At 52.8% G+C, this 142,848-nt stretch overlaps 1 protein-coding gene across 1 annotated transcript; it reads left to right on the top strand.

Annotated features, from left to right (window-relative positions):
- The first annotated feature begins 14,305 nt into the window (after nucleotides 1-14,305).
- Nucleotides 14,306-113,582, top strand: TMEM178B (transmembrane protein 178B). Its single transcript, XM_075557407.1, has 3 exons — nucleotides 14,306-14,687; nucleotides 108,531-108,669; nucleotides 113,459-113,582. Exons 1-3 carry the CDS (start codon nucleotides 14,306-14,308, stop codon nucleotides 113,580-113,582), a joined length of 645 nt encoding a protein of 214 aa, XP_075413522.1.
- The last annotated feature ends 29,266 nt before the right edge of the window (nucleotides 113,583-142,848 follow it).

Below are 142,848 nucleotides of genomic sequence, written 5' to 3' on the forward strand. Positions count from 1 at the left end.
AAAGCTTATTATCTTCAGTACCAATTGCAATTCAACGTAAAGAAAATAAAATCTTTACCTCTGGACCAATAAACAACAACATGGTAAATGAAGTAATGATTAAAGTTGTCAAGGAATTCGTTTTGCTTGGATCCACAATCAATGCGCATGGAAGCAGCAGTTAGGAAATTAAGCCATGGATCCCACTGGGCAAATCTGCTAGACAAGATCTCTCTAAAATGCCGAAGAGTAAGCATGTCACTTTAAGGACTCACCTGCGCTTGCGCCCAGCCATGGCTTCTTCAATTACCTCTCATGCGTGCATACTGTACAGGGAGTGAGGGAGACGGGAGGAGAACTGGTGCATTTGAACGCTGGTGCTGACAAAGAATAGTGAAAGTGTCTCCAACTGCGGGGAGAACAGACACATCTGTCTTGGAAGAAGTGCAGCCAGAATGCTCCTTAGAAGTAAGGGTGGCAAGACTTCGTCTCCTGTCCTTTGGACATGTTATCAGGAGGGAGAAGTCACTGAAAAAGGGACATTGTCAAGTAGAGGGCCAGTGAAAAGGGGACCCCCTCAAGCTGGACCCAGGGGCTGCAGCACAGCCATCATGAGCCATCATGAGGATGGTGCTGGACTTGGGGATGCTCGGTCCCAGCCTTCACAGGGTTGCTAACAGTGACATCAAAAGAAGTCGAGCACATCTTGATGATCACAACAAATCACTGATTTCTCTGAAACAAAGTCAAGGAAGACTTAATGAGATAGATGTGTGATAATTTAGAGTTATAAATGCTTTCATTTTTACTCATCAGTCCATCATTGACTTTTTAGCAGAACATCCAGGTGTAGACGCTAAGAAATACCTCTTGTAAATCCTTGAATTTTATGATATGTGGATTCTATGTCAAGGAAACTGAAAAAAATAGCAAACACTTCTTTGGTATTTTGATGACTCTGATGCTTAAAAATATTAAAATCTTACACTTAGGTATAAGAGTTGTGGTACTTGGCCTAGTGTTGAGCTGCTAACCACAAAAATTGTGGTAAACACATCTGTGTGAGGACACATTTGCTCTTTCCAGTCTTTACCTGCACAATTCAGCATCATCAATTACCTCCAACTTGTTGAATTTGACACATGCTTAGCATTTTAAAAAAGAAATCATTTTATTGGAGGCTATTACAGCTCTTATAACAATCCATATATCATTGTGTCAAGTGCATTTGCACGATGTTGCTCTCATCATTTTCAAAACATTTTCTTTCTATTTGAGCTCTTGGTATCAAGTCCTCCCCCCCACCCACTGCCCCCGCTCCCACCCTTGGGAATCCTTGATAAATTATAAATTATTATTATTTTCATATCTTACACCGTCCGCTGTTTCCCTTCACCCATGTTTCTGTGTTTGTCTCCCTGGGACTGGTGGTTATATGTTGATCATTGCAATAGATTCCCCCTTTCTCCCTTTTTCCTCCCACCTTCCCCCTACCCTCATGGGATTGCTACTCCCATTCTTGTTCCTTAGGGTTTATCTGTCCTGGATACTGTGTGTCAGGAGCTCTCATCTATTCCACTGTACATGCTCCGGTCTAGCCAGATTTATAAGGTAGAACTTGGGTCATGCTAGGGGGTGGAGGGGGGTTGGGGAAGGAAAGAAGCATTAAAGAACCAGAGGAATGTGTGTTTCATTGGCTATACTGCACCCTGGCTGCTTCGTCCCTTCCTTGTGACCCTTCTGTGAGGGGATATCCAATTGTGTACAGATGGGCTTTGGGTCTCCACTCTGACCTCTCTCATTCACATCGAAATGGTTGTTTGTTTTGGGTCTTCTGATACCTGATCCCATGGACACCTCGCGATCCCACGGGTTGGTGTGCTTCATCCATGTGGACTTTGTTGCTTCTCAGCTAGATGGTCACTTGTCTAACTTCAAGGCTTTAAGATCCCAGATGCTATATCTTACAATAGCCAGGCACCATCAGCTTTACTCACCACATTTGCTTATGCGCCCATTTTGTCTTCCGCGATCGTGTCGAGAAGGTGAGCATCACAGGACGCCAGCTCATTAGAACAAAAGGCCAATGTCCGTCTGCTATCTTGAAACTTAACATTATTAATATATGCACACAGACCTATATCCCTATCATTATATATTCATATATTTACATATACACATGCCCATATTTATACCTATATTAATGTCTTTTGCCTCCTAGTTCTTTCCTCTATTTCTTTTTTACTTCCCTCCTGTCCCACTATCATGTTCGTCCTTCATTTGGCTCTCAGTAATTCCTCTTGTGTACTCAGCATTTTTGTCACTCATGGTGCTTGCTAAGATAAGAGGGAACATGCTTTTATTTCCAAATTGGTCATTTTGACTTACAACTTAAACAGGCAGCAAGGGTGTTTTCATTTTCTTTTGCCCCCGCCCCCCGATGCTGGGAGTATGGCGGCCTCCAACCCCAGGCAGGTGATAGCGCGTCCCCATTCCTATCTGTTGTCTTCTTGCTTCTTCCATCACTCCTCTGTTTAGCCCAAAGGGACAGGTACACCTACGAATCTGTTCTCTTGTGTTCCTGGCTGGTTTATTTGACGTGTCAACGTGGCTGGCTCTGGTCAAACCCTAGTCTAGATGCTGCTGGGAAGGTGTTTTTTGCCTAATGTGATGACCAGTCTCCATCAATGGACTCGAGGTAAAGGTTGTTCTCAATAATGGGGGTAGGTCTTATCCAATCCATTGAAGACATTAAGGGAAAAAAATCAAGTTTCTTGAGGGAGAAGGATCCTGCCTCAAGGAGACAGCATGGAAACCCTGCCATGATGTCCAGCTAGTGCCCCAAAATCTCGTGAGACAATTCCTTAGAAAAAACAAAACGATACCAAAGCCTACATCCAAGGAGCTTGGGAGAAGTGATGAAATGCTTAGTCGTGGTTTGAACCCTCCAGCCACTCTGTGGGAGAATCATGTGGCTGTCTGCTTCTGGGACGGACTTTGGAGGTTTGTCTAGTTCAGTTTCAGACCACCAGACAAAAGCAAGTTTCCAAGTTTTTGGTTTTCAAAGGCCAATCAGAGCTCCGCTCACACTACAAGGCGTGTGCCCAATCTCTTCCTCTATTGATGAAAACTGGGCAATAACTGACGGGACCTGGAGAGGAATAGTTGCCTTTGGATTGGGGTGCTTGCAAAGCCTACTGAGTGTACTGGGCACCGCCGGAAGAGAGAACAGATCTGTCTTGGAAGAAGTAGAGCCTTAGATGCAAGGATGGCGGGCGAGGCTCCTCACCTACTTTGAATATGTTATCAGGAGAGAGCAGGCCCCGGAAAAGGGCATCATGCTTGCTCAGTATGGTGGTTTCCAAGACTGTACAATTTTACTGGAGCAGAAAGCCTCAGGATACCTGGTAGAACACAAGGTCATTGAAAAAGACCCTTAAGAAGATGGATGGGCACAATGGCTGCAGCCATGGGCTCACCACAGCAACCGCTGAGAGGATGGGCAGGTCTGAGCAGCATTTCCTTCCGTTGTATGGGGTGGTGGTGTCGCTGTACGTCGGAGCCCACTGCACAGCATCTACCACAACAACAGCACGATGAGGAAGTTAGAAGTGTCATGAGAAAGGCCCCAGTGGGAGACAGAGACAGGAAGTTGGGAAAATGTTGCCTATCGATTGGCTTGAGCTAGGGTTGTCACATGTCTTAAGTTGTAAAAATGAGGTCAGAGCTGTCAGAACCCCAATAAAATGATTGAAAAAAACTGAGGTCAGTCTGGACACTCTGTGGGGCCAGTCTACACTGTCCTAGAGGATTGCTATGAGTTAGACTGGGTAGACTGGACTTGACAGTCCAGTTGTTTCAAATACCTCTAGATCCCTGGTGGTATAGTTGTTACGCATTGGGCTGTTAGCCCCATCAGCAGTTCAAAACCACCAGCCAGCTCCTTGGGAGAAACACAAGGTTCTCTACTCCTCTAAACAGTTCCAGTCTTGGAAACCCACAGGGGGCAGTTCTACCCTGCCCTACAGGGTCGCTGTGAGTCAGCATCGACTCGATGGTGGTGAGTTTTGAGTTGACCTCTCTGTGAAATCAAAATCAGTGTATTTGAATTTGTTGCTGGCAAAGAGTATCAAAAGCATCATGGACTAACAAATGAACAATGAAATTGGTCTTGAACAAATGAACAATGAAATCGGTACAGCGAGAATGCTCCTTAGAAGCAAGGGTGGCGAGATGCTGTCTCATGGACTTTGGACATATCAGGACAGACCAGTCCCTGGAGAGGGACATCATGCTTGGTAGAGGGTCAGTGGAAAAGAGGAAGGCCCTCGACAAGATGGATTGTCACCATGGCGACAACTGTGGGCTCAAGCACAACAATGATGAGGGTGACCCAGGGCTGGGCGGTGTTTCCTTCGCTTGTGCACAGGGTCCTGTTGAGCTGGAACCAGATTGTTGGCATTCAACTCCCCCCTAGCCCCGCCCGCCCCCATCTGTATCTATTGACATCTTTCCCGGGTGTTCCCCTGGAAGCCCTGATACCATCCTCGTCTCTTTTACTTTGACATGACAGAAAGTTTGCTACAGGATATTCTTCTGCTGTTGTGCAGGTGTTTCTACAGGCTTTTGCCATTATTGTTACTTGTCATTGATGACTCTGCTGGGTCATGAGAAACCCATCTTCTTCATTTAACATGGAGAGCATCATTCCTTAGGCCTGGCTGAGGCCTGATGTTAGCACTCCTATACATGTGGTTTGGACCAACAGGTAAAAAGAAAACAAACCAGTAGTTTACCTACCTTTCAACTTTATATTTCCCCAGATGACTAGCAAGGTTAAGGGTTTCCCCCCCCCCCCCCGCCCTCTTCCCAATGTGAACTTTCTATTCGCATCTCTTCTTCTTCAATTCATCTTTTTTTATATACCCTGGGCCTATTTATCTGTTGTGCTAATTATTTTCCTGTATGAGTCTGAAAGTTTTCTCTATGCCCCTGATGATCCCATCCATTGAAAACCATTTCTAGGAGGGCGAGCTCTGAAACATCAAGACTCTTTGCTGGCTGCAATTGCCTGTCTTTTCAGCGTCTAGTGAAGCGATCAAATGATATTTATTTGACCTATTGATGGAGGCACCTGTAATTGTAAGACATTTAGAAAGCAGAGCTGTTAAATATTTTATGAGCAAGAGGAATGATGCCAAGATGGGCGTTTCTCAAGGAGGCCCCCAGAACACAGAGAAGGTGTGTCTAAGAGGGTGTGGGGGTGAGCTTCAGAAATGGGCTTCAGTCTTGCCTGGACCTTGTCCAGGGGTAGGTGGTGGTGGTAAAGGATTGGTACTCCGGAGGAGAGAAAGAGCTACCACGGAATTCAGAGCAAAGGCTCCCAGGGGGATTTCAGAAGATGCATATGGCAGCGTGGTGGAGGGCTAGCAGGCGTTTCTCAGTTTGTTAGGCCTCACTGGCTTGCCTGTTGCAATGATGCCGGAAGCTATTCCATCTGTTTTTTTTCCTTTCAATTTTAGAAGCATAACTTAATGTAATATGTATGCATAGTGTATGAGGGGGCTTAAAAAGGTTTGTGGAAAAATCCCATTCTCTCTCTCTCTCTCTCTCTCTCTCTCTCTCTCTCTCCCTTTCCAGTTACACAGCTTCTACATGTATAATTCAGTGCCATTGATTATACTCTTCATATTGTAGAACTGCTATTGATATCCTTTTCCAAAATTTCCACCACCATTAACATGAACTCAATACCCCCTAAGCAACAACTCTTTCTCCTTCACCCATTGTGGTAGTTACATCATCTGGTGTCAACTTGCGATGTGGTGGAGACTGGCCTGTCAATCAGATCACAGCTTGATGACCTCATTTGGAGGCACCAAGGAGATAAATAGCTCAGTGGAGGCCAGACACAGACAGAATCTCTACTTGGTCTCCCTGTAAGACATTCCTGTTGACAAGCCACAAGGAGGCACATCAATGGACCCAGAGCCCTGGGGCTGGAGGAGCCACGTGGAGACCCACACCAGCGCTGAGATCCTTCCACTGCCACTGGATCCACAAGACTTTCCACTCATGGTCTGTGATCTTCCCGCATTCAGCATTATTGCATGACTACGTGAGTCTAAAGAGGAATATGGACTAGTATTGGACATATGGGCTAATATCGGGCTTATGGACTTGGTCTGTACTGGGTTGGGATGTTTTCTCAGTATTCAATTGCTCTTGTATAGAAAACTGTTTCTTATATCCATCTAAGTGTCTATGAATTTGTTTCTCCAGTCAACCCAGGCTAACACACCCATGGTAACCATTGGTCAAGTTTGGTTTATTCTTTTCCTTTTTAATAGTTTTCTTGATATAGGACTCATGTCATACATTTCCATGGTTAAATCACATTTGAAAAGGGTTGTATATACATCACCCGACACTTATTTTCCAACTACAAATGTGGTCAGCTGTGGCGGAGCTTCCAGACTTAGATGAGCTAGGAAGAAAGGCTGAGTGGCGCCGAAGGTCAGCCGGTGACAGCCTGATGGATCACCGCAGACACAGTGCTGGCAGATAAATTCAAAGATACCACCCATCTTGAAGAGGGATCCGGTCCAAGCAATGTTTCATTTTGCTATCCCAGTGGTTCTCAACCCTCCTAATGCCGAGACCCTTTAATACAGTTCCTTATGTTGTGGTGACCCCAACCATAAAATTATTTTCATTGCTACATCGTAGCTGTAATTTTGCTACTGCTATGAATCATCATGTAAATATCTGATATGCAGGATGTATTAGGCGACCCCCTGTGAAAGGGTCGTTCGATCCCCAAAGGGGTCGCAACCCAGAGGTTGAGAACTGCTGTGCTATTCAGAAAGTTGCCATGGGTCAGAGCAGACAGGAGTTAACAGCCCTGGCAGTGATGGAGAAAGAGGAACAGAAAAAGAAGGGGCGGAGTTAGATGCTCCAGGTGGACAGAGGCGGAAGCCTGCTCTTGCTGTCAGGACCCAGAGAAGAAGAAAAGGAGGAATGGAGGCGAGGCTGAGGGGGGCACCTCTCTGAGGAGCATTGATTTAGAAAGAAAGTGCTCTGAGGGAGTCGTGGGCTCTAGAGCGTTCGTTGGGCGGCTACCCATGAGGTGGGCAGTCGGAGGGCACCAGCCCGTGTGAAGGAGAAAGAGGAAACCCTCTGCTCCCGTGTAAGAGTTTCAGCCCCGGTCCTAGAGGGCTCTAGTCTGCCCTGCAGGGTTGCAGTGAGTTTGGGCCTCAGCACTTCATATTCTACCCATGCAAGCCAACATGCATCTGTTTGACTCGAGGGGCTGTGAAGGAAAGATTCATGTCCAAAGTGACTTTGGGGTTGCAAATAATGCCCAACTAATCAAGTGAAACATTCATGATGGCAACCCGACAAGACCGTTGGGACTTCTCTGGGCAGATGGTATGATAATGGACAGGCAGGTGGTGGGCCAGGAGAAAGCCCATCCCAAACCCACTGCCATCGAGTCAATCCCACTTGTAGTGATTCTGAGACCGTAGACCGTTAGAAGTCACAGATGGCCTCCTCTTCTTCCCAAGGAGCAGCTGGTGGGTTTGGAACTGCTGACCCTTCAGTTACTAGCCCAACACCTAACCCACAATGCCAGCAGGGCTCCTTAAGTAGAAAGCACCACCTCTCCTTTGCTTCCAGTCGATAGTTGTCAAGGAGTGATTCCCAGACTGGGGGTGTGGTGTGGGGCCAAACAGTGTGGTCATCATGAGTGATTGAAGACAGCTCTCCATGGGAGAAGACAAGGCAAGAAAACCCCGTGGAGACACTGTTCCAGGGAGCAGAGAGAATCACCAGGGGCACCCGAGCCGTGTGTCAACTGCAAGACCTCACACCTTCAAAGTTGCTAAACCAAGGGAAGGAGGGAGCAGATGCAACTCCAGACTTCCAAAAGGCGGAGTCCATGTTTGTAGACCAGTCATGTCAGTACCACCTGGGGGCAAGGTGCCAGGACAGCATTCACATGAGATGGTTCATGGATCCTGAAGAAGTGGACACAACAGAGGTCATGGAAAAGCATGACAAAAGGACCAGATTGTCCACTTGATCTCCCATTTGACCCATTTTAAAGCTGTTCCAATGGAAAAAAAAAGGCTTATGAACTTGATCTGGAGATCTGAAGGGGAAATACTCGTGGATTAGGCCTCTGGTGAATCCCCTCTGACCATGGACCAGGGATGAGAGTACCCTTTCTAGCATGCAGATGGCTAGAATGCAGAATGCCCTGGGAAGTGGATTGTTGCAGATGAAGCCAGGTTAAAATTGAACACCCTATCACTTGATCTCCCTTATGATCTATTTCAATTTGTTCTAGTTTTTAATATTTTGTGATTTATTTTAGTTTATTAATATTTTTATGGGGGGGCTCTTACAAATTTTATAACAATGTGTTAGTCTGGGTGCTTTAGAGAAACAAATCCACAGAAACTCATGTATAAGAGAGAGTTTTATATAAAGGTTAAGTGTGCATCAAGAAAACATTCCAACTCAGTGATGCCCAAGCCCACAAGTCCAACATTAACCCATTAACCCATATGTCCAACACAAATCCACAAAGTCCTCCTCCATCTCACAAAACAGAAACAATGATGCTGACTGCAGGAGGAAAGCCGAGTTAGTGAATGTGTAAACATTTCTGCGCTGGCAGGGGTCTCCACACGGGTGCTCCGGCACCCAGGGCTGCATCAGGGTAGGTCCATGTGGCTTCTCCTCAGGGATTGCTTGCAGTAAGTGAGCCTTGCCAGCTAAACAGGGAACTGGCTAAGGCAACCTGGTCCGACCATCAGAAAGCAAGAGACCTGAGAACTTGAAAGGCGAGGCTCACCGAACCATTTATCCCTTCGCCCTTCAATTAACCCCACATGCGTTTATTGGCCAGGTTGGCACAATAAACTAACTAACTCAATCTACCCCTTGCCAACTTGGCACCTGTACATAATTCCTTAGCTTCACAATTGCAATTAAGTAACACCTACACCTTAATCCTGTGAATATGTTCCTCCACCTATGAATGTTTGTAAGCTCTCTACGTCATGCCTTTATCCACCCCCCCCAAGTTTGGGTATCCAATTTATATACTGCCCACTTACATCAACCCCAGCTCTTTGAAAAGACAATTATATTTTTCAACATGAAGAGTCTTGATTCCAGTTGGAACCTTGTTAAGTCTGCATCCATAAGCGAAGTCAAATCTGGACAGGCCATCCATAAAGTCAGTAACAATATGCACCAGTTCACAGGCTTAAAAATCTCCATCTGGTTGGGTTATGGTCAACTAAATGTGGGCTGACTCACTCAGCCTCCTCAGGGTGCCCATTAGTCGCCTTGCCTGTAGACCATGGGCTCTCACCAATACTCAACAAGCCTCGCCCCCTAGTGCTAGGTCATGAACCTTAAACCAGTCAACCTGCTCTCAACAATCCACCATTCAATTGTGTTAAGCACATTTGTACATATGTTGCATTCAGCATTTCCAAAATATTTTCTTTCTACTTGAGCCCTTGGTATCAGCTCCTCTTTTCCCCCCTCCCTCCCCCACCCTAATGAATCCTTGATCAAGTATATATTATTATTGTTATTTCATGTATTACACTGTCCACTGTCTCCCTTCACCCACTTTTCTCTTGTTTGTTCCCCTGGGGGGGCTTTATATCCAACTTTGTGATGGGTTCCCCCTTTCTCCCCCCCACTCCCTGGTTCCCACCATACCCCTACTCCCATGATACTGATGCTCCCACTACTGTTCCTGAGGGTTTTATCTGTCCTGAATTCCATGTGTCGAGAGCTCTTAGCTGTACCAATGTGTGTACTGTGGTCTAGCTGGATTTGTAAGGTAGGACTGGGTCATGGTAGTGGGGTTGGGGGTGGGGTGAGGAAGCATTCAGGAACCAGAGGAATGATGTGTGTTTCATCGGTGCTATACGACACCCTGGTTGAATCTTCCCTTCCTTGTAATCCTTCTGTGGGGATATGTCCAATTGTCTACAGATGGGCTTTGGGTCTTATGTTAGTCTGGGTAGACTAGAGAAACAAATTCATAGAAACACTTTTATGTATAAGAAAGAGCTTTATATACACGAGCAATTTAATAGTGAGAAAACATTCCAGCCCAGTCCAGATCAAGACCGTAAGTCTGATATTAGCACATATGTCCGATATCAATCTATAAATTCCTCTTCAGACTCATGAAACACATGCAATGACACAGAATGCAGGGGGGAGTGGACTAGACTTCCTTCTTCACAGGTTTACATGGTGGGTGATCCAAGGGGTAAGTCAGGGAGGTGCTAACACCAGGAGGCACCAGGGACCAGGGCAGAGCAAACCCAAGGGAATTTGGGCTGGAGGAAAGAAGATGTGATGGCTGATGCCAAGTCTTAGAAGGACCATTGTCTGGAAGAGGGACCGACTATGCTTTCTGAGCCTCTAGAAGGCAAACACAGACCACTGGCTAGGAGTCATGGGGACCTGGACAGGTTTCACCCCAGGCAGATCTGTCTAAGCATGCCTGTCATCCAGTCATGGAGCAGGCTGCTTGGAGGGACAGGAATTGCCATCACTGCAAGTGAGCCAGCAGAAGCTGGCTAGTCACATCTGGGGACATGGTCTAGGAGGAGCTCCTGCATGATCGCGTGGTTGAGCTCAAGTCCCCCCCTGTTTCCAGATTGTGCAACCCCAGGACAGGGTTGGTGTGAACACAAAGGGTCAGGTGAAGGCCCAGGGCAGTGGTGAAATAGGTAACTGAGTGGGGGGAATTGGAAGAAACTCTTGTAGTCATAGAGTGTCATGATTGATGGTGTCCCCCTCTTCCAAAAACAAACAAAGAAAAATGTGTCAACTTGGCTGGGCCTTGCTTCTCAGTGGGTTCTCAGTCCTGGAAGGATGGAATGTGGCGTTATGGAGTGATATGATCATCCCCACAATGCGATCTCAGGTGATCAGCCATGATCTGATGCCTGATCTGATACACGGGGAGTTTCCCTGAGATCTGACCTGCATCACCTTTTACTTCAGAAAAGGTAAAAGGAGAGAGGGGTGAGGAGAGAGGGGGGAACCCTGTACCATTGAGACGGAAGAGTGGGGAGTCGACCGTGCCCTTTGGACCCAGGGTCCCTGTGCTGGGAACCTCCCAGACTCAGGAGATCAGGGATGAGACTGAGGCCAAGACACACGGAGATCTCCAGGGGACCCACAGCTGTTGGGAGGAAGCAAAGTCCTCCCTCCAAGAGCAGACAGAGAGGAGACACCTTCCTACAGCTGGCGCCCAGAATGTGGTCTTCTAGCCTCCACTGGGAGAGAATGTATTTCTGTCCATCCAAGGCACCCACTTGTGGTATGTCTATTGGAGAAGCACCAGATAACTAGGACATGGGCTAGAGGAAGAATCCACCATCTTCTTAGTCTTCAGGACCAGGGTGACCCCCCACCTCCAGGCTCCCAAATATTACCGAGCTGCCCAGGGAGACTGTGTCCAGGGACTGCAAAGCCTGGCTGTGCACAAATATTTGAAGGTCCACGGAGGCATTCCAGATAGAATGTCAAAGATGTTCAGAGAAGGGGTCTATTCTCAGGCCTGGTGGGTGGGCTTCACAGGGCTGCGGAGGGGCAAGGCGAGGGTGGGGCACAGCTCTTGAAGCACGTCCAAGGCACAGGGGAACGTGAGAGAATGGGTGGTGGTACGGGGTCTCGCGGGAGAGGCAGGGGAGGTTGCAGCAGGTCAGGCGGGCAGGGACGGGCATCAGGACACTGATCAGTGTTGCTAGTTTCCTGGGTGCCCTGGCGGATGGTGCTCTGGGCTTGAGGGGAGAAGATAGCCCGGGCATGGAGGGCTGTGTCCAGCTGCGAGCATGGGAGTCGCGATCAGAAGAGGGGAGCAGGCCCTGGCGTCACCTCGTCCTACGGGACCCTGACCGTAGGAAGCTGGCCGAGGGCACGTGCCCGCAGCTGTGGCAGTACCAGCCAGGCCAGGCCCCCGTGGCCTCCTCGGGCCCGCGGCCGCGCCGGCACGTGTCCAGGCCGAGTCGGCAGAGGAGCGGCGCGTCTCCCCTCCCCCTCTAGGTGGCACTGGCGCGCCTCGCTCGCTCCTCTCCAAAGGCTGCGGGAGCCGGAGACACAAAGAACGTGGTGGAGATGCGCGCGTCTGCTTCCCAAGCTCCATGCTGCAAAGCGGGGTGCGGGCCCTCGCTGTGTCCCTTCCCACCACCGCGGCGCGGCTCGCGGCTTTGGGGAGAGGGTGACAGTGAGGGGTGGGCAGCGGGGGGACCGGCCCAGGGTTTGAACCTGGGAGGGAGGTGCAGGTTCACTGGAGCGAAGGCGGGTGGAGGGTGGGTGCTGGTGGTGGAAGAGCGGAGCGCGCCAGGGTCCCGCCCGCTTAGGATCTGGAGTGGTGCACCCTTTCTCCTAGCCCCCCCCTTCCCGCCCCCAGATCCCAGATCCAGCCGCCGCCCTCCGAGAGGCACAAACCCACATCCCCACATCCAGGCTCGGAGTTCCCCCCACTGGAACGTTTTCACAATCTCTATTACCTGCCTCCGCGACTCCTCCCCCCACCCCGACCCGACCCTCTCCTTCCCTCTGTGCCCGATGGGCCCCATTCCTGGCTTTCTTCCTGGGGCGGGGGCAGCTGGAGAAGGTGCCGCCCGGGTGACTGGTGGTCGCCCTAAGGACGCGCTCAGTCCCGGCTCGAAGCGCCCATCGCCGGCACAGAGACGCCCGCAGCTTCCCTGGGGAAACAAAGATCCCGAACACCCACCCAGTCCACCTGCGGCCCAGCAGGGTCGCGCCCCTCGGAGTGTCGGCCCCGCGTCCAGTAGGGCGTGTGCACCCGAGCCGGGGTCGGTTCGGGAATTTTCCACTGCTCTAGAGAGAGGCAGGGAGCGCCCGCATTTATAAGGCGGCCCGGGAACATGCTACATGCCACACATATGTATATGTGCATGAATATGGATGCGGTGGGCACACACCTAGCCCCGCACCATTGACTTGCCTGCTCCAAGCACACTGCCGGGCTGTGGCGGCCTGGGAAATGGTGCCGTTTATCTTTAAGGAGCCGAGAAAAATAAGAGATGAGGCTCACGTTGCACGGATGACATCACTGGCTTCGGGTTGCGCGCTCCGTGGTCGCGGCCGCGGGTTTTAGCCAAGGCTGCAGCGCCCGGCGCCCGGCGAGCGCCCGCGGCCCCCCGGCGCCGCCCCGCCGTCCAGCCCCGAGCCCGCGGGCGCCCTGTCCCCTCGCAGCCGCGGGCCCCGCCAGCCCGCGCGGCCAGAGCAGCAGGCCGACGGGCAGTCGCTTCCCGGGCTGCCCCCGCCCTCGGTGCGTTCCGCACCCGAGCCCCTGAGCCCGTTCGGGTCGCCCGGCTGGGTGTCGCGGTGAGGCGGGTGCAGCGGCCCCTCGGCGGTGGTTGGCGGCGACAATGGGGCTGCAGCCCGCGAGCCGCTGACCCGCTGGGCGGCGCCGACGGTGCAGTGGCCGGGCAGCCGCGCGCAGGGGAGCTCGCAGCCTTTCTCTGCGCCTCGCAGCGCGTCCCCGGGCGGCCGGAAGCGGCGGGGGACACCTGGGGAGGAAGCCAGAGCAGGGGACAGCGGCATGACGCCCCGGGGGCCGGCAGCCCAGCCGGCTGCGCGCCGCTCCCGCGCGACCTGCTCGCGGTGGTGAAGGCGCCTGCTCCGCAAGCCCTCCCGGCTCCCCGCGCTGTCGCCGCCCAGTCCGGCCGGGGCGCGCCCGGAGAAGCCGCCGGTGACCGCGCCGTGGGCCTGAGGGGCCGCCTGCATGGCGAGGCCGGCGGCCGGCGGCCCGGCAGCTCGCGGGGGAAGGTCGGCGGGGACTGCGCGCCCGCGGACCGCCCGCGTCTGAGCGCCGCGCGCCGGGTTGAAGGAGCTGGGACCCCGGCGACAGCAGGGGTCTTCGCCAGAGACGCAGCTTCGCCAGAGACCCGGCCCGGAGGGGCCACAGCTCGGGAGCGCGCCCGGCTCCAGGCGGGACTGGACAGCGAGCCACCCGGTCCCTGCAGGTCGCCCTAGCGGCCGCCGCAGCGACTCCGCGCCCCGCACCGCCCGCCGGGAAGCGGGCCCAGCGGGCTGAGCCGCCACCGCGCCCAGGAGGAGCCCCTGCGGCGGGTGCTGAGCGGCGTCGCCGGGGGCAGCCGAGCGCCGGGCCCCGCGCCGCGCAGGGAGGCGGCGCCGAAGGATGCCCGGGGGCGCGCGGGGGCCGCGGCGCTGCGGGCCTCAGTAGGGCGCCCAGGAAGGCGAGGCCGCGCGGGACATGCCCCTGGCTTAGCCCGGCCGAGGCATGGCTGCTGGCAGGCTGCTGCTCTACACGGGCCTCTCGCTGGCGCTCTGCGCCCTGGGCATGCTGGCCGTGGCCATCTGCTCGGACCACTGGTACGAGACGGACGCGCGCAAGCACCGCGACCGCTGCAAGGCCTTCACCACGCGCCGCGTGGACCCGGGCTTCATCTACAACAACAACAACAACCTTCCGCTGCGAGCCAGCCGCGCGCGCCTCGACCGCTGGGAAGGCAAACTCCTGCGCGCCCGCAACCGCCGCCAGCTCTTCGCCATGAGCCCAGCGGATGAGTGCAGCCGCCAGTACAACTCCACCAACATGGGCCTGTGGAGGAAGTGCCACCGCCAGGGCTTCGACCCCGACATCGCAGCGCTCATCCGCAAAGGTAAGCGCCGGTGCGCCGGGTCGCGCCCCCTACACCCCTGCGGGAGCGCAGAGAGGCCGTGGTCCTCGAGGTCAGGGTCCCGCCTGCGGGGTTCCAACAGGCCCGACTGAGGCTCGAAGTGGCCCGAACTTGCCTCGCTGCCACAGTCGGTCTTGAGAGCGGCCGCGGCTGGCCACTCGCCCCTGGAGTCTGGTCTGAGATCCCCAAGGGAATGGCAGGGGTCAGGGGTCTTATCCTGCATACCAAGGGGACCTTAGAACAGCCAGGCTGGGGGCATGAGCTCATTCAGAGCGAGGTGGCAGGGCAGGGCAGGCGCCTAAATAGAGTCTTTGTTTTGCATGCGGTAGGGACTCATCTGGAGGAGTTAGAAACATCGCTGGGCAGGCCTTGTTCTTGCTCAGTGCTCTCTGGTACCAGGCGCCTTACCAGGGACCACAGCCCCTCTCCTGGAGCTGCTCAACGTGGGGCCAGGAGCTCCCCATCACAGCTCTCTATTCCTCCGTTGGAGAAAGTGGTTGACAAAAAGTGGCAGAGAATATTAGCAAGGTCTTATAAACCCACAGAAAGTCGGGGCAACACATAGTGGATGCTTTGGGGGAGGGGAGACATACTATTTCCAGAAGATTTATATTCTAGTTCGTGCCCAGATTATGCCGAAAGCACATTGCCTTTGCTCATGGGAGCATGGTATTTTGGGTGTTTCTTAGGGCCACAGACTAAACTAAAAGGCTAAAACCCCTCCTCATCTGTTGCCTTGGGATTGTGATGGGCTCTGTCCCCTCTGGGTACCACCATCTTTGGATGTGTGCACCTATATCTCAGGAGGATGCTGCTCCTTGGGGCGAGGAGGTGCATGCGCTCAGAGTCTTGTATTACCCCCGCCCATGCTTGGGCCTCTGCAAGTATTGAAAGGGGACCCCAAGGTGAGGTGAAGCTGTCTCTGCAACCTGCTTGGGGCCTAGAGGAACCACAGTGCCTCCGGGCCGCTCCGTCTGACAGTACAGTGCCCCTTGCTTTGGCTTTCCACCAACAACCGTGGTGAAAACCGATGGGGTTTTATTATGATTATTTCTAAGGCTGATGGATCAGGAACAGGACTGGTTCCCTTGAGAAAGAGAGACCGTGGGGAGGGAAAGTGGCTTGTTTAAGATTGAGGAGCAACCCCTCCGGCCCCACGGCAGTGGGGGGTGTCCACAGAGAGAACCCACCTCTGGTTTGCAGTGTAGTTCTGCACAGACCATGGGGGAGGGGGATTAGCTGTTGAGTACTGGGGTGTTGACACCCCACGCATCACTCCTGCCCTTGGATCAGCCTCTTTGGGAGGTGGTTGATCCGTGTGGAGCCTGGCGGGCTCTGTGAAGGTGTGCCGGCTGCTAGAGGGTGCCTGGAGTGAGTGACTGGGCCTTGGGTTGGGGGACAGGGGCAGGAGAAGCTGCCCACCGCAGGCAACGTTGCCACCATTGTCGGCTCTTTGGACAATGTCTGAGCCTTTGCCTTCTGCTTCCTGTGAAGCAGCAATGGTAGGAAGCCAGCCAGAATGTGAGGGGGAATCAGCGTGAGTGCCGACTGATCAACACAGCAGCGGCGCTGGCTCAAGGACATTCTTGAATTTTCTTCCTGGCCTGTCTTCTGGAACAAGAAGGGTGTCTGTCTGTCTATCAACCCTTGATTCCGTTCCTCTCTTCCCTTAGTGATGGGGACAGAGCTCCTGGTTGTGGGGGGAGGGTGGGGGCTACACGCGGGGCTTTGATGCCCTGTCGCTCTGCCTGTGCATCTGACTGGAGAGGTGGCCTTGGCCTGTGCGCCAGAGGGGTTGGTTGCCATGGTGACACATTCTTCCGGTGATGCTGGAAATGCAGTGACAGGAGAAAGGGGAGAAGAATGTACAATATTTTGACTTTGTATCGACTGATTTTTAATTGCGGCCCTAGAGCAGGGACAGGACCCAGCAGGGGGATTGAGTGCTTGGCGACCTGCTGGTGCCAGGACATTGTACCTCACACAGACTAATGGCAGCACTGATCCCCATTGCCCCCAGGACAGCGCTCCCTGTCAGCTTCCCCACCCGGTTACCACGGCTGCCCTGGCCGCTTGACATCCTTGTTAGGTATTATTGAGATAGATGGCACTCCAGCCTTATGCATCTCGAGGGACATAAGGTCCCGCTTCATCTTTCAACCTCAAAACACGAGTCCTGTACCCCCCCCCCCATCTTCCTTCGCTAAGCAGGAGTCACTGAGTTTTGGGAGCCAGGCCCCTCTCTTGGGCCGTATCTGGTGCCCACTCTGCTCACATAGGAAGCCTCATTGCTGGGCTGAATCCCTGCTCTTCCTAGGGGAGTAAGTTTTTTTTTTTTTTTTTTTTTTAGTTTTAAAACACAAAAAGAGAAAGCAGCCATCTCCGTGTTCACATGGAGGGCCTTTCAGGGTAAGAGGCTGACATGTTGTTTGCAGCCTTGAAAGCTATCTTGCCCCGGGTCCTTTTGGAAGCATGTTGTTTAGTGAAAATTCCAGGAGCACATGCGCTGTGTTGGGCCAGGGGAAGCGGGAAAGTTCCGGGAAGACCTGAAAGCCGGTCTTGATGATGGGGACATGTGAGATTGAGCTCGGGGACCATGTGGCCCAAGACAACTCCACCATTTGTTAACTGAGTGTGCATTTTAAAATCCAGCCAAACTCCACCATTCATAAGAATGCAGAAGTCAACGCTGTGTCTAACTTGAAGAGAAAGGCGTTGGGTTTCTGTTCTTCGTGAATCCATTTCTTCAGCGCTCTGGCACAACAGGGGCATCTGCGCTTCTTGTCAGGTGCTCTCGGGCCAGTCCCCACTCGTGGGGACCCGTGTCTAACAGAAGGAAGCACTGCCGGCTGGTCCTGCGCCTTCCTCACAATTGTTCTGTTTGAGGCCACTGTGTCCACCCATCCCCCTTAGAGTCTTCCCCCCCCCCCCGCTGACCTTCTGTGTCTAGCTGGATGCCATCCTGGCTATTATAGATTTACTGGTTTGCCATGTTTGACGGTAAGCTCTTGGGGGGCCTGCGAGATGTTTTTAGGTCTAGTGCTTCTCCCAGCTTCTAAGTTCTTGGGAAATCTATTGTTCAAATTAGAGTTGCCAAAGGGCATCCATCAAGAGCGTATTCTGATCATAGTGATGTTGGCCAAGGAGTCCAGCAGAAGATGAGTGAGAAGACTGAGGCCACAAAGCTGAGCCGGCGAGGTTCTCAGACGTGGGTGCTATTGTAACCGAGGCTATGTCATAAAGCCAGAGGAAGGGGTTTTGTTCAACAGTGTTATTAGCACTTAAACCCACATGTCCTCCAATTCATTAATTCAGCCATATCAAGAAGAGTTGTACAACCGTCACCACATTCCATTCTAGAACATGCTCGTCTCCCTTGTGGTCCTTGTTGTTCTTGTAATTATTATTATTTCTAATGGTGGCAAAAATACACACAACAGAACATTCTCCAACTGCACAACTTCTACTCGCATAACTCAGTGTCATGGATTGTACTCTTAGTGTTGTATAGCTATTATTAGTATCCTCTCCCAAATTAGTCCACCCCCATCGCCATAAACGCAAAGCCACCTACACAGTAAGCTCCCCTTCACCTCTGGTAACCATTGGCTAAGTTTGGTCTTTCTTTCTTTCTTTCTTATTTCTTTCTTCCTTTCTCCCCCTGCCCCATGTTTTTCTTGATATAGTATTCACATATCATATACTTCCATGGTTAAATTGCTTTTAAAATGAGTTGTATATATATAAACAGTCAGTTCTAGTGTACCCTAACCCCTCCCATTAATTGTTTGCTCCTCAAATCCCCTAATCCTCCCCATATCCCACCCCACCCTCCACTCCCACATCCCCAATAAACCATTGCATCAGTTATTATCTCTATGCATCTACTCCTCTGTAGATGGGAAACCCAATGGAAACAATAAAAACAAAATGAAGTGGTAAGGATTAAATAATAATATAAAGATAAAAATACAAATAATGAGTAAGAAAGAAAAGACCACCACCAATATTTAAAAAGCCAGGGAAGACATGATTTTTGTCGTGGAACAAGCAAGAAATACTTAAGCCCAGAACAAATTCACGTTTGGTCAAGAGGGAGGTCTACCAACCAAGTATCAAGTTCGACCCAGCTCCCTGTCTGATCGTACAGCTGTAGGAGTCCTGTGCCTCTGGCTAGAGGGAGCTGCCAGAGGCGTCATCTGACGAGACACTCTGCAGATGGGTTTGGGCTCCACTGCCCTCCACAGGTTTCTACAAATTGGATCTTCACAATTTAAGCTCTGATGCTTTCCCCTTCATCAGATTTGGACTTTGTTGTTGTCGTCTTCTTTGGATCACACAAGCTGGTGTGCTTCTTCCATGTGGATTTAGATGACTCTTCACTTAGAAAAGACAGTGGAAGATTTCATGAACAAAAGCCTTTGCCCAAGAATCAGGGGGGTAACAATTTTTTAAAAGAAGTTAGTGTCACTAATTTACGACCATGGAGTTGGTTCTGATCCAAAGGGGTCCTGTAGGACAGGGTAAACAGGCTCCCTAGGGCTTCTGAGGCTGTGACTCTTTATGGAAGCAGACAGCCTGGTCTTTCTCCTGGGCAGTGGGCTAACCAAGCTTTTGGTTAGCAGCCCCAGGCTTGACCCCTGGCACCACCAGGTACAGATCTCCTATGGCCATTTATTGCTGTTTCATGCTAGACACGATTTGAATAGTTGCTTCTTGGAGGTGGGATTGCAGCAAAGGCAAATGATCCCTGAATTCTCAGTTCAGTTTCCATGAAACACTTTCAGCCAGGCCTTCTTGTCATCTTGTTTCTAATGCTCGTCCGTGACTCCCTCCTTAGTCACTGCAAGCTCAGGAGACCGATCAAGAACAAGAAGCATTTCTGAAGGACAAGAATCTGCCAGACCTTTAGAAGGAGCGGCTGCAGCTAGGGTTTTGTTCTGGGGGAGCGCTCAGGTGCCATTGGTAGTCTTTGGTTTGTGCTGAGATGTTGAAATCAGTACCCCTTCCACTGGGACTCTAAGAACTTGTCTGTTAGTTGAGAAGTGACTTGGTACTAGACTGTGACCTAAATGGTTTCATCATCCTAGAGTGCTTACCAGCAATCTTCAAGGGCTGCCCACAAGACACTGCCCATATTGAAACAGGCACTGTGAGACCAGCAGTGATTTCCTGCCAGGCTTGGTGTGGTGAGCTCAGCACTAGGATGAAGGGGTGAGTTAGACCCAGCCCTCACAGCAGTCAGGGCTGTAAATACCTTGGGGATGCAGGCAGGTCAGTGCCAACTGCAGGAAGATGAGGATGGTAGACACTGAGTCAGAGAGGTGATCAGGAGAGTGATGGAGGACAGGGAGAGTTGCTGGAGAAACCAAACCAGGTGAGACTCTGCTGGAGTTTGGAGGTGGGGAAGTAATGAGGGCATTCCAGGGTGGGGGGTGGCGGGGGTTTTACATACCTAGCTTTTGGAATGGAGGATGGCAGCTCTGTGTGAGTGGTGATTGGGAAGAGGGGCCATAGGAGGTTCTGGAGAGCTGGTGAGGGCTCGGGTACAGGTCTCGTGAACTCAAATCCCTTGTACATAGATTGTCCAGTTGGGCCAGCACTATCCATATGTGGCTATTGAGATAAAACATAAAAGAGAAGCAATATTCAAAATTCAGCTCCTTGGTTTCACTGGCCACATTACGAATGCCGAAAAGCCATGTATGGGGAGTGGAGACTATAGAACAGTTCTTTCATAAAAATTCTGTTGGACAGCACTCTATAGAACCCACAGTCTCTTAACAAGTTAACCAACCATCCACCCAACCAACCCTCCACATCCAATCAATCAATCAATCAATCAATCAATCAATCAATCAGTTAATTAACCAACAAAACTACCAACCAACCAACCAGGCAAGCAAGCCACTAGCCAGTCAACAAATTAACCAACTGACTGACCACACAGTAACCAACAAGCAAACCAACTATGCAAGAACATACTTTGTTCAGATGAGGATCATCAGGCATGGTCACTTGGGTTTATATTTAGCTCTGCTCTTTTATTTGTGAAAAAACTTTACTAGTAGGCTACCTTAGGTAGAAGGTTTCAGTGCATGATGATTTGCTCCAAATCTCTATTTTCTCTAATTTCCCATCACTGACTCACCGAATTCTCACATGTCCCTCTCCCTTCCTCTCTCTTTTCCCTCTGCTGAACTTCATTAAAAACAACTCACAAAGTTGACTGGGTGGCAAAGAGATCAATTATAAAATGGTTTGGGGGCAGCGCCTAACTTCCTCAAAGTCATCAGCGCCAGCCAAGGCTGATTCCTATGAGGTAGAGGTCAGACATGCCTCTACCTTCAATCTTCTTACTCATTTGTATACCAGCCAGCCCTCTCACGGCCTCTCTACGTCTCTGCTGGGTTTGATAATCCAAGGGATCGATCACACAGAACTCACAGATCATCCTAACTAATTGATGATGGAGTTTATTAGCTGTTGTTGGTGCTGGGAGTTTCCCCCAACTCTTAGCCATCCTGCACACAGCCGAACGGAACACTGACCCATCCCCAGTGCTCCTCACAACCATTGCCATGTTCGAGCCCTTTGTTTCAGCCACGGTGTCAGTCAGCTCAACGAGGGCCTTCCTCTTCTTCTTCCTTACTGACCCTCTACTACACCAAGGACGATGTCTTTGTCTAGGCAACATGCCCAGAGTGCGTGAGATGAAGCCTCTTCATTGCCCCAAGGAGCATTCTGGCTGTACTTCTTTAAGACAGATTTGCTTGTTTCTCTGGAAGTCCATGGTATTTTCAATATTCTTTGTGGCATAATCCAAACGTGTCAATTCTTCTTGGACCTTCCTTGTTTTTTATCCAGCACTCACATCCATAGGGAGCGATTGGGAATACCATGGCTTGGGTCAGGCACATCTTATTCCTCAACGTGGCCTCCTCGTCCTTGCGTGCCGTACAGAGAGAGGCCTTGTGCAGCTGATTTTCCTAACGCAGTATGCTGTTTGATTTCTTGGCTGCTGCTTCCGTGAGCGTTGCTTAGAGACCCAAGTAAAACGAAATCCTTGATTGATCATGCTCGTGTCTGTTGGTCCAATTGTGAGCATCTTTGGGTGTGCGTTTTACACTGAGCTGTCATCCATACTGAAGGCTGTGGTCTTGCTCTTCATCAGGAACAGGGTGTGCAAATTCAGGATCAGAAACACAGTTCTTCAGTTCCAACAGCCCCTTCACATGCATGCCTCCTGGGCCTCCTCTGCTGCCAGGTCCTGTCTAAGAGTTTTGCACACCTTAGCTGATTTCTTCTTCATGGCTCTCTGTCTCACTCTATTGTTATTCAAATCACTGTTAGGCCCATCCTCAGGTGAGGACACGGAGCCCTCAGGTAGGAACTGAAGCTGTCCAGGTCCTGAAACTCAGTGCGCTCTGCCGGCTGCCTAGGACCTGTCTTGTGGGGCAGGGCCCCCACGATCAAAAGAGGGGGATGTAACCATTTTAGAATCTCATCAAGGTGGGCCATGCGCAAGCGGGAAATGAACACCGAGAAGGAAGAAGGGGACCTTCAGGTGTCCGCACCCCATTTGAGGCCCACGGCTCTCATACACAACAGATGGGACTATTGGGTTCTTGTAGGCCAGGGGCTTCGAACTGCCCACTATGACTGGCAGCCCAGCTGGCAACCCATGATGCCACTGGTGCGAAGAGCGTAGTGGAAGGCAGCACAGGCAGTAAGTGCGGAAGCCAAAAGAATGTAAGAGCCACAAACTGCCACTCACATCCCACCCCCACGGCCCACCCGTCGATTCCGACTCATCGAGACCCTGCAGGACCGAGTACAGTGCTCTGTCGAACCAAGAGCAGAAGCGGACGGCAGCCAGGCCACCGACAGGCGGCTCCAGGGTGGAGAGAGGGCGCGCTTCCCATCCATGTGCTGGTGTTCTGAGGCCTTTTCTGGGGCCGCTTACAGGGAATGTCCCAAGGGCGGAAGCTGCTCCTGGCTCACACACCCGCAGACCTGCTGCTCTTAGGGGAGACGCTGCAGATCCGCATTAAGTCCATTGATTTTTTTTCTTTTTTGGCGTCAAAGTGTTTTGCCAAGAAAAGGCTACTCACTTTGTATTAGGCCATCTTCATAGGTTTATACCATTTCCTGCTTCTTGGCAGCCCCTCGGGTCGGTCTTGGCCCTCCCACCACTGGCCACGTGGTTTGCTTTCAGGCTCGGTTCAGCTTCACTTGGCCCTTCTCGCCAGCAATGTCAGAGCTCTGCTCCCCAGCAGCCCGGTCACCATCCCCCAGGGCCCAGGAGGGCTCGGAGGCCCAAGGAGCTGGGCTATGTCCTCAAGAGGGCCTGTGCCCACATGCTGCTGCGCCCCCCGTCACTGCCCACAGGCTGAGGACGCGCACATCTGGCAGCCTGGAGTCCCCACCCCAGCTCTGTGGTCACAGGCGCCTGAGACATGCCCAGGAATGGCCACCTACCCCAGAGGGGAATAAAATCCCGCTGCCGGGAGCCCCCTCAGTTCGGACTCATCGAGACCTTATAGGAGAGGACAGAGCTGCCCGCGGGCTTCCCGAAGCTGTCCTTGTGAGAGCAGACCGCCACATCTTTCTTCAGCTGCACAGCTGCTGGGTCAGAACCTCGGACATCTTGCTTAGCAGGGGAGCCACTGGAACGCCTTCCATTGGGTATATCCTTTCAAGGGACTAGAAAGGCATTCACAGTCAGTGTCCAACATCTGCATCTCCACATCAATGCACGAGGAGTTGGAACAAGAAGAGCAGGTGCAGAGCGGCACATAGGATCGATGCCATTGAATTAACACTCAAAGACCAGCAGAGCAGCATCAGCGACCGTGTGGGGTGTATTTGCGTTGTGTGCAACACCATGCCCAAGACTGGTGAACATGGAGTGAAGGTGGGCATTTGTCTGTATCAAGAAGAGATGGTGTTGGGAAGGGCACTGGGCATCTGTGACATTTGATGGACCCCAGAGGAAGCTCAACACAGGACCTGAGGCAAGTATCCCTCTCCACCAAGCTGTATAGCTTAATGCCATGGAGTCAACACCGACTCACGGCGCCACCGAAGCACAGGGTAGAATTGTGGGTTTCCAAGACACCACTCTTCATGGGAGCAGGGAGCCTCAGCTTTCTCCCACCAAACTCTGCAGACCAGACCAAGCCCAACCCACTGTCATCGAGTCGATTCCGACTCACAACAAAATCCCCCTGCTATTGAGCCCATTCCAACTCAAAGTGGCCGTACGGGACAGAGTAGAATTGCGCCTAAAGGGCCTCTAAGACTGTAAATCTTTACGGGAGCAGACAGCTTCATCTTTTCCCTTCAGAGAAACTGGTGGATTTGAACAGCTGACCTCCATGTTAGCAGCTCAAGGCTTAACCCACAGCGACATCAGGGTTTCTTATTCTTACCCAGCAACCCCAGAGAGGGTTTCTCCTGTGAATCTTTACGGGCAGCCTCTTTCTCCCTCAAGGCGCCTGGTGGATTTGAACTGATGCCCTCGAGGTTAGCACTCCAGTGTCTAGCCCACAGCTCTGCCAGGGGCTCCTCCTCAGCTGAATGGGAGGTGGTCACCATTCTGTCTACAGCACTGGCTTGTCATTCTGCCCTTCCTGACGTTGGCCTGCAGGGTGCTTGTGGGTCCCCACCACAGGGCTCCCCCACCTCTTGGACCCGAGACTTACCCTGGCTTTGTGACCCCCTTTCTTCCTCAGCCTGTGTGTAGGCAACCCAGGACACCCTTTGCTTGTCTTGTCGCACCTACTCCCAGCTAGCTCAGCCTGTCCTCTTCTTCCTCACCCCCCTATGCTGATGCTCTGGGGTGTGCGACTCTCCACTCAGGTCTCCCACTCAGGCGCCTGCCTGTTGGACATCCCACTGGGCATCTCTCCCCTGCCCACCCCTGGACTCCTCCTTCTCCCTCCTCTGTGCAGACTCCCGTCTCTTCTGCTCTTCACCCTCCAGGGGGTGGGCGTGTCCCCAGTGCTGTTCTGACTGCTCCTCCTGCCCTCTGAAAGCATCCTCCCCTGCAGGGGCGTCAGGAGCAGGAGGGCATCACAGCCCGCCTAGGCTGTGAGCAGTGGCTCTTTGGCAGGAGCCTCGGGCAGGGCTGATCCCCTCAGGGCTCCCTCTCAGGCCGGCTCCTCTCATCTCACCAGCAGTCCAGCCTTCAAGGACTCGTCCTCAGGGCCGAGATCTGATAGGGGCCAAGTGCAATCATTCCTGTACTCTGGGCGCACCACTATAGATGCCATCAGGTTCTTGGGTCTCCAAGCCAGGCTGGATAACTGGTTCACATCAAGCGAGTGTTTCTGTGGTCACTCTGACTCCCACAGTCAAATCAGTGGATTCCGTCCTGGCTTCTGGCACTTTCTGCCCAGCGGGCTCCCCTTACTCCTGCCCACGGTCTAAAGGTCAAAGATCAGATGGTACCTTCGGTTGTAATCACTGGGTAGGCACAGAAGATGGGTTTGGAAGAAGCGAGTCTAGTTATAAACCTGGGCAAAAGTGTGGCCGGACTCTGGGGCCCCGGTGTCCCCTGAAATGGTGGGCAGTGCTCTCTATGAAGCACGGTCTCATGGCCCAGTGTGTTCGTGACAAGACCTGTGGGAGCGCAGGGCTTGTCTCTGCTTTTGTTTTTCTCTCCACTGGAAGGTGGCATTTCATCTCTCTGGGTCTGTGGCAGAGTGTCAGCATTCCAAAGAGGGGCTTTCATGGGGCAGGCATGCCGCCACCGCTGCCGGGTAGGATTGGCCTTCGTTACACACAGCCCTCTCGGGTGGTGGCCCACAGGCCGCCCGGGATCAATTGGCTGCTGACAGGGGAGGTGCATTGGAGATCACTATGGCTTCTTCCAAGGAGAGCGGCTGTCTCCTGGGAGGGAGGTGCCCTCAGGAGCAGCAAGAGCCAGGCCTTTCCCCAGAGATGCTGCTTGTGCTTATGACAAGAGGGGCCTGGAAGACAGAGACAGAGACCCCAAAGATAGGAAGAGACCCTGAAGATACCTGAAGACTGATATAGATAGATAGATAGAGAAGAGCCTCAAGATGAGAGACCCTGAAGACGGAGAGAGAGAGACTCAGAAGACAGAGCGAGACCCTGAAGATGGGTAGAGACAAAAAGATAGAGAGACCGAGAAGGCAGGGCAAGGCCCTCTCAAGGTACCATGTCCCAGAGCAAAGATGCAGACAGCGTGTTTTGGGGAAGCATTCCCAGGTGGAAGGAAGGCACAATTCACTCTCTATGTGGAAAACCGTGATTTTGAATGTTCTAGTAATTAAAAAAAAACCCAAACCCTCTTGTGGTCTGAACCTAATTTTTCAGCGACTTGGTGGACAAGTCTTGGTGTAGTGTTGATGACTCCAGCTGCGGGGCCCTGCCAATGGAGTGGCATTGGGGGGTGGGTGGTAGTGGCTAGGAGATGGTGGACCCCCAGCAGACGGCACGGAGGTTCTTGGTGCAGGTGCTGGACTTGAAGTCTGGGGATGCATGGAGTGTGCTTCTCTGCAAGGCAGGTCCTGAGAGAATGTGGATGGCCATTCTACTCCGTTCCCTCCTTCCTGAGGCACGAGGACATGACTCCTGGGCTCGGCAGCTATGTGGTGACTATATCTCCTTGTCTGCCTGGGACTTTCCTCTCTGTGAGAAAAGACAGACAGCAAGGTCAGCAAGTGCACGCTGCCTTCTGGTGGACAATGTTCAGGGCTAAGGTGATAATTCTTCCCCTCTGCTCCCAAGGTGTACTCTTAGACACAGGGGGATGAGTGGCACCCCAAACAGACCAGTCCCCTCTAGGAGTTTTTCTCACACTCTCATTTGCATAGTCCTACCCAGTAATTGAAGGAAGCTTGGTGGTGTAGTGGTGATGCGTTGGGCTGCTAACGACAAGGTCAGCAGTTCAAAATCTCCAGCTGTTCTGTGAGAGAAAGATGAGGCTTTCTACTCTTGTAAAGAGTTACAGTCTCAGAAATCCACAGGGGCAGATCCACCCTGTCCTATACCCTGTACCATCCGCTGGATAGTAGTAAATGAGTGAAAGACCACACAAAACTCATAGCCAATACTCACAATGAAGGGGATGAACAGGTTATCACAAGCTAACATCAGGAAACATAAATATGTTAAGTATTAAGGTAGCAAGCCAACATTGGATCTCCACTCCAGTACCCTCTCAATGCAAGAACACTTTGTTCTGATAACCTGGCATTCCATGGTGCTCACCTTCATGACAAGATTGTTGCATAAGTAAATGTGGTGAAGCAAGCTGATGGTGCCCGGCTATCAGAAGATATAGCATCTGGGGTCTTAAAGGCTTGAAGATAAACAAGTGGCTATCTAGCTGAGAAGCAACAAAGCCCACATGGAAGAAGCATACCAGCCTGTGTGATCATGAGGTGTTGATGGAATCAGGTATCAGGCATCAAAGACCCAGAACAAAAATTCTTATCAATGTGAATGAGGAAGAGTGTTGAGTGGAGACCCAAAGGCCATCTGTAGACAATTGGACATCCCCTTACAGAACTTTCCTCTAGTTCCTAATGCTTCTCCCACTCCCACTATCATGAACTCAATTCTACCTTACAAATCTGGCTAGACCAGAGGATGTGCCCTGGAGCAGATAAGAGCTGGAAACACAGGGAATCCAGGACAGATGAATCCCTCAGGACCAGTGGCGAGAGTGGCTATACTGGGAGGGGGAAGGGTAAAATGGGGAAGAAAGGGTGAACCGATCACATTGATCTACCTATAACCCCTTCCCAGGGGGACGGACAACAGAAAAGTGGGTGAAGGGAGACATTGGTCAATGTAAGACATGAAAAATAATTATTAAGGGATCATAAGGGGGGGAGGGAAAAATGAGGAGCTGATACCAAGGGCTCACGTAGAAAGAAAATGTTTCAAAAACGATGATGGCAACATATGTGCAAATGTGCTCGACACAGTGGATGGATGTATCTATTGTGATAAGAGCTGTATGATAAAATGATGACAAAACAGAGAACATCATTGCTCCACAGTAATGCCTCTGCCACTGCAGACAGAGACCTGGAACGTGCTTCACTTCCAATGTTCTCGGGATTTCTCCCTCTTATCTTGCTTCCAATATGACTCAAACTCACACAGACCCACCCCGTATTCGAGTTGCACACGCCCCACTTGCATAGTCCCATCGGATCATTTGATAGGCGTTACAAAGACAGGGATAGAAGGGCCCTCTTAAGCAATTTCACTCAACCACACTAGCCTGGTGGGGGAATAACCGACGGTGGAACAGTCCGAGTCCACAGCATGAGGTCACGTGTAATAGGATCTGAGGCCAGAGAGGCCATGTAGGGTTTGAAGGTCACAGCCAGGGGGGCGATGGGAAGCCTTGGCAGGGTTCTGACCAGAGCAATAGGATTCGATTTCTGATTTGAAAGGCTCGCCCAGGTTGTGGGGTTGTTGACAGATTATCCTGAGACACAGAGAGATGCAGGAAACTGGACAGTATACTTAGCGGCTGGAGTTGAATTCTGGATGAACCTTGAATGGAGATTCATCTGGATTGACAGATGAATCGCGCATGGTGGAGGAGGGGTGGGGGGAGGGGGGAGAGAGAGAAGTACAAGATGGTGGCACCAGGGACTTCAGCTTGAGGGTCTGGTGAAGTTACCATGAACTATGGTGGGTAGGACTATAGGAGGGTCTTGTTTGGGAGACTGTGTTAGTCTGAGTAGACTTGAGAAACAAATCCATGGACACACATATGTGTATAAGAAAGAGGTTTATATACAAGAGCAATTGAACATCGAGAAAACAACCCAGCCCAGTCCAGATCAAGTCCATACGTCTGATATTAGCCCATATTTCCTATACCAATGTATAAGGTCCTCTTTAGACTCATGAAACACATGCAATGATGAGTGTCATTGGAAACATCTCAGTGCTGGCAGGGGTCTCTGCATCAGGATGGGTCTATGTCTCCCAAGGTGTGAGCAGAGTCTCCCACCTCCAAGGAGGAAATACTGGATTTCCCAGAATTCTCAGGAGAAGGCCATGCCCACACAGAGGCCTCATTGGCTATGATCTGATTGACAGGCTAGACTCCACCCCTACATTCTTCATCCTCAAACTGACAAACGATTATATAACTACCACAGAGACATTTTGCTTTTGCACATGGTAACCTTGGAGTTGCCTTCTAGGTGCCTACAGGGAACTGCCAAGTCCTATGTACACGCACATATAGAAGCAAGGGGGTCAGGGGAGAAGTCGGCCCCAGGAGGCAAATCACAGTCATCAGCGTCTGGTCTGTAGCACTGCCAGACTGGACGGGACCCCTGGAAAGTGAGTCTAAGTAGAGAAAAGTGCAAGGATCAGGCCCTGGGCACAGAGGCTCGCCGAGTCAGGGCGACGAGGAGGAGTCAGAGAGCAGGACTGAGAAGGAAGTCAAGTGGCTAAGGGGAAAGTTAGGCACATGATCGTGTCCAGTTGGAAGCTCTGGCGGCACTGTGGTCAAGTGCTTAGCTGCTGATGGACAGGTGTTTGTTGTCAGGGGCCGAGTGTCGGTTTGGACGCATAGTGACTCCAGGTACGAGAGTAAAACACCGCCCGGTCCTGCACCATTGTCCTCACAATGGTTCTTATGTTGAAGCCACTGTGCCCATCCGTCTCAGTGAGCGCCTTCCTCTTTTCCCTCGCCCCTCTGCTTCGCCAAGCATGATGGCCTTCTCCAGGGACTGGTCTCCCCTGACCACACATCCAAAGTGTGTGGAACGAAGTCTCGCCATCCTTGCCTCTGAGGACCACTCTGGCCGTACGTCTTCCAGGGCACATTTGTTGTAGGCAGTTTAGACTCACAGGGACAGGGGTTTGACCTTACGAGCCATATCTTCTGGGGGCACGCAGCAGGCTGTCAGCCCTATTGGCTGTGTCCTGGTTTGAATGTGGGTCTTCTCGCTGGGCCCAGAGGAAGCCAGATTTTTTCCAGAAGCAGGCGGCTGGTGATTGGCAGGACACTCCGGGTGCTTTGCCCTCTGGGGTCACTTGCAAGGGGATGTGCTCTAAAAACATGGAAAGGTCTCATGTCCGAAGACAGGGCAGCTCCTGGTCAAACCTTGCCCTTTGCAGGGTCCATCCATGCCTGCCGTTACTGAACTTACTGCCCACCGGGTGCCATCCAGTGACCTCCACTCATAGCAGCCCTGTGGAGAGTTCCCGAGACTGCCAATATTTAAAGGCGCAGACGGTCTCATCTTCTGCTCTTGGAGCAGTTGGTGGGTTTGAACTGTGAACCTTGTATTCAGCAGGCCAACACCCATCCCAGAGCAATCCTATAGGCAAAAGTAGGACCTCACTCTTGAGCTTCTGAGACTGTAAGTCTTTTCAGGTGCAGACAGCCTCATCTTTCTCCCGAGGGGCAGCTGGTGGGCTTGCGCCACTGACCTTGCCATCAGCTGCCTGATTACTAACTCACGATGCCACCTGGGTTCCCCTCACATTCGAGTCTCAGGGTGCTCTCTCTCATGGCATTCAGGCCCCTTTGGAGCTACAGCTGTCTCATCTTCAGAAGGAAGGAGCAGCCTCCTCCTTGCCTTCTTCACCTTACACTCTCCGCTCCACGCCTGCTCGCCAGCCTCTGATGGGCGGGCCCAGGCCCTGTGCTGACAGAGAAGGCTCTATTCTTTGACTGCTGTCCTTAGATTTCTCTGGAGAACGAAGCCCAAGGAGTTCTGGCCAGCCCCCTCCGAAGCAGATACCTCCTATCCCGGGTGGAGGAATGAAAGCCACAACCCTCCCTCTCTGGGGAAGCAGAGTCTGGCTCTGTGTTTGTACCAGTGACAAGGCCCGTGGATGCCCTTATCCTCTTTAGTTCCTTCCCTGGAGCTTGTGAGGCTCCGGATCCCGAGAAAGAGCAATCCTGTAGGTGCTAGAGACAAAGAAGAACAGGTGTGAGTTCGTGGGGCAGGTGCTGTGTAACTTCACCTCCGCCTTCTCCTGAGAAAGGGCTGTTCTTCTTCCTAAGATAGCATCTTTCTTATCATCATTTTTGTTGTTAAAAATATACACAGTAGGGCATCCACCAGCTCAGCGGCTTCCACGTGTCCGATTCCGTGCCGTGGCTGGGGCTCCAGGAGTCGTGCCACCATCCTCACCAGACCTTCTTTGAGCTGTTCCACCCCATTAGCAAACACACACGGCCCCACGAGCTACCCGTCGAATCTTTAGAAATGCTCTTGTCAAGTTGATTTCAAGGATATAGTTTTTAAGGAGCAGACTGCTCAAGGTCAACCTTCTTTGGGAGTGAAGCTGAGCTATAGCGAGGGAGGCAGTGTTTTGTTCTTGTGTGTGGGTTAAAGGTGACCTTGGAGTGTATTTTTTTAGTTGATGGTTGAAAGGTGATTTTGGGTCACGGTGATCATTTTGGGGACCCCATCTCCTTGGCTCAGTGTGGCTTGCGTGAGGACTCCAGGCTGTGTTCCGCCCTTCCCCCGTCTTTATCAGGAGTCTTCTATGGTCTTTGATCAAAATGTTCTGTAAGGGCAGCCGCTGGCTCTTCTGAACGGGCTCTCCCAGAGTCGAGGGGCAGTATTTGGTAGGGCCAACCCCCACACACGGCTGATGGCGTTGCGCTGTGAACTGTGTGTGGGGTTCCATTGCTCAGAGAGTGGCTGACTGTCTACCCTTTCCTCTGAGAGAGAGCATGGCCAGCCGGTTTCCCCCAGCGTGGTGTGCAGTTCTGTGTGAGTCCTGGACAGTTACATGTGGGAATAACTGATACACGTGTCACTTCTTTGTCTTCCTGGTACAACACCTCCTGTGCTGCCCACTACTTTCCTCTTCCTCTGCCTGCTGGCCTGATGCTGACGACACTGGGTGACTTGGGAAGCGCCTTGATTGAAGATGTCAAGGCCACGGGAAGTCAGCGGAGTCCCTGAATGACAGAGTACAGGGGCCTCCTCCTTGTGCCGGCCAACTGGACTTCCGTGAATAAGAAGTCAGCCGAGTCGGGTCACTAAGGTCTCCACATGTCTCTCTTACAGTATCGCCAGCCCCTGGGCGTTGGGAAGGGTTGAATGCCTGGCTGCTAACCGGAAGGTTGGAGGTTCAAGTCCACCTAGGGGTGCTTTGAGAGACAGGTCTGGAGATGGGTTTCTGCATCTCTAGCCGATGGAAACCCTGCGGAGCACAGTTCTGCTCTGACACATGGGGTTGTGGTGAGTCAAGGTCGGCTCGAGGGCAAATGGCTATCATAATCGTTTCTGGTGGGCCCTAAGTAGCTCACCCATGAAGGCGGGTGTACATCCTTTATCGGCCCTCATATTAGAACTTGTTCTGCCTGAATCATTAACATAACATGCAAGCTGCTTACATTGAGGTAAGCACCATCAGCCTTAGATCCTCCCAGTACCAGAATGCCATGGAATTTCTTTCATCAAAACACTCATCTAGATGGAGTCATAACAAGCTTTGAAGACATGAAGGTCCTCCTTGTACTCTTTCCTCCCAAGATCGCAGGATTGCCGAAGACCATTGAACTTGATCATGGTGCTTTCATACTTGAGTGGAACCAATACGCCTTGAGCTCAGCCAACAGAGCCTACAGAGGGAGCTGTCCAGGGTCCCGGAATGTTCAGCATTTCCTCATCTCTCAATTTGCCACTTTCTCAAACCTCTGGAGCCCTGGTGGTCTAGTGGTGATAACCACACGGCCAGAGGTTCAAAACCACCAGCGGCTCTGCGGGAGGAAGACGAGACTTTCTTCTCTACGGAGTTGCAGTCTGGGAAACCCTGCCCTCTAAGGTTCTATCCTGTCCCATAAGGTTGCTGTGCGTTGGAATTGACTCGATGGCAGTGAGTTTGAGATTTGAGCTTTGTCCTCATCACCTTCGGTGCGACAGCGGTTCTGACAGAACCTGCCCCTCAGGTACTGGTTTATCTCTTTAAGCAGACACCTTCTATCTCAGCTTACTAAAATCTTCTATTTTGCTTTGTGATGTGACCAAAAGAGGACCTTCCCACCAATGGGATCGCTGGGACTTTTCCAGGCAGGCTGGACTGCTCCACCTTTTACTCACTTGGTCGACGTTAGAGTCTGTGCCATTTGAAATCGTGCTGTGAATTGGGCAAAGATTTAGAGCAGATCCATTTTCTATTCAGCCGACCCTACCCATTTTGTTTCATCTCCCTGCTGACAGTCCCTTCAAGGAGCTATCATTCTCTCTGGAGACCTAAGAACTAGATGGTGCTCAGCTACCACTGCCAGCTGCTCAGAAAGGACCTGGACAGAGTGCGTGACAAATGTGGAACACCATTCCCAATCATTAAAAGTCCAAGCTTACCGGTCTGATGGAGATGAGGGAACCCCTCAGCCTATGGTTACTAGCCACTTGAATCTTTCGTCTTTGAAAAATATCTCCGTGGCCAGTGGGACCCTGTTCTTCAAACCCAAACCACCCGTGTTAGATTAATTTACAGAATGCTCTCTTCAAGGGTATATGGTTTTTGTGTGTGTGATGAATTTTGAATCATGTGGAAGATTTACATTTTAGCTCATCAGCTCTCTATTCATCAGTTCAAGCCACTCATCAGCAGGGCCCCCCCCTTTTCTGTCCCACCCTCCTCCCCTGGGTTTTCTTCTTCCGCTGATGGACTCCATCCTCCCTTCTCCCAAGTCCAACTCCACACCTGTCCACCCTCTAGTCCATTGCTCTGCCCTCCCTTCCCTGACTCTTGGGAACGTCCAAAAGCTGTTTCCTTTGGAATGCCAGTCTTGGTTTTTGTCCTTATAATGGTGGTCTCACACAATATTTGACCTTTGGTGAGAGGCTAACCCCACTCAGCATAATGTTCTCCAGGCCCATCCCTGTAACGAGGTTCTTTGTGGTTTCCTCCTTGTTTTATACGGATGCAGAGCATTGCACTGTGTGTCTGCACCAGCGTGTCCTTACCCATTCTCCCGCTGACAGCCTCTGGGCAGTTTCCAACTTCTCCCATTGTGGACAGTCCTGCGGTGGACGCAAGAGTGCGTAGCACCTGTCTGTTCGTGTTATGGCTTTTACTTCTTCTTTTTAAGTGAATCATTTTATTGGGGGCTCTGACAGCTCTTAAAATAATCCACACATCCACTGTATCAAGCACATTTGTACATAGGTTGCCATCATCCTTTTCAAAACATGCTCTTGCTATTCGAGCCTTTGGTATCAGCTCCTCTTTTTGTCCCTCCTTCCCCTTCCTCCCGCCCCCGTGACCCCCTCGATCAATGGTCAGTGATGATTGTGTCCATGCCCAAGACTGTCCACAGCTCCTGCTTCTGTGGGGCATCCACCCAGAGGAGGAATTGCTGGCTCATACGGAATTTTTATTCTCCGTCATTTGAGGTGGTGCCGTGTCGCTTTCCACGGTGGTGTACAGGGCTTAAAACATTCTTCCCAACGTGGCACCTCTACCCCATTTGACATGAAATCACCAAGGAGCTTGCCTAGGCTGCTATTCTATCTCCGTCGAGTGGGTGCAAGTGGCTAAGAGGGCAAGGTGCTCTGTGTAACCCAGAGCAGCCTGCCTCAGCCCACGGTGCCTCACTTTCCTCATCTGTCAGGTGGAGATTCAATTGGGTTCTGCCCGATAGAACTGCTGAGAGGAGCGAATGAGCCAATGCAGGGCCTTCGACCAGACCCTGCATGTGGGAAGTGCTGGCTGTCATTAGGACCTTCAGGACCCACCAAGTGCCAGACAGGACTCACATCCAAGTGTCCTCTGACCACTGGCTGCTGTCATTGTGACCTTCGTGGTCAGCAGTGCCTTGAGGGTGGTCAAACATGGGGAAGTCGGCGCTTTGGGAATGTCCCTGGGTACTGTTCTCACCTGCCAGGTGACATTTGTTCCACCCTGGCCACTGTAAGTTCTTAAACAACAAGCAACCAAAACGACCCCTTTCCCTGCAACATTTGACCACCGTCTTCCTCATCCACAGCAGACCTGGTCCTGGGGGGCAGCTGTGAAGTCTGTCTTGGAAGATCCCAAGTACCCCTTCCCGACACTTCCTCCCCCCCCAGTAGCATTTCTCTCTTATAGACATCTCTCTCCCTCTGTGCCTGTCAGAGCTCTTCATCTCAGAAGGGACCCCAGCAGACCTTTACTTTCAGCTGCAAATGCTGGGCCCTTCCCCGAGGGACCTGCCACAGATGCAGAGATGCAGTTCAAGCCAAAGGAGTACATCTCTGATGTGAAATGTAGGCGAGCAGGGTGGGCGAGTACTTTGTGGCTACAGTTCCTTCCCGACACATCCCACACAGGCTCCTTGTCCACGCCCTTGCACGCCTGGCTTGGATCATGGAGGCTTGACACATGCTCCTTCCAGAGGAGGCCACTGAGTCCCCAAATCAAGCTCAGGAGGGCAGGTGATTTACTGTCCAAAGACCCTCAGTCAAGGTTTCTCATGAGATGGAGCTCAGAAGAGAGGTACCACCCCGGCAACCTGCTCCCGGGGCTGGGTTGGACTGCTGTGGGTCTACGGCAAAGGCAGCCACGCCAGCTGCAGGGCTGGGCTGTTGTCCTAGGCCGTGGGTACTGGGCTGCTAGGATGTTGCCCTGTTAGGATGAGACGGAGCTCCTGTTTTGGGCTCTGCCTGTCGCCAGGGTCACTGCCCACCCTCGGCTGTCCCCATCCTGGGGCTGTATCCTGTCCAAGGGAGGAAGTGTTTCCTAACCAGGCTCCAAGCACAGCCATTGGACCACTAACAATGATGCAGACTGCCCACACCAGCACTGAGATTCTCACTGTGTGTGTTTGGTGTGACCTGGGGGTTCATGACGGGGGCAGATTGGGGATCCCTTTAAGACTCCATCTTTAAAGTCCTAGGAGTCTATTTTCTTTTTAAGTCTTTCTGTATTGTCGTTAGAGAACTTTTTATGGTAAGTTGGGTCCAGGCGCCGGGGCAGCTCATCCTCTGCACACTCCGCTGTTCAGGCCCTGTTGCTTCGCCACATTCCTGCCGCCCCCTCATGCAACATTCCCCACCCTGCCCTTCCGTCTCCCCCATCCACCCCTTCTCCCTCCCCTAACCCTTCTGAACTCGGCCCTTGGGCAGATGCTGCCCCTTCATCTCCAGTGGCTGCAGCCTCAAAGGTGTCCCTGCCTCACTGGGTTACTGTCCCACTGACGGGCCTATCTGCTGTTCACCTGGGAACCGAGCCAGGGTGTGACTTCAGTCCCAGACCTGAAGGGTGCCTTCGGGCCACAGTCTCGGGCCTGACCAGCAGCCCTGGTCGCTTCCATGATTTGGGGTTGTGTTTCCCCCTTTCGCCCTCACTCTATCCAGGACCTTGTTATGCAATCCCTCTTCAGGCAGCTGGGCACCATCTAGTTCCTCTGGTCTCAGGGCTGTGGAGGCTGCTGCCCACATGATCCAGGAAGTCACTGGACCTGTGTCCAAGTGTCCTTGATTTTCCTCTCCCTGCTTTCCTCCACAAGGTCCTTGGAATGTCCTTGCATGGGCACTCCCTCCCTCCCCGAAGGTCCTTACTCTGCATTTGCTTGAGCACAACCCTCAGGTGCATTCTTTATTCTGGGGACACAGGAGAGGTGCCACTGCTGTCTTCTTGTGTGGCTGGTAAGCGGATTCTCCAGTCGATTCCAGAAGCAGCATGCGAAACGTACTTTGAGCAATGGAGTGCGTCAGAGAGACCTCACAGATGGAGCCTTTGAGGGGCTTCGAGGGGCAGGGAACTGCATGTAGACATGGTGGTGTGGGTTCTGACAGGCAAGCCCTCCCATGGCCAGTGGCTTCTCTGTAGATGACAGCTCTGGCTTCCAGCCCCTCCCAGCTCCTGCTCGCTCACATCACTGGGAGGGAGGCTTGGTTGGAGCAGGTGATGATGCTGCTACAACATGCCCCTGAGGTCTGGTCTTTGAGCCACCAAATCCCGACTCAGGGACCTACAAAGCTGGCAAAATGTAGGTGGCTCTTGTCTGAGATAGAGTTGCTGAGACGTCTGTCGCCTGCGGTGTCCCTCTTGATCAGTGAGTTAGAGGACGGGAGCAGAACCATTCTGCTGCCTGTTGCCCCCTGGAAGCTGGTGCAGGCTGGTCACGCTCCCTCACTGCCCTTTTCTCTGGGACTCCAGCAAACACGGGCTTCTTGGTGCAGCAACCTCCCTGCCTCCAAGTGGGCCTGTGGGGAGGAGGGGTGGGGGGATGGGGGAAGGCGAGTGCTCTGTGGCCTGGGGTGTAGGGTGGGCTGGTTCCTTGGAGAGGGTCCTGCAGGCTTGCGTGCTGTGGTCACATGATAGCAACACCCTGTGCGTGATGCGTAGTCCTGCCTCTGCCTGCTTTTGCTTGGTGACAGCAGCCTGGGAGACGGACTGGTGGCAGCTGCAGGAAGCAAGCAGTGAGATTCATGAGAGCCAGAATTCAAACGGGCTGCCTTGTCTTTCTAAGTCTCGGAAGTTTTCCGTCTTGGGCGGTCATCAGAGCTCTTTACCCTGTTCTGTCCTGTCCGCCGCTCCCTGCTTGCTAGTTGGCAGCCTTCCTGCTCTCTTTCTCAGCTCAGTTTTCACCTCACAGAGGTCCTGGCTTTGGTGGGGTTTTCACGGCCTGTTTAGTGCCTCCCATAGCTGACTGTTAGAACACCCCGTATTGCTGCTATATTAGGATATGGGCCTTTGACAAACATGTTATGGTGGGCTGAGGTTTAACAAGCAAACTACTAAACATTGTGCGTCTGGTGTTCAGAGAGCGCAGACTGATAGACACCACACCACAGTCTGCTGTCTCCTTGTAGGTTTCGATTCCCTGTGACCCAGCAGGACCGAGTAGGTGCCCCCTGGGTTTCCCAGGCCATCGGGCTTTGCCGGGCCTTTTCTCGAGAAGCAATGGGTGGGATGGGACTGTCCACTTCTCAGGCAGCAGCCGAGCACGAGTGAGGAAGTGCTGTTCTTTCCCAGCTTCTGGGGTGAGGGGCGAGGCGTAAGCTGGGGCCTCATCTCTGTCCTTGGGCCCTGGGTCCTGCGCATGTGGCCAAGTCCCAGCACTTGATGTTGTTTGGTGGGTGAGCTGGAGGCTGGGCTCAGAGGAAGGGGAGCCGTCGAGGGGTAATTGTGCTGGGAGGAGATAGATGAGAAACTCCTCTTTCGTGCCTGCAAGGTGGAGATTTTGTAATAAGTAGCTTCACTGCTGGGTGGGGATGATAATACAGGGCTCAGCCCAGCGGCATTGCCCGTATTAGAAAATGTGCCGTAACCAGGCAGAGAAAGGACTTTGTTTGTGACTCATTTGCCAGAATGTGGGACCCTTCCCCTTAATACCCCAGGGGGGCTTTCCTCAGGGGCATTGCCTCTCCGTGGGCGGGTTCCCAAACTGCACCCTCTCCTACCTTCCTGACCGAGATCAGGTTGCTTTGGGAGAAGGACCGCTCCCGAGGGTGACTCTGTCATCACCTATCTGCCCTGTCTCATCTTCACATAGCGGCTACCGTCACATCACCACACGACCGCCCATGCACTCCTGGCATAACTGCCAGAGCCCCACCGGTTGACACGTGGCCATAACCATCTCAGCCAGTGTGGTGCTTGCCACCTTCCACCTTGGTGCTTGCTCCTGCTGGACGGACGCGTCCCCATGGAGAGCCAGGCCGCACCCGGGGATTCGGTGTACGGCAGTTACACACAGGAGTCCCTGCTGGCATCAGTGATTGAGGGCCGGGTGACTCACCGAGAGATGAGCATGCGATCTCCCAGAGGTCGCTTGGAAGAAAGGTCAGGTGAACGCTTTCGGAAAGGTCACGGGGGTCCCCTCCACAGCACCTGGAATTGACCTGGAACACCAGGTTGGAATTCAAGATCTCTGACTGCAAGTTTAGCCGTTTCGAGAACAGCAGCCGGTCCTTGGGAACAGGAAGTTGAGGTTCTCTACTCCCGCAGAGTGATCCTCTTGGAAGTCACGGGGCCAGCTCTACCCTGTCTGTCCTGCAGGGTTGCTGTGAGCTAGAATCGACACCAGGGCGGTGGGTCTAGGGGTTGGCTCGGTGCTGCACAAGGACTCCTGGCGGGGCAGCAGGTGAGGCCTCTGAAGGTGGGCATTTAGAACCCACCAGCCGCTCCCAAGGGAGAAAGGCCAGGCTTTGTACTCCTGCAAAGAGTTGCAGGCCCGGAGCCCCACGGAGCAGTCTCAGTCTGTCTTACGGGCTTGGCACTGATCCCAGGGCAGTGGGTGTGTGCTCAGCTACGAACTGAGAGGTTGGCAGTTCAAACCCATCCGGCACCTGTTTCCATGGGGTCACAGCCCAGACACCCCCAGCTGTGAGTCAGCCTCCCGTAGCAGCCGTGGGTCACGTCCCCAGGATGGGATTCCCCGAGTGACAGCTCTGGGTGACGTCATTCCCTAGACCGCGGTTGGCGCTCAGCTTGTTTCCCAGGTGTCGTGGCACTTGTCCCTGGCAGCGGTGACGCCTGTCGCAGATCCAGTGTTGGGCGCGCTCCTCCCCTGTGGTTAGAAGGCCAGAAGACGGCGGCTCTGGGGGAGCACATGCAGGCTTGCTGGCTTGGCAAGTGGGGGTGGGGCATACCCACACACCACCTGTCTCTGTTTGGGAGTCGCTGTCCCTATTTTTTAACCACATTCATGCTCTGTCGATCGGTGGGGGTGTAGTGTATTTTAACCATGCTGCAAGGCAGTTCTGTGGCTCTGTTAATTATAGGGCTCGCCTCGATTTGCCCAGCGTTCTCCGCTTGCCGCATGGCTGGCTTTCCCAGGTTTCCTGCGGAACGGGCAGGAGGCCGGTGTGACCCCATAATACAGATGAGAAAGTCCAAGAGCAGGAGGAGGAGTTAGATGTCCGCAGGGATGGCCCAACTGGAAGCATCAAAGAGGCCTGGCTGACCGGTGGGATAGAGACCAGGGGTACCAGTCAGGGGCTCTTAGTCATTGCGCTACCTGGGAGGTCCTCCATGGCAGAACCAGCCCTTTCCCTGCTGCCTGGGCTCTACCATTGAGAGGCTGGCTGTTTGAGCCCACCCGGGGGCCTAAGAAGAAAGGCCTGAGATATGTCCCCCAAACCAGCCACCGACCGACACCCCATGGAACCCCAGCATCCGTGGAACCAAGGGTCATGGACTGACAACAGCTTCTGGTTTAGCGTCCTTGCAGGGTGATGGGGATGAGTCCTTGTGTCCAGGCTGTGCCATCCCCGCTCTGCTGAGGAGCGTGAGCCTGCACCGCCTGCCCCGGCCCCCAGCCTGGGCGAGCCCGCGGGGCCTGAAGGGGTGCAGTGGGTGGTGCTTGCAGAGATGGCCAAGCCTGTGTGACTGCCCGGCTCAGAGTCCAGCTCCCGTGCCTGTGGAATTCCGGCACGCGGCCCCCCTGGCCAGTCCCTGGCTTCTTTCCCTTAGTTGCTCGCAGGCTGTCTCAGGGGTTTGGATCTCTGATGGATGCGCTGTCCACCTGTCCCTGCCTCCCCTCCCCAGCTGGCGGGGTTCTCCCCACCTTGCCCTACCTTCCCTGCTCTGTCAATGATGGTGAGCGTTTCCTCACTGGGCTTGCTGGGGCTGGGGGCTCTCCTACTGTTGGCCTCACAGCTGGAGGGGCAGTTCTGGGCCTGGAAGGGGCCTTCCCTCCTGCATCAGTGAGGCAGCCGTGCATCCCACCAAATGCATCTGCTAACTGCCAGGCTGGTTGGTGGCTCTCAGAGCTCCCTCGGTGGGTGGGCTTCACTGGGACTCTGGTGTGCAAACGGATCACATGCTGCTCAGTGACTGCTGCTGAAAGGTGGAGGTGGGAACCTCGGAAGAAAGGCCTGGCGGTCCGCTTCCAACAACGCAGCCACTGAAACCTACAGAGCATGGCCCTACGCCCACCTGTGTGTGTTCAGGATTGGGGACGGACTGAGAGCCGCTTTTCTTTTTTTAGAATGAAGATGGATTTGTACCGGAATTGTGGGTTTCCCCTGATACTGAAAACCAAACCAAACCAAAGTCACAGCTCTTGAACCGATTCTGATGCATAGTGACCCTCCCGTGCAGGGCAGGGCATGGCAAAACTGCTCCTGTGGGTTCCTGAGGCTGGGACTCTTGACAAGGGTAGAGAGCCTCATCTTTCCCCCATGGAGTGGCTGCTAGTCTTGAACAGTTGACCTGCCAGCCCAGTGTATCACCCACTCCACCATAAGCCACCACATCACCAGGCAAGCCTTTACTCCCTGGTAAGCCTGTGTCACTTCCAGGGAACATGGGGTGACTGGATTCCGGGTCCCACGGGCCCCACTCCTCTGTGGAGAGAGGAGAACCTCCCCTCGGTGGCTGGGTGTCATCTGTTTCCTTCCCTGCCCCCCCTGCCAGGGACACCTGGGGACCTGTCTCACAGTCTGACACCATTGCCATGAGCGTAGTTGAAGCTGGGCCATGTCAGATGGACATCTGAACACCAAACCACCGGGGTTTGCATTTTCCAGCCTTCTTGGTCACTGTGGGCAGGTGTCCAGCGTGTCTGACCTTACTTCTCATTTATCGGAGGGGCCTGGCCTCCTGGAGCCCCTGAGCAGCCACTCCTTTCACAGTGAGGGGAGATTCTGCCCAGGTGCCCAGACAGAAGAGTGGGTGTGAGTGAGGGGTGATGTCCACCCAAACCAGCATCCTTCTTGGGTCTACACCTATACCTGTGGCCCCGTTTTCTGAATTTTATTCTTCTTCCTTCTGCTGTTGCTGCCCTGGAGTCACTCACCAGCCCCCACTTCTCACACTCTCCCCCTGATGGGCCAGCGTCAGAGCTCTGCATGGGCCTGATTAGAAGGTTATTCAAGGACATTCGATGTCTGACCTAAACCACCCTTCCCGTGTGGTCTTCTGCCCAACAACTGAGGCATGATGGGGTGGCAAGGAGGGGAGAAGAGAAGGGGGCTAAGAGTAGGCAGGGCAGACTAGGAAGAAAGGCCTGGTGGTCTACTTCCCAAACCCCGTGGATGCCCACAGATTTGCCCACTGGATGATGAACGGACCCCCTGGGCTGGAAGGCGCCCACAAGACAACAGAGTTGAGCTGACCAGAGATTGCGAAGGTGGCTCAGGATTGGGCAATGTGTGTCCTGTTGGGCATGGGTCACTTTGGGCCCAATCTGGCTGGACAGCCACTAAGCAAGAGTGGGCATCCTCCTGGCTGGGTGGCAGGTCAACTGACTGAGCTCAGTCTCCCCCAACGAAGACTCCTCTGAAAGACACAGCCTCTTCTGTCTTTCTTGTTAGGTTAAAATTTAATTGCTAATGAATCTGACTACTGGTTACCAACTGTGCGAAGGAAAACTGATTTTACTAGCGTCTTTTCTTTTTAAAAAAATATAATTAAACTATTTTATTTTTGGTTTACTTTATGATCATTAAACTAACTTTATATTAATATTGTTTCCTTTTTCTTTTTAGATCATTTTATCGGGGACTCTTACAGCTCTTATAACTTTCCATACATCAATTGTTGTCAAACATCTTTGTACATAGGTTGCTGTCATCATTTCCAAAATATTTTCTACTTGAGCCCTTGGTATTAGCTCCTCTTTTTTCCCCTCCCTCCCCCACCCTAGGGAAGCCTTGATCAATTTGGTATTGTTATTATTATTTCATATCTTATACTGTCCCGTTGTCACCCTTCACCCACATTTCTGTTATTTGTTCCCTTGGAGGGGGCTATATATCCAATCTTGTGATGGGTTCCCCCTTTCTCACCCTTCCCCCCTCCCTGACCATCCCCCTCTCCTCATGAGATTGCTACTCCCACTACTGTTCCTGAGGGGTTTATCTGTCCTGAATTCCATGTGTCGAGAACTCTTGTCTGTACCAATGTGTGTCCTCTGGTCTAGCCAGATTTTTAAGGTAGAACTGGATCATGGTAGTGGGGGGGGGAAGTATTCAGGAACTAGACGAATGATGTGTGATTTGTTGATGCTATACTGCACCTTGCTTGAATCATCCCTTCCTTATACCCCTTCTGTGGTGGGGGGGGGGTATCCAATTATCTACAGATGGGCTTTGGGTCTTCACTCCAACCCCCCTCTTTTGCATTGGTATAGTTGTTTGTTTTGGATCTTTTAATACCTGATTCCTGAGCCCATTGAAATCCCATGATCACACAGGCTGGTGTGCTTCTTCCATGTGGGCTTGTTGTTTTTCTGCTAGTTGGCCGCTTGTTTAACTTCAAGCCTTTAAAACCCCAGATACTCTATCTTTTGATAGCCAGGCACCATCTGCTCTCTTTACCACATTTGCTTATGCACCCATTTTGTCTTCAGTGATCGTGTCAGGAAGGTGAGTATCAAAGAGTTGCTAGTGTGTTTTCAAGGCTGTGATCCTTCTAGAACAAGATGCCAAGCTTATCTTCTGAAGTGCCCCTAGTTGAGTTCGAACCACTAAGTCTTTGGTCCCTTCACTGCCGTGTGCAGGGACTTGAAGGCAGATCCACGTGGAATGAAACTCTTGACAACTTCAGGTCTTCTCCACATGGCAGGATGCTGCTTATTCAGTTGGGAGGATTCTTTTCCTTTCCATGTCACTGGCACATAATCCATATCGTGTGCAATTCAACCTTTAGCATCTTATTCCTTTCTTTCGCCGCAGATGGATGTGCACATTGACATCATCTTCATTACAAACACTCTTCTCTTTGTCTCATCAGTTGGGAAGGCTTCGGCCAGCTTGGGCTTGCCAAGGATGTGTGTGTGGGGGTTGTGGTGTGCCTTGTGGGGCTGCCCGTGGGAAATCTGAAGGTCAAGGTAGGCATAAGCCCAGGCCTTGTTTAGCTTCAGGGAGCCTTGGCATAGGACTCCCTACAAGGGTCCGTTAGGGCCAGCCAAGGAAAAATTGTGCACCAGGTAGGCTTGTGTTCACGCTTTAGTTTGGTGTGGCAGCTTCCCTAGTTTCTCCATGAGTGGGGCATCTGCTTACCGAAAGGTTAGAGGTTCGAATCCACCCAGAGGCCCCTCAGAAGAAAGGCCTTGGGGCAGCTGACTCCATGGCAGCCATTGGCTGGTGTGCTCTGTAGTTTCAAAGTTCGTTTGAATTGCAAATTGGGGTGCCCAAGCCCCCTCTCCCCTCTCCATCCCGAGCTGTCTGGGAGGCCCCAAGGGGAGCATGACTGCCTCTCTGACCTGTGGATTTTCCCACTGATGGCTTGGGAAATCATGTCATGAAGCTGGCTTCTTATGGGGAGGTCGGCCACGTGTGCCTGCCGTCCAAACGGAGGCTCTCAGAGGGCGCGTCCACAGGCACGTTGGGGCAGGCTGGCGACTGCAGGGAGAGGTTTCGGTGATGTCTCTGCTTGGGTAAACATGTTGGGGACCCTGAGCACAGGGAGCTCAGGGGTCTGTCCAGCAGCTCATCCTTCACTCCCAGGTAGGCAGCGACAGTCCAGGTGCGGCCTTTTCCCAACGGCATGATCCTTTCTGCAGCATGTTCTTTCAGCACCCACTCCTCTGGGGACCTGAGGTACGTGAGCAAGTTGTGAAGGAAAGCTGGCGCTGGAAAAGCCGGCCCCTTAGTGGGAGACAGTCCCCAGAATAAGTAAACGGCACGGTGCATCTAAAGTTCTCTGGTCCTTCTGGAATAGAATATCACGAGCAGGAGGCTTTAACAAACAGAAGCGTCTTCTCACAGCTGGAGGCTAGAAGTCTGATTCAAGGCACCACCTCTAAGGGGAGGTGCTCTCTCTGTCGGCTCAGGGGGAAGGGCCTTGTCTCCTTTCCACACCTGTGGGGCTGGCCTTCCTTGGAGAGCTCCGTGTGTCTTGGCATCAAGCTTCCCCTGGGTCTAGGAGGTTCTCAGCGCAGGGACCTCTGGGTCCATAGGGCACATTCTTCTTTCCTGGTGGTAACGGGTCCCTTGGTCTCTGCTTACCTGTTTAATCTCGTGTACATCTCAAAAAAGATCCTGTCTCATTAACACAACGACCTCTAATCCTGCGAGGATTTACAACCCAGGGGATAATTAGATAATATGCAAATCGGGGGCTAGCTGGCATGTACCTGTTTTTTGGGGGACACAGTTCAATTCATGACACTCAATTGGAAGCCGAGGAGTATTTTGGGGGAAAGTGGAACAAAGCCAGGGGCAGAGGGAGGGTGGGGTTGGGCACTGCCATGCTGTACAGGGTCAGCCTGCCCGAGGAGATGGTGTTCGAATACAGACCTGGAGAAGGTGGAGGACTGAGAGCTTTCTGGAAAGCGGAGAGAGAGGGTGGAGGCTGCCTGTGCAGAAACTCTCAGACTGCAGTCGGCCATTTTTGGAAACAGGAGGCAGCCGGCCTGTGTAGGGGAGAGGGGGTGAGAGCAGAGCAGGAGGAGAGGGGTCCACATGGGCTCTGGGGCTCTCGCACACCTTCTGGCTTGGACACTGAGAGGAGAAGCTGCTGGGAAAATTGGAGCAGACCGTGACAGAATTAGCTCTTTGTTCTGATGGGCTGAAGGCAGATGGTAGTGGGTGGGTGGGAGAGGGGGTCCCAGTTAGAAGACCACATCTCGGCACACCATGGCAGTTTGGGCCAGTGGTACATGGGGATTCTGGAATGGGCTTTCCCGACAGGCTGGGTATCAAAGGGAGGCCCAGAGAGGACCCCACAGTGCCTCCTCCATCAGGGAGGGAGGTGCCATCAACCAGGCTGGGGACCACCAGGGGGGGAGAGTGGGCTTGGCTTGGGTTGGGGTGTGTGGACACGGAGGTGGCTGCTAGACAGGGACGAGCAGCCTGCAGATACGTGTCTCTGGAGTTCAGCAGAATGGTCTGGGCTGCGGATGTAAATTTGGGAGCTGTCAGCATAGATGGTAGTTAAGGCTGAGGTTAGATGAGATCATGCGGGCGGCGGGCAGAAGATGAAGAGCCCGGGGCCGAGGCTGGGGCACCGCAGCAGAACGAGGTCCCTGGGAAGAGCAGGCGCCACAGGGAAGCCTGACAAGGTGAGAAGGCTCGGCCATTGCTGTCCTGGAGGCCATGTGAGGGACGAGTTTCCAGGGGGAGGGAGCGAGTCTCTGTGTCAGGCACTGACACGGGGAGATCGAGTGAAGGGAGGCAAGAGAGGTGACCATTGCATTAAGGGAGCTGGGCGTTGTTTGTGGTGGTGCAGGTGGAGGAGCAAAGCCTGATGGGAGTCAGTGTGGGAAAGGCTGGTGGACGGAAGTCACGGTGGGGAGAGTGGATCATAAAGGTGGGCAGAGGGAGGGAGCACAGAGGCAGGTAGAGGGTGGAACACAGAGGTGGGTAGAGGGATGGAGCACCAGCTGAGTGACAATGGGCCCAGCAGAGAGGTTTTAAGAACCCAGTCCCCGTTCTCCCAATTCTCAATCACTTTTGACCCCAGCTGCCCGTATGCCATATTCTCTCTCTGCCCCTGGTCACCCGGATTGAGGGTAGATGTCACAGATTAACAGGACGTGATCCTTCAGGTGCCAAGTGGGCAGATGCCAGCTGCAAGTTGGGGAACCCACACGGCACCTTCTTTTATACCACAGCTTTCTCTTCTTTGGGTTCAGTCATCGATGGCATTGATTCACAGAACTGAGTCTAGATCTATACTTAATGATTATAGATTTATTGTACCAAAAAGATACAGACTAGATTCTCATAATGAAGAGACGATTGGGTGAAGTCTGGGAGGATCCCCATTGTGGAGCTTCTGTGCCCCAAGGGACAAGTTCTACTTTTAGATGCTCACCAACCAGGAGTCTCTATGCTCAGAGCTTCTATCAGCCCGTCATAACTGAACCATCCTTGTATGCATGATACACTAAAACATACCACCTGAGGTTGGTGAGTCTTTTCTGGTCTGGCCAGCTCCCATTTGTTAGCACAAATTTGCAGGTGTGCCTGGAAGTTTCAGGTAACACCTCGCTTACTCAGACTATTTCACAGGAAACAAGGCCAACCCCCCCCCCCCATTAATCAACAGTCAAATAGGTTATCCCCAGATTTCTGATTTCTTGAGTAAACACAAATTAAAAGCCACTTTTTGAAGCTAATGAATGATATGAGGAGGCATCCAGGCGCTTATATCTTTCATAAAAGGTACTTAAAACAATACCTTCCAATGGGTACTCGGCTAGTCCATGGACTCCATGTCATCCACTCCTCAGACACGACAGAGCTATGGACTTCCTAGAGCAAGATTCAGCCCCAACCCCCAGACTCAAGGAATGTATCCAACTAATGAGTGATACTTTTTCATCAATAAAGAGTAGGAGCTGCTCCATATAATTCAGAATATACAGCTGCATTGAAACTCGGGCAGAAACAACGACCGATATGAATTGTACTTGAGTAGCCTCAATGTCAGAGTGGTGAAATGCTCCGTGGCTAATGGGAAGGTCAGGGTTTGAACCCCCTGCAGGTCTGCAGGAGAAAGGCCTGGCAGTTTGTTCCCATAGAGATGACAGCCTGGGGGAACCCGATGGAGCAGCTCTGCTCTGTCCTGGGAGATCAACCTGAATCAGAATGCACTGGGTGACAACTGGCAACCTCAGCGTGTTATCAATTGCTCGCTCTGACTTGGGACTGCTTCCAAATGATATCTTGGACGGATCGGTTCATTCTCTGGACCAGTGATATAAGAGGGAAGATTTTTCTCACCTCAGCTCCTGAGAAGCCAACTTAGCTAAAACCTGAGAACGCAGGCATTGAAGACGGGCCCGGGTGTGCCTCAGTGATTCTGGCTGAATGGAAAAACCAAGGGGAGGAGAGCGGCCAGGCCTGGAGAGACTTCCAATCATCAATTCAGCAATCATACTGCTGGACAAGTCTCCTGAAAACAGACCCTCGGAGGGCAAGGCAGGACAACTTCTTACTGCTGTGCATTGTGCTTCTGTTTGCTTTCCCATGGCTAGGATGATTCCCTGTCTCCAATGAGGATCTGCTTAATCACGATTTTCACTTCCAGGGCACCCCTCAATCCACTAAAGCGTGTCCACTAATTCATAGCCATCGGTGGAGCTAACCCTTCTGGCATTTCATGACAAAGCCCAAACCACCAGTGGCAACTGGACACTCCTGGCTAGGGGTGGAGTACTTAGGGACTTGAGTTGGGCTGGGCTGGGACACTTTCTCAGTATGTAATTACTTCTTGATAGAAAACTCTTTCTTGCACATAAGAGTGTCACTGGATTTGTTTCTCCAGCCAGCCTGGCCTCACACACCACTGGTCTCTAGACTCAGGGTACCAGGAGATGAGATGCCCAGCTCTGCCGTCAACACTGTAGTCCTCATGCACCTGGGCCGTTGGGCCTTCTCCTAACCCATCTCTGCAGACCCATTGGCGAGTGGGCGGGGTCCACATTTTCAGATGTGTGTGTGCACACACTCCCTTCTGGAAGATGTGGGCACCTGGGAGCAGGTGACTTCCAGAAACCAATGCCTCATCTGGCTTATGAACCAGATGTCTCTGAGTCGGCGATGCAGCCAGATGTCCTCGAATGTCCGTGAGGGTAGCCACTAGGGAACCCAGAAGAGTCCCAGGAGGGACTTCCGGATCCAGGGCTGTGAAACCAACTTTCAACGGGCTTCAGAAACGGAAGTAGAACTGCGCCCCCTCTCAGTTTCAGGGGCTGATTTCTGTATGGAGACCTCGTCCCACCTCGGGGTGAATGCAGAACTCCATCCTTAAGGTTAGCAGCTTTGCAGGTGGCTGTTTGTCATGCCCAAAGGACTCTGGTCTCCTCATGGTGAAGCTTCATGCCCCAGCCAACCTCGAGCGTGTGTTTGGAGCCCCCATCCAGCCTGCAGAGCCTCTCTGCATGGGCTGGGCCATCAAATTCTTTAATTGATTCCCCAATGTGGAAAGAAGATACTGGCGTAAAGAGAACAAGGACCCTGAAGGTAGGCCTTTCTTGGGAGGCATCTCTGGGTGGGTTTGAACTCACAACCTCTGGGTTCACAGCTGGTTGCATTAACCACTGACACTCAAGCCCAGGGATCCCTGACCACAGCTTTATGATGGCGTCAGCTCTCCATATTAGCAGGCGGACGCGGCAACCATGCCTCCCCTCTCTGCTTTGCTCATCTAAGCGGTGCTGTCCCTATGTCCCCAGCGTGTGACATGGGGCATTTAGGGCAGGACCAAGGACAGCATTAAGACCCCCTCCCCCCGGTTGGTCAGGGAAGGGGGCACCTGGACACCCACACAGTGACTTCTTTCACTTTGCATATGACCTATTCCCTACAGTTCGATTGGCATATAAGTCACATACCATGCAACTCACTAGTCAATCACATCAAGAAGAGTTGTACAATCATCCCCACAATCAGTTTTAGAGCACTTTCTTTATTCTTGTGCTCATTGTTATTAGCTCCCCATTTCTCCCCAACCCCCCCTGCCACACTGCCCAAGGAACCATGAACCCAGTTACAGTTACTCCAAGATAGATTTGCCTATCTTGAATTTCATATACAGGAAAACATTACAAACAAATGGTGTTAGTCTGGGTAGACTAGAGAAACAAATTCACAGACACTCATATGTTTATCAGAAAGAGCTTTGTATAAAGAGCTATTGAATATTGAGAAAATGTCCCAGTCCAGTCCAGATCAAGTTCATAAGTCTGATATTAGCCCATATGTCTGATACCAGTCTATAAAGTCCTTTTCAGACTCACGAAATACATGCAGTGATGCTGAATGCAGGAGGATCACAGGCCAGTGGGTGGGAAGTCTTGTGGATCCAGTGGTGTTGTAAGCATCTCAGCGCTGGCAGGGGTCTCTACATGGCTTCTCTGGCTCCAGAGGTTTGATTGCATCAGGGTAGGCTCATGTGGCTTCTCCAGCTCCCAGGGTGTAGCACCGTGTGTCTTGTCATTAGAGCATCTCTCAGGAGTGAGGTGAGAGAGAGAGAGAGAGAGAGAGAGAGAGAGAGAGAGAGAGAGAGAGAGAGAGAGAGAGAGAGAGAGAGAGAGAGAGAGAGAGAGAAGTGTCTCCCACCTCCAAGGAGGAAATACAGGAGTCCCCAGAATTCTAGGAGAAGGCCATGCCCACATACAGGCCTCATTAGCTATGACCTGATTGACAGACTAGACTCCACCTCTTCCCTTGTAATCCTCTCAAATTGACACCAGATTATGCAACTACCACACAAACAAACACAACTAACAATAACAAAGTAAAACAGATAAAAATCTTGACCAAAAAGAACAAAGACAATATTAAGAACTCTGACAAAAGTAAATGGATCCTAAGGGTGATCAAATGTTAGGGTACACAATTTTAACCTAACTGCACTTGCAACAATCCACTTGCTAATTCATTCTGCATGACAGCAAGACTGTTCACCTGCCCATTCATGGTCAGAGGGGGTTCACCGGGGTCTTCATCCATGCATATTTCCCCTTGGCTTTTTTGGGACCGAAACAGTTTTAGAATGGGCTAAAAAGGAGATCAAATGATAAGATATGACATTTTCACCTAACTATGTCTACCATCATTAACTTTGCAGTGCTCTGTCTGGTAACAGGGCGCGTCGCAAACCTCAACTATAACCAGAGGGAATTCACCGGAGGCTTAATACTTGTGTGGTCCCTGCAAGTGGATTTTGGGCTTCCACTGTCATCCGTAGCCTTCACTGTCCATGACGTTTTGTTCAACTGGCCACACCCTTCATGGCCCTTTGGGGGTGAGTGGTATGTGTGTGTGTGTGTGAGTGTGTGAGTGTTGCACTGTCCCTGCCCCGGCTGTGGGGGCAAGGGCAGAGCAGGGCAGGAGGTGGTGTCTGTGGAGACTGACTTTGTGTTTTAGGCAGAAGGCAGGTCACTGGTTACCAGCAGACCCTCCACCAGCGGTGACAGCCGTGGAGTGAGTCCTGCCCAAACACGTGTCGTGAATCCTCACCCACATAGGCACACCCTGGAATATCCTGGCCTGGCCTCAGGCTGTACACAGGGCATTCCCAGGCCACCTGGATGACCTGACTTTCTCAATGAACAGCGTCACATGCATGATTTGTTTCACAGGGCGCGTGGAAGGTGAGGTGAGACTAGACTGGGATCTTTTAAGTATGCAATAACAAGTTTGAAAGATTGTGAGGATTTATGCAGAGGGGACACCATGATGGGAGGTGAGTGCAGGCTGGTGGGGAATGGTGAGGTGGACTTGCTGGGGGCAGGGTGACCACAGACCACCGTGTGTCAAAGACACCCCAGTGTCTGCAAAGCTGGGTAAGACGAGGTGTGTGTGCAATCCTGCGTGGGACTGGGGTTTCTTTGCCATGTGAATGAGACTGCGTAGTGTGTGTCTTCAGTGCCTCAGGTTATAAAGAGAACTGCTTAGGCGCAGGAGCCAAGCAGGACAGAGGGGCAAGTCCATGCCACAGGAAGATGGCCAAGGACGGAGGAGCAGGCGCGCCAGGGGACAAGGGCTTTCCCTCAGGGCCCTGAGATAGATAGATAGATAGATAGATAGATAGATAGATAGATAGATAGATAGACAGACAGATAGAGAGCTCCCCCTGGAGCCGGCCCCTGAGTTCTGACTTCCAGCCTCCCCAAGTGTGAGAGCATGTGTTTGATGACTGTTACAGACGCTCCAGGTAACTACCGCCCGCATGCAGGTGCCCCCACGCTGCCTGGCAATGCAGGGACAGCAGGGGAAGTCAGAGACAGCTGTCTGTTTGCCTCTTTTCTGGCCTTCTGTCGACCCAGCCGAGATCAGAGTTGGGACCCACGGTGGCATTGTGGCCTGTCCTCACTAACAGAACAGAAGCAGCTGCTGATTCCCATAAAGACACAAGTTCCCCTGGCCGGGCAGGATTGAGAATATATATTTGGAGGACAGCTGAATCCCTAACAAGTGGGCAGGGTGGACAGGCAGAGGGGACTTCAGGGTCAGGTGGCAGCAGGAGTGTGTGTGGGGTGGTAGACAGGCGTGGGCCCGCCCTGGGGAAAGTGGGAGGAGCGCTTTGGGGTTGTCACATGGTGTGCTCTGGAAAGGAAGGCTCAGGAATCAGGACTTGACCTCGATGGGACGGGGACCAAGATGTGGTGTTTCGGGAAATCTGAGGGAAGGTACTGGCGTAGCACAATGTGGTGGGCTTGCCCACTAGCCCACAGCCGGGAGGTCTGAGCCCAGCATGGGAGGGAGATCCTGTCCAGGTGACAGGGCTTGGAATGGAAAGAAAGAAAAGGGGAGGAGACTATTGAGAAACAGGTCCCCAGGTGAGCGGAGCAAGGGTCCTGGATCAGAGACTCCATTGAGCATCTGGGATGGGTGAGCCCCCCCCACCCCGCCCCCCAGCCGGTCAAGGACCAGGCAGAGCCGCCTGGAGCAGGTGCCCCTCCCGAGGAAGAGGCACCCCCAGACTCAGAGCAGTCAGTTGCTCACAAGGATATGAGCTTCTCCTGCCCCGCCGCCAACCCTCCCACCCCCAATCCTGCAGAGCCTGCTAAAATGTTTTTCACTATCACGTTATTTGAATATGCATAAAACAACACTCAGGATAAACTCCCAGTACTTAAAGCTCTTCCCTCTCCGTGAAACAGAAGAGATTTACACATTAAAAACAGATAAAGCGACCGCACCAGCAACATCCCCATGAGCAGCGGGAACCTAATGGGGTGGATGCTGTCTCCTTATAAACATGAGATTGCTGTGGGCAAAGAGGGAGCCAGTGGCTTCCATTCCACTCCGAGGCCAGTGGGCGGTGGGACAGCCTGACCCGATTCCAAGACGGCCTCGTCTATCTCTGTCTGAGCGCCAGGAACCCTTGTGTGAGCAGCCTGCAGGGTGGGGGTGGAGGTGGGGCAGGGAGGCAGAACCTTTCTAGGCAGACCACCTCACGCCTCAGCAGTGTGAGAGCAGGGCTTGGTTTTCCTCGGTGGTTCTGGCTGTTCCTGAGCTGGCCTGGTCTTTCTTCCCAGGCCCCTCTGGGTGGATTCAGGTCTCAACCTTTGGTGAAGAGTTGAGTATGCGGTGTTCAGCCAGCTGCTGGCTAGTGGACGTGGACTCTCGTTGAGAGTGGGGTGGTGCCACAGGGGTTTCCGGGGCTGTTGGCTTTTTTTTCTTTCCCTGAAGCAGACAGCCAGGCTTTTCCAAGGTACATCTGGGTGGGTTTGAACTGCCCGCTGTTCTGTTTGCTTAGCAGCTATAGGAGGAACCAATAGCTGACAGTTTGGAAGACTATTGGCTAAAGGGATCACAAAACTCACCCCCCAACAACAACAACAACAACTCTCCAAACACCCTGCCATGGACTTGATACTGACTCATAGTGACCCTTTTAGACCCCTGTGGGTTTCTGAGACTGTAACTCTTTAGGGGAGTAGAAAACCTCATCTTTCTACTATGGAGCAGGTGGTGGATTTGGACTGCTGCCCGTGTGTGGTTAGCAATCCAACAAGTAACCTCCACGCCATCAGGCTCCCTTAAAACACACAAGCGGCCAGTAACCTTCTGGGGTTCCATCAGCCTGGTGGATTTGCTTGTTTGGATCTCAAAGCCAGGGGAGGCATGGAGGGCCTGGCGTCAGAGAAGGGGCTTCGGAGGAAGAGGGCGCACATGGAATCGAATCATGCCTGGCCCTTCAGACCATCTCACTTTCTGACAGTGTTTACTCTGCATTAAAGAGCCAGATGTGTTGATCACGTGGCTCTTATCTGTTTATTCCGGCAAGCCTCCTGGGACCGTTCCCAGGCAGCACTGGGCTCCACGAGGCTGCTGTGCTGAGCCAGGCCAGGCTCCGAGAAGTGTGAGCTCCCCCAGAAGTGTGTGTGTGTGTGTGTGTGTGTGTGTGTGTGTGTGTGTGTGTGTGTGTGTGCGCGCGCGCGCGCGTTCTCGAGCTAGTGGGAGAGTGGGCCAGCTGAGGGCTTTGTTCTTGGACTTGCTGTGGGTAGTTAGGGCTCAGCCAAGGCAGGGAGACCGTGCCGGCCACTCCAGCTGGAGGTCGAGGCTGCTGGCTGCTTTTCCTCTGATCCCTAACTTACTGTGGACAGAGCTGGCCTTGAGTTCTCTGCCCCGAGGAGTCACGCCTGCGCCTCAGATGGGGACGAGCACCCCGCCCCCACTGTTGTGGGTTTGCACGTACTGGGCACAGTGATTTGCTCAGCTTCCTCAGTGGGGAATTCTTGTTTCCCAGTTTGGTCTAGGAGTCCTGGCTGGTGCAAACGGGTCACATGCTTGGCTGCTAAATGAGAGGCTCTCGGTTTGAGTCCACCCCCAGCTGCCTCGGAAGAAAGGCCTGGCGATGGACTTCTGCGAGACCAGTCCTGGAGAATCCCAGGAGCACAGTTCTACGGTGACACATGTGGAGTCACTGGGAGGCGACTCACCAGTGCTTTTTCTTGATTTTTTTTTCTTTTTCATTTTGGCTGAGCCCCAGAAGTCTAGAGGACAGGGGGGTATGGAGTGGATGAAACCAGGCAGGGCCACACAGGCTGGTTCTGAGGGGCCTCTTTTGCCAGGTTGTGGTCAGGGCCTCCGAGGGTGTGTGTCTTCTCTGCTGGGCGATGGAGGGCCAGTCTGCCATCGCTGTGAGGTTAGGGCGGGGAGAGGGGCCTGCTCTGCTCCTAGGGGCAGAGTTGTGTCATTTCTGGTTGTCTTTGTTCCCAGCGCAGCCATAGCACGCCATAAATACCCATGGCATTGAGTCCTAGTGCCTGGTATTCCAAGCACGGTGAACGTTTGAGATCGAAATGCACGCAAGGTGGGGACAGGACGGGGTAATTGACTTCTCCAAGGCGGACAGCATGGGCTGTCTGAGGCACAGCGTTTTCAAGGACCACCACAAAGCGGGCTTCTTCCTCCTGCCATAGGGGTCACTTGCCCCTTCCCTGGAATTCCCGGCCCTTTTGTCTCGCTAAACAGTCAGGGGGAAGAGATTCAGAAAAATAAGTTCCCACCGCTCACCCCTCCCCATTCCTGTCCCTTTGGTCCTGGCTTGGTAGAAGCTGACCAGAGAGGACAGGCCCCTGTCCAGGTGCTTACTTCAGGGTCTCTTGTCAAAGCGTCTCCCCACCCCTCCACCTGCTTCTGAGAGGGTGTCTGCGTTTGACTCGCAAGACAACCACCTCCTTCTGGTTCCAACCCCAGTCTTCTTTTTGACATTTCTCCCAGGTGGTTCTAATGAGCTCAAGAGGTGTTAAAACATTAATTTTTTTTCTCAAAGCAAAATTACTTTCAGTTTGCTTTGGTTCAGGTCGGGAACACTCTGCTTCCCGCAGCTGGGACCAGAGCCAGCCGCCCAGAAATCTGGCCAGCAATTGAAGGAAGCCCCAGCCCCAGTCTGTCCCTGATGGTGGTGGCATGGAGCGAACGGAGGGTCAGTGCCACCCAACACAGGAGACCTCCCTGAACATGGAGGTGTGGGCATGGGGTGGCGCCCTCCAGGGAGGGCAGTCAGCTGGCCGGGGAATTCTTTCCACACGGGAAGCTCTGGGTGAGAAAGAAGGAGCTATAAGTTGAGTGGCACTGCCCCATGAGATGCCAGGTCTGGGCCTTCTGCATGGCCCTTCCAGTGGCCCTGTCTTGGGTCCGTTAGTGGGCAATGTTGAGGGGCTCTACAGGAGACACCACTGTGCTGGTGCAGAGACCCCCTGCCCCCACTTCCCTGTCCAGAAGCAGAGGGCTTCAGGCTCCCTGGGGCATGGGTCAGATTGTAGGGACTTGGATTCAGATGGAGAGAACTGGCCCCCTGGGGACTGGTAGGATGCCTGGGTTGGAGGTGGACAGACAGGCAGGACTGGGAGGAAGGGCCATAGCCACAGGGTGATGACGGGCCGTGTGTAGACATTGATTCATTTAATCATTTTATTGGGAGCTCTTAGAGATATTATAATAATCCACAATTCAGCTAGATCAAGCACGATCGTACAATTGCTGCCACCATCATTTTCGAAACATTTTCTTTCTTCTTGAACTCATTTATCCTCTCCCTCCCCCGCCACCCCCGCCAGGACCCTTATTACTATATTATATATTGTTACTTTTTTTGCCATACCTTACACCATCCAGTGTATCTGTACACCTACAATTCTGTTATTCGTTCCCCTCGAGTGGGGCTATATATCATTGCTATTGGTTGTGCATAGATATTTAAACACATGAAAGCATATTTAACATTTTGGTAAATATATGTGATGGTCACAAACACACGTGGCATTCTCTTAAATCAACTCATTGTGCTTTTCAGCCATCACAGTCTCTGTTCCCAGATTTCCCCATCACCTTGCGCTTACCCAGCTCCTGCTCCCTCACTCTCCCTGGGGACCGGCTTGACTTCTTCCCAGAGCAGGGATTGTCTGACTGCTTGGTCCTTAGTGCTCACTGGCATGCTGAAGTGACCCGGGACACCTTCCTTCTTGTTTTCTCCACTCTGAGATTCCCACTCCCATCAGGTCCATTTGACTCAAAGGGCCCCTCTAGGCAGGGTTTCTCAGGCTGTACTTCTTTGTGGGAGCCGGCAGCTGTATCTTCTTCCCCAGGAGTACCTGGTGAGTTTGAACCGTTGACCTTTTAGTTAGCAGTGCAGTGGGTAACCACAACGCCACTAAGCACCAGCGTTTTCCCCACTCAGCTTTGCAGATCTGCTTCTCGGCTCTGAGCAAGCGGGTCAGGACTGTTTTGGGTGCAACACGAATGAACTTGGATCCTTTGAAAACCAACACAAAACGGAAATAGGTTAAATGATTAATTCGTGCCAGAAACAAAAGCAAAGAGGTTATGTGTGTTGTACATGACTACCGCCTGGGGCTGGTCTTGGACCATCTGGACGGTGGATGCTGGTGGGGTGGGAGGGACGACGGAGGCTGCTGCTGAGGTGGTAGACCTTGTCACAGTTTCATAGCCCTGCCGCTGCTGGGAGACAAAGAGTTGCCAGCGGGCGGTCCCTTTGAAGGGGAGGAGCTGGGTCACGTTCTCTACCTTCAGTCTCCTTTCCTCTCTTGTTGTCACGGACGGGGGCCTTCCAGTACGAGAGCTGCCACCATCACTGATGTCCTAGAAACGTCCAGTGCCGTTACACATCCCAGGTCTGAGCTCTAGTAACCAGACCGCTTCTCGGGACCAGCCCTAGCCATGCTCACTGTCTGGTTCCTGAGCTCCAGTTAGGGTCTGAGGGTCTTCTGTGTAAGTGACAGTTGTCCTGCAAGACCCTGTGTCCATGGGCAAAGAAGCTGCCACTGGTTGCCCCGGGGAAGTGGGTCACACGGCTGAGCGCCCATTTCAGGGGCACCCTTGAGGTGGGGACTGCACTGTCAGCTCATTCATGTGTCCTGGGCATCACGCATGGTGCCTGGAAACTGGGGGGTGGTGGTGGGGTAGTTCAGGAAACGTGTCTTGGATGCATGATCTCTCTAGGACAGAAGAGAGCCACATGTCTTTGCATTCCCTGCATGGTTAGCGAATTGGTCCAGGCGTATGGCGACTCGGCACAGCGGAGCCGAATGGAATGGACTGCTGTGATCCAGGGGGGTTTCCTCGGCTGTTTTTGTAGTAGATACCCAGGCCTTTTGCTCTAGTCTGCCTTAGTTTGGAAGCTCTGCTGAAATCCATTCAGCACTGTAGCAGCGCATAATCCATCCACTGATGGGTGCCGGCCACTGGTCTACCACACAGGAAATGAGAACATTAACACCGAACCCCCAGCGACCTCCCATCTGAGACAGGGCTTCAGAAATGTGTTTTTTAATTGAACATCATTGCACTTGGATTCTTTCAAAAAACATTTGTGTGCTGTCACCGGCATACGGGAAGGTGCATAGCCCAAAGCACATTGCCAGCTCTGGGCTCCCTGTCTCCGCCACTCAGACCCGGGTCCAGCAGGGTAACGTCAAGAGCATATCTCACAGCCAGAGGGGCGCTCTCATGCCTCTTCTAGTCCACAGCTCTCGACAAAGGTCACCATGCTTCCTACGTCTGTTACCACAGGCTGCCTGTTCTTGAACTTCACGAAAATGGAAATTACGCCCTGGTTTGTGGCCTTTCGTGTCTGAGCTATTACGTCTGCACGATTCATCCGCATGGTTAATTGCTGTGCCGAGGAGGCTTGCTCTTTTTATTGCTGGGAGGCCCTCTCTTAGAGGAGGAGACACAATTTACTTATCCCTTCCACTCTTTGGGTAGTTTCCAGTTTGGGCTATTATGACTGAAGCGGTTAGGAATAATTTTGGTACATGTCTTTAATTTCACATATATTTTCAGAGTTCATGTTTTTCTTATAAGAGAAGGAGGGGCAGGAAATAATAGTGATGATAACAATTACAAGGGGCGCTTAACTGAACGCTCACTGGGTGCCAGAAAAGAGAGTGGACAATCAGGCAGGTGCCCTAGATCCATGAGCCCACATGTGCTGCTTAGCGCTCTTTTGTTTAGTCATTGTCCCACCTTACGGCTTTAATTCCCCCCAAACTCCAAGCTCACTGCCATGGGTTAGTGCTGACTCATCGCAACCCCCGAGAGTTTCCTAGACGGTAACTGTTAACTTTGGGAGTAGAAAGTCCAGTCTTTCTCCCTCGGAGCTGCTGGTGATTTTGAACTGCCGACCATGCGGATGGCAGCCCGACACGTAACCACTACACCCCCCCAGGGCTCCATTAAGGAGGGGTGGAGGGTGGTGGAAAGTACATGTGAGATGACCTTCTAAGTACAAATTGACTTCGGGATCAGTCAGGTGCTAAAATGATCTAATTAACATTTTTGCTTATTCTATAGCTGTCTGGCTCCCCTGCCCCCATTCTGTTAGCCTGCTCCCCCATTAGGATGGGAGTTCATCAGATTTGGGGCCCGACGCCTGGGCCCTGGCAGACGCTCAGAGAATGTTCTTATGTAGCAGGGAGCTATTTTTCAAAAGACAGTAACCAGGTTGTTTGCTGAGTTTTTGTTGGCGTTTTGCCATGAAATTGTCTTGGGCTGTTCTTACCCAAGCTGTTGTTGACTGAACTGCAGTTGAACTTGGAAGAATCATATAGGCATGATACTGAGTGGCAGGAACTAGACACAAAAGATGACACACTATGTAATTTAATGTACATAAAGCTCAAGAATGGGCGAAGCCAGGCCTGCCAACACTTGGTATGCTTTCAACTTCTAAGGTTTCCTGATGTTTCTGTGCCCTCTTCCCCTGTTGATCTATTGTTAAGCGGCTTAAATTAGGTTTCCCCCTAAAAAATGAGTCCAGCACAACTCCCAGATCTTTGGTGTTCTTTTTGATGTGTATCGGCAGTTAGGTGTAACTTTCATCCCAGACAAGGTACAGAACATTGCAGTCACCCCAGAAGTTCCCTCATGAATCCCCCACCTTCTCTTCTCCTAGCTCCCAGACACCCAGTCAGTCGTGGGAATGATTTCTTCTGGTGTAGACCCGTGTCTGCCGCTTCTTGAAGTGCACACACACGGAGGCACACAGGATGAACTCTCTTAGGGACCGGCTTCTTTTGTTTATGAGAGCATCGTGTCAGTCACCCACCCTTGTTGGGTGTCTTTTGACAGTTAAGTCGACTTCCATTGTCAGATGACTTCACAGTTTGTTTATCTGCTCTTCTGTTGATGGGCATTGGCGCGTTTCCAGTGTGGGGCTATCCTGAATACATCGCTTAGGAACATTGTTGTGCAAGTCTTTTTTTGTGGATGTAACTTCTCACTTCTCTCGAGCAGGACCTAGGAACGAGATGATTAGGTAGGGTATGTTTGCCTCTATGAGAAACGGACCGTTCTCTAAAGCAGTTGAACTTACCAGCAATGCATAGGCATTCCTGTTGCTCCACATCTTCATCAGCATTTGGTGATGTCATGCAGCTCAGCTTCCCCCAACCCCACTTTGCTGTCTCTGTCAACATAGACTTTTCACCTTGACTCACAGTCCTAGCCCTGCCTATCTTATTCCTCTGTGTGTGTGTGTGTATGTGTAAGATGTGGCTGAGAATTTCCTTGGCTTTTCCTAACCCTGAATACGTACTGTCTAGTCATTCTTCTCGGCAGAGTGGAAGGGTGGCACAAAAGAGGCAGGCCCTCAGCGAGATGGTTTGGCACCATGACTGCATCGGTGGGCTCAGGCACAGGAACAACCGTGAGGATGGCGCAGGACCATGCAGTATTTGGTTCTGTTGTGCACATAGGGTTGCTATGGGTTGGAGCCAACTTGATGACATCTAACAACTACCCTTCCCTACGTGTAAAAAGAAGTCCCTTTGTTCCCCTCTATGTTTCCTGATTTTATCTGGCAAGTCAGACATTCCTACTGGATCCCTAAGGCCAGCTTACCATTTTCTATTCTTTCTTTCTTCATTTTTTTGGCTTTAACTAACCTGGAGTGAATGCAAACTCTTCAAGGACCAGGATGTTGTCTGATGTGGCCACCATTATATCTTCAGCTGACAGAGAGTGCTGGCATGTTGGCCCTTGATAGGTACCTATTTAGCTAATACATTTGAAACCACGGAAGTAAAGGTGTGGCACTTAACCGCTATTTAGCCATTTATTTATTTGGAATGTCTGATAGTGCCAAAGTTAATGCCTGGCTCCCACTTCCCCTTAGAAACAAAATGCCACATGGCTTGGTAAAAAGGGTATGGGAGAAACCACAGCAAATAGACTGAAGTTATTAATGAAGAAACGGACCTTCTGTGTCGGCACAGGGTTTTTTTTGGTCCATGTGGCACGGCAGTGGAGGGGGCCGCTAAATGACTTCATTCTACAAAACATCACTCCCACCAGATTGGCAGAACACCCAAAATGCACACCGGTTGAGATTAGTGCTTTGGCTTAAGGTAGTCTGATTTCCAAGGGGGTTTTTGGAAAATTCAATATTGGGAGATCCACTGGTGTCTTTGTGGAGCATTTCCTCGCCAGATGGCACGACCGGTTCAAGATGAGTCAGGAGGGAGAAGGCAAGCGCGGGGATTCAGTCCAGAACTCCGGCTTCTGTGAGTGGGGAGTGGAGTGGAACACCTGCATGTGTTTGGGGGTGAACGTGGGGCTAATGTTGAACTTGGGAAGCAGAGTGTGATGGGGAAGGTATTGGAAAGTACCAATTAGTCTTGTTTCCATTTCCCCCTAAAGTCCCTCTGCTGTTGTGGACTGGTGTTGAGTTGACTTCAGCCACGGCGACCTGATGTGGAATGGAAGGGGGGTGGTCTGGGGCCAGCTTCATTAGCGGTGGTACGTTGAGTCCTTGGTCGAGGCCCGTTTACATCCATGAGACTCTCCCTCCTTTTCATCGACCCTCTGCTTAACCAAGCGTCCTTGTCGAGATGACGTGCTCAAAGCAAGCGCCAACGTCTCGCCATCCTTCCCTTGACTATAGCATTATTGTCGTTGCTTCTTCATCACTGTCATTTTGCTACTGTTGTGAATCAGGCGACCCCTGTGAAAGGGTCGTTCAACTCCCAAAGGGGTTGCGACCCACAGGTTGATAACCGCTGCTCTAAGGCGCTTTGTGCTTGTATTTCTTCAAAGACTAACTTGTCTGCTCTTCCGCCAGCCCACGGCATGTCGACACCACAGCTGCAGTGCATCCATCTCCCCCTCCCCCCTTTCCTTATCCAGCTTTGACTTGGAGATGCGGTGGCTGAAAAGATCACGACTAGGACCAGGTGTGCCATCAAAGAGACACGTTTCATCTTTAATACCCTACAGAGTTCAGTTGCAGCCAATCTGTCCCATGCAATGTAGTGTTTGGCTTCCTGGCTGCTCCATCTGCAGGTGTTGACTGTGGTTCCACAGAGAATCAGGTGACAGCTGCAATTTTCCCTTCACTTTTCAAGATACTGTTTATTGGCTCAGTGGTGAGGACTGTGATTTTCTTCTGGTTCAGGTGCAATCCATACCGCAGGCCACAGTCCTTGACCTTCATCAGTAAGTGCTTCATGCCGTCTTTGGTTCTGGCAGGAAGGTTGCATCATCTCCGTACCTTCGTTCTAGAAAACTTAGCCTCTGGAAACCCTGCGGACTGCAGTTCTAGGCTGGGCACGTGGGGTCAGTTGCAGGCGCTGGGATTGACACCGGCGCAGCTGCTAGGACTGATGTGTAGAAAGTACAAGGGACATTTACTGCTTTCTTTCATTCCTGAAATCATGTGCAAATGATGAGCACTGGGCGCACGCGCTTTCAGACTGAGGTGCTTTGTTCTCAGAGATAAAACATATTCTGAATGCCCAGGGTGACAGTTAAACAGGATCGTCAGTGATATATTTTTCACCTGCTAACGTGTGTCATTTAATTTTGTTGATCTAACTCACAATTAATCAGGTCATCAATTAGCCTAAACCCAATGCTCCCAGTGTTCCTTGGCTGACTTCTGCAGCCCCACAGGAAGTCCTTCTTCTATTTCTTGGTCTTTGTGTTTCTTCCCCTCTTATCTTTTTCGTTTCAAAATAAGGACACTAGCCACAGAGATGGGGACTCATCCCACTCTACTCTGACCTCATCTTAAGATCTTATCTTTCAAGATCTGATTTCCAAGAAGGTCACATTCTCAGTGCTTCTCTTTCGGGAAAGTCATGTCGTCCATTCAACTCACCCTAATCTCCTGCAGGAGTTGGGGAGTCTGGTGCCTTCAGGGTCTCTGGAGGCGAGTCTCTGTCACTGTCAAAGCTGATATTGAGTGGCCGGTCTTGTGGCCGCCATAATGCCTGCCCGGTTCCAGAGACCCCTGGAAAGACTTTGCTAGCCAAATGGTCTACGAGGAGGGACCCCCCACCCCAAAATCAATACTCATTTGATTTTTGATATGAGGAGGGATAGGGCATTTGGAGTTTGTTCCACCAGGTCAGACTGTTAGTCAAGCTTCCTATTTAGAGGTTCTGAAAATATTGTGTAACAGTGTGTGACCAAAAAGGCCTGATTTGTGGCAGCTGGGGGACTGGTTTTACCACCACAAAAATGCACCCGCTCCAGCAGCCATCCCAGTGTGTCAGTTTTTGGAAAATATCAGCATGCCTCTCTTATCCCAGGCACCTTGCTCACTTGACCTCGCTCCGAGGGACTTCTTTTTGTTTCCTCAAATGCAGAGGGACATGAAAGGACAGTGACTTGACGACTTACAAGACGTGAAGGAAAAAAACGAGAGAGGTGCTGTTAGCCATCCAAACAGATAACTTTGAAGAATGGAATTGCAGAATTCACAAATGTATTAAGTGTAATGGGGAGTATACTTTGAAGGTGATAAGGTTGTTTTGTTAAAAAAAAATCAAACACATAGCTTTGGGGGGGATGGAGGGGATAAAATTCTGTTTTTTTTTGGCGGGGGGGGGGTGTCGGGTATACCCATAAGTGCCCAAGGCCGTGATTTTCAGTTGCTCTTCTAATCCTCCTAGAAAACATTGGGCTTAGGGAGTGGGAAGAGTGATTGTTTGTTGGAACAAGAAGAGGAGGAAGAGGAAGAGCAGCAGCAGAAGAGATTATTACCGGATGCCAAACAGCGTGCTAGCATCCACAACCCCGTTTGTGTCTCACAGGCCCCGACCCAGCTGCATGAATGTCCCCAGTTATGGAGGAGAAGCCTGTCTCTCAAAGCGGTTGGGTGATGGCCGAGGTGTCCGTGGTCCTTGAAACAGTGGAGGTTAAGAAAGCCCCCATCCTTTTTGATTCCCCAAACCAGTCCACTGGAAACAAAACAAAACAACAACCCTTCCGCTAGGATCTACACATGACTCACCATGGCCCTGCCCACCAGGACAGGGCCAGGCACCCACTGTCCAAAGCCCCATACTTGGACTCCTAAGTGAACTGCTGAATGGTGCCCCCCCTCCCCCTACCTACTGGAACAAAATACTTGTCACCAAACTTTGGAGAAGTTTCTCTCCTCCCCTGGGGTCTGCAGTCTGGGTCTGCCCACGCAGCAGGCTGACCTCAGGGTGAAGCCATCCCTGATGGACTGCCTTCTGATGTCACCGTCTTGGCCCACTTCCCACCCCTGGTCCTCCCCAGTCTGTCCACTCTGATCCTAGAAAAGAGAAACCCATTTTCCCAGCTCGTGGGCACCCCTCCTATTGCAGCAGCCCCACCTCCAACAGCAATCTTTCTGAATGAACTCTGCTGAGCCAGTTTGAGTTTTCATTTGACACCAGCTGGATCAAGTGTACAACACAGTGCATGGCAGAGCTCTTATTCTGGCCTGTCTGTTCCTGGTCAGGGTCCCCGTCCACCCTACCATGGCCCATGTCCTGGCTTCTCTTCCTGCTGCCTCCCCCAGGGGACAGAGCCTGCGGCCCCAGCAGGGCTGGCCTCAGGGACAGACAGGAACCCAGGCTCAGAAGGTTGACGGCTTGGATCAGAATCCATGCCTTTCACTTGTGAGGGCCTGGCCTTGGGCATGTCCCTTCACACTCTCGTGCTTCATGGCATCATCTCTAACTTGAGGATGACAAGAGGATCTGCCTCAGAGGACAACAACAACAACAACAACAACACAACACAACATACCGAAAGCACTGCTATCCCGTCAATTCCGACTCATGGTGACTCTCTCCTGGGCACAGGGAAGAACTGCCCCTGTGGGTCTCCAAGACTGTCACTCTTCACGGTTGTAGAAAATCTCATCTGTTCTGCGGAGAAGCTGGTGGTTTCACACTGCTGACCTTGCGGTTCACAGCCCAACAAGTAACCCATGTTGGGTGTAAACTTGCCTTTGGATGTGTGTCTGGGGGTGGGAGGAGGCATGTAAATGAATCCATGCATAACAGCTCATGTATATGTTTTTAAGGGTCTTGACTGGAGGGAGTCTTTCTTCTGCCACACCCTCAAAGCTGTCCTGGCCTCACGGCTTGTGTGGACTAGTGGTGTCGGGGATGGCGTGTTGGATGTGAAGCTGCGCATCCCAGAGCCGGACCTCAAAGGGTTTTGCAGTTTCCAACCTTGCCCTCTTAGATCACTCCTGCCACCATGCCAGGCTAGACCAGACCACTGAAGGCTGAGAGAGTGGCACACAGAAGGCCAGCGGGCAGACTGGACAGCCCAGTGAGTGACCCTGTGTGAGGCCAGGTTGTCTGGAGAAACAAATCCAGCGACACTCATGTATGTGGAAGAGAGAGCTCCATCTGAAGCGGGCATCCCAGGCCAGGGCAACTTAAGTCTGTCAGCCTGAGGCGAGCCCATACGTCCCCCTGCAGACTCACGGCACCATATGCTGGTGACACAGAAAGGCGAACTGGACCAGAAAGCAGGAAGGTCACAGGGTGAAGAGTCTGGTAGATCCAAAGTCAGTGGAAAGATGGCCAGGCTCAGGCAGCACTGGGCATCAGGTGGCCAACATGCTTTTATATATAAGGCTTATGACTTCAAAGAGGTGCCATTAGGCTGTGGCCTGATTGACAGTTTTGACTCTTCCCACCCGCCCCGCCCTGGCCAGGAATGTCCAGTTGACCTAAAGCCATCCACCTAGCACAGGCACTGTCTTGGGCCGGTCATCTCATTGGGACGTGAGTGGGTCCATCTTGGGCCAGTTGTCTCAGCTGACATTGGCTTGCACCCCAGCCCATGAGTTCAAGTCCAGCCTGGTCCTGTGACACCCGCACATTTACTTTTGAGCTTCTTCTTGTAGCTGCTGTGTCAATCCATCTTGTCGATGGTCTTCCTCTTTTTCATTGCCCCTGTACTTTACCAAGCATGATGACCCCCAGGGACTGGTCTCTCCTGAGAAGATGTCCAAAGTGGGTGCGACCAAGTCTTGCCATCCTCGCTTCAAACAAGCACTCTGCTGTCTTCAACAAAGACTGACTTGTGCGTCCGGTATTCTTGGCCAGCACCACCGTTTAAAGGTGTCTATTCTTCTTTGGTCTTCCTTTTGCAGTGTCCACCTTTGGCGTGCATTCGAGGTCAGTCTGGGGGAAGTCAGCCATCACTCTTGTTCTGAGCCAGGCAGGGCTGGGGTGGTTGTGACACAGCCCGATCCCCTTGGCGTCGAGCAGGCAGGAGGACGTGGAGGGTGCCACATGGTCTTTGGGGTCATGGGAGTAGATCAGGAGAGATTCTAGATGTGTGATTAAATGGAAATCTGAAAGGTCGTGGAATCATACATCACTCGTGAAATGAGGAACTACAGCAGACACATGGAGAGACCAAATGGCATTCATTAAATCACTCATTCTACAAATATTTCAGAGGCTGCTATCTCAGATGCCAGGCAGGCAGTAGGGGAAGGACGGCTCTGCGGGACAGTTTCCCCCTACCGTAGGCAAATGCAGAAACTCCTGGCCATCAGCACCATTCTGGCTCGTAGCAGCCTTGTAGGGCCGAGGAGAACTTCCTCTGTGTGGTTCTGAGAAAATAGCTCTTTTTTTTTTTTTCAATTTAAAGAGAACACTTATTAAGTCTTATAAGGGACAAAGCCATATCATCCGGAGGAGTGGGGCCACCAACACGAGGTCGAAATGGCTGTGACTCTTTCCGGCAGTAAAAAGCCTCATCTTTCTCCCATGGAGCAGCTGGTGGGCTTAAACTGATGACCTTGGGGTGAGCAGCTCAACCGTGAATGATAATTCTGGCTTTCCTGACTGACCCCTCGCTAGGCACTCACATCTCAGTCCTCTCAGCAACCCTTACTGGTGGGACCACTGCGTCCCACTTTATAGGTAGACATGGGGCCTCGTCGAGCTTGTCTGGGATTTCACAGCCAGGCAGGGCCAAGTTCCCAGTTTCTCAGCCTGATTTTCAAGTTCATCCTCTTTCTCCCCAGGAATTTGGATGTTTCATCATGCCCTCCTTGGGCCAGAAGGCATGTTACAGGCCCATGTCTCAACTTCCCAGGGCTTTGTAACAAAGCACCATTAAGTGGGTGGTGACTTACAGGAGCAGAGATTGATGGTCCCACAGCTCTGGAGATTGGGTATCTAAGACCAGGGCCATGGCCATGCAACCCCTCCTGAGTCTCCGAGCTGAAATGTCCCATGACCCTTTGTCTGCATAGCTCTCTGTATCCTTTCTGCTTTATAAGGACCCCACTCAGACTGTATTAGGATGCACCCTGCCCCAGAATAATCTCATGAATAACCTACTGCAGCATAACCTCATGTAGCACCTACCCCACTTTAACCTAACTCAGGATAATCTCATGTATAACCTACCCCAGCATAGCTTCATGTATAAACTACCCAATTATAATCTCATGTATAACCTGAATCTGGGTTCCGTGCTTTGGGGCTGAGGGCGCCAGGTGGCCACCATATGCCTCATGGACGGATGGGACCAGGCTTCATCCTGACGGGTCTGCTTCCCTGAGATCACCTCTGTCACGGCTCCCAGCATTGTGGGTTTCTTGGCATTGTTAGGTGCCATGCTATCAGTTCCAAGTCACAGTGACCCCACTTGCCACAGGGCGACAGCCTGCCTGGGCCAGCGATAGCCTCGCCTTGCTTGTTTGGCTGGAGCCCATTGTTGTGGCCACGGTGCCCACCCATCTCGTAGAAGATCTTCCTTTATCCCACTGACCTCCTACTTGACCAAGCATGGCATCCTTCCTTCCCAGGGACCAGCCTTTCCTGCCAATAAATCCCAAATGACATGAGATGATGTCTTGCCATCCTCTCTGCTAGGGAGCATTGTGACGTCCTCCCAGACAGAGTTGTGTCTTCTCTGGCGGTCCGTGGTTCCTTCAGTGTTCGTGGCCAGCACCACCCTTCCAGTGCCTGGGTTCTTCTTGGGTAAATCTCTCAGTCGGTTGGTGGTTTCAACCACCGGGGGGTGGGGGTGGGGAGTGGAAGTAAACTCTGGAAGTCTATTTCCAAAAGATCCCACCCTTAAGAAGTCCTGTGGAGCATAGCTCTGCTCCGCACCCATGGGTGGGGCTGCCTTAGGTCAGAATCAACTTCATAGCCACTGGTGTGTTTGTCAAAGGACTTAACAGCAACTGATTGCTTCGCCTGGGCCTGTGTGTGGGATGACAGGGAGGGGACCGGTAAGTGCCAGGGTCTCTTCCACCCCCAGCATGCTGTGGTTATAAGACTCTTGGGTGATAGCAATACTGATGAGCATGAGGATGACTGAGGACAGATTCTGGCTAGCTCGCCATCAGTGGGAAGCAGGACAGGTGAGTCAGAGTCATCTGGAAGCAGAAGTGTTATTTTTAAGCATCATCAATCTTCACCATAAAACTCAAATTTTAAAAGGAAGCGATGGAGCACGCATTTCCTAGGTACCACAGCCAGATGCCTTGGAAGATGGCAGGGTTGATAGATGGGGCAGCATGGTCCCCTGTGGCTCCAGCTCATAAAGGGCATTCCTCCTGGGAAATCAGCAGGAATCTTTGGGACAGATCAACTCTAAAATTTGGAAAGATTACCGGGTTAACTTACTTGTGTGCTTTTTGGACTGCATTGAGTCTGCTTAATTACTAACTGGGTTGGCCTCTCAGAAAGGCCCTGTTTTCCATGAGTCTGCAGGGAGTCCCTTGCACAAGACAGGATAGAGGCTAGGAAGCAGTGGGTGAGAAATCAGGACACACTAACAGCTCATTTCTCCCGTTTTGGCCTCATGGACATTGACTGAAAGATGAGGGGCAGGGAGAGATCCCTGAGTCATCATCTGGGACATTTCTGCATGGGTATGGCCCAGCTGCATAGAAGTCAGGTGGCCTGCCTTTTGTTTTTCCAATACCAGCAGACCCCTAAGGGCATGTTTTTTTTCTCTTTGGCAATGCCTCCAAAGATTGGGCTGGGTCTGGGGTCGCCGCCACATTCTGTTGACCAGTGGGTCACACAGCAAGCAGGGAATCTCTAGGGAAGAGACTAGTACTTCATCTTTCATGGGATGAACCACAGACATGTGGTAGCTTTGGGGAGAGGAAGGGGTGAAACATTGGGAACAATAGTGCAAGCAACTGAGCAGGCTGTGTCCTAGGGGAGGAAGCCTTCTCCTTCTACAGAACAGCTTCAAGTCAGGAAACAAGGCAAAGAAAACCAGACCTCCCCTTCCATGTCCCTACACACACACACACACACACACACTCACCAATCAACCAGCTAGCCAACCAACCAATCAACCAGCCAACCAACCAACCAACCAACCAACCAACCAACCAACCAACCAACCAACCAACCAACCAAACAGCCTGCCGGTCAGTCTGTTAATCAGCCAATAAATCAACCAGCTAGCCAGTCAACCAACCAACCAACCAACCAATCAGCCATCCATCCAGCCAATTAATTAGCCAATAAATCAACCAGCTATCCAGTCAACCAGCCAACCAACGAGTCAGCCATCCATCCATTCAATAATCAGCTATCCAGTCAACCAACCAACCAACCAACCCACCCACCCACCCACCCACCCACCCACCAACCAACCAACCAACCAACCAACCAACCAACCAACCAACCAACCAACCAACCAACCAGTCAACCAGCCAGTCAATCAACTGATCAGTCACTAAATTAACCCACCAGCCATCCAGCCAGCCAGCCACTAACCAAGCAAACAAGCCACGCACTCACTCACTCAGTCACCCACCCACCAACCATTAAGTTAACCATCCACCCAACCCGAGGTACCCAGCAAGACCAGCAACACCACAAAGAGGCTGTCCATTGGCATATAGAACAGGCTCATCTACTCAGTGCTCTGCCTAGAGGGGCCGAGGAGACTTCACTGGAAGAGAATGTTAGTTGTAAGGAAGTGACAGGTGAATATCTGTGACATGGGGTCATAACCTTTTTCATCTCCCTCCCAGGTGACTTAGACTGTGAAGCAAGATAAAACAAACAAACAAAAATTCTACTATGATGGAGTTGATTCTGACTCATAATAACCCCGAATAGGGTTTCCGAGGCCATCCATTTTTCTGATAGCAGAGAGCCTCCTCTATCTCCCTGTGTACGGCTGGTAGGCTTGAACCAATGATGCTGTGGTTAGCAGCCCAACGCCCCACCAGGGCCGCTTCCGTGAAGCTAGATCGCACCTAGGAGGCCCCAGGCTCAGGGCTTATAAAGACGAAGAAGACATTCATGTCTACCCTCTTTCCATCTCTCAGACACACCCTCCTCATGGCTAGGATGGTGCCAGCCTGCCGATACCCCTCCAGCTTCCCTCCCGGAGGCTCAGCTGTGCCTGTCCTGGGGCCTTGGATCCACTTTTTCCTCTGTGGGACCTGGGACAGCCCCTCTCTCTTTGGGGTCAGGCATCCAATCCACTGCAGCACTGTCTCCTCCTTGAGACCTGGGCCAAGTTGGGACTTACTGCCACTTTGGTCACATCCCATCACCTGACAAGCAGGACATCCTGGGTGGTGGTGGTGGTGGTGGTGGTGGTGGTGGTGGTGTGTGTGTGTGTGTGTGCATGCAGACTGGTTTATCTCTCACAAATGAGCTACAGAGACACCAGAGGGCTCACCCCTTCCCAGTCATGCCCCTGCTGCAGGCTCTCCAAGGGCAAGAAAGCCACGTCTGACCCCTCCTGTGTCCTGTCTGCCAGTACATTGCTAGGGACGTGGCGGTGCTCAGCAAATATTTGTTGAGTGATTGAAAAAACAGCTGAGCCTCCTTAAAGCAGCCCTTTCTCTGTGAGATAGGACAAGGACAGGAGCCCGGTGCGAGGAAGGACTCCTGGGGACACTGAGATAAGAGGCCGAGCCTTGGGAGGGGGTCATTGTCTGCCTGGAGCTGGCCTGGATTACGTGGCCTTGGGAGGCCCCCTGGGCACCAGGAGCTGCCGATAAGCTCCCCAGTGCCTGCACTTGGCTGGCTCACAGCCGCCACTGGTTGGCGATGTGCTCTGATTCCTCGCCAGCCGCCCACCCGCCCGGCACAGCCACAGCTTTGTGAGGAGTGGATCCCGAGCACCCAGCCTAGCGGGGTCCTCCCTGCTACGGAGTCTTCGTCCTGGGGGTAGCCTCTCACATCCCCACCTGAGGGGAAATGTAGGAACACAGGGGGGTTAGGGTGTCCAAGAAAGGTGCCAGGGGAGGAGGAGGGAACTTGGCAAGTCAGCAGTGATTCTGGAATTTCCCCAAGCTGCTCATGTCCTTGGCTCTTCTCCATCAAAGATGTCACCGTTGTCTCCTGTTCTCTTCCTGCCTCTTCTCTGAGTCTTTCCACATCTCCTCTCCACCCCCAGCACCTCCTGGGACCTTGTGAGGACCTCTGACTGTCCCTCTTCCCTGCGACCACCACTTCCCATTTTCCTCCCTGTTCCAGCATCTCCCAGGCCCCTCCCCCCCAAGTACGCATCACTCCCGCCCCCCCCCTTGTCTCTGACTGCCGGCCTCCTCTGGGATCACCTCTCCCCATGTCCCTGCCCGCCAGCTTCTCCTGGGCCTCCCTAACAACCCCTGCCTGCCTGCCTGCCTACCTATGGCCATGCCAGCCTGTTGTCCCCTCCCCACCGGCTTCCAGGGGACAATTGTCTTGTCCTTCAGCCTCACCTGTCACCCCCTACCCTGCTTCCTGTCCTCCTGGGGGATGCTGGTTTCTCCTGAGTTTCCTGCTGTCCCACTGTCCTTGCCTCCTCCCGCTGCCGCCACCCTTCATCTTTGATGGACCTCTTTCCACAGCAGAGCTTGGCTGGCTTTTCCGGGTTCAGCCACTGCTCACAGTCCGGGGTGACACAGGGCAGCTTGGGCACAGGGCAAGTTGATGCTGAAGACGTGTTTGCAGGAGGGGCCCAGCTAAACCCATGGGCCTTTTAGCACCACTGCCTTTAGGGGTACAAGGACTTTTGTCTCTTCCTGCGCAGCCCTGGGGAGGCCTGGCACCGGGTCCTGGGCACCATCCTCTCCATGCCTTCCAGTTGGGGAGCGGGAGGGGAGGCGTGGCTTTGGGCTGATGAATGACAAGGTGGTACAGGCAGGTCGCTTGCATCTACTTCAGCACCGGTGGCTGGGCGTGGAGCCCACGGAGGGCGTCCCCAAGGGCCAGGGTGCACGGTTGTGAATGGTTGCTCAGGTCACAAGCAAACCAAGTCCATTTCCGAATGCAGCGCAGATCCAGCTGCCGGAGGGGACAGGTTGGCGGGAGTGTGTCAGCCAGGTGCTGGTGACAAACACCCTCTGAGCCCAGGGGCCCCCTACCGTGGGCTTCCTGCATCGGGGGTCAGGGCATATTCGGTCAGCTGTGGCCCTGCTGTGCAGGGTGCTGGCATCTGGAGGATGGTGGGGGCATGGGTGGGTCCTCTTGTCATGGGCGGGTCCTCTCAGCAGCCTTCACCTTCTGTTCTCACAGTGGAGGTGGGAGCACCACGGAGGCAGGCAGAGACTCACAGGGAGGGGGCTGGGAAGGGACCACCATTTCTCCTGCCGGGTTCCACTGGGAGTGAGCCCAGCCTCTGCTTGATCAGGGAGGGGCCCCTGGGAGCCACAGGGCGAAGGTGTGCGCACTGAGGGCCGGGAGTGGGCGTGCATGCTTCGAGAGCAGGTGTGATGAAAGCACAGGATGTGGCAGCTGTGTGCTTCTCTCCCGGTAGTTGCTGGGTACCGAGTCCAGGTGGCACAGTTCCATGCTCGGCTGCCATTTAACTGCCTGCTGGGAGACAGAGGAGCAGTCTGCTGCCCCCCAAGACCACAGCCTTGGAAACCATAGGGGGCAACTCTCCCCCGCCCTATTGTGCCTCTGGGAATCGGAATCAGATTGATGGTAGTATGTGTGTGTGTGTGTGTGTGTGTAGATGTGTGTACACACACACACACGCACAACACACCTAATTGCCATGGAATTGATGCTGACTCGTAGTGACTCTCTAAGACAGAGTAGAGCTGCCCCTGTGGGTTTCCAAGAAGGTCACTCTTTACGGGAGTAGAAAACCTCATTTTTCTTCCATGGAGAGGTTGGTGTACTTGAACTGCTGACCTTAGCTGCAGTGAACAGGCTAAGGCATAACCACCACGAGTTGTGTGGTAATGTAGTTGAGCTGTTGGCCTCACAGTCGGCAGCAGCACGCACACACACACCACTCTCCCAAACAGACAGACTGAGTTCTTGGTGGATGGTGCAAACCATTCTGCACTGAGCTGCTCCCACCACGCTGGCTGTCAGAGGCACAGGTAGACGGTCTTCCTCTTTCCCACCAGCAGGCATGGCAGAGTGCCCTCAGGGTCCGGGTTTCAAGCTTTCTGACCTGCCTCCCCCCCAGGCCCACCTTCCACCCTCAAGGGGGTTTCAAGGACACCCCGTGGATCCCAATGATTTCTGGTTTGCCACCATCTCACGAGCCAACAGCAGGGAGACACGGGGGTGGAGGGAAGGACACCTGCCCTCTTCTTGCTAATACCTTTTCGCTGTGAAATCATTTTAGATGAAATAACAGGAAAGTTACCAAGATAGGACAGAAAAGCAAAACCAAGCTCTTGGCCAGTCGTCGGGGGTTCCTGCTCACAGTGACCGTGGATGGCAGAGTACAACTGCTTCTTAGGGTTTCCCAGGCAGTCAGCCTTGATGGGAGCAGAAAGCTTCGTCTTTCCTCCACGGAGCAGCTGGTGGGTTTGAACCACCATCCTCATGGTGAGCTGCACAACGCTCAACCTGTGGTACCAGCAGAGCTCCTTAGGGAGGACAGAGACTTCCCACCTCTCCCGCCTCGACTCTCCCTAAACGCAATCTAAGTATTAACATCTAGAAGTTACCACTGGCGTGGTGCTATGAAGCCAACCCCATCTTTATTTTTGTCCATCGGTTTTTATCCCGGGCATGCAGAGCTGGCTTGGACAGAGGGCTTCCTGTTCTGGGTGGAGACTAGGGAACAGCTGGTCTTTCGATGGGAGAGGGTGCACCAGGGGAAACTGGGGGCAGCCCTGCCCAGCACCTCCCCACCAGGTCAGGAGTGAGCCCTGTGCTCCCCCAGGTCTCGGGGGCAGGGGCTATGAGGGGAAGAAAGGATGGAACAAGGACAAGCCCCCAGCCCCATCAGCGGCGCTCGCAAGCTGACGGTGTGCGCATTTCTTCTCATCCAGCTTTCTTAATTACATATAAGCTCCTTCCCGATGCAAAATAGTCATTCTCAATTAATTGTTTTGTTCTCCTCATTATGTCCTGGATAAGATATTCCTGGAATTATTGTTATAGAGGAGATGTGAAGGTATTATGTGAATGTGTGTGCGCGCACCCGCGCGTGTACACTGGTCCTTGGGCGGGAGGGGAGCGTGAAGGAAAGAGAGAGGAGAGATAGGGGGGGAGAGGGGGATGGCGACAGAAGGGGAGCTTGTGAGGCCAGAAACAGGGATCTGCTGACTACCCCAGGGCCTTCCATGACTCTTGGCCGTAGGAATCCTGAGGTAAAATACAAGAGACTTGTCCTTGAAGGACCGCTTAGCAGGACATGTCTGTGGGGCAGACAGCACACTTGCTGAAGGTGGGAGCCAGGTCTTCTGTGAAATTGCGTCCCACCCCCAGTGCTTGTCACCATGTTGGACAAACGTTTCTTGATTCGATGGAATGGAATCTTCTGGGGACAGGGTGGGGCCCAATGCTCACTCCCTGAGCATCCTCCACCCTTAGCCCCAAGGAGCTGGGAGGAGGTCTGGGGTCCCACCTTCTGGACTGGACAAGGTCGAGATGGAGGAGGCGGCTGGCTGAGCTTGGGGAGACCCTGTTGGGGAGGGTTTGGAGCCAGACCCCACTCCAAGCCCTGGTGGGCAGAGAGCAGCTTTGACAAGGGCTCCAGGCCCTTCTGTGACCTGGGGTTCATGGTTAAGGGAAGGTCGGTTGGTGGCTAACAGGGCTGGGACTGTGAGGAGGGGGCGGGCTCCACTCTTGGGTTCGACAACCTCTCCATCACGAAGCACTTGGTATAAACGAGGCATGCAGAGCAGCTCACTCCAGGGGCTCAACTTTCAGACAAACAAAACTCCCCACCCAAGCGCACTGCCATAGAGCCAATGTCAGCTCCTGGCGACCCGACAGGACAGAACCGAACTGCCCTGTGGGTTTCCGAGGCTGTAGCTATGTGTGGGGTGGCAGTCTCACCTCTCGGAGCGGCCGCTGGGTTCACACTGCTGATCTTGCGGGGTTAGCAGCCCAGTGTGTGACCACTGTGCCACCAGGACTCAGCCCAGGGACACGCAGGCCTGGACGGGAATAGGAGCCCTGGTGATGTCATGGTTACGTGCTGGGCTCCTAACCCCGCAAGATCGGCAGTTCAAAACACCAGGGACCCTGCAGGGGGGAGATGGGGCTTTCTACTCCTGTCACGAGTGACAGTCTCAGAAACCCACAGGGGCCGTTTTACCCTGTCCTGCAGGGTCACCGTGAGTCGGAATCAACTCGATGGTAGTGAGTTTACGCCGAGTAAGGGCAATGACCACACTTCGGAGGCACGTCCATGCGAGAAGCGTCAGCCGTTTGAGGTCAAAGGGCAGCACTGGCCCAAGGCACAGGTCAGAGGGCAAGGAAGGAGGAGACGAGAAACAGGAAACACCGGGAGGACATGGCATGATGGGATGGCAGTCGATGACTGAAGTACAATGTGTACAGAGTGTTGAATGAACACTGATCTCCGTAAGCGGCTCCTCAATCTGACCGACAACCATGAAACATGAAGAGACAAAGGGTAAAATGAACTCGAGTGGTCTAGAGACGACGGCCCCACACTGGGCGGGCCGGGGCGCCTAGGGGACTTGTGGCCAGTGTCTTCCTTGTGGTGCTGGCTGGCTGCTGGTACTTAGTCGGTCCCCCAGACGGTGCAAGGACACGCTATCTGGTCCTGCGCCAGCCCCGTGAGTCGCTGCACCTTGAGCCTGTGATCTGTGGAGCTGTAGATTTTCAACAGCTCGCATCTCACGTGCTTTGGACGTGTCGTCAGGAGAGAGCAGTCCCTGGAGAAGGACAATGGTGCTTGATAAAGTGGAGGGGCAGCGAGAGAGAGGAAGGCCCTGGAGGAGATGGCGGGTCCCGTGCAGCAGCAGTGAGCTCCGGCACAGGAACAAGTGTGAGGATGGTGTAGACCCGGAGCAATGTCATTCTGTTGTGCACGGGCCGCGGTGAGTCGGAGCTGACCAGAGGACCCTTAGCTACCACCTCGTATTTTTGCCACTGTTGGGAATAGACATGGCAGAGTAGCCTCCACGTCGGGGCTGGGGGTGGAGGAGGACATTCCGAGATGGTGCCTCCTCCTCTGAGTTGTTCCCCCCCCCCCCGCCCCTTCCGCACCAGGGGCATAAGCTCACTGCCCTCTACCTTTTCTCTCTAAGTTGTCCAGGACATTCTCGAGAGACCACAGGACGCAAGCAGACAGCTTTTTCTGGTTTGGCTTCACTACGGCGTCCTGGTGACATAGTGGTTACAAGCTGGCTGTGATCTGCATGGTCAGCAGTTCGAAACCACCAGCAGCTCCTCCAGGGAAAGATGGGACTTTCTAGTCCTGTAAAGAGTTACAGTCTCAGAGACTCTCAGGGGAAGTTCTACCCTGCTGTGCTAGGCAGGGTTCTCTAGAGAAACAAAACCAGGACACTTATGATTATATGTATATAGGTTTATACAGTGAGTAGGAATGTAACAGCTAGTTAGTACAGAGGGCTCAATTCAACTCATTTCTTAGAGCAGTTAATATACTGGAAGTCCTTCAACTCACATGGGCTGCTGGGTCCAAGGTCAAGGAGGCTCACAGCAGAGTCTGCCCGTGGCAGCAGAAAGAGGGTGGGTCAGCAATAGTCAGCAGCTTGGGATCTTAGTGAGGTAGGCCCTGATGGGATCTGGAACTCCAGCAAGGGGACAGGATCCACCAACCTCAAGTTCAAGGGGAAGCAGGTCTCAAGGGACATCAAGCTCTAGTGACAATATCCATAGGTTGGCTTGGCCCACAGGTAGTATAGCACACAGGTTGAGGCAGAGAACTAGCTAAAGCAGCAGCATGCTGGTCCAATCTCCAGGGAGCAAGAGGGAGATGGTTGTCATCCAATCAAACTTCCACCTGATCAAATTCTGCCCACCTGTTCCCATTGGCCTAGTTGGCACAATAAACCCAATAATCACACCTGTCCTTGAGGATTGCGATGAGTCAGCATCGACTCAATGGCAGTGAGTGAGATGGCTTTGTTTTAAGATTTGACCTTGGGGGTGGTCCATTTGGTTTCTCTTGGCTGATTTTCACCTGGCCCTTCTGCAACCTGTTCAGCACTCATAGCAATATGCAATCTCCCCACCCCCACCCCCACCCAGGGGTGGGTGGTGGCTGGGCATGAGAGACATTGGCCAGGGTTTGAACTTGGGTTTCCCCTGCCTGGAAGGGGAGAGTCCTATTGCTGACTCAGTAAGCTCCCTGCCATCGAGTCAATTCCCCTCACAGCGACCCTCTAGGACAGGGTGGGACTGCCCCTGCGGGTGTCTGAGACTGACTCTTTATGGGAGTAGAAAACCCCCTTTCTCTTGAGAAGTGGCTGGCTGCAGGCTTGCGGATCACAGGCATACCACCCGTCACCCCCAAATACCTTGCTGTGTCTGATGTCTGTTGGAAAATGCAGCTGTGCCTCTCAGTGGGGAATTTCGTCTCTCAGCAAAAGGGCTGTGTCATGGTCAGAAAATCACATAGCTCGGCGCTGCTCCACAGGGCAAACAGGACTGTGGGCCAAGTGGTGGTGGTGAAACTTGCCAAATGGGTAACATTTGGGGGTAAAGGCATTTTGGGTTACTCAGGAAACCCCCCCCTTTTTTCTTCAGAGGGACAGCAGGTGGAGAGGTCTTCCAGAGAGTGGGCATCCCCCAGTGTTGACATCAACCAGCACAGCCTCCTGCCACCCTCCGTGTTCAGTATCTCCCTCAGCTGACCTTTATGCAAGGTTTTTCCTGTCTGAACTTGTCAACAGCAAAAGATCAGGGAGGGGGGATAACTGCTGGCAGGTTCTGTTTGAAAATATTAAGGTAGGCCTTTTAAAAGGAGGAGAGGAGCCCAAGTGGCATAGCGGTTATACATTGGGCTGCTGATCACAAGGTCATCAGTTCAAAACCACCAGCTGCTCCACAGGACAAAGCGAGATTTTTCTACGCCCGTGAAGAGTTAGTCTCAGAAACTCACGGGGACAGTTCTAGTCTGTCCTCTAGGGCCACCATGATGAGGAATTGACTTGGGGACAGTGAGTCTTTTTGGTTTTCAGGAGGAATGTTTTGGGGAGCAGGGTGTAGTGATCACGGATGGGGTGGGGATGAGAGCTAGATGGTGGGGACCCCACCCTGGACACTGCGAGTCACAGGACAGGGCCAGACCACCAAGAGAAGAAAATGAGGAAACTGGACTTTACTCTGGCCTGCCTTTCCTGCACCCCTCGTCCCAGCCTCTTGACCCTACTGGTGTGGTCCAGAGTGCTCACTGTCCCCCACAGCGCCCTGGTCCACACTTCTGCCAGGTACCCGGGCACTCCAATGTGCCCCTGTCTTGCACATCTTCAGTGGAAAGTCCCAACAGCCAAACGCACTGCCATTGAGTCAATTCCGACCCACAGTGACCCTGTAGGACAGGCTAGAACCGCCCCTGTGGCCTCCCAAGGCTGTACATCTCTATGGACACACACAGCCTCATCTTTCTCCCGTGGAGCACCTGGCGGGTTCAAGCTACTGACCTTGTGGTTATGCACAATGCACAATGCAAAATAGCCTACTTAAACGGTGCTGCTCCTGAAAGGAGGGTGGGCACGTTGTTCTCCAGCCTGTGTGGAATGGGGTTCTAGCCGGTGCCAACAGGGAATACATTAGGAAGAAATGCCTGGTGATACCTTTCTCAGAAAATGCCCATTGGGAGCCCAGTGTTTGGGGGATTGGGTCCACCTGGAGGGCAGTGGGGCCAGCTCCAGGGCAGTGGGTAGGTGTTGTGTGAGGCGACCCCCTCCAGGCTCTGAGAGGGGGTCGTTACCCACCCTGTACACACAGTGAGTCGGAGTCAGCGAGACCGGGAGAGACTTGACCGGGCCTGCAGTCTGAGGCACCGAGTTCCCGGCCCGGCCTGTCTGTATCCTGCTGAGTGGTGCAGACCGAAAGCACCCGGGACGCCAGGATGCGCTGGAAACAGCATCGGTTCCCGTTGCCATCAGTGTCTGAGAGCTGATGTGACCTTGACGTGCAGGGATCACCAGGCCCCGCAGTCTGCGTCAAGAGAAGCCAGCAGAGAAGCCTGGCCCCTCCTTGCTCCAGCGGGGAGCTCTGCAGACATCCCGATGCTGGCCTGGTTGGGAATACTGAGGTGCAAGGTGCCTGCCACTGTCCTTCGGAGTCTGAAGCTCAAGTGTCCTTGGGATGCGGTCTGGCGCAGAGGGTGGTCGGGAGGTGTGGCTCAGCTATTGGGCAGTGAGGTCCCCAGCTGGCAGTTTGCAACCACCAGCCCTTTGGAGGTAGAAGGAGGTAAAGGTTTCCCACAGCCTTGGAAGCCCACTAGTGTCGCTGTATGTTGGTGCCAGTTCCCTGGCAGCAGGCGTTTTTGCAGAATTCTCAGAAGTCGGTTGCCAGGCCTTTCTTCCTGGTCCCTCTCGTCTGAACACCCGCTGACACCTGTTAGTAATGACACACAGCCTCCACTGACAAACAAGTGCACTGCCAGGAGTTGAACCTGGGACCCCTGCCTGGAAGGCGAGGGCCCTACCAGGGGACACCCGTGTCCCCGCGCAGAGGGTGTCCTGAGGACTTGGAGAGCTGCTTCAACAAGTCGGGAATGAACACCCTGTGGTGTGAGAAGGCCCCTCCCTGTAGCTGCTGATGACTAGGTCTCATCTCTGAGGGCTGGCCAGAGTGGGGTAGGTTGCGGGGCTCCCAGGACACCAAAGCCGACACACCCCGGGGCAGCCCTAGGATGGTGAGGGGCGGCAAAACTTCCAGGACAGGCTGCTAGAGCCATCCTGAGCCCTCGGGGCTTCTTGGCAGCAGGCGCTGATGGACAGAGCCACATGGACTTGGGCCAGCCTGTGCCAGGCCTGAGTGCCTGTGACTGGGCCTCTTGGCTCATCCAGGGCCAGGCACCCACCACCCTTGGTGGCAGAGGGAGTGAACGTTGCCTGGGAAGAGTGGTGGCCACGTGGCCCTGTCCTCGGGGAATATGGCAGCGATCAGGACTGCCAGGAAGGACCGGGTCAGCTGTGGAGGAACCTTTGGGTCTGCCACCTCTGGGAGGGGCCATCTTTCTCCCGAGGAGCAGCGGGTGGTTTCATACGGCTGACCTTGTGATGAGCAGCCCAACTTGGAAGCCACGCATAGTGGCCCCAGGGTCCCTCCCTGGGTCCCCAGTACACTATCTCTGGGTATTTGCTCTGTTGTCCGTGGGGCTTGGCTCTGACTCATAGTGGCCTTAGGCCCAACAGAGCGAACTGTTCCCCGGGTGGAGCTCCCTCGTCTCACCTACAAGGGGGCGTCCACTCCCTCTGTCCTTTGTTTCGGACTCATTTCCCGCAGTATAGCGTTGTGTCTCGGACTCAGCCATGCCCTGACATGGCTTCTGAGTTTCTACCGGCAGCACATCCACCATGTTCGGGATTTCCTGCCTAGGAAACGGCCTGAGAGCGATGTTTTTTTCTCGTTCATGTCCCCAACTGCCCGGCTCCTCAGGAGACTGGTGACACTCAGTTTGGGAGATTTCCTCGGAGGCGTTTCGGCATGCCTGTATCCACCTCTCTCTCTGTCTAGACCAGAGGTTCTCAACCTGTGGGTCATGACCCCTTTGGGGAGTGGAACGACCCTTTCACAGGAGTCGCCCGATTCATAACAGGAGCAAATTGACAGTGATGAGGTAGCCACGAAAATAATCTTATGGTTGGGGGTCACCACCCATGAGGAGCTGTGTGAAAGGGCCGCAGCATGATGAAGGTTGAGAACCGCTGCTCCAGGCCTCTCTCCCTACTGACCAGCACTGCCCCTTTGGCAAACGCATGACACATTTAAAAAAATCATTTTATTAGGGGCTCATACAACTCTTATCACAATCCATACATACATCAGTTTTGTGAAGCACATTTGTACATTCATTGTCCTCATCATTCTCAAAACATTTGCTCTCCACTTAAGCCCATGGCATCAGCATCTCATTTTTTCCCCTCCCTCCCCGCTCACCCCCCGCAAGAACCCTTGATAATTTACAAATTATTATTTTGTCATATCTTGCACTGTCCGATGTCTCCCTTCACCCACTTTTCTGTTGTCCTTTCCCCAGGGAGGAGGTTATATGGAGATTCTTATAATTGGTTCCCCCTTTCCAATCCACCTTCCGTCCACCCTCCTAGTATTGCCACTCGCACCACTGGTCCTAAGGGATCATCGGCCCTGGATTCCGTGGGTTTCCAGTTCCTATCTGTACCAGTGTATATCCTCTGGTCTAGCCGGATTTGTAAGGTAGACTTGGGATCATGACAGTGGCGAGGGGTGGGGGGAGGAAGTGAGGAGGAAGCATTTAGGAACTAGAAGAAAGTTGTATGGTTCTTCGTTGCTATATTATATCCTGACTGGCTCCTGTCCTCCCCGCGACCTTTCTGTAAGGGGATGTCTAATTGCCTACAGATGGGCTTTGGGTCTCCACTCTGCACTCCCTCTCATTCACAATGATAAGATTTTTTGTTCTGATGATGCCTGATACCTGATCCCATCGACACCTCATGATCGCACAAGCTGGTGTGCTTCTTCCATGCAGGCTTTGTTGCTTCTGAGCTAGATGGCCGCTTATTTACCTTCAAGCCTTTAAGACCCCAGATGCTATATCTTTTGATAGCCGGGCACCATTAGCTTTCTTCACCATATTTGCTTATGTACCCATTTGTCTTCAAAGATCGTATCAGAGAGGTGAGCACACAATGATATGTTTTTTTGTTCTTTGATGCCTGATAACTTATCCCTTCGGCACCTCGTGATCATGCATGGCTCATTTTACATGCTCACCTGCACCCTGTTATTTCCACCAAATTCACCTTGTCAAGCTGTCTGCGTCAGTTCTTAGAGAAGTTTTGACTCTTTAAAAAATGGCAGCACTGAATCTAACATTCTGTGGTTCTACTATGATTTAAATTTTTTTTCTTTTAAAAACCTAAAAGGCAAAACCAGACTTACTGTCATCAAGCTGATTCCAACTCATGGCAACCCCGTGGGGACAGAGCAGACCTGTCTCTGGGTTTCCAAGTACAAGTCTGTATGGAAATAGAATGCCTCATCTTTCTCTTGTGGGGCCACAGGTAGGCGCAAACTCCTGACCTTGGGTCAGTGGATCAGTGTAACCCACTGCTAACCCTATGTCCCCCCCCCCCCACTACCATCAAGGGGATGCCACCTCACAGCGACCCTTTAGGATGGCATAGAACTGCCCCTGTGAGTTTCCAAGACTGCCGCTCTTTACTGGGGCAGAAAGGCAGAGCGCCTGGGTGTTTCACACTGCTGCCCTTGTGGATTGCAGCCAATGTGCAATTCCCCCCACACCCCGGGGTGTGTGGCTGCTTACACTGCTCACCTCTGCCTCCTCTTCATAGATATGCAGGTAGCTCAAGGAGTCCAGGTGATGGGGCTGTTGGGTAAACGTGTGGCAGCTACCTGCCGGGTCAGAGGTTGAAACTCAGGAGCTGCTCTGCTGGGAAAGGCCGCCGTCTGTTCGTGGAGATTGACAGCCCTGGAAACCCTATATAAGGATTGCTTTGTCAGGACATTGCTTTGAGGGTGAACATACACCCAACTCAAGCCACAATACTATCATTTGCCTCATGTGCATGAGGCAGTTGGACATCGAATCAGTTTGATAAAAGAGGAGTCGATGCATTTGAATGAGTGTGCTGGCAAAGAATATTGAAAATACCATGGACGGCCAGAAGAACAAACACATCTGTCTTGGAAGAAGTATGGCCAGAGTGCTCCTGAGAGGCAAGGATGGGGAGACTTCCTCTCATGTCATATAGGCATGTTGACAGGAGAGACCGGTCCCTGGAGAAGGACATCAGGCCAGGTAAAGTGGACGAGGGGCAGCGGGGAAGAGGAAGGCCGTTGATGAGCGGGATTGGCACGGTGGCTGCAACAATGGGTTCAAACAACAGTGAGCGTGAGCACGGTGCCGGACCGGGCAGCGTTGCACTCTGCTGTCCACTGGGTCACGGTGACTCAGAACAGGCTCCAGGGCCTGACTTGGGATTGACTCGACCACTGTGCATTTGTTGTTGGTTTAGGGGTTTTCACGTCGGTAGAAAGGCGATGGGCTTGCCTTTTGATTACCTTTTTGTTGTGATTTGGGTGGGAGAGAATGAATCCGTTTTCCATCCAGCAATGCATACCCATTTGGTTTCCTGACATGGATTGCAATCCACCTGCTTCCTCTCTGTGTCCCCATCCACAGCCAGTCCTTCTACCCCACACCCCACACCTGCTCTCTGAGTGTCTCTGGGCAGACACTGCCCCTTTGATCTCCCGTGGCTGGTGGTCCCAAGGTGCTCTCGCTCCCTGGTGTTGTGGGTCACCTCATAGGCCTGTCTGTCATGGACCTGAAAGGAGCAAGTTCATTTTCAGGCCTGAAGGGTGATTAGGGGCGATGGTCTCTGGGGTCCCACGGCTCCCTTGGACATGGAGCTGGACCTGTTTGGTGATTTTTTAGTTTTGCCCCGTGTTTTGCAGTGGATGACCTTGGAAACCAGATCTCCTGGATAACGGGCAAGAAGTGATGGTTCCTGGTTAAAAAGGAGGAGTCTTCATGATGCTTATGGATATTGACGGGCTGCCCCCGGAAAGCTGGGGTCCCCATCTAGGAAGTGCACGCTCCACTTGCCGTGGGTTCTTGTAGGGGCTCCCCCTCCCCCGGTGTGAGTGCACTGTCTGTGATGGGCCTTTCCAAAGGGCAGCTGCCTATGGCACCTCAGGGTGGGTGCGCTGGGCCTTCCAGCTCTGGCTAGGGTGCCCTTGAGCATCTCCTTGCCTTCATCAGGTGCTGTGGATCCTTTCTGGGAACTGCCTGCTGATAAAGTTTGCTTAGTTCTAGTGGGATGGTGGGTTCCCTAGGCCTTCCTAGGAGGGGCGGTGGGCTCATGATCAATGAGAGCCCCCCAGGGGAGGGCCAATGGGAAGTCTCCTCCCCTCTCCTCCCCTTCTTGGGACTTCTCCCACAAGGAAAGCATGGAGAATGTGGCTCAGAATTCATCAAGGAGTCGATTCCTCTTCTGAGGGGTGACTGGGTTCTTTCTCCTGGGATACCAAGGGTGTGTGTGTGTAATTTTTTTTCTGGGAGAAAACATTTAAAGGGAAAACAAGTGAAAGACCCCCGGGACAAATACCATGTACTCACTGCCTAGAATGATCAAATACCAGTGCCTCTTGGTCTCTCTCAAGGGACCTTGGAGATGAGATGGAAGGAAGCTGTATTGTTCTGGGTGGACTTAGAGAAACAAATTCATAGACACCCATATGTGTATAAGAAAGAGCTTTATATAAAAGAGCAATTGAATATTGAGAAAACATCCCAGTCCAGATCAAGTCCATAAGTCCAGTTTTAGCCCAGAAGTCCGATACCGGTCTCTAAATTCCTCTTCAGACTCACGCAATACATGCAATGACACCGAGTGCAGGAAGTGGGTGGAAAGTCTTGTAGATCCGGTGGCGGTGGAAACATCTTAGTGCTGGCATGGATCTCCACATGGCTTCTGCAGCTCCAAGGTTCTGGCTGCCATCAGTGTAGCTCCATGTGGCTTGTTGACAGGAATGTCTCACAGGGAGACGAAGCAGAGAGTCTGGATCTGGTCTCCAGTCAGCTATCAATCTCTGCCATGCCTCCAAATGAGGTCATCAATCTGCAACCTGATTGACAGGCTAGACTCCACCCCTTTGAAAGTTGACAGATTATGTAAATGCCATAGAGGCCTTCATGGGCCCCGCCTGTTCCTCCCTGGGGATGGATGCTCTCAGGAGCCTGTGCCTCTTTTGGGTCCCAGTGTGGACACCTTGCTTACATTGATGTCTTCTCAAGCAATATGGAGACTGACTTTCTGGGGTCTGGAAATGTCCATGTGTGCTGGGATAGTGTCAGAACAAAGACAGGGCTTTCTACTCCTATAAAGAGTTACAGCCTGGGAAACTCGCAGCGGCAGTCTACCCTGCCCTAGAGGGAGGCTATGAGTCAGAATGGACTCGATGGCAGTGAGTTTGTCTGTCCGTCTGTCTTTTAATAGGAGACTGTACCTGCTGGTCTGCAGTTTTCTCTTTTCACTCATGGTTGTCTTTTGAGATCCATATCTTTCCTAACATGTACAGGCCTTGCTTGTTTATTAACTATTGTGCGACAGTCTCCCACGCGAATATAATCACATTTAATTTTTACATTTCCTGTTCGATGAACATCGGGCTTTTTCTAGGAGTCCTGGTGGCTCAGTGTGAGGAACAACTCCCATAAAGAGTAACAGTCTCAGTGTCCGCAGGGCCAGGTCCACTCTGACCTAGGGGATTGCTGAGTCAATATTGACTGAACAGCAGGGAGGGAGTGGTAACCAGGGGTTAGAGAGCTCAGCTGCTCATTACAAAGGTTGATGATTGGAACTCACCAGCCACTCATTCCACGGGAGAAAGATGTGTCTGTCAGTCTGCTCCTGGAAAGACTTGACAGTCTTGTAAACTCTCTACTCTGCCCTATAGGGTCACTATGAGTTAGAATTGACTTGACGGTGAAGGGTTTTTGTTCGTTTGCTTGTTTTTATAAATCATTTTATTGGAGTCTCTTCCAGCTCTTATAACAATCCACATATCAAATGTATCAAGCACATTTGTACATATGTTGCCTTTATCATTTTCAAAACATTTTCTTTGTACTTGAGCCCTTGGTATCAGCTCCTCTTTTCTCTTTCTCTCTATCACCCTTCCACCCTTGTGAACCCTTGATAAATTATTATTATTTTCATATCTTACACTGTCTACCTTCACCCATGTTTCTGTTGTTCAACCCTCTGGGGGTGTTATATGTCCATCACTGGGATCGGTGCCCCCTTCCTCTCCCTTCTCCATCCCCTTCCCCTACCCTCATGGTATTGCTACTGCCATTATTGTGCTTGAGGGGGTTTATCTGTCCTGGATTCTGTGTGGAGAGCTATTATCTGTACCCGTGTACATTCTCTGGTCTAGCTGGATTTGTAAGGTAGAACTGCGGTCATGATAGTGGAGGGTGGGAAGCATTAAAGAACTCAAGGAATGTTGTATGTTTCATTGGTGCTATATGCACCCTGGCTAGCTCACTCCTTCCTTGTGACCCTTCTGTGAGGGGATGTCCAATTGTCTACAGAAGGGCTTTGGGTCTCCATTCTGACCCCTCTTGTTTGCATCAACATGATTGTTTGGTTTGGGTCTTCTGATACCTGATCCTGTCGACGCCTCACAATCACACAGGCTGGTGTGCTTCTTCCATGTAGGCTTTGTTGCTTCCCTGCTAGATGACCACTTGTTTAACTTCAAGCTTTTAAGACCCCAGATGCTATATCTTGTAATAGCTGGGTACCAGCAGCTTTCTTCGCCATATTTATTTATGCACTCATTTAGACTTTACATATTGTGCTGGGAAGGTGAGCATCACGGAATGCTGGGTTATTAGAACAAAGTGTTTTTGCCTTGAAGGAGGCCTTGAATAGAGACCCGATGTCTCTCTGCTATTGAATACTTAACATATAAATATATGTACATAAACCTATATCCTTATATGTATATATTTATATATTTACAGGCCTATATTTATATCTCTATAAGTTGTTTATCTTGCCTATCTTATATAGATAGACATTGAAAGGAAAAAGAAAGCCTAGAAATAGTTCCAGGTGAGCCTGCTGACCCTTATGTATGTTTTCCAATTCAGTCTGATGGGGTGCCAAGCCCTGCCTTCTGAGTCTGAAGTCTATTTCGGGATTCCTCGCGGACTTCGTTACTTTGCTCCCTTTGCAGCTCTGTTGCGCTCCCTTTGTGTTTTGCCCCGATGTGGGGTCAGACCAGGCACAATTCCCGCACTGTGTCTCCCGTGCTGTCCCCAGCTGTGAGTCAGTGAGGGGATGCTGTGTCTCTTGTTGTGACAGCCCTGCGATCCTCTCTGTGCCTTGGCTGCCCTAAGGGTTGTCCTTGGGGCTTGGTGGGCCAGGTTGAGGTTCTCTGTCTCTCTTCGTTTACTCCCGTGTGGTCTGGGCAGACCTGCTGCTCTCTCCAGGCTGCATCTTCAGTGCTGTGCTCTGTAGTGCAATCTTCTAGGGATGGGGTCAACATAGCTGTGATTGGGGCTGGCTCTGGGTGAAGGGGTTTTCCCGTCACTTTAAAAAATCACTTTATTGGGGGCTCATACAACTCTTATCACAATGCATCCATCCATCCATGTGTCAAGCACATTTGTTGCCATGATCATTCTCAAAACATTTTTTCCTACTTGAGCTCTTGGTATCAGCTCCTCATTTTCCCCCTCCTTCTCCAGCCCCCCTCCCTCATGAATCCTTGATAATTTATAAATTATTATTTTGTCATGTCTTACGTTGTCCTATGTCTCCCTTCACCCACTTATCTGTTGTCTGTCCCCCAGGGAGGGGGTTATATGTAGATCCTTGTGATCGGTTCCCCTTTCTACCCCACCTTCCCTCCACCCTCCCGGTATCGCCACGCTCACCACTGGCCCTGAGGGGTTCATCTTCTCTCCTGGATTCCGCTCTGATCTGTACCAGTGTACATCCTCTGATCTAGCTGTATTTCTCAGGTAGAATTGGGATAATGATAGTGGGGGAGAGGAAACATTAAAGACCTAGAGGAAATTTGTATGTTTCATCGTTGCTGCACTGCACCCTGACAGGCTCATCTCCTCCCCGAGACCCTTCTATAAGGGGATGGGCTTTGGGGCTCCACTCTGCACTCCCCCCCCCCCCAATCACAATGATATGATTTTTTTTGTTCTTTGATGCTTCTTCCACATGGACTTTGTTGCTTCTCTGCTAGATGGCTGCTTGTTTATCTTCAAGTTTTTAATACCCCAGATGCTCTATCCTTTGATAGCTGGGCAACATCAGCTTTCTGGGTGAAGGGTTTTTAATGAGTTAGTTCCACCCCATGCCCCCTCACAAGCAATGCTCTATTGAATGCCTTTGCACATGCGTCCTTCTGTGTGCCATTTTGAGCCATAACCTCCTGGCAACCTGTTCCTTCTAGCTCTTGGTAACCATCAACTCTCACTGCCACCGAGTTGATGCCGACTCATGGTGACCCTGTAGGACAGGGTGGAACTGCCCCTGTGGGTTTCTGAGCTGGTCACTCTGTACGGGAGCAGAACGCCTTATCTTTCCTGTGCAGAGCAGCTGGTGGTTTCAAACTGCTGACCTTGCAGCAAGGGACCCAGTGACTCACCCTCTACACCACCAGGACTTCTGCAAATTGGGTGGCAGGGAATGTAATTTCTACTGCATTTTGTGAGGTGTTTGCAACAATTTACACCCCCTCCCCCGCTCCCACGGCTGTGTCTGAAAGTTTCTTTCTCTCCACCTTTTCAGAAACTTGATCTCATCCAACTCCCTCAGGTGTTTGTTCTAATAGGGAGGTGAAGAGTTAAAGAAAAAAAAAAAGAATGAGAAACACTATCTTGGATCCCACCAGTGACTCACAGGGTTACAGACAGGGGCTGGGGGTGTGTGTGTCAGAAATCACTCACTCAACTACCTGCCTCACCCCACCTCTCACCCCCTCAGGCCATGGGGAGGCTGAGCCTGGGCGTTCCTGGTGGAGCCAAGAAGCTGGATGGTGGGTCAGCTGTGGAGATGCCCAAGGTGGGGGTGGGCAGTCATGAAGATACCCGAGGTGGGGGTGGTCAACTATGGAGATGCCCGAGGTGGGGGTGGGCAGTCATGGAGATACCCGAGGTGGGGGTTGGAGGCAGCAGGTGCTGAGACATGGCTGTGATGGAAGCCCACCAGGGAGCAGGACACAAGACAAGAAGGAGATGAGATTACAGAAACCATATGGCGGGCATCGTGTCTGCAGACATGTGCGCGCCGCATGTCTTTAAAGACTTTGGTTGTCTGGCAGGGATGCAGGCGTTGAACTTCCCATGTGACAGAGAAGGCTAAAGACGCCGGGCTGAGGGAGCCATCACTGGTCAGCGCTAGGGGCTTGGTCCCCTGGCTGAGCTTGCCCAGCAAGCCCGTGGGTTTGCTCTTGGAGGTGGGTAGCGGGTCTCGTGCTCCCCTTGAGTTTTTCCTCCCTGTTAATGGAAGCACACTGCCCTGAGGTGCCCCCAAAGCTCTCAGGCATGCTGTCTTGGTTCTCAGGTGAGCAGAGGTGGTGTGGCCCGGGGCAGGCACTCTTCTGCCGGAGGACCAATGGGCTCCCTTGAATGACAGCTGGTTGGGGGGAGAGGGGGCCTGGGGTGTAATTGGGTTTAGGGGTTAAAGATGACCTCAGGGCAGTGTTTCGGGGCCTCATCCCCCCTCCATGGCTTCAGAAAGTCCAGAGTCCCCAAGAGGTTGGCGTTGACTGGGCACATTCAGGGGAAGCTGCGCCCTTGACAGTGAAGCTGCTGAGGCCCAGAGGGTGCAGCTGACTTGACCTAGACCGCTGCACTTGAGCCCTAGCCACGCCTCTCCCCGCCCCACCCGGCGCCGCAGGGAGGGTGCATCTTGCGTGACCAGGGGCTCACCTTCCATTTGCTTCCGAGTCTCTTCTCCATCACATTCCATGAGGCGCCCGGAGGAGTCAAAGTGCCAATTGACCCCTTTAATCGCGGCAAGCCACTTAAAGGAGAAAATGGCCAATTTTGTGAATAGAGATGGAAAGAAAAAGGACTAATCTCTTTTGACTTTCTAATTTCTTTCTGCGATTCTTTTTATTAATTTAAATTTTGTTTTGTTTTTAACTAAGGGACAGAACAGGTGGAAACGTAAAATGAGTAATCTTCTGGGCTTGCAGTCTTTATACACCTCCTCCAGTCCTGCCACACACACACACACACACACACACACACACACACACACACTCACAGCACAATACACATGCACACACACACATTCTCCCATAAACCCTCACAACACATCCATTGCACACACATGTGCACACACCACAGCATACCACATTACACATGTGTGTACACACCACACATGCATACAGACTCTCACAACATACACTCATACCACACACACACATGCATGCGTGCATGCACCACACACACGTGCACACGCAAACTTACAACACACATTCATAACACACAAATACACCCTCCCCACACAAGCCCCTGCTCCCTCCACCCCACACACTTTTCTACCTCCCACTCTGGTTACCAGGCAGGTCCAAAGGAGACTCCCACCACGCTCCCTCGCGGAGTCTTGGTTTCCACATGAAGAGCGGAAAGCCAGTCCTCTGGGGTTTGATGTAGCAGCTCCTGGGCTGTGGGCTGAGCCCTTCGTTTTCCCTGGGCACCTGGGTGTGTGTGAGCTGATGGACCTGGCCGTGAGATGGACCTCGAGAGCCGCAGGGCTAGGCTGTGTTTCTGTGCTGCCATCTCGTGCCCCGTGACATTGTGCAGGTGGTTGTCCATGCTGCTGCCTTGAGCTGCCCACGCAGGGCCCCTGGAGTCCTAGCGCGTGGCTGGCCTGGCCTGGCTGCCTGGCGCCGTGGCTCCTGGCCATCATTTCCCCCCCTCGATGAGGAATCGCTTCCCTCTTTATCTTCTCCCTGTCCTGCCCTTCAGGACAAGCGCCTCATGCAGAAGCCTGGATTCACAGAAAACCGATGTTTCCCTCTGGCCCGGGAGTGGGGATTCTTATCACAAGCCACACAGAAAGGTGCCAGGAGGGCCTCCCCTGGTTCTGTCATCCCTCATTGCATGCGCCTGCCTCCATCACGGGCTCCCCACCTCCCATCTGTCTCCACCTTCAGGTCCCTGGAGAGAGTATGAGCTCATTGTTTTCCAGCGAACACCCGGGTCCCTCTCCCCCTTGCCGTCTGTCCCAGCCTGAAGTGGTGCCTGCAGGAGCCTGCCTGCTGCAGGGCCGTGCCGGTGGACAGTGAACACTGCTCTGGGCTCTGAACTTTTGGGAAGGTCATTTGTGATGTGATGAGAATAAGTGAACAGGTTGTTTACTGCACCCCAGGGGTAATTTACAGCCGTACCTCACCTGCTCCTTCTCTCCCAAGCAGTCTGTCAAGCTGGAAATTTCAGGAGTCAGGTGGAACAAAGAGGAAAGGAGGGGTGTGGGTGAGCTCAGGGGCCAGCTGGTGCTAGAAGACTGTTATGAGGGCATGACTGGGGGACAGGGAACCTGGGGGGGTGGCGTTCTGTGGCAGCATTCTTACCCTCCACACGGGACCCGGGTTCCATCCCTGGGCACACAGCCATCCCCCCCTCCGTCCATGGAGGTGTGTGCGCTGCTGGGATGGTGGACAGGGTTCAGTGGAGCTTCCAGACTGAAGCAGACTTAGGAAGAAAATCCTGGTGGTCTACTTCCTCCCAGCGGCATGGGGTCAGTGTGTGCCGGAGACCCACTCGATGGCAGGAACGGTCACACGCTGTGATACATCAACAACATTTCTTGTTAGGACCCTAATATGGGGTGTGGACATGCTACCAACCATACCGAAACACACACACACACACACACACACACACACACACACACACACACACACACACACACACACACACCAGAAGGCAAAATAGATGACTGGGACCTACTGAAAACAGTGCACTCGTGTGTATCAGAAGGCTTCATCCACAGAGAACCCACAGGCTGGCAAAAAGGTAGGTCACAACATCTCGGGCAGGTGATTGATCCACACAATCTATAGAAAGCTGCAACAAGGCAACAAGAAGAGATGAACAATCCAATTTAAAAATGGCAGAGAATGTGAGCACTAATGAGACATCCGGGCAGACAATAAACTTAAGAAGAAAAGCTCACAGTCACTAGACAATTCCAAACAAGATGAGACCCCACCTTCCACCGGCACTGATAGCAGAGTTAACAAACCAACCCACCCACCCACCCACCCACCCACCAATCAACCAACCAAACAACCAAACAACCAACCAACCAACCAGAAACTAGGAAATGCTGGCAAGGGTCTGGGGGTTCGGGAACCCTCTCACACTGTAAATATGCACAACCTCTGTGACAGCAACATGGCGCTACCTCCATCGACTGGGACGAGGAATCCACGTGAGCCAGCACCACTCTGCTGGGCCTGCCCCCTAACAAAGAGAGAGCTGAAGCACAATCAAGACAATGCCCACCCATGCTCAGCACGTTCACAGGAGCAAGAAGATGGACACAAGAGAAGGAAAGATGGAGACACATCGGCACTTCCACACAGTGGCATATGAGGCATCGCTCAAGGGTCACCATGAAGCATGAGCCACCTCGTGGCATGGATGGACCTGCAGAGCGGGAGGCTGAGTGAAGTCAGTCAGTCACTCAAGGACAAGTGTCACATGAGACCACTGCTGTATAGATAAACAAGTTCAAGACCAAGGCTTGTATGCTAAGGGAGGCATTCCTTGAAGGCTGCCGAGTCGGAGAGGGCAAGGGAGAGAAGATGAAGCAATAGACTGTACAGGGTGGACAGCATCCACTTGGTGTGACGGGGAAGACAAGCTAGTGTCCCACAGAGGGAGGAGGGCAATCAAAGTGGGGGGCAGAGCAAGCTATGGTGGGGGGTTGATAAGTAGTTGAAGTTTGTTGAACACAAAATTGATGACCTGGCCTCTCCATCCTCAACTGCTTCACAGAAAATATTCTATATGTTGGGGGGAGGGGGTGGGGGAGGAGGGAATAAAGAGGAGCTGATACCAAGGGGCTCAAGTATGTTTGGAAAAGGATGCTGGCAGTATCTGTACAAGCTCTACTGACGGAATTGATTTATGGATTGGGTATATTATCTGTAAGAGCCCCCGATAAAATTATCAATAACAAATTATATATATGTATAATCTATATATATTCACTTTAGTTACGGATATGGAGTCGATGCTAATTCACAGCAACCCTATAGGACAGAGTAGAACTCACATGGGTTTCAGAGACCGTAACTCTTTTTTTCCCTCTAATAATTTTGTTGGGGGCTCGTACAATCCATACACACATTCATGTGTCAAACACATTTGTACATTTGTTGCCCTTGGTATTAGCTCATTTCTCCTTCCCCCATTCTACCTCCCTCATGAACCCTTGATAATTTATGCATTTTTTTCATGTCTTACACTGACTGATGTCTCCCTTCACCCACTTTTCTGTTGTCCGTTCCCCTGGGAGGGGGTTATATTTAGATCATTGTGATAAGGTCCACCTTTCTCCCTGCATCTTCCCTGTACTCTCCTGGTATCACTGCTCTCATTATTGATCCTGAGTGTTTATCTGTCCTGGATTCCCTGTGTTTCCAGTTCCTATCTGTACTGGTGTACGTTCTCTGTACACTAGATTTGTAAGGTAGAATTGGGGTCATGATAGTGGCGGGGGTGGGGTGAGGGGAGGAAGCATTAAAGACCTAGAAGAAAATTGTGTGTTTCATTGGTGCTAATTGCACTCTCTCTAACTGGCTCATCTCTTACTTGTGACCCTTCTGTAAGGGGATATCCAACTGTCTACAGATGGGCTTTGGGTCTCCACTCCGCATTCCCCCTCATTCACACTGATACGATTTTTTGTTCTGGGTCTTTGATGTCCGATATCTGATCCCATCGACACCTCATGATCACCCAGGCTGGTGTACTTCTTCCATTTGGGCTTTGTTGCTTCTCAGCTAGATGGCCGCTTGTTTATCTTCAAGCCTTTAAGACCCCAGATGCTATATCTTTTGATAGCCGGCACCATCAGCTTTCTTCACCACATTTGCTTATGCACCCATTTTGACTTCAGCAATCTTGTTGGGAAGGTGAGCATCATGGAATTCCAGGTTATTAGAACAAAGTGTTCTTGCATTGATGGAGTACTTGACTAGAGGCCCAATGTCCATCTGCTACCTTAATACTTAACATATAAATATATGTACATAGATCTATTTTCCTATTGTTATATATAAATATATTTACATATGTACATGCCTGTATTTAGACCTCTATAAATGTCCTTTGCCTCCTCGTTAATTCCTCTATTTCTTTTTACTTTCCTTTTCTCCCACTATCATGTTCGGCCTTCATTTGGGTTTCAGTAATTCCTCTCGGCTATACTGCCCTTGGTCAAGCCCCACCAGGCGTCCTATGCCCTCCTCACCATTGATTTTAGATCACTTGATGTTCCCTTGTCCCTGGGTTGGTTGACCCCTCCCTTCCTTCCCCACCCCCTTCCTGTGTTTTCCCAGAACCATCAGTCCCATTGTTTTCTCCTCTGGATTGTTTATCCTGCCTCGCTTACCTAGATAGACCTGCAGGAGCAATAACAAGCACAAACACAAGGCAAAGTGAAACATAGCAACAAAACAAAACAACACAACAACAAAAACCTACAAAAAAGAGAAGCCTATAAATAGTTCCAGGTATTGTGTTGACCTTTAGGAGTGTTTTCTGGTCGCGTCTGATAGGGTGCCATGCCCTGACCCCAAAGTCTATTTTTGGTATTCCCTTGTTGAGCATCAGGGAATGTCCCATGGGTGTGAGGAGAGAGGCACGCAGAGGTGACGCAGCCAGGAGACCCGGGCTCTCCTTCCGTGTTGACACCCACTGGCCCAGCACCTCCCAGAGTTGGGGCAGGATGCAGCATGAGAGAGGGTTTCAGAGTGGGGCCACCCTGGGTGTGAAGGGGCACAGACAGCTGGCTGGAAGGCGCTTGGAACCAGCAGTCCTGAGCGGATGTACTGTGAGCCGAGGGTGGGGGTGGTGGTGGTGCCCTGATTTTCAACCTACAGAACTTTCCAGAGTGGAGAGACCACCCTGCTGGGCTTTGGCAGGACCCCGGGCTGCAAAAGCAGATAGCTCCCCTTTGTCCTGGTGCCAGGGGGTTGAGCATTGAGTGGCTCACCCTGAGGTCAGCAGTTTGCAATCACCAGCTCTTCCATGGGAGGAAGATGAAGCTTTCTTGCTCCTGTAAGAGTTACACTCTCAGAAACCCACAGGTGTGTGTGTGTGTGTGTATGTGTGTGTGTGTGTGTTCTACCCTGTCCTATAGGGTTGCTATGAGCTGGAATCTACTTGATGGCAGTGAGTTTGGATGTCGGTTTATGCCTGATCCTGGATTTGGGCTATGGGACAGACATTTTCAGTTTCCAAGAGTGTGCCTGGTCATTTTGCTTTCCCCCCTGAAAAGCAGGTGCTAGGGCCAATACACTTGGAACCTGTGATCCTAGGAGATGACAGGATTCCGTGTCTACAGAGCAGCAGCCTGGGTGGACAGAACACCAGGCCCCTGTCCAGAGGGTTTCCCCAGCAGATGGTGAGCCTGGGCAACGCAGGGAGGCTGAGCCAGCACCTGCGCTGACCTAGTTCCCTGCCTGGGCTGAGTTCAGGTTGGAATTCTCAGGATGCGGGGGCGATGGGGGAGATGGAGACGTGGTCTGGGGGCAGGTGAGTCTGGAGGGCTCCCGGAGGCAGTGTCACAGCTAAAGAAAGAGTCCAGGTTCATGTCTGACTTCCAGGCCCAGGGCATCCCAAGGGACTTGGGCCAGCTCTGTGTCCCCTGGGGCATACTCGGAGACTGTTGGTAGTTGGTGGAGTGGCAGGCTCGGGATCCAAGAATGTCTTCAGGGCCTGGCACAGTTTGAAGATCCCACACTGAGCTAACACAAACCCAGCCCAAACAGGGTAAGACCAGGGTCAAGCCACTCCAAGAGTGAGAGTTGTAATGGCATCACTGGTGGAAATCTTCCCTCCCCACAATCCAAATTCCCTGACTCCGTGGCCACCTCAGAGCACCAGGGCTTGTTTACTCCCTTCCCCCTGTGGCAGGGGTGTGGGTCCCACCCAGGGTGAACCTGGAGTCAGGTCAGGGCTGGCGTGGCCTTGTTGGCTGCTTGACTGGGGGACTTGGGATGGTTCTGCTGGCAGACAGGCAGGCAGGCAGGCAGGCAGGCAGGCAGGCCCAGGGGTGGAAAGGGCAGGGAGGGGATTGGTCCAGGGACATTGTGTGTCTCCAGAGCCTAAGGAACAAAATGCCAGACTCCTGGAGGTGCTGTTAGCTCAGCCCAGCCTTGGGGGTCTTGGGTGAGAGCTTAAGGATGCATCTTATCCACCGAGGAGCCGAGTCACTGGCCCCAAGCCCCCACCTGGTCGAGGGCAAACCCCCTTTAGACACCTTCTCTCAGTGTCCCTTGCACCCATGGGGGTGGGGGCATGATGGAAGCCAAAGTCGGCTTCTGTCTCGTGAGAGCCAGACAGTGGGGGATGCCGGAGCCCCGGGAATGGCAAGACTCTGCCACCTTTGTCTCTGACAGAACCCCTGCAAGGTCTGCCACTGTCTTCTGGAAGAGTTGGTTTCCCCAGCTTTCCCCTCAGGTGTGGCCTGGCGCCCTGCTGGGCAGGGCCAGACTGGCTTTATTTGTGCCTTTGTCACGTGGACTTGGGCCCGAGCCCTCTGATCTCTGTGTCCTCGCCTGTGAAACAGGGTGATGTCATGCGGCCAGCCTGCTGCACGCGACTTCATAAAAAGCAAACCGTGCCACTTTGGGAAGAGAGGAGCGGCCTGCTCCCTTCATAAGCATGTGTAAGGTGGGCCCGCCTTTGAGCGGTGGTGTGCTGCTCAAAGAATACTGGAAGTCCCGGAAGAACAAGCGAAGCTGTCTTGGAGAAAGTACAGCCCAAAAGCTCCTTAGAAGCCAGGATGGCGAGACTTTTCCTCTTGTACTTTGGACACACAGTTAGCAGAGACCAGGCCCTGCAGAAGGCGTCCCGACCCTCAGCAGGATGGACTGACAGAGGGATTTTAGCCGCCTTGGGGTTGGCCCCACTCTTGCTGACCGCACACATGTGTGCTCCATCCCCATGATTGGCTCTGGAGGGGCCTGTTGTGATCCCAAGCGTTTTCATTGTTTGATTCCGCAACACCCCCTCCCCCCAGCCCGCCCCGACTTTCTACTACAGTGTGAGGAGCGGTTCACAGAGCCAGCCAGTCTCCCATTCAAGCATTCATACGTGTTAGTTTCCTGACTTTGGTTGCAGTCCCCACAACCCAACAGCATTCTTCCCACTTCTGCCCTGGGCTCCCTGTTCCCACTGCATCCTCTTGGGCTCTTCCTGCCCTCTCAGCTCTGTTTTGGACAACCGCTGTCCAGTTGCTCTCGGAGTGGCAGGTGGCCTAAGGAGAGCACCTCCCTGCTGATGGGACACCCTCCATGAGCCCGTCTCTGTGGTTTGGCTGAGAGTCAACCACTGGAAGTAGGCTCAGGTCCAGGCTTGAAGGGGTCCACTGTCCTGGGGGTTCTGCCAGCCTCTCAGACAAGGAAGTCTGGCTTTTTATCTATCTATCTATCTATCTATCTATCTATCTATCTATCTATCTATCTATCAATCATCTTCCTTCTTATCTGTCTATCATTTATTTTTTATTTCTATCCTCTATCATCTTCCTTCCTATCATCTATTTTTCTTCCTATCATTTATCTCTATCTCTGTCTTTCTATCATCTTCCTTCTTATCTGTCTTTCTATCATTTATTTTTTATTTCTATCCTCTGTCATCTTCCTATCATCTATCTCTATTCATCTATCTATCTATCTATCTATCTATCTATCTATCTATCTATCTATCTATCTATCTATCTGTCTTTATTTTTGAAATAGACTGCCAGACCTTTCTTCCTAGTACATTTAGGAGTCTGGAAGCTCTGCCGAAGCTTCTTCAACATTATGGGCACCCACAGGCTTCCACTGAGCAGCGGGCGCTCAGCTGTGCATGAGGCCCACTGGCTGAGAATCAAACTAGCTTCTCCCACGTGGAAGGTGAGGATTGCCCCACTGAGCCACCATTGTCATCTATGGCAAACACAAGCCATGAACATAACAATGTGCCGAGTAATCCACTGCTCTCTTCTGCAAACATAAGCTGTGAACATGAACACCGACATTCACATACTCCCGTGGCCCCTGGGAGGACGCAGGCAAACACACTCAAGCACTCCTGTCTCAAAGCTTCTGCTGGCGAGAGAAATGCATGATTGGTCTGCGCATAACTGTTCCAACAGCAGCCAGTGGAGGTGTTGGGAGGGGGTGGGGAAAGGGGTGTAGGACCAGGGTGGGAGGAGGGGGCTGACGCCAGGAACAGGTGACAATTGCTGACAAATCCCCCAGGTGTGAGAATTATAAGTCCCCCACCCCTGCCCAAACATTGCTCAGAACCAGCACGTAAGTGATGTAGCACGGGAAAGGATGAGATGTTTGGGGTTCTGTCTCTGCAGCACACACAAAGCAACACGGAGTCCACACCCATCGCACAAGTCACACACACACACACACAGCATGCAAAGTGGGTTGCATTTTAAAGCATTAAAAATAAAGACGTGGGTGAAGCCTCCCCCCAGTCTGCAGGAAAGAGCACATTCCCTGTGGCGGAGGCTGCAGCCGCTCAGATCTCGGCACACCCTCAGCGCTGAACATCTGGAAGGAGCAGAAGGTGCTAAGGAGAAGCTGGGGAGGTGGAGCGGGGGTGTTCTGGAAACAAGCTTTTGTGGCGTGTTATGGCTTCAGGAGGAAGCGCATGTCAATATTGCTGTCGTGAGCTTTACCAAAGGGACACACTCTCCCCCCACTGTTGTCCCACTGGGGAGAGGCCTGAGGGCGGGTGAGGGGCTCACCAGATGGGCACACTCCCCCTCACGTCTACCCTGCTTGGGGTCAGGTCTGAGTGCCTGGGGAACCTGGCCCCCCGCCTGCCCACGTGTGTTCCTGAAACACATGTGGCTTCTACCTCCTTTGTATGTGGTTCCTCATCCACACGATTTAACCCCTCGAACGCTGCAGGGCCCCGGGGCCCCGCTGGGAGGCTTTCTTTTCAAACATCCCACTGAGATGCTGTGCGTCCCTCTGACCCTCACTTTCCTCATCCCGCTTCCTCTCCCTGCTGAGCCGCTGCAATCCAGAAGACAGAATGTGTCCTTCACGGGGGTGGGGACAGCGTCCCCCACCCAGCCTGCAAGCGTTCATGGGTGTTAGCTCTTTTTAAAATGCTGCTCTCTGGAATTCCTTTTTGACTGTTTCTTCTGTTTCGATCCCATCCTTCGTCGAAGAAATGCTTGTCGGCACAGAGGCCTGAGCCGGCGTGGGCTAGAAGGACGGCTCAGAGCCACCAGCTGAGTGGGCGAGGGGGAGGTTCACACTGTGGAATCAGGGCCGCTGTGGGTAACGGGGTTGGGTGAGCCCGGAGGAGAGCCCTGCATGGGACAGCTGAGGAACGCAGTCCTCTCAGCGAGTCGAAGTGGAGCCCCGGCTCAGAGGCCAGACTCAGGGACTCAGGATTGTGTTCAGCACTGTATGTCCTCAGCCCGAGTCAGGTGAGCTCTCTAAACCTCAGCGGTCGCTTCTGTGGACTGGGGACAGTCTCCATTCTGGTTGTCCAGTGCCACAGAGGGTGTGAAGGCCAGGGCACCGGGAGGCTTCTTGCAACAAAAAGGACTTTGCAGCTGAGCCCACCAGGCTGTCAACTGTGCCCAACCATGGAAGACTCGTTGGTGATCTAGCGAAGGAGCCTGGCGGAGCTGTGGGTTCCCCCCATCCCTGGTAATTGCCACAGCCTCTGTGTGTCATGTTGAAAGGACATCTGTCCTCGCTCAGCATAAGGTGCTCCACCACCACTTGGCCTAGGAGGTCTTTGGGGAATCCTCGATTGTCCTCTAACGCTGCGTGGTGTTCCACTGTGTGCAGGCCCCGGACTTTGCCTATCTTCTCATCTCTTGATGGGTTGTGGGTGGTTTCCGGTTCTCTGCTATTGTGAATAACCATCAGTGGCCATACATATTGACAGGGGTGATCTCTGTCCATATATGCCCCCGTTCTCAGTTCTCTAACATGGATACCTCCCGGGGTGGGAGTGGGGGGCTGCTGCTGGATCCGATGTTATTTCAGTTTCCAGTCTTTGAAGGAAGTACCACACTGCTTCCCCCAGGGATGGAAACAGCCCCCAGCAGTGTTCCAATCTCTCCCCACCCTCGCCTGCACTTGACTTGTGTCCCATTGAACTTTGCTTCTATCACCGGGCGAGGGGATCTTTCTCGGCCGTTTTGAGTTGTAGGCCTCTAATGGCTAGTGACCGGAGCTGTTCCGCACATGGTGGCGCGTGTCCGCCTACGTGCCTTCTTTGGTGAAGTGAGCATTCAGTCCTCTGTCTGTTTGAAATGGGGTTGCTTATCTTTTTGTTCTTTTAGAGATTCAGCCTTTGTCAGATCTGTAATTGCCAAAGGTTCCACCTGCCCAATCTTTAGGTTCCCTTTTACTCTGTTGCAAGTCCTTTGCTGTGCATATATATTTTGAATTTTTAGGAGGTCCTAAACTAGGTATCTTGTTCATCTTCTGCTGTATATTTAGTTTTGGATATGCCTGATAGCCTTTTTATGCCATATGTTCACAAAAGACTCACTGCCTTCGAGTCAGTTCTGACTCATAGCAACCTTACAGGACAGGGTCAACTCTGAGACGACAAATCTTTACAGAAGTTGAAAGCCCTAGGGTCACTAAATTTGCTCTCGTTTTTTCTTTGCTAATTATTCTAATTTTAGGGTTTATATTTTGGTATTTGACCCATCTCAGATAAATTTTGTATATGGTGTGAGGTATGGATCTTAGCTCATTTTTCTGCAAATGGATATCCAGCACCATTTGGTAAAGAGACAGCCGCTTCCCTATTTATCGGATTTTAACTTTTTGTTGGAGATCACCTGTCATAGGTAGATGCATTTATTTCTAAATTGTCAATTTTGTTTCATTGGTCTGTGTATCTGCTATTGTACCAGTACCAGGCTGTCTTCACTTGTGTGGTTAAGTGGTAGGTTTGATATTGGGAAATACAAGGTCTCTGACTTTGCTGTTCTTCTTTGCTTATCTGAGATCTCTAGGAAAGAGATCACATTCCTTTCCATTGGTGGTTAGTTTTTCCAGCTCTTTGAAGAATGAGGCTAGAATCGGGATCAGAATTATAACTAAATCACTTTGGGTAACATTGACACTTCCCAGTGTAAAGTCTTTCTATCCACAGGCATGGTATGGCCTCCCATTTATGTAGAACTCTTTTGGTTCCTTGCTGTGGTATTTTGCTTGTGTAGATCTCTGGTTAATTATTAAATAGTTTATCTTTTTCTACCTGGTTGGGGTTGTTGAATGGAGGTGTTATGTTGGTTCCTTTAGGATCTGTGCATTTATGGCTATAAGTTGTCCTCTGAGCAGTGTTTTTTGCTGTATCCCAAAGGTTTAGGAATGCTGTGTTTTCATTCTTGTTTGATTTTCAGAATTGTTTTATTTAACCTTTTCTTCCATTACCCAGTGGCTTTTAGCAAGTTATTACCAAGTTTCCATGTATTTGTTCTCAACCCCCCACCCCTATTCCTGTTAATGATTTCTATTTTTGTAGCATTTTGATCGGAGAAGATGCTTTGCATTATTTAGATGTTTTAAAACGTTTTGAGGTGTGCTTTGTGACCTAACGTGTGGCCTCTTCAGGAGAATGACCCATGTGGACTGGGGAATGACGTGCACTGGGCTGTGGTTGGGCTTAGAGTTTTGTACATGCCTAGGAGGTCAAGGTTCTCTGTCTTTGTTGAGTTTCTGCCTAGTTGTCAGGCACTTCATCCAAAAGTGGTGTGTGTAAGACTCCCGCTATTATTGTGGAGACGTCTACTTCCATTCTCAAGCCTCTTGGTGTTGGATTTACGTATTGGGGGGCTCTGCCTCCCTGGATGTATAGATATTTATTGTGTTTGGGTCAATCTTCTGGGTAGATTGACCCTTTAATCCTATATAATATCTTTGTCCCTTATGCTAGTTTTGGCCTTGAAGTCTCTTATTAGAAATTGAGATGGACACACACTTTTTCCCCCCACCTTCCTTTTGCTCGACGTGTGATGTACATCTTTTCTTCCTCTGGTTTTTTAGTTTATTTTTTATCTTTGCATCTAAGGTGAGCTTCTTGTGGGCAACAGATTAATGGTCCTGTTTTTCTACACATTCTAGCATTCTCTCGACTGGTGCCTATAATCCATTTACATTCAGTGCAGTCAATGCATGTGAATTTACCGCTGCCACACTTTTATGGTTTTTTTATTGTGATGCTAAAGGTTTACTTGCTCCAAGTATTTTTCTGTGCTGAATTCATTTTCTTATCAGGGTTTCTTTTCACTCTCTTTGCTGCTCCCGATCTTGCATTTATTAAGTCTTTATGATTCTGTTCTTCCTTGCTTGGTTGGAAGGTTTATTAATTTGGTGTTTCCCTGTAATTTATTTAAATCTTCCCGAGTTTACAAAGACCTGCACTATTTTGATATTATCTTGACTTCCTTTCTATTTGGAATTTCTGAAATGGCACCATTTATTCACTCTTTCAGGTTAGTGGTGTCCTGGTGGTTTATTGGTTATGCACTGGGCTGCTAACCACAAGGCCAGCAGTTTGAAGCCACCAGCCTCTGCTTGCGAAAACGTGGAGGCTTTCTACTCTCATAAAGAGCTACAGTCTCAGAAACCCACAGGGGCAGTTCTGCCCTGTCCTGCAAGGTCACCGCAAGGTGGAATTGACTCAGTGGCAGTGAGTTTTTTCACTTTTGTAGGTGTCCTCGTGTACAGATTGATGTCTCTAGCTCCCTGTTTTCAGTCTTGTATGGTTGGTTTTGAGATCCCCCTCCCCCGCCGCTTCCACATACACACCTGTGTTGGGTTCTGAGTGATGCTGCCCCGAGTCTTGATCTCTGATTTTCTTAGTTCTCTGTTGGAAGGACTCGCTACCATTTCTTGTAAGGTTGGCCTGTGTTTCGGTTTGTCTGGAAATCCCTAATTTCACCATCGAATATGAAGAACAGTTCTGCTGGACATGCAGTTCTTGGTTGGCAATTTAAAACAGCACATCCCCTTGCTTTCTTCCCTGCTTGGTTTCTGCTGAGAACTCTGAACTTAGTCCGGTGGCTTCTTCTTTGTAGGTAATTTTACCTTTATCTGAGCAGTTCTCAAGATTCTTTCTTTGCCTTTGGTTTTAGAAAATTTCATTATGCTATGTCTTGGTGATTTTATTTTTTAGATCTAGCCTATCGGGGATTTGTTGAGCTTCCTGTCTGCATATTTTTTCATCTGTCATGTTATTAGGGATGTTTTCTGCCAGTAAATCTCCAACAATATTCTCTCTCTCTCTCTCTCTCCTGTTCTAGAATTCTGATCACACATACGTTTTTCCTCTTGAGATTGTTCCACACAATTCTTAGGCTGTCGTTATTTTTCTGCATTCTTTTTTTAACTGATCTTTCCTCATACAAATTGGCATCAGGGGACTTGTCCTCTTAATTGGCTGCCTGGTCTCCAGTTTACTTGACTCTACTCCTTTGTCTTTCCAATGCGTTCACTATCGCTAAGGTTTCAGAGGCCTCCATCTGGATTTGTAATTGCTGCCTTTGCATGGTTTACAATTGTCTCTTTCTTTTGTCGTTCTGTTCTTGTATTGTTTCCCTGAGCCCTGCTAGGGTGTTGCCTGGGTTTCCCTCCGTTTTGTTCGTGGCTTCCTTGAGCTCTGGGAAGGCCCGTGTAGAAGTCCTTTGCATCCCTTCTCAGGTAGTTCTAAGCCCATGTCCTTCTTGGGGAGGTTTCCTGGCTCTTTATTCTGGTCCCTTGGTTGAACCATCATGTCTTTTTCTTTGTTTGATTTGAATTTATCTGTTGGTCATGCGATATTTTGGAGTCATTGCATTTATTTGTAGCTTTTGTGTTAACTTGTTCCATCCAGGGATTTGTGCGTGTATGTGTGTGTGTGTGTGTGTGTGTGTGTGTTTTAATACCAAATCAAGTAGCTCTGAAATCCTTTTACAGTTATTTTTTTCCAGTGTTAAAGCTCCAAAAATTTAAATTTGTTTTTTTAAAAAAGTATATAAACTACATTTTATTTATTAGAAGGTCATTTTACTAGGGGCTCTTATAACAATCCATACATCAATTGTATCAAGCATATTTGCACATATATTGCCATCATTATTTTCTAGACATTTACTTTCTATTGAGCCCTTGGTATCAGCTCCTCTTTCTCCCCCCCTCACCCACCCCTCATGATGCCTTGATAAATTATAAGTTATTGTTTTTATAAGTTACACTGACCACTGTCTCCCTTCCCGCACAGTTCCTGTTGTTTGTGTGGTTGTGTGTGTGTGTGTGTGTGTGTGTGGTTATGTGTTGATCATCAACCCACCCAGGGATTTTTGGTATAGTGTGGGGTTGGGTGGGGTGGGGACTGTGGGGGGCAGGGCAGGTGTGCTCCCTAGACTGCTAGTTTGGCAGCACAGGGCCACTCCCCACCTGTCCTAGCTGGGCGGAGTAACTGGTGGGAGTGGAGGTCTGGGTCTCTGCTGGTGTGAAGGGCAATGGTGGGCGGGCTGAGCAGGCCTGGCCCACCATCTGTTGTGGACCCAGTGGTGCAGGAGTGGATGGCACGTGCTTTTGGGGTTGGGGTGGGGGTAGCTGTGGTAGGGGTGACAGATGCACGGGGGAATTAATGTTTGCCCCACCAGATGGGGCCAAGAAAAAGGAGGGGAGGGAAATAAAAAATGAATAAAAGTCAAGAAAGAAGCAAAGGAAGAGAAGGGAAATGGGCAAAGGCACAGAACCAGAGCAGGGGCAGAAGAAAGCAGGGCGGCCTGCCTCTCACAGGCACCACACCCCCAAGACATGCTGGCAGGGGCAGCCTTGTAGAATCCGCATGCATGCACCCGCCCTGTGACCAGGGAAAGGGTGGTGATGGGCTCATGGTGTGCGCTCTCCAGGAGGGACCACCCTGCCTGGCAGGCCTGGAGCCTGCTGGTTGAGGCCTCCAGGGCCAGAGGCAGAGGGGAACCTGGCCCTCCTTTTTCCCTGACCTTGGCCTCTGGACAGTGCCCGCCCTGGCAGAATAGCGCCCACTGGTAACAGGCTATTGGGTAGTTTTCCATGCGTGACTCACAGGCCAGCACCATGTCCTCGGGGCATTGTCTACATCAATCAAGGATTGGCAAACTGTGGCTCGGACCCATATTCGGTTCTGTTTGTACCTGTGGTACTGAAGTAAAATGGAAAACATGGAAAAGGTGTAGTTCGGCTCCTGGTGATTTCATTTGTTTGAAACTATGCATGGTTAGCTCTCAGTGAATTCTTACATGGTTGTGAGGGGTAAGATGGGCGCTTCCATCTCAAAAGTTTGCCGACTCCTGATCCAAATCACCTGCCTGTCGGCTGCAGGCTTCCCACTGGCAGCACACCTGGTCCCCTGTGCCCCTCAGCCCCCCGCATGCAGCTGGAAATGGGGAGCCAGTGGGGCGCAGAGAGGCTGCCCTCAAAACCAAGTCAGGTGCAGCACCAGATGGCAAAACTCCTCACTCATAAGAAATGGCTCCTCCCGTGTTCTGCACACGCTCCGCCACAGGGATCGGGGCTAGGACTGCCTGCTGGGGACTCGGGGGCCGCAGGGAAGGGCTCTGGATCGCTGCGTCTGTGGACTTTGTAAGCGGGGTGCTGTGTGCGAGCCTGTGCCAGCAGGGTGTGGAGTGGGTCCTGGCCCGCAGCGACCCCGGGCACAGCAGAACCACACTTTTACTGGGCCGGTGTCGTCCGCACACCCATTCGTGTGCTGCAGCCACGCTTGTTGAAGGTCGAAGGACTTCCTCTTTTTCGCTGCCCCTCATCCTACCAAGCAAGATGTCCTTCTCCTGGAACAGGTCTCTCCGAACAGTGTTGCCAAAGCACAGGAGACGAGTCTCGCAGCCTAGCCTTTGAGGAGCTGCGCCTCTTCCCGAGACAGGCGGTGTGTGCTGGCCGTCTGCGGTGCGCCTTCACCGCACGCTCCTTCCCCGGTCTCCCCTGTGCGTTTCCAGGAGGCCCTGAGGCTGTCAAGGCTTGGACATGCAGGCTCAGCCCTCGAAGTGACGCCTCTGCTTCTCTTCACTTGAAAGAGACCTTGTGCAGCAGATTCCCCAAGGCAGCACGCGCCTCTCAGGAGGTCACGGTTCTGGAGCACCGGCCCGCGGCGGTCTGAGTGACATCAGCGGGTCACGAAAGGACCAATATTAGGGGTTGGGTGGGGATAACCGAGACAAAGACTTTCATATCAAATGAAGATTGGCTGGGGGGTTGAGGACAAGGGCAAGAACAGAAGCCCTGGGCTGACTGTGACTGTTGTCAGTGGTACCCCGGGTGATGGGGAAGCGAGGCCTCCCAAAAAGGGAGATGCCAAGTTGAGGTGCGGGGAAGGGGAAACTAGTCCAATGCAGAGCACCGGATGTCCTGACATGCAAATATAACCCCCACTTACATTTCAGTAAAGCTGTTATTCATGTATCCATACATGTAAATGGACACACACGTGTAGACGTGTGTTGAGAATGTACGTATGTCCAGGAAGCCCTGGTGGTGGTGTGCTGCACTGCCACCTGAAAGCTCGGTTGTTCCGTGCTTGGGAAACACCAAGGTGGGCTGTGGTTGTAAATGGCACTAACGATGTTGTAACAGAAAGACGTGACACGAACAGTGACAGTCTTGGGAAGCCCCGTAGGCGTGACTTGATTTCAGACCGTGGTGCATATGTCATCTGGTCATCGCTTGGCTGCCACAGGAGCTGCACCTAGGGCCCCGTCGTGGGCACAGTTGCGAGGCTGGTGCAGCACCGGGCAGTGTGTCCTTCTCTTGTGCTGGCTCTGGACCGACTTGACGGCAACAACGACAACACGTATAGAGTCAAATCGTACAAGCAAACGAAACCCAAACACACAGAAAACAAAACCCAGGCTCCGCCCCTCAAGTTTGGAAGCAGAAGGGCTGGGTGGGACCTGAGAAGCCGTATTTCCAGGCCGACCCCAGGGCATGACCCCCTGACCCCTTACACTCCGGCTCTGAGATGCAGGGTGTGCCTGTGGGCGGCCAGAAAAACCCAGGTCATATCGCGAAGCTGCTCCCTCCCGGAGCCTTTCGACAGCCTGGCTGTTTCCACGGGACTCTCAGGAGCCTCAGGGGCAGGCAGAACGTCTTATCCCAGGATTCTGGTTCCTTCTCGGCCAGCTGTGTTCCTGTGAGCAGTGGGTGCCTGCAGACAAGTTCTCTCAATAGCTCACGTGGTGTCACCCCACTAAGGTCCCTTCCAATCCAGGGCACCCGCTGGTCATCGGTTTCTGAGGGGTTCTGCCGGGTCAGCTCCGCTCCAGGCTGAGGCGTCAGCTCAGAAGGTGGTGGTGACTCTTTAGTGGGGAGGGCTCCCAAGGGAAATCTCGATTGATCGCCTCAAAAGACACAGCGTGACTGCGGGGGCTGAGGGTCAAGAAGGAAGTGGTGGCAAAATGGATTGAGTATTGCGCTGCTAACGGAAAGGTCACGGGTTTGAAACCACCACCGCTCCTTGGGAGAGTCTGCCTGTTTCTGTAAAGACTTGCAGCCCCGGAAACCACAGAGGGACACTCTGCTCCAGGCTCCTGGAGGGCCTCTCGGGGCCCTGGTGGTGCAGTGGTTACGTGGTGCATGGTTGGCAGTTTGAAATCACCAGCAGCTTCATGTGAGAAAGACTGGGCTTTAAACAGTTGTCGTCTTGGAAAATCTACAGGGGTTTGCATGGACTCCATGGCATTGAAGATTTTTTTGGGGAGGGGGGTGGAGGGTTGGTGGACTTGAGGGAGGCTGGCCTTGGCTTGCAGGGACATTTCACATGGTCATCTTTGCTCCATGTCTCTGCCTGAGCCCCTTTCTCCTCTTTTATAAGGATGCCATGCGGGTGGTAACAGAGCCCACCTGGCTCCGATGGGGCCTCGTGCTCACAGGTAATGCTCTCAATAAGCCTGTCTCCCCATGGGGGAAAATGCTTAATGATGTTTAATATTCTTAATACTAAGAACATTGTTACCATACATCAATATAACATAACCAGGTAATAGAATATAATATGTCTCAGAATAATATTAAGAAGATTTAATATTCCAGTGGGAGAATGTCTGGTACTATGTTCCTAATTGGACACTTTTTTTAAAGGAGCCTAATATTTGATATTTCAAAAAGAAAAGAGAAAGGTAGAACTTTGTAAGGAAGAATCAGAATATCAAGAGGCCTCTTTATACACATTTCATGATTTTAGCATTCCTTTTTTCCCCACTGAGTCCTTTAGTGGTGGATTGTGCTACTCGGTCCTTCCCACCGTCGGTGACTCTTCTGAAAGTGTGCATGGGGCTCTGGACAATAGTGTGGGGCCCTAAGGTGGAGAGAAGACATCAGGTCTGCCGTCAGTAGACCTGCTCCCACACCTGGGGCTCCTCTTTGTGCCTCGCTGGAGACTTTGGACCTAGTTTCTATGCAGCCCTTGGTGACCCAGGCCATGTTCTACTGACCACTGGGACTGTAGACTCTGTTCCTCCCAGGAGGACAGCGTCCTCCCTGGGCCACACTGGGCTTCATCTCAAACTCGCCTGTGGACCTTGGACTCAGGGTGGGAACTCCCGGTGTGAGAAGAAGCAGGTGGCCACCACCGCAAGGGTACAGAGCTAGCGGATGCTGGACTTTGGTTCAGATAGTTTGCCTTTAGGGTTCCCAGTGAGGTGGCCAGGAGTGACCACATACTCACTCTTTCCGTGCCCCTCTGGCTGTGCTGGGATAAGAATTAATCTGGTGGGCGTGGCTCTGTGGTTGTGAATGCCCGTTCTTGAGAGGCTTGCCCTGCCACCAGCCCCTTGCTCGTGTAGACAGTGTCCAGCCTCTTAGAGCTGAGTCCGTGCAAGCCGGCAGGTCAGGCATTTGTTTCCCTCTCTCGCCTGTGTCTTTAATCCTATGCCATTGGCTAACTTAGTCACGCGATCCATAGACTCACCCGTCGCCTCGCCCCATACCTTCCCAGGAAAGTCCCTCTCCACACCAGGTCACAGGCATAGGTGTTGGGGGCAGGGGGGTGGTGGTGGTGTCGACCGGGGCGCTGAGCCACCTGTGAGGGACTCGAGTTCAGGGCTCATGGTGGGTTCTCTTTCTCTCCGCAGGGGAGCTGGAGCGGTGCACCTACATCAAGTACCACTACTCCTCAGCCACCATCCCCAGGAACCTCACCTTCAACATCACAAAGACCATCCGCCAGGACGAGTGGCACGCCCTGCGTGAGTACCATGCCCTGGCAGCCTGGTGGGAGGGGCCCCGGTCGGGGCAAGGCCTCGGGACAGAGGGGCAGCTCCTGACCGCACTGACTACTGAGGGTTGGGATGGCCTCACTGTCGACTCTGATTGTGTTAGAGGTTGGAGGAGCTTGTTTCTTCTCTCTCTCTCTCTCTCTCTGACACACACACACACACACACACACACACACACACACACACACACACACACACACACACCCCACAAACCCCTCCAGGTCACACCAGGCACTAGCTGGGAGGACCTGATGCCGCCAGCTCTGGAGACGTGCCTCTGGCGGTTGGGGTGGGGTGGGTGGTGGTGGGTTTTGGGTGTCCAGGCTGTTGAGCACTCTGGTGACTACCTGTGAGGGTGGGGAGTTGGTTTGGGGTGGGGCCAGCGGATGACTCGGGGTCCGATCTGGCCTGTTCACTCCTAGAGCAGGGCTGGGGGACTTTGTATTTGCCATGGACCATTGGCTATCGATGACATCATTTGTGGGGACATTGAACGAACTCACCCTTTGTGTGGTGGCCACCGGGTCCTGGTGGCACCGTGGTTACGAGCCGGCCCGGGTGTGACAGGAAGGCCACCAGTTTGAAGCCAGCAGAGAAAGACAAGATGGTCTAGCCCCGTGAAGAGTGGCCGTCTGGGAAACCCGCCGGGCAGTTCTACCCTTTCTCACAGGGTCCCTGTGAGCCGGCCTCCACTCTGGGGCAGTTTGGCTTGGCTAGGAGTCATGTTAGCTGCTATCAATGGCATCTTGGACCTTGTTTGGTCTGAGGGTTGGATGATCCCCACCCCTGCCCCTGAGTGTCTCTGTGGGGGTCCCTTTGCCAGTGGCCTGTGGGCACTGCTTAGGGAGTTTACTGGTCAGGGAACCTGTCAGGGGAAGCTGTGGTGATGGGCTCTGGCTTAATGGGCACGGGGAAGCTGGCGGCACAGCTGCCCGGCTGTACCCGGGAGGTCTCTGTGCCACAGAAGGCTTCCCTCTGGAACCTTCCTACTGCCCCAGCCCCAGTTGGTCTCTGCGGCATTCCACTCCACAGCTGCGCTCTGGCTGTCTGTCCTGGGATATGCCGTGCATCTCATGTTCCGTCCAGACATCGTGCCCTCTGGGTGTCTCTCTTTGATTCCCGGGTTCCTGGGATGCAGGAAACCTTCCTGGGTAAAACAGCGCCTCCTGGCCTCTGTCCCTCTTCCTGGCCTCCGCTTCAGTTATCTTTCCATGCACGGGACTCTGCGGGATCATGTCGCTTTGGTTTGACTTTAATTAAGCAGCTGCAGCCTGGGGACAGGAAGCAAGAGAGGTGAGAGGGGCGAGCAGCAGAATCAGAGCGGCCACGGAAAGTACTCACTGGTTGGGGAGACGATGCTGTGGGTGGCGGGTCCTGTGGGTGGTGCCGGCAAGGGGAGAAGGGCAGCCTCTCCCCTGGAGGCAGGTAGGGTGGCTCAGAGTCTGAGTTGACCCCACGGCAGTGAGTTTGGTTTTGGTTTGGTCTGAGCACAGGTACGGATGAGAACCAGCCATGTCTTAAGCTGCCACGGGCCAGCACGCAGGGCAGCAGGCGTCTGTCCTCCTGGATCCCTGTGGACTCTTTGTCTTGGAGACACCTGTAGCCAGGGCTGCTCCTTTCCCTTGGAGCTCAGCACGTCAGATGCCCCATCTGTGGACAGTGTAGCAAGGACTACTCACTTCCCACAGTGCTCTGGCCCAGGCTCCTGCATTCATGAAGAAGCCCCAGGTTGTCAGCAGAGACACCTGAGGCCTATGCGTCTGTGCAGCCATCTCCCTGCAGCTGCCCATGCACAGTCCTGTGTCCGCTCGGGCTCAGGGTGGCAACAGGCCGTTGGAGTAGGGCTGGGTTCTCCAGGGCTTTCTGTGGAAGACTTTTGGGAAGTAGATCACCAGGCCTTTCTTCCGAGATGTCTCTGGGTGGACTTGATCCTCCGCCCCTTCAGGCAGCGGCTGAGCAGGCTCACCCAGGGCAGCAGCAGGGTCGGGATAGGGCTCTGACCCCAAAGAGGCTGGGTTTCCAATGAACAGGGTCCAACCATGTACACTGAGAGATTCTCTGCTTCAGGCTGGCGTGGGGAGTGAGGCCCTGGTCCCCACAGCTGGTGGGCGGAGGAGCTGGAGACTGGGGAGGAGAGGACAGGGCAGATACAGAGAGATAGAAACATATACAGTTTCAGAGATGCAGAGATACACAGAGATACAAATACACACAGAGATACACAGATACACAGAGATACATAGTGATACAAATATATACAGATCCACAGAGATACACAGGTAAACATAGAGATACACAGGTAAACATAGAGATACACAGAGATACAACTATATAGAGATACATAAAGATAACAAATATACTCAGATACAGAGATACACAGAGATACAAATGCACACAGATACACAGAAATACAAATATATACAGATACACAAATATACAATGATACAAAGAGACACCTAGAGATACAAATATGCACAGATACACAGAGTTACACAGCTAGGCAGAGATACACAGCTACACAGCTACGCTGAGATGAACAGAGAAACAGATACTCAGAGGCTGCAGGGAAACTGATTGGAGAAGCTGGAGCCTGGGGAGGAGGAGGGTGAGGGGCGGACAGATACACACTCACAAAGCAAGTAATTACCAGGCAATGCGATAATTACAATATAGTATAATTGCCACAAACAATTAGGGTATTTGTGGGAGTTTTCCAACAGACAGAGGCCTACTGCTGCAGGGGCCGCTGGCTGGCCGCTCTGATGTGCAGCGACCCCTGAGCCAGAGGAGAACGAACTGCCCCACAGACTTCCTGGCTGCTAGTGTGGGGTGTGTGTGGAGGGTGGGGGTGTGGGGGTGGTGGAGGGAATGCTAGCTCGTCTCCTCTGAGTGGCTGGGGGTGATTTGAACCGTCAGAGTTAGCACCCAAGCACATCCCTGGTGCCCCCCGGGGCTCCTCCTGCACACCGCAGCCACGTGGTTCACTTCGATCAGCCTTTCCCCACGAGCCTGGGGACATGGGCCCTGGTCAACTCGTCCAGCACAGCAAGCTGCTAACCCCAAGGTTGGCGGTTCGAACCCCCCACCGTGTCTGTGGGAGAGAGGCTGGGTAGTCTGACTTTGTGAGGTGAGAGCCCGGGGCACCCCAGGGTGACAGTGGGCAGGATGCCATGTCATAGCACAGTGGGGAGGTCGGGGTGGGGCACCTGCTAGTCGATGGATCCTGAGCCGGGTGTCTCCAGCATTGTCGGACTCCCCTGCCCCGTGCTGGGGACACTTGGGTGGGAGGTGTATGGGTCTCTGTGACTGATCAGTGACACCCCACCCCACCCTCGAGGGTTGGTTTGGGAGACTGTTTCAGGTCTGAGGTGCTGTCCTTGTGAGGGACTCACGCTAACGGGCCACTCAGCAGGCAGACACTGGCGCCCTCCCTGATAAGGGTGAGACTATTTTTAGCCAAGGGGCAGGTGCAGGTGTGTCCCTTCTCCAGGAACAGGAAGTGCTGTCAGCGCCTTGACTTGAATTCTCCCAGATCAGACACTAACCACGTCAGTGGGCGGGTGGGCACGTGGCAATGAACAGAACATGATAGAAATGAGTCGAGACCTGCACCCTCCTGGGGCCCACCTGAGGAGCTCTGGTGGCACTGTGGTTAAAGCACTCACCGCCCACCAGCGCAATCACTTCTGGTGGCTCCTCCGGCGAAAGATGAGGCCATCGGCTTCTGTGAAGAGCGACCGGCTGGGCCCACGGGTGGCTCCACGCTGTCCTGCAGGGTCGCGGGCTCCACGGTGACAAGTTCTGTTCCTTTGGGCCAGGCTGAAGAGCCCTGGTGGAGCAGTGGTTCCTGCAGGGTCCGCAGTTCAAAACCACTAGGCGCTTCCCGGGACTTCCCAGGGAGAAAGACAGGGCCATGTCTGACCTCCTGGGGCTTCACTCTTGACCAGGGGCAGGGGTCAGACATGTCCCCGCTCCCCCATTCTTCCTTACCCCGTTCTGACATGCACTGTCCCGCGCTCTACCTCTGCTGCGTTCAAGCGTTTGTTCAGTGGCTACACAGAACTCCCAGAGAACACGCACAATTGTGGGTGTTTATTAGAGAAGTTGTCAGGAGCCTCGGTGGTGTCGTGGTCACACACGGAATTTCAATCCGCATGGTCGGCAGTTTGAGACCACCAGCAACTCTGAGGGAAAAAGACTGGGCTTCCTACTCCCACAAAAGTCAGTCTAGAAACCCAGCAGGGCGTGCTAGGAGCCAGCATTGACTCGATGAGGTTTACTAGGGAAGTCAGCAGGTGGCTCCAAGTCAGGATCGGTAAGCAGTGAGGATACAGTTCTTGGTCCACAGCAGCACCTCTCAGCCAGTGGCTAATTCCCTCTCTACAGTCCTCAGTCTTTCAGCCAGGTAGTCCTTTGACTTCTGCCTCCTGGGGCCAGGAAGCCAGCCCCCTGCTCCTCTCACAGTCTCATGGTCTCGGCACTGCCCCTCTGCTCTGTCTCATGTTCTCCTTGCCTCGGCCTGTGGTCTCAGCCTGGTCCCTCTGCTCAATCCCACGGTCTCTGTGCCTCGGCCTCTGATCCCTCTGGCCTCGGCCTCCACCACCTCAGACAGAGATGTGCAAGGTGCTCTCTTTCCAGTGCCCCTGGGCATCCTGGGTCCAAGACGGCTCATGTTCACAGAGGACCGGCTTTGATGGAGGGGTGGTCTCAGTCTCTTGGCAGACCATGCTCCCCAAGGGAACAGGGCTGTAACACCCCTTGTTTGGGTTACACCCTCTCCTCAGGTCAGGACTCGACCCCACCTTAATCCCAGCAGAGAACCCCCTCCAAAGTGAGACCCTGGCCGCAGCCCTGGAGGCCAGACTGCCCCTGCCCCCAGGAGGGGCCATGGCTGGAAGGGCCGTGTGAGCTGACTGCATCGCACCGATGGAGCTATGTGGGGCCGAGAGTCAGTCTGAGCGATGGGACAGCTCTCTTACAGCCTGGAGGCACTGTGGGAGTAGGCTGCTAAGCACAAGATTGGTGGTTCAAATCCACCAGTAGCTCTGCAGGAGGGAGAGGAGACTGTGCTCTGGTCAAGATCTATCGTCTTGGAAGCCCTCTGAGCTGGACCTGGCACGATGGCAGTGGGCTCATTCATTCATTTGAGAAGGAGGCCTGGTGTCACAGTGGGTTAGGAGCTGGAGCGCTAACCGTAACGCCGGCAGTTAGAAACCACCCGGTGCTGCTTGGGAGAAAGACGAGACTTTGTATTTCTGTAAACAGTTGCCGTCTTGGCCACCCACAGGGTCATCTTGCTCTGTCTTGTGGGGTCGCTTGGAGTTGGCTTTGCTTCATGGCCATGGATGTGGGTTGTTGTTGAGGGTTTTGAAGTTCAAACTAAGCGGACACTTCACAGATCACCCCTTCACCCAGGGAATCCCGAGGCCAGCCACCATCGGGAGCCATCACTATGGAAGGGCTGGAAGCCCTTGGGCTCGGGAGAAGTCTCTCTTGGGTGACAGTCCATGTTCGGGTGGTGGTGGTGGTGGTGGAGATGTCTATTGTGGGACTGTGCCCCTCATGGGTCTTCAGATATATCACATTTACTCTGCATTACGAGCTAACTAGGCTTTGTGGACCAGCCTAGAAAGGCAACCTCCCTCCCAAGCCCACATGCTGGCCCCTGGATGACTGGGTTCTGATTCTGAACAAGCCGGGGCTGGGGGTGGCACCAGAGGGAGACTCCACGCTCCCTCCCTCAGCTCTGGGAGCCTGCCGTCCTCTTCTAGCTGGACCCTAAGTCTGACCCCTCCACTGGCCCCTGCTCTCACCACAAACCAGGTGAGCTTCATGTTTAAAGGACACTTGGGTTGCTCCTGACCTCAGTGGTTTTCAGACAGGTGACACAGGGACCATCCAGTCACCTCATGTGACTTCAGGACAGAGAGGGGAAAGCACACAGACTTAGAGACATGTGGGTGTGCGTGGTGTGGCCGGCCCGTGGCTGGGTGCAGGGGCTCCCTCCAGCTGTGCCTTTGGAACCATCAGACTTCTCAGTGGGACTTTTCCCACTGCACCCTTGAGGACACCAGTGGCAGAACACCCCCTGTGTGTCCCGCTGGCCCAGGGGCTAAGCACTTGGTGGTGATTGTGTTGGCAGAGTTTGGCTGTCACCCAAAAGCCTCCTGGGACACGCTGCCAGTGGGCATGGAGGATGGGACACACCGGGGACAGAGCACTGAGCTGGGCTGTCACAGTCATAGTCAGGAGTGTTTGATCTGTCTGTGGCCCTGCCAGAGGAACTGCAGGAGGAGCTGGAACCCTCCCAGGGCAGAGCGACCTCGCTGGTGGCTAGACCTGGCCTTGGTGTTTGTTGGAATGGCTTCGTGGGCCAGCCCCTGGGCCATGAGCCGGGTAGCCAGGAAGCCAGGAAGGGGCCTCAGGAAGCCTTCAGTCTGCCAGATCACGCAGAGCAGGCACAGCGACTGAAGGCAGGGGTGCAGGGCAGAGTGGACATCATGCTACTGACCACATCCTAAGGAGGAGGACACCCCTGGCCTGCAGGATCAGAGGCCTTTGAACGGAGCCTCTGAGTCCCTGACATGGGACACTTGGAGTTTATGGGGCTCCCCTGCCTCCCAGGGGCTGCTTTGCTCTGTGCTGAGCCCCACCCTCGGGACTTCCCTCTAGTGACATCGAGCACTGAGAGCTACCCCAGAGAGGTCGGAGGTGCCTCAGAAGAAAGGGCTGGCTACCCACGGCCGGCACAGCAGCCCCTGCAGGTCCAGTGGTATGCATTCTGCTGGGATACCGGTGGAGCAGCACCAGCCAGATTGACCTTGATGGCGGCTGAAGGAACTGGCAGGAGGTACCCCTAAGCACTCACCGTTAACCACTGCCCTGGGGAGCGGAAGCCATCTGCTTCCCAAAGGATGGCGTCCTCGGAAACCCTGTGAGGGTGGGGTGGGAGGGACACTTCTACTCCGTTCCAGGTCCCAGAGTAAATGCAGGGTGATGGGTGAGGCTGATCTGTTTGCTTCAATACAAGAGCACTGGTCTCTGCGAGCAGCCTCCGCGTACAGGGAGGGGGGTCACAGCCCTTTGTCAGTGTGGGGCAGAGGCCCGCCTTGGCTTGGCCTGTGTCTCTCTCTCCACATGCGGATGCACGGTGGCATTGGTGGTTCAAAAGCTAATGCTGATAGACGCCCAAGTCATGAACCTCTTGAGCCTTGCTCGAGTCTTAGGGCCAGCACCCTTTTTAATTCTGTCGTTGAAAAGAGTGCTTTGACCATGGCCAGTCACCTGATGAGCTTGGCCTTCCTCGGCAGACGTCCACATGGACCAGCCTCTTGGAACCATTTATTTCTGCTCTTGGGACGTTGTGGGTCATGCACCAAGCCACCCACGCCAAGGTCAGCAGTCGGAAATCACCTGCGGCCCCTAGGGGGAAAGACGAGGCTCATGACTCCAGTAAAGAGTTCCCGTCTCAGAAACCCACATGGGGCCGTTCTGTTCTGTCCCACACGGCCGCCTGGAGTCATCATCGGTTCGACGGCAGGGAGACTTTGAGTTGGGTCATCAGGCTCAGAGGTTCTCTGGTGATCTGCTCCCTGTCACGCGGGGTCCGTGTGTGTCTATCTGACCTGACAGCCCCTGGCACCAAGTGCCGAGTCGTCCTTGAGGGTGGGTGTGCCTGACGGTGCAACTGGCGCGCCCCTGCCTCAGTCATGCTTGCTCCCAGTCCTGGGTCTGTACTCACCACTGGCTGCTCACAGGGTGGGGACACGGGTGGAGGGAGAATCAGTGCACAGCCCTCCCTGCCCAAGGAGGAGGAGGGATGCTCTGGGGCCCGTGAATAATTCAGGAGGCCCCGCGCCTCTCCCTCCATGGGTCCAGCTGCCGGCGGCAACACTGTGTCAGCAGGTCCCCAGGGTGGTCTTCTCGGGTGGCCTTGGGGAGCACCCATGGGGGACAAGGACAAGGTGGGGGAGGTGATCCCCCACTCCCTTGACATCATCCCGGTAGTGCCTGGAATTGGAAAGTTGTCTCCGGGGTCACTATTGATCAGGCTAGCCAGCGTGGTCAGCCCGGCCATTAAGTATTTATAGTTTACCGGGCACGCTGTGAGTGCTGCTCAGGCGCCCACCTTTAGAAGCACCCACAGGCCTGCTCTCTCACTCTCCAGAGAAGAGATGTCAGACAAACACTCCATTGATCGCTGCCAGCCCTGGTAGTTTTTGTTTAACTGTGGGGCGGGATTTGATGCTGGCGCATTGGTCATTGTTGTTTTTTAGTGTTCCCTGTGGGTCAATGCATACTGCATACCATATCTCAGGCCAGCTGGGCTTCCACTCAGGGCAGACGATGGAGGGACCCCAGTGAGTCTCTGTGTGTGTGTGGGGGGGGGGCAGCACCTCACTCTCCTCAGCCAGTCTCCAGGAGGAGGAGGACAGCTGAGGAGCTGAGGCCTAGATGGGGTGGTCAGGGCTTCTCAGGAGGGTGAGCGTCTGCCCAGTGGAGTCTTGACCCCACCCCTGTCCACTCACCCCAGCCGAGGCCCCATGGACGGGGCAGGGTGTGTGTGGCGAGGCTCTGGGGGTCCTCATTCTCTGGTAGAACAGCCTCAGTCCTGATTCACGGCAATCCCACAAGCTCGCTCCTCAGCCTGCTCCATAGTCGGCAGACCACCGAGTCTTCCTTCTGATGGTCCTTGGGAGGGACTAGAGACACCAGCCTCTCCGTTAGCAGCCTGCGTACCTCATCCTTCCGAAGTTTCTCTCTCTGATCTGGCCTTTCTCTTAAAAACATTTTCTCGTTTTGAGCTTCTTACTCATCTCCTCATGGACCGAATGCTGTCCCCTGGGACTGTGTGTCAACTTGGCGAGGTAGGCCACAGTTCCTGGGGCTGTCTCCCGTCTTCTGATGACCCAGACCTCTGCATGTCAACGGGAACCTTAACCCCCACATATTGATGTAAATCCTAACCTCTACAGGTTTGGATGAATCGCAGCCTTTACAGGTTAATGTGAATTGCAACCTTGGTAGGTTAATGTGGGAGCCTGGGTGGTGTAGTGGTGGTTTCTCACTGGGCCTTGTGCCACAAGGTCAGCGGTTCAAAACCACCAGCTGCTCCTTAGGAGAAAGACAAGGCTTCCGACTGTAAAGAGTCACAGTCTCAGAAACCCACAGGGGCAGTCCTGCCCTGCCCTATAGGGTCACTGTGAGTTGGGGTTGACTCAATGGCAGTGAGCCAGGGGGCAAGGGCTCTTGCGATGACTCAGTGCTTGTCTTTCAGAAATGACCCTGCCTCCTGAAAGAAACATGTTAGGACAGCCCACCTGCCCAGACTTGTGCTTCCGGTTTCTCTCTGTGTGAGATGTTCCCTGAGATGTCGCCTTTGAGAGGGGGTCCCTGCTGTCCTGGGAGCCACCATGGGCGTGGTCTGCACCTCGAGGCCAATCCTCACAGCCAGCCTGTAACTGGCCAAACGGCTTTGTTCACCCAAATAGCTCTGAAAAGAATTTCTTTTTCCAAAAGCTCATTAAGGTGAAACTCAGAGCACACCCAAGTCACCATTCCAAGGTGACCATTCAGCGATTGTTCACCTCATTTGTGCTGTGAGACGGTGCCAACCCCTGCACCCTGTGCGTGTCCTGTAGGATGAAGCGCTGCCCGGGCCTGTGGCAACCTCAGTCGCTGCTGTTGGAGCCCATCCATCCCCTTGAAGGTCTCCCCCACTTGCTGCCCCTCTACTTTGCCAAGCGTGGTGCTCGTCTCCAGGGACTGGTCTCTCCCGACAGGTCTCAAGTATGTGAGACAGAGCCTCGTCAGCCTTGCCTCTGAGGCACATTCTGGGTGTCCCGCTCCCAAGACAGATGTGTTTCTTCCTGTGCGTTCAGTGTTCTTCTCCAGCACCATAATTCAGGCGCACCGAGTCTGCTCCCTCCTGCCTCCCTTGTTGGCTGCGCAGACGGCAGGCTCGGAGAAGTGGTTCTGGTTTGCATTCCCCTTTGAACTTGAGTTTCCAGGAAAGCTCAGTCAGTTGTGAATTATGGCAGGTCCTCCAAGCACACGTGGGCATGGCTGGATTTATCACCACCCATGAAAGCACGCATCTGCAAGTGATTCATCTCTCCCTGGGGTTTTTATAGCCCGAGCGGCATTTGAGATCATCCAAGCAAGCTTCATCATCTTAGTGACGAGGCTCGGAGAAAGTTCAGGAATTGAAGGTGCCGCAGGAAAAGGGCCTTTGTGAACCACGAGCTTCTGAGGCTGAAAAAATCATGGACTGATTCCCAAACCCCAATAAACTTAAACACCCACTGTGGGTAGTTCTCAGGTGATTGTTCAGATTTCAGGAGCCTTTTCCGGCATAAGAGGAACTCTGGCTGCCGGGTTGGTGCTTCAAACCCATCAGCCTCTCCATGGCAAAAAGAGGAGGCTGTCTGTTCCTATCATGAGGGATAGCCCCGGAAGCCCTGTGCAGGGTCGCTAGGGATCAGAACTGACTGGCTAGCGGTGGGTTTTGTTTTTGTTACACTTCTTCAGGAGGTGTGATGGGTTGGTGCAGTGGGTTACAAGTTGGGCTGTTATCCATAAGGTCAGTTGTTCGAACCCACCAGATGCTTCTTGGGGGAGAGCTGAGGCTGTCTGTTTCCATAAAGAATTACAGCCTCGGAAACCCACAGGGACAGTTCTGCCCTGCCCTATAAGGCCTCTACGAGTGGGACTCCTAAGCCTTTTGGCAGGGGCAGGGGGGCTGCTGGCAGAGCCCTGGCCTTCCATGCACGAGTCCGGTTTGAGTCCTGAGCACCTCCTGCACAGCCACCACGCACTTGCTGTGTAGACTTGCCTGTTGATGTGCTGTGTGGAACAGGCCTCAGTATAGTCTCTGGACGAAGACTAGGGAGAGAAATCTGACAATCTGCTTCTGAAATCAGCCAGCGGGGCCCCTGTGGGTCACAGTCCTCTGGGATGGGTGGGGGCAACTCCCCAGCTGAGGAGAATAGGCGAAGAGAAGTAGAAGGGTGAAGACACCTGCTCAGGGGGGAATCAGAGGGGCCTCTTGTCCTGGGGGGGGTGCATTTTCTGTCGTGGCATCCAGAAAGGACTCTCCCAGACCTAGGACCACAGGATCCCTGTGAGGAGGAGGACACATGTCTTTCTTCTGAGGCTCGGCTGGTGGTTTCAAACTGCTGATCTTGTGGTTCACAGCCCAGCAGGGGGGCCCACAGGGCTCCTGTAGCCCACCCTGAGTGGCGTCGTCTTATAAAGAGAAGTCCCACCCAGGGGCACGCGTGCCTGACTCTCCCTGCTGCTCCTCTCCGGGAGTTGTGCCCAGGCCGCACCTCTGGTAGGAGCTGTTCAATCAGTGGACGAGGGCCGGCCAGGTAGGGAGACCCTGTGAGGGAACGAGCACAGTGGGAAAGTCGGAACTCAGAGGAGCCCTTTCTGGAGGAAATACCCCCTGCGTCTCATCTGCTCCTTGGTGCAGGAGGCGAGTCCAGCAGTCACCACCCGGGTGCCTTTGGAAGGGCTCGTCTTCTGGGCCAGTCTGGCTCTGTGTGCCCACAGTGGCCTTGTGACAGTGAGTGCGCAGCCAGGGACTGTGGGGCTGGGGTGCAGCCTGAGGCCAAGGGGCACTGGGAGATGAGCTGGTCCCTGGGGAGAGCAGAAGCCGTCTTCTTGGGACTCCTTACCGGCTGGATGTCAGAGTGTCAGGATACCCTTTTTGAGTCCACCGCTGTTGGAGACTGACCATGGCAGCTCAGAGAGCCCTCGGGGGCTGGCGGGAGCTTGACTTTTGTGTGGCTGACTCAAAAATGGTGACTTAATTCCTGGGGCCCAAGACCTTGTGCACTGATGGACATATGTGGACATGCATGTGCACCTCTGTATTGTTCCCACCTGGGGGGTAGCTTTAGGGGAGTTTGCTGAGAAGCAAATCTGAGAGTGCACTCTGCATGCAGGGAGCCTGTTGGGACAATGTGGGTGCCTTCTGATGGGGTAAGGGGGAATGGGGTCAGACAGAGGCCTGGAACAACCCCCTGGGAGCTTGAGATCTGGGTAGCCCTTCCAAATCTCCCAGATTGAGGTGAAGGGCTGCCACTTGGCATTGCCATGTTGGGGGGTCACTGATCAGGAAGGGAGGACCATAGACTGGGAAGCCCCCTAGGGCCAGGGGCACCTCCTAGGGAGGGTTGGGGCTCTGGGAGTATGGGGACCTGTGTTCTGCAGGAGGGGGTTGGAAGTGAACCACAGAGTCCACCATAGGGAAGACGAGGGTCTCCGGAGACCTACATTCTGAAAGCTGTTTATCCCCACCCCACCCCTTCGTGGTGGCTCTGAGCCCTCTGAGGGCCTCTCTGCTACCTCTGGGAGGGCCTTCAAGGCAGGGTACCCAGTGCCCGGGTCTATGCAGGCACCCTGAGAGCCAGGCCTGTCCTGACCACTGCCAACCTCACCCCCTGTCGGAGCCTGTCTCTAATTTCATTGTCTCTCTGCCCTGCGGGAACATGACTGAGCCGAATGCTGTCCCTGACAATTTCCTAGTGGCTACTTTAACAAATCATGCCCAAACAGGCAGAATTAATCTTAGCCATATATTTTCTTTACTCTAATATACTTATTCTGTCGATGTGTAATCAATATTAAAACTAAATGATTGAGATATGTTACTTTTTTCACACTTGCCCACGCATGTGTGTGTGTGCTTGAGTGTGTCTTTAGGTTACATGGTTACAAGGTGAGCTTCGAACCACAGGGTCAGCAGTTCGGAACCACCGGCTGCTCTGCGGGACAAAGATGAGGCTTTCACTCGGTGAAGAGTGAAGTCTTGGGAACCCACAGGGGTGGGTCCACCCTGTCCTGGAGGGTCCTGGAGTTTGGTCTTTTGGGTGTGGGTCTTCAAAACCTAGTGTGGGCTTTATCTGGGATCCAAAAGCACAGGCCCCAAACAAACCTCATTGCTGTGGGTTGACTGGGCCTTGTGGCAGTTCTACGGAGCAGAGCACAGTGGCCCTGGGGTCTCAGAAGCTGCCGCCAGGAGGGAGACTGGGGCCACACCTTTTCCGCACAGAGCCGCTGTGAGTCCAAACCCTGGTTCAGTCGGGGAGTGCTTAACCACTGAGCTGCTTTAATGGCAACAGCAGTCGGGGAGTCCGGGTTAGTCATCCCCCACCCCCACCCCCACGCCGAGCCTGTGCCTGGGGCAGCGGAGAATGTGACGTCTTTCTGTTGTGTTTTTCCTTTCATTAAAAAAATTGAAAAGTGCCTTTTAATTTTGGGTGAGGAGGTCGGGAATTCAAAGTCATCCACGGCATTCTTTAAACACACACAGGCGGACACTGGACTGGGCCTGCTTGGTGTGTGCGGATCAAGGCCAGTCAAGGCAGGAGTTGTGCTTCCAGAAGCCGCTCGGTGTCTCTTGCAGTGTCCCTTGTTCCAGCTGCCAAGGCTGCACTACTGGTGCTTCGCTCAGGACTACCGGATCTGGCACAAGTTGGAAGAGGTGACATAATCAACAGCCACTGAGTCAATTCTGATTTACGGCAACCCTACGGCATAGAGTAGAACTGCTGTCCAGGGTTTCCGAGGTATAAACGCCTCATCTTCTTTCTAAAGAGTTATTGATGGGTTTGAACGGCTAATCTTATGTTTAGCAGCCTAAAGCGTAACCCATTATACCACCATGGTTCCTTTAAGAGACGGCATCGTTTATGGTTAATTGTAAACACCAAACAAACAGAACCCCTGTGTTAGTTAGTTTATTGTGCCAACTTGGCCGGTAAACACATGTGGGGTTAATTGAAGGGCGGAGGGATCAATGGCTCAGTGAGCCTCACCTTTCTAGTTCTTGGGTCTCTTGCTTTGTGATGGTCGCACCAGGGGGCAGCTGCCTTAGCAGTTCCCTGCTTCAGTTGGCAAGGCTCACTTCCTGCAAGAAATCCCCGAGGAGAAGCTCCATGGACCTACCCCGATGCAGCCCTGGGTGCTGGAGCACCCGTGTGGAGACCCCTGTCAGCGCTGAGATACTTACACATTAACTGACTCAGCTTTCTTCCTGCAGTCGGCATCATTGTGTCTGTTTTGTGAGATGGAGGAGTACTTTGTGGATTGGTGTTGGACATATGGGTTAATGTTGGACTTGTGGGCTTGGGAAGCACTGGGTTGGGATGTTTTCTTGATGCACACTTAACCTGTATCTAAAACTCTCTCTTATACACGAGTTGCTGTGGATTTGTTTCTCTAAAGTACCTAGACTAACACAACTCCAAACAACCAAAACATCAACCCCATAGCAACCTGGATTTAGCAACTTACCATTACTACGTTAAAAATCCCAGATACACTACCCTACACCATGGATAAAGTATCTCTGAGTTTCCCAAAGTAGAAAGTTAACCATGCTGTTCATCACAATGGCAGCTAAGAATTCCCGCGATTGCAAATTGTACTTTCAGGAATATATATATATGTGTGTGTGTGTGTGTGTGTGTGTGTGTGTGTGTGTATATATATATATATATATATATATATATAGAGAGAGAGAGAGAGAGAGAGAGAGAAGAGAAAGAGAGGCAAACATTATTCACAGATTGGACTGGACCAAAGAGAGCCCTATTATAAATGAGTTGAACCTGCTTTGCTCTGCCTTTGGCACAGCACACCGCTGTGCTCCTGGTTTGGCCGTCATTTACACCAATCAAAGTGCTGCGTTTCCATCCCCTCTCCTCCTCTGAGTTGGTTCCTTTTGCGTCTCCATGTTGCTGTCTCTGTCCTCCTCCTGTGACTTGGCATTGGTCTGCGCTTGGTGTGTTCTCAGGAAGGCTGGTGCTGCAGAGACTGTGCTTCTACGGCTTCCTCCAGGTAGGAAGCCCTCTCCATTCGCTCAGAACATCGTCACTTCCTCTAGGATCCCTTTTCTGTCCTGAAGGAGCTTCCTGCTTCTCCTGGCCCATCTCATTCCAGGAGCCAACCTTGCAGGTGAATTAGGATTGACCTGCCTCCCGGCGCTACCAAATCTGTAGCAAGATCTGGGGCACATGGAGTCATTGGCTTCTACCCACCATTGGCTCTTGAGCCCATTTCAGCTCTCGGGGACCCAGGGCTGTCAGTGAAAGTGGGCTCCCCAGGGTTTTCAATGGCTGATTTTTCAGAACTAGATCACACGGCGCTCCTTCTTAGGCACTTCTGGATGGACTCAATCCCCTTCCATTGGGCTGGCTGCAGAGTGCCCTCACCGTCTGCCTCTGGGGCTCAGTACTCCGCACACAAAATGCTTTCCTTGGGGTATGGCTCAGAAAAACTTAAGTGTAGACAAGGAAAAGATCATGGAGCTGCATGGGATGATTTCTTAAGGAGCCACTGCCCTGATTCTGCTGCTTTTGCCAGTGTAGTGGAGGAAGCAGCATGCCGGCCACCCACGGCTGTCTCTATGTCTGATGGCAGTGGCCTGATTGTCCCCGTGGAGCCAGAAGCTGTGCCATTCCCAGTCTCTCATGATGGACAGTGGAGCTTCCAGCCCGAGGTGATTAGGAATAAGGGCCTGGTGATCCATTTCCAAAAATCAACCAATGAATATCTTATAGATCACAGCAGAGCATTGCTCAATGTGGGTGCTGGGCGATGAGCCCCAGGTTGGAAGACACTTATAAATACAACTTAAAACTCAACAATGGCTGTGAGCAGACCAACAGCCAGATGGCACAGGACCAGGCAACGCTTCATTCTGTTGTAAGTGGGTGACCAGGAGCTCAAGCTGGCTCAACAGACATCACTAACAACAATGTCAAGGCAAATCCTCCATGTCAGGAAGCCCACTGTCTACCTTGTAGGGTAGCTGCTGTACCAGAAGCAAAACCAACCAATCAACCACCCAGCCAGCTAGTCAGCCAATCAACCAATCAACCAGTCAGCCAGCCAACCAACCAGCAACCAGCAAGTCACCCAACAAACCAACCAATCAGCAACCAGCCAGCCAGTCAGCCAATCACCCAACCAACAAGCAACCAGTCAGCCAACCAGCCAACCAACCAACCAACCAACCAACCAACCAACCAACCAACAAGCAACCAGTCATCTAGCCTGCCAACTAGCCACTCACCAACTCACCCCACAGGACTGACAGAGGCGCATTCAGAAATGACCTGTGGACAAGGCTCATGGCCAGACGTTCAGGGGGAACATGTTACATGCGCATCTGGGATTTGGGCCACGGGAGGTGATACAAGGTGCTACCAGCAAGGCACAGGGAGAGAGTGCTCCCATAGCCTCCCAGCATCTGCCAGAGGAGATGAAGCAATGAGCATTTCCCGGCACTGCCGAGTAGGAGCAGGCTGCAGAGTTCCCAAGTAACTACTTAGCCTGCAAGGTTACCGCAGAAGTAAAAACGATTAACATGCTAAGCCATAATTATTCAGCAAAATAATGACAGTAATAACTCCAGAGCAAACGTATAAAACGAAATTAGAGCTTTGATTACTCCAGGTATCATTTAATTTATCTTCCCTGAACTGTACTTTGCTGCGGGTTACTGTGCACCCGGCCTCAGTCCTCTGGGCAAGGTTAGCGCTCACATTGCTTAGCTTACTAATCGACTTGGCCCTCACCTCCCCTTATCTCTCAGACTGCTCCCCAGCCCCCGGCCAGGTCACCAGGGTCTCAGCAGCATCCAGGGGCCCTCTCAGGGAACACATCTGTACCTTTTGCTTTTCCTAGGTTGCCAGGGACATGACTTTCAGAAATTTCAATCAATTGGACACCCTTTACCGTCTAATTCTTTTCCGAGAAAGGAATTTCTCCAAGATCCCTATTTTCTCTTGGCTGAAACAATGGTGTTCTGGGGCTTCTCTGGCCTTCTGTTGAGGAGACGAGAGAAGGGTTTGTAATGGGACTGAGCTGACAGTGTGAGGAGAGAGTGCCCACTGGGACCCTGCTGGACTGGTGCTATCCCTGGTGGGAAGGATGCCCATTGCTGGCCCTGCTGCCCGTGATTGCTCATCCCAAGCAGATCTCAAGGCGAGGCTGGTGGTGACGCTGCCCTCTTTCACTTGGTCACCAGCAAGATCCCTCTTATTTTCTGATGAGGCCCAGGGGCCTGGTTCTTTTGCCCAGTTGCCTTTGTCATGGGGTCGATCCCGGTCCTGTGGGACAGAGCAGGGCTGCCCAGAGGGTTCCCGAGGCCACGCTCTTTACAGAGGGAGGTCTCAGGGCTTCCTCCCGGGAAGCAGCTGGGCGAGTTTGAGCCACCATCTGAATGCTGTGCCCCCAGCGTTCCTTCTGCTGGGCACTAATGTTGGTGTTCCACAAGTCCGACTCATAGACCCTCTGCGGGACAAGAGCATAACTGCCCCTGTTGGCTTCCAAGGCTGTAAATCGTTCTGGAAGCTGATGGCCCTGTCTTCCTCCTGGGCAACAACTAGTGGGCTGGAATCACTGGCCTTTCGATTTGCATCCCAACCCTTAACTACGGGGGCAGCCTTGTGGTTCTCTTTAATTCAAGCTGGCTGCTTCCCAGCACAGCTCTGGTCTTTGTGTCTTGGCTGGTCCCGCATCGATCGACTGCGCCATCAGTCGGGGTGATGGCAGGCACCTCCAAGGCCCAAACAGTGCAGACTCCACGGTTCTCACAAAACACTTTCTGTTTCTGACTGTAAGGGAGGAGGACTTGAAGCCCTTGCTGATGAAGAGCAAGGCTTGCAGCCTTCCGTGTGGATGACAGCTCAATGCGAAGAAGACCAACATCCTCGCCACTGGACCAATAGGTCATATCATGATACACGGAGAAAAGGTTGAAGTTGTCAAGGATTTTATCTTCCACAATCAATGCTCATGGAAGCAGCAGGCAAGAGATTGAAGGGTGCATTGCATTGGGTGCATCTGCCTTGCATTGGGGATGCTCAAGGAAGACATCCACAGCAAGGAGGCCACTTTGAGGACTAACGTACACTTGACACAGGCCACAGTATTTTCAACGACCTTGTGTGCAGGTGAAAGATGGACGCTGTGTAAGGAAGATGGAGCCAGGGAAGACTATTGGAAGTGCCTCGGGCTGCCAACAGAACAGACACATCTCTTTTGGGAGCCTGCAGCCAGAATGCTCCTTAGAAGCAAGGATGGTGTGACTTCGTCTCACCTACTTTGGACATGTTGTCAGGAGAGACCAGTCCCTGGAGGGGACTGGACATCATGCTTGTTAAAGTAGAGACGCGCCAAAAAAATTAAAAAAATTAGAAGACCTTCGACAGGATGAATTGACACAGTGGCTGCGATCATGGGTTAAGAACCACTGGCAGGCAGTGCGGGCCGGGCAGTGTTTCCTTCATGTATGTTGGGTCGCTGTGGGTCCGCCTGACCCAATGGCCCCTCACAACAGCAACCATAACTTGCTGGGGGCCTGTGGCTGGTCTCAAGTCCTCACGTGGTTCTTCCTCAAAAGGGTTATGCCATTTATTGGGGAGGGTGTTTGCTGCTCTAGAGCAGCGGTTCTCAACCTTCCTCATGCTGTGACCCTTTCATACAGTTCCTCATGTGGTGGTGACCCCCCCAACCATAAAATTACTTTTGCTGCTACTTCATCACTGTTATTTTGCTACTGTGATGAATCGTCATGTAAATATCTGATATGCAGGATGTATTTTCATTGTTACAAATTGAACATAATTAAACCATAATGATTAAACACAAAACAATATGTAATTATATACTGTGAAATATTTATGTTTTCCGATGGTCTTAGGAGAGCCCCGTGAAAGGGTCATTTGACCCCCAAAGGGGGTCAAACCACAGCTCTAGAGCCCTCACACAGAGAGAACCTCTTAGAACTGACACCCTGAACTTGGACCTCTAGCCTCCTAAACGGAGCTTTGATGGCTCAGAGAGTCACAAGTTCTAGACCACCAGCCCAGTCTCAGGGGGACAATGAGGCCACCTGCTCCCATAAAGACAGCAACTGTCCCCAAGGGGACAATTCCCGTCTGTCCTACAGGATCACTGTGAGTCGGAGCCGACTCGGTGGCAGGTTTTTGTTTTGAATTCTCAAATTAATGGACACCCAAGCAGTGAAGCACCACATTCACACAAGTGCCTGTATAGGTTTAGCTAAATCTAGAAGACATCAGAGGCCTGTCCCTTTCCACTGGCCCCACGGGGGTCACTCCTGGAAGGTGATCTCACTCTTAGGAGCATCTCCATTGAAGAGACAGAAGTGCTGTGGGGATCAGGTTGAAAGAGCCCATCAAAGACAGCGTAGCCTTTATGGTCCGGGAAGGTTTCGGCGGCCTGGTTAGTCACGACAGAAGATCGCTTTGTCATACTATCAATGGCGGGCCCAGGTCCACACTGTTCTTGAAACGTAATGCTCACAGAGAAACCCCAGTCTCATGAGCAGATGGCTTGCGGTCTGAAGCTGTTGGCGTTGGGGGCAGGGTGATTTCTGAAAGTTTCTCTTGGGACACAAAGTTAAATAAAAAAAGGCCTAGTTTTGGGGTGGATGCTGGAGACAAGCTGGCGTTGTTAAGCCACAGCCTTGACGTTTCCCCAACCCTACTGGATTAGGCGGCTTGAGTGCCCCGCAAAGTCACTTGTGATCGGGAGGGACCCGCTCCTGGAGAAGGACGCCATGACTGGTGAAGTAGAACCTGTGGTAATTCCACCATCTGTTGTCATTTTGAGACTTACGAGTGAAGGGGGTGGGTCTAGCCTGTCAATCAGGTCGCAGCTTGATGACTTCATTTGGAGGCTCCAAGGACATAAATAGCTCGTCGGAGGTGGGACACACACACACACACACACACACACACACACACTCCCTGAGAGACATTCCTATTGACAAGTGACACACACACACACACACACAGAGAGAGAGAGAGAGAGAGAGAGAGAGAGAGAGAGAGAGAGAGAGAGAGAGAGAGATGCAGCCAGAGCCCTGGAGCTGAGGAGCCACGTGGAGACCCCTGCCCGTGCTGAGATGCTGCCACTGTCACTGGACCCACTGACCTGTGACCTTCTTGCATTCGGTGTCATTGCATGTGTTGTGTAAGTCTGAAGAGGACTTTATAGATTGGTACTGGACATATGGGCTAATATCAGATTTATGAACTTGATCTGGACTGGGCTGGGATGTTTTCTCAATATACAATTGCTCTTGTATATCAAGCTCTTTCTTATCTAGATTTGACTAACACAGAACCAACCCCTAAATGCACTGCCATCGAATTGATGCCTAACAGGGCAGGGTAGAATGGCCCTCTGTGGGGTTCTGAGACTGTAACTGTTTATGGCAGTAGAAGGTCTCGTCTTTCTCCCAAGGATCGGCTGGGGGTCTTGAACTGCTGGTCTTGAGGTTAGCCCAACACAGAACCACGATGCCACCGGGGCTCCTTGGTCAGGTAGAGGATCGGGGAAGAGGCAGACTCTCCAGGAGACGTGTGGACATACAGGCTCGAACGGCAGGGAGGGCGGGACGTGCAGGACTGGGCAGTGCTCCTTTCTGTGGCACGTGGGGCTGCGGAGGGTGGGACCCACTCAACGGCATCTTTGAGCTCTGGAACCCTGAAAGGCCAGTGCTGAAGGGGACCCTGGAGCCCTCGAGCCTGGTCCTAAAAGTATAGAGAACGACCACCCCCTGGGGTAGCGTCCAACTTATGATGACTCCATGTGTGTGTATGTGCGTGTATGTGTGTGCGCGTGTGTATGTGTCTGTGCGCACACGTGTGTGCATGCATGTGTGTATGTGCGTGCGTGCGTGTATATGTGTGCATGTGTGTTAGTATGTGCGCGTGCATTTGTGTGTGCCTGTGCGTGCATGTGTGTGCGTGTGTACATGCATATGTGTGTGTATGTGTGCATGCATGTCTGTACGTGTACATGCATATGTGTGTTCATGTGTGCGCACGTATGTGCGCGCGCGTGCATGTGTGTCTGCATGTGTGCGTGTGTGTGTGCATGCGTGCACGCAGTTGGGGGGTGTCTCCATAATCATTTCATTATGGGACTAGAATCACAGGCATTGCTCTTGCAGGGCCACCGGGTGGGCTCAAGTGACAACCTTGGGGTTTGGAGTCAAGGGCAAACCGTTTTTGCCACCCAGGGACCTTTGAGGAGACAAGAGCCGAGCGCTGGCTGGACGGGTCTTGCTGGCAGGGCTGTTTGAGGCCCGCTGCTCTCTGGACTCGGCAGATGCCCACTGGGCCTGGCCGGCTTCCCAGCAGAGCAACACAGGGCCGGTGGGCGGCTCTTGCTCTCTCTCTGCTGGCTCTCACTGCGGCTGCTCTGGGCAGAGAACCTTCTCTGGGGAAAATGGAGGCCTGGCCATGCGCAGGGAGAGCAGCGCCTGGAGCAGGGCTGCAGCTTGGCGCCAAGGGGCCCAGCAGGTCCTGTCCACATGACATGGTGCCTGTCGGTCCTCCCCCAGCGTCCTGCTGGCCACTCACACTGCAAGGCAAAAATGAAACTAAAAAAAAAAAACCAAACAAAACCACTGTCAGCACTTGCGGGACTCTGCCAGCCCTTTGCGCCGGTGCCCAGGGAGCTGACGCATGGCCCGCACCAGCACAGTGTCCAATGGCAGCCCGAACCCGAGCTGGTTGTGCAGAGGGACGCGGCACTGGGATGGCGCAGAGGGCACACTTGCTGTCCCTGGGGTGGTGGCTGTGGGCCCACCTCCCAGTGGCTTCCTTCTGGTCAGCTCCAGTTCTCTGCAGCCCCCAAGTTGTCCAGATACACGTCCCTTCCCGCTTGATCTTGGAGTCTCCCTTCCTGGGTGGGCAGCAGATGCTGGTACTTCTCCCTGCTGTGTTTTCCCTGGGACCCTTGTCCGGGCCGTGTCCCTCGAGCCTTGCACAATTGCAGTGGCCTTGTCTATGAGCAGAGGGCCATGATTCCTGGGATCCTGGTGGTCACCCTCAGACTCCTGTTCTCCCAAGCAGCCTCTGCTCCGTCATTTCCTCCCTCAGGAGGGGGACCAGGAGTTATGGGTCTGAGGCCCTCAGAGTAGGTGGACATGTGGACACAGGGAGGGGTCTTGCAGGGGCTGCCCTGCCCATCTCCCACCTCCTGCCACACTCAATCATGGTGTTCCTGGGTCGGGCTTCAGCCCACCGAACTCAGGGACTGTGTTCACCTGACATGAGCATGTTTCTGGTGCCCACTGCACCCAATGCCCACCTCCCTGGGCCTGCCAGCCTCTTCCTAGGGGCCGCTCAGCAGGCTGTGGAATGTGCTGACAGGTACTGGAGGCTTGGGCCTGTGGGAAGCCAGGTGGCCGGGGTGGAGGTGGGGACGAGAGAAAAGCAAGGGGACACTGGGTGAGGACAAGCTGAGGTGGTGGTAGTGGAGGTGCTGGTGATGATGGTGGTGGTGATGGTAGAGGTCGTGTCAATGGAGTGCAGGTGGTGGTGGTCATGGTGGTTATGACGGTGGTGGAGGAGGTGGTGATGGAGGTGATGGTGGTTATGATGGTGTTGGAAATGGAGTGGTGGTGGCGACTATGGAGGTGGTGGAGAAGGAGTTGGTGATGATGGTGGTGGTAAATGGTGCTGGTGATGGCAGAGGCAGTATTCATGAAGTTGTGGTGGCAGGGGAGGTGGTGATTGTGGTGGTGGAGTTGTGCAGGTGGTGACGGAGGTGGGAGTGGTGATGGTAGAACTGGTAAAGGTGGGGGTGATAGTGAGGGTGGTGGAGAAGTGGAGGTGGTCATGGTGGGGATGTTGATGGAGTGGGCGGTGGGGAGGTGGAGGTGGTGGTGGAGGGGGTGACGATGGGGTGGTGATGGTGGTGGAGGAGGTGGTGGTGCTGTCTGCGGGTAAAGGTGTTTGAGGCTGCGTTGTGTGTGGACCGGGGGCCGGGAGGCGGGGACAGGCGCCCTGAGTGATGGAACAGCAAGCAAAAGCCTGTCTAGCTGCAGATTTAGTCTTTCATTTTGTTTATCTGGTGGGTGTTGAACCAAGGACAGATCTCTCAATCTTGAGGGCTGAAAACTAGTTTTGCCAAACAGGCAAGATGAATGGAAGTGGGTGGGCGTGGGGGTCCACAGAATGACTTGCCCGTGGAACCAGCAGGCGTGCCCCTTTCCCTGTGAGCGTGTGCAGGCAGCAGGGTTACTGAGGGTCTGCGATGAAGGCCATGTGTGAGAGCAAGTCAATAGAAGCCACTGTTCTAATTTTAAATGACAATGCTGCCGTTTATAGTACGCTTCCAAGTGCCAAGCCCTGTTCAATTATTTACCGACATGATTCTTCTCAATTATTTGATATCATGATGCCACCGTCTGCCAGTCTGCTGTTCTCTGGCGGCTGGTGTATGGCGGTGGTACTGGAAGCTGGGCCAGGAGCATTTATTTCACACGGCAGCAGGGCGACAGGTGTCCACAGCGCTCGGAGGAAAGGCCTGGAAGCCCACTTCTCCCCCCGCAGCCACCGGTGGATTCCGCTGCGGTGTTCAGAGGTTCAGTGGCAGGAGGCGGGTGAGGCAGAGAATGAGGGTGAGAAAGCCCTGGGGGAGGTGACTTGGCACACGAGTCCCCTGAAGGCGCTCAGCGTGCTGGCAGTTGGGACGATGACACAGGGCCAAGGCGGCATGTCGTTGAGTCTATGCTCACAGGAGTGCGGACGGTGCTGGCTGACATGTTAACGAGTGGGAGAAAGGGTGAGCCTCAAGCTTCACGGATGCCGAAGCCCAGATCCAACCTGGGGCTCTCTGATGTCTGTGGAGTCGTGGGATGCACCGAGCGGGTGGAGACAGACAACTTCCGGTTGTCTGGGCTAACCTGGAATCCGTGGCTCCCGAAGGCTGAGCATTGCTAGCCCTCCGCCTGGGCCCACCAGGAGCCCTGGGGTCCCCGTGGAAAGGCCCCAACAAGACCCTGGCTGCCGTGTTGGCTGCCACGTGGCTCCCAGGGGTTGTTGAGCTGGTGCTAACTTGTAGCGAGCCTGTGTTCTGCAGAAGGAGATACTGCCCGGGCCTCCTCTGCCATCCTCACAACTGTGGGCATGCCCGATCACTTTGTAGCTGCCATGGTGTTGGTCCATCTCATGGAAGGTCTTCCTCTCTTCTGCGGACCCCCTGCACTCCCAAGCACACCGGTTCCTCCTGAGATGAGACCAAGGCCAACGTGTTGGGAAATCAGGTTGCCACCAGCCTTCCAAGGAGCGTCCTGGTTGGACTTGGTCCCATCAGATTTCTTCTTGTGTGGGTCCGAGGGGCAAGCCCCCGTATGCCTGTTGGAATGGGGTGATGGTGGTCATTAGCTTCTCCCTGGGCCTCCTTCGTGCCAACGGGGTGTTTGTTCAGTCTGCCTCAGGGAGGAGAGAGCTAACACCTGCTGCTGGCCTGGGGGCCACGGATTAGGACCCTGTGTGAGGATGCTGAGTCTGAGGGTGTCTGGGTTCTGTTTGGTGTTGAGGTCTGCCACCGTGCTGGCTGCCCCCCTGGGGCAGGGCAGGGAGCCATGGTCATTGGCATGAGTGCACATGGTGCCCAGGCAGTAGGTGTGGGCCTGCTCCCCTGGGCATGGAGATGTGCCACCACCTTTCCGTCATGTTGCTTTCCAAAGGCCCTTGGTGCTTTCAGACATGCACACTCACCTCTCCTTTGGCCCCATGGTGTTGGAAAGTACTCACAAGCTGTGTGAGTCCGGGTGTACTAGAAAAACTAATCCAGAGACACTCATATGTGTGTAAGAAAGAGCTTTATATAAAGAGTAATTGAACATTAATAAAACATCCCACCCCAGTCCATATCAAGTCCAATGTTAGTTCACATGTCCAATACCAATCTAGAAAGTCCTCTTCAGACTCATGAAACGTATGCAATGCAGAATGCAGGAAGATCACAGCCAGTGGGTGGGAAGTCTTGTGGATCCAGTGGTGTTGTAAGCATCTCAGCATTGGCAGGGTCCCCATGTGGCTTCTCCAGCTCAGGGCACTAGCATAGCTCCGTGTGTCTTGTCAACTACAATGTTTCCCAGGGAGTGAATCTGTGCCCTGCCTCCAGCAAGATCTTCATCCCCTCAGCACCTCTAAAGGAGGCCATCAAGCGACCTGATCGACAGGCTGAACCCCACCCTTTCATCTTAATCCTCTCAAATCAACAACAGATGATGTAACTGCCACACGTGCCAGGGTCTCGTACGTGGATGTCAGGAGTCGAGTGTTGTCGGCTCTGTATCCATCGATGGGAGGAGTTGAGGTCTACAGAGGTCAGATAACATAGGCTGGAGAGGCATCCCTTCGGCCCCAGCTGGGACCTGGTGAGGGGAGGGGGGGGGCTTCATTTGCTCTACAGATGAGGGCAGCTCAGTCCATACTCTTGGGCGTCCAGGCCCCAGACCCCTGGCCGGGTTGGGTTTACTCATCCTGCTCAGAGCGTCTTTCTAGGGTACAGCCCAGACTTATTCTAGAACCCTGTGTCATTCAGGTCGAAGCTCTGCCGGCATGTTGAGGAAAGAGATTAACTCTATCTATACCCACATGTGCCTCGGTGGCAAGGGCACCCTGTGTCCCAGCAACTGTGTCGGCAAGTCTCCCTGATCCGAGGTGCAAGGGATGCCCACCGCCCTGCCTCCTGGCTCTGCTGGCCTGCCCAACCCTGGTGTGGGCAGCAGCTCCCAGGCCCCAGCCTCACCTGCTATCCAGCACGCTGACAAGCAGCTTGCCCAAGGTTAGACAGGCTGTGTGAGGGGGAGGGGTTGTGTTTCCATCTCGTCACGTTTGACAGTCCTCTACTGTGTCACCTGCATGTCCTTGGACGCATCGCCCCCTCCTCAGTGCCCCCTCCCAAGTGCTCTGTTTGTGCACAGCACCCAGCTCCAGCTCCAGCCCTCTCTGGACCCCTAGACACACTCAAAGGGGAGCTTCTCTGGACCCCTGTGGCCAGGCCGCCCAGGACCCTTAGCGTCACCCTCCTTTTATGGTCCCCCACCTGAGTGGTCCATGTACCAGGGACAGTCTCACTTCTCCCCAGGGGCCAGCCCCCCGGCCCCCCTGACTCCAACACCCACCAAGAATGCTGGTCTTATGCTGTCTTTATGTACGTTTAGACGGCTTCAAACTTGGGCCACTTCCTGGGAGGCAGGGATGCACCTCTCTGGGCCGAGGCTGGGCCAGGGCACCATCGGATTGTCCTGCCACCATGATTGACATTTCCAGGCCCCCCGGCGCCCGCTCACCCCGCTGACATTTAATAGGCACTTTGTTTCAGCCTCTTCCTTGCTCCCTTGGCCCCCTGGGAAGCTGCGTGTTCACCCCTGGTGGGCACATCAAGCCTACTGGGGTCTCTCAGCAAGGGAACTTCAAGACCTGTGCTTTTGCAGAAGCATTTTTGGAGCCTGTGACGAGCCTCTTCCTCTGTTTTATTGAATCCGAAGTTCTTGGATGTGCCCTCAGCCCTTCCCATGTGGCAACTGTTCTAGAAAGGCCAGGTGAGCCACGTGCTGGAGTTGGGTGGCTCTAGTCCCCGTGACGGGGGTCAGTGTAAAGGAGGAGAAGAAGCACATGACAGGGAGCTGGAGGCAGGATGCTAAGTGACCCCACAGGGAGAAAACAAGGCGTGCCCGGAGCCACCAGGAGGCTGGATGGGTGCTTCCTCCTAGCCTCAGCATGAGTCCACACAACGGACACCCTGTCTCAGACTCAACGCCTCCAGACGGAGACGTGCATTTCTGTTCTACAAACCACGGAGCTGTGGCATCTTCCGTCACCAGCTCCAGGACACCAACATAGTGGGTCCCGGGGTGCAGATGGTCAGGCCCTCTGTGGCCAGCAGGAAGCTTGGTGGTTCAAACTCAACTCGAGGTGCCTGGGCAGACGGCCTAGCCATCTTCTCCTGAGTGGCCACCACCACCACCTCTACCTCCTCTCTACTACCTCCAACACCACCACCTCCACCTCCATCTCCACCATCACCACCTCCACCACCACCACCTCCACCACCACCACCTCCACCACCACCACCACCACCTCCACCACCACCACCTCCACCACCACCACCTCCACCACCACCACCACCACCACCTCCACCACCACCACCTCCACCACCATCACCACCACCTTCACCACCACCACCTCCACCTCCACCATCACCACCACCACCTCCATCATCTCTACCATCACCACTACCACCAAGAATGTCAACACCATCACTACCTCCATCACCACGTAGAGATGAGTAAGGGGCAGAGGGGACCGTGTGGGCAAGAACCAGCAAGTTGGCAGAAGTCTTCAGCTCTTTGACCCTGGAGCTGACAGAAGACTGTCTAGAGTCTTAAGCAAAGGGATTGTTGTCTATTGTTTTCGAGTTCCGCACCACCCCACGACTGCCGTGTGATAGCCTCTTGTTCCAGCCACTGTGTCCGTCCATCTCACGGAAGAGCTTCCCTGTTTTGTTTGCCGACCCTCTACTCTGCCACTGTCATTGCCGGGTACTGCTGAGTTGGTCCCAGCTCCTGGTGACTTTGTGGACATCAGGATGGGATGCTGCCTGCTCCTGAGCCAGCCTCACAGTCATTGAGCCAGCCTGTTTTTGGATCTACTCTACTAAGCATCATGTCCTCTGGGGACGATCCCTCAGGATGAAGTGTGGAGACAAAATCTCACCATGCTTGCTTCCAAGGGGCATTTCAGCCATACTTCTTCCCAGACAGATTTGCTCCTCCTTCGGCGAGTCTGTGATAGGTTCAGTATTCTTCACCCACATCATAATTCAGGATGAGCACAGAGCCTAGAGAAACAAAAACTCCAGCACTTAATGAGCCAGCGCCCATTTGTGGAATATCTGCTTTCTCACGGGTACCATGCTGCATGTTAATGCTCACTCAATAGATCGGCGCGTGAGATACCATCGAATGAGTTTTACCTAAGAGCTTGTTGGAGAGATAAGAAAGGAAGATTCAAAGACTCAACCATCGAATTCATTGACTGTGCAGATGAATGGGGAACAGTCTAGCACCTGGGCCTGGCCACCCCCCTGTCTGGACACCATTTCTAGGAAGAAAGTTAAGGGACTGAGCCAGGAGCCTGTCCTCTCATCCCGTTCAGTGGCTGACCGGTGGCAGTGGCCGTCGTCCCAGTTTCGGACATCCAGGGCAGATGAGGAGGAGACGGGGGTCCCTGGTGGTCCGGTGGGTAAAGCACTTCTCTTCACCGGAGTCCGTACTCCAAGCTCTCTGGGCTTGTTTGAGGGGGAAGGAAGCCCCCAAAGAGGGGTGACTGGCTTCCAGGATCCCTGTGCCTGGGGGCACCTTGCCTGGGCCCCATGCTGGTGAGGCCGTTATCTGTGATCTCGTTTCTGTGATCTCTTTTTGGGACAGGGACAGTGCTGGCTCCTGTGGGCACAGTAGGGCAGGCCTCTGGGCCCCTCCCCTGCAGCTGTTTCCTGGGCAGCTTCCTTCAATGGCCCTTTCCCGAAAGCACAGACTCCACTGACTCTGGCTTCATTTCCAGCATGGACTGTGTTGCAGGGGCCTGGGGTGGGGTGGGGGGATGGGTGTTTGTGCAGAGAGCCCAGGAGTGGGCCTAGGTGACTGCTGGCCTTGCTCAGAGAACCTTCTGGAGCTGCCTCTGGGTTTCTTTTCCTCTAACCTATGGGCCCCTGGGCAACCGTCCCCCGTGGGGGTATGGGGTCCCAGCCAGTGCGCTGAGGCCCTTTCTCTGCAAAGCCTCCTTTTGGGGCGATAGCTCCCTGGGTCTGAGGCTGCTATCACTCAGCTATTAGTAGGACTTTATTTTAAGTTTCAGGTTTAAAATAGCTGCAGGGCTGCACCTGGACTAAAAATGAATTAAAAAGGAAATCTCTGAGAGGAATTTAAATAGCGCCTCAGGGGCAGGATTGTTCTTCTGGAACCATCCGTGAGGCAGGGCGGGTTTCTTTTCTTCCCCTTGAAAGCCTCTGTGAACACTGCTCATGTGCACACACGGGGGTTCTGTCATCTCTTCGCTGGGGTTTTTAGAGAGCCAGTGTTGGCAACTGCGTGGCTGCCTTGGCTCAGCTCGTGGTTTTCTGGGGCTGGGGAGCACATGGGCTGGTGTGGGACTGGGAGGACGGTGTCCAGGACCCTGTAAGGTGTGAAAGCCAATGGCCCACTCACCTCTCTCGGCTCGGGAGCCCACCACTGGGCTGGGGGGTTGCCCTGGAGTGGAGACTTGTAGGATGAGAAGGGGCCTGCTGAGGGGGAAAGACCCTCTTGGGAACAACATCTGCACCTGGGAAGGGCTTGCATTGGGTGGAGGCAGCTAGGAGCTGGGCTGTGCAGCTGGGCGGGCTGGGAGGGGGTGGCCCGGAGGGAGTGACCCCTGTGTACAACTGTTAGGCCATTCTTCATGCTGTTGTTGGTAGCTGCTGCCCAGTCTGTGCACAGGGGAAGGAAACACTGCCCAGACCCCTGCCATCAAGTCGATGCCGACTCACAGCGACCCTGTAGGACAGGGTAGAACTTCCCCCGTGGGTCTCTGAGGCTGTAACTCTCTCCAGGAGCAGAGAGCCCCACCTTTCTCCTGTGGAGCAGCTGGTGGTTTTGAACTGATGACCTCGTAGTTAGCAGCCCCGCTCTTAACCGCTGTGCCACAGGGTCTCTTAAACTCTGCCAGTTCCTGTCTATCCTCAGAATCATTTCAGGTCTGAGCCCGTGGGTGCAGCCATCTGTGGCAACCCACTGGGTCCACCGATCCGTTGAAAGGTCTGGCTCCTGTCCCCTCCGATCTTCCACTTTACAAACGTCATGGTCTTCTCCAGGGACTGCCCCTCCAGCCGTTGGTCCCCGGGGCTTGCCGTATTCTGCGCCAGCACCCTACGGAGAGGCGCCCATTCTCCTCCCGTCTTCTTCAGTCATTGCTCAGCATTTGCACACACAGGAGCTCAGTGCGGCCAGCCGCTGTTCGACCAGCTCATCCTCACAGCAGAAGGAAAAAGTCCTCGAATGCCACAGCCGTGGCCACTGAGTCAACCCACCTCACCAGGGTCTTCCCTACCTGTGTGGACCCATTCTTTGCTTCCCAAACACAACAGCTTCCTCTAACGATGATCCCACCCCCCAAGCAAGCAAGCAGACCAGAAGCGGTTCTCTTTGGACCCCCTGGGAGACCACCACCAGGCCTTTCTTCCTACTGAACCCCGATCACCCTGTGTGTCCCAGCTGGTATCAGACACATTTATGATGTACGGTCGTTGTTCTGTAGGTGAGAAAAGTTGACTGGGGAAGGGAAGGGGAATGGGGGTGACAGGATCGGATTTAATTTTGCAATGGCCAGAGGAGTTGATAGTGTAGAGGAGGCTGTGAGGGTAAGGGAGATTGAGCCTAGAAACAAGGTCACTTATTTAGGGGCACTCACAGATGGTAGCGGTTGGGACTGGACCAGGGTGCTGAGATGGAAGGACTGGCACAGTGGAGAGGGTTTGGAAGGTCCCCCTGGTGAGTGGGGCTCCAGACTTAGCTGCAGCAGCCTGAGAAGCGGGAGGAAGACCCAGCGCCCATGGAGGAGAGACGTTGAAGAAGGCCGGGGTGGTCCAGCCTAAGCAGTGCCCCTTCTCAGCAAGGAGGCGGCCTCACCCTCGGCCCTGGAAGGGCAGCTGAAGGCATCCACGGTGGGAAGGGCACACAGGAAGGTCTGGGGCGTGATGGCACTGCAGATACAAAGGTGGTGTAGAAGAAATCATGGCATTAAACCAGCAGCCCATGATGGAGGTGTGTGGCAGCCTGTGGTAGAGATGTCTTCCTCTCCAGAACCATACGTGAGAGGCATCAGCTCTCCTCCGGGCTTCCATAGGCACCATCCAGCTTTCTGATCCAGACGAGGCCACTGAAAGGACCTTGGCTTGCTTGGGTCAGGTGCACCTCAGGCCTGAACGTGACTTCTTTACTTTTTACCACTTCAAAAAAGATCTATCGTAGCAGATTGCTCCAAAGCAGCAGGTCATTTGATTTCATGACTGCGGCTTCCACGAGTGTGTCGATTGTGGATCCAAGAAGCAACAGGAGAAGGAGCAGGGGTGTCTTGGAAGAAGTGCAGCCAGAATGCTCTTTGGAAGCCAGGATGGCAAGACGTCCTCTCCCGTTCTTACAGGCTTTGGACATCAGGAGGGACGTGGGGAAGGGCCTCACGCTTGGTAAAGCAGTGGGCCAGCGTGAGAGAGGAAAGCCTTCCCCAGGACGGACCGACACCTTGGCTCCAGCACTGGGCTCCGAAGTTGAGACCATTGTGAAGGCGGGGCAGAACCAGGCAGTACTTCCTTTTGTTGTCCTCAGGGTCCCGGCTTGCTGGCACCTAATGGCGTCAGCCACAGGGGCTTCCCTGCTGTCCCCTCTGCTCACGAGCTCCCACTGTGTGTTCCTGAGGGTGCAAGGCAACCCTGAAGATGTGGGGACTGATACATACATCCAGGGGAGGGGAGGCTAATTAGGAAATTCATTAATTAGCGCTCCATTTACAATTCCATTACGAGCCCAAATGCTAGTTTACTGCACCCGTTTAAGGCTTATCAGAGAAGCGGGTATCGACTCAGCAGGACTCCCCGGAGAGGAATGGCAGTAAGATGCAAACATCCTGGCGACCGTAAATTCAGACCCTTCTAGGGCGGTGATCAAGGCACAGCCTATTAAGCAAATGAACACTTGTGATGGGAGGCAGAGGATCATCCAGAAGGTTCCCGTTTTCGTTCTCTCTCCCCAACTGCCTGGGGAGGAGATGAAAGTGGGGGAGAGGGGGGGTATGGTGAAGAACTCTGAGCATCGAAGGTGGTACCAATGATTCTCTGCTAACAGTGAGATTGGCGGTTTGAAGTCACCCAGCGGTGCCAAGGACCAAGGCTGGCCGGTCCACTTCCCTGAGATTCCAGCAAGGGGGCCAGGTCCCGGGTGCTCACCCAGATGTGCTCTCTGTTCTCAGTATAATGATGTCCAGAGCACACCCTGTAGCTTATCTGGGGGGCAGGGGTGGGGGAGCTTTGTTTCCCTCTAGAGCTGAGTCATACTCCACGGTGAGCCACCCTGAGTGCCCCCATTCACCGGCTGATGGACGCACTCGGCCTGTTTCCATCTTGGCAGTGAACCTCGGCGTGCCTCTCTCTGTGAGCGTTCCTGCCTTCGTTCTTTGGACCCTGTGGCAGTGACGTCACCTCCTGTCAACTTGAGCGAAGGGGTGGAGTCCAGCCTGTCAAACAGGTCATAGCCAATGAGGCCTCGGTGTGTGCATGGCCTTCTCCGGAGGATTCTGGGAACTCCTGTCTTCCTCCCTGGACATACACTCTCCCTGCGAGACATTCCTGTTGGCAAGCCACATGGAGCTACGCTGATAGAGTCAGAGCCCTGGAGCTGGGGGGGCCACGTGGAGACCCACGCCAGTGCTGAGATGCTTCCACTGCCACTGGGTCCACAAGACTTTCCACCCACTAGCCTGTGATCTTCCTGCATACGGCATCATTGCATGGCTGTGTGAGTTTAAAAACAAATTTGTAGACTGATATGGGATATATGGGGTTAATATCAGACTTATGGACTTGATCTGGACTTGGCTGGGATGTTTTCTTAATATACAATTACCCTTTGATATAAAGCTCTCTCTTACACCCATATGAGTATCTCTGAATTTATTTCTCTAGTCAACCAGGACTAACACAGACTCTTACCTGGGCTTGAGATCACTAGATCATGTGCAATTCTGTGTTTAATTTTTTCGACGCTGTGCCACTTGGCATTTTCTCATTCACGTTTTGTATGTCTTATTGCGAAGCAAACCCTCCCAAATGTTGGTGGCAATCATGTCCCTGAGGTAGTCACCGCTGGAGTGACTACTTTATTACCAGATGCCACTGGCTGAGGGATTGTGTGGTGACGGGTGGACGGATGCAAGGTGGCTTCAAAACGTTCATGGAGACATGGACTTCAAAGATCATGGCAGTTCCCTGTACACCCCGTTAAGTCCCTGTGGATGGATTTCTTTGAAACAAACTTTTTTTGTGTGTGATCAGGATCATCTTGGAATCAGAATGTCTGTAGGGCTGGATCCTCTCTCTACATATGGAAGGATTTCTCTGAAACGCCTCAAGGCAAGCCTGTGTTGAACCAGAGGAACCACAGGCCTCAGTCTGAGGGTCAGACGCTGGCAGTTGTTCATCAGTTAGCACCAGACCGGTGACTCAGCAGAAGAATTGTTTGATTGAGTTGGATCCAACCTAACTTTTAAGGACGCTATTGACCCCTGGGTCTTGTGTGCCAGGCTCTGTACCAGGCACTTACACGTGGGTGGTTGCGTTTCATCCTCACGACAGATGGACAACACAAAGGCCAAGGGGAGATGGGGGGGCTCTCTCCAGATCCTCCCCAGGGGAGCTCGGTGATGGGTAGCCCATGTGGCACAGGCTGTCTGTCTCCAGAGGTGGTGATGGTGGCGGTTATTGCATGCGGTTGAGTTGATTCTGGCTCAGGGCGACCAAAGAATAGATGCGTTTGAATTGCCGTGCTGGCAAAGAATGCCGCAAATACCATGGGCGTCCCAAGGACAAACACGTCTTGGAAGAAAGTAGTACGGGCAGAGTGCTCCTTAGAGGCGAGGATGGTGAGACTTTGTCTTCCGCCCTTTGGACATGTTGTCAGCGAGACCAGTCCCTGGAGACTGGTAAAGCAGCGGGCAGGGAAAGCGAGGCAGGCCCTCAAGGAGATGGACGGACACCTGACTGCAGCCCTGGGCTCAGGCACAGGGGCCATTGCGAGGATGGCGCAGGACTGGAGAGTGTTTCCTTCTGTTTTGTCTGGGGTCGCGGTGGGTCAGTTCCCACTCGACGGCGCGTAGCCATGGCCACCCAATTCAGCGACCCTCTGTACAACAGGACCTAGGTCCTGCCCAGTCTGCCCCTGCTCACCGTGGGTGCTCTGTTCGAGCCCATTGTTGCAGCCACCACGTCACTCATCTCGTGAAAGGTCTTCCTCTTTCACACCAAGGGTGAGCTCCTTCTCCAGGGACTGCTCTCTCCTGATGACATGCCCACAGCGCGAGATGAAGTCTTACTGCCCTTGCTTGTAAGGAACCTCCATGCCTAACCCCCAAAGGTCCATAGAGATGATGCCACTGGGTCGGTTCTGACTCACGGTGGCCCTATCGGGCAGAGTAGACCCGCCCCTACTCTTTCAAAGCAGACAGCCTTATCTTTCTCCCACGGAGCTGCTGGGGGGTTCGAACCGCTAGCCCATCAGTTGGCAGCCCAA

Source organism: Tenrec ecaudatus, chromosome 9, assembly GCF_050624435.1.
Source record: "Tenrec ecaudatus isolate mTenEca1 chromosome 9, mTenEca1.hap1, whole genome shotgun sequence".
NCBI lineage: Eukaryota > Metazoa > Chordata > Mammalia > Afrosoricida > Tenrecidae > Tenrec > Tenrec ecaudatus.

Excerpts from the sequence above, each read along its gene's own strand:
- TMEM178B (XM_075557407.1), top strand. The coding sequence starts at position 14,306 with ATGGCTGCTGGCAGGCTGCTGCTCTACACGGGCCTCTCGCTGGCGCTC. Across the intron at positions 14,688-108,530 it reads CGCAGCGCTCATCCGCAAAG|GGGAGCTGGAGCGGTGCACC; the intron begins GTAAGCGCCGGT and ends TTCTCTCCGCAG. Across the intron at positions 108,670-113,458 it reads TACCATGCCCTGGCAGCCTG|GTCAGGACTCGACCCCACCT; the intron begins GTGGGAGGGGCC and ends CCCTCTCCTCAG.